The following is a 130,440-nucleotide window of genomic DNA, read 5'->3' as shown; positions in this document are numbered from 1 at the left end:
AGTTATTCAAGCAGTTCGCATTGACACCAATAAGTCAGTCAAAAAAAAGAAAAAACAAAAAAGACATTTCAACTTGTTATGTGCTAAATTTGCCAGGCTCTCATGTCTGCAGATAATCATCATCATACTGCATGAACCATTTTCCCAGAATGCCACTCACCCCTCCAGTGTTACCCAGTGACAGCTGGCCCATCTGCTGAGTAATCATGGCTGTAGGGTGCAGTGACATGGAGGGATCCACAGAGGGAGACATCACAGCAGCCTGTAACACACAGCACTTCAGTTTTCTATTTCATATCACATGAAAACAGTTCTGCTAAATAAACTCATTCTGACAAAACACGAATACCACACAGGGTGGTGCAGTCAGGGGCGTAACTGTAGCTTATGTGTACAGCTCAGCTCAGACCGAGGAGTGAAAATCGGAGGGGTTTGACACACTTTAAACCAATACATCCACAGCCCTATGTAGTATTATTAAGTAAAACATCTTTTTGCGTTGTGTAAAAGTTGTGACACTGGCCAGCTTCACTCAGTTTTCAGATGAGAGTATATTCCTTTAAACATGACGCCTTTAGGGAATAGACCATTTCCTAACAAAAAGCGGGGGGAGGGGCAGATCAGCAGAGACACTTGTTCCACTGGAAACCATCTGTTGGAAGAGTCAAAGAGTCACAAGACTGTCTCTGCTTCAGGCATTTCCTGCTGGATCCAGAGAGTGGGAGGAGGGAGGGAGGCAGTGGCTGAATGTCTCTTTAGTTGTTCCATGTCTCTTTCATACATAGTCAGGCACACGTATTCACACACACAACATATAAATACACAATCGGCTGCTTCCCAAAACTTGTCTGAGCTCGGCCCTTCTCCTGTGTTTGGGGAAGTTTTGTGCTCGGATTGACTGTGTCAGCAGAACAGGACACTTAAAGTAACACCGAGCAGCTGCGAGCTCAGGGTTTTAGCTGTATAGCAGCACCACACACCCATTTCCTGTACACAGAATGGGAGGTGGTGTATAAAGCTGCTGTTCCCTTACCGGGTGTTGCATGATGTATGGTTGATGTGCCACCCAAGTATGACTCTGGACCTAAAGGAGGGTAAGATAGGGAAGGAGGAGCAGAATGAATTACAGAAAAAAGAGCTGATGTCTCTTGTATGGCACTAACGTGTTACAGAAAAACCTCAGCTGTTCACATGGCCTCCAAAAAAAATGCTGTTCTGCCTTTGGTTTGTCTGATCAGGGGATCAACAAACTTTATTTTTCCACAGTATGCAAGGCCCTGCGTCATCCTCCTCCACCTTAACTGCTCAGATGTTTCCTGGAACATCTGGGACCTGGCCCGAGTGCATCTACCACCCTCAAGGAAACAGTGAGGTATCAGGTGCAGCCGCGGATCTATGAAAGTGATCCACGTTCTGTGGATCTGGTTAAACTGTCAGTCTCTCATTATGCTTTAGAGGGATTGTTGAAAGTGTTAACAAGCTGTAGTCTGGGTGTATGTATCAATTATGAGTGGAGACTTAGTGGTCTTATTGGCAGTGAATCGGACTCTGAGGGAGGTGCTGAGAGGATTTGCATCCCTGATGTGGCAGAAAAGGTTGGTCCTCTGTTAGATGGCACCACTGTCTACAGATCAGACTGGTGTTCAAACACAAAAGAGCTCATACAGTCAAAGGACGTAAGGAACCACATGATGGAAAAATAAATGAAGAGAACTCGTCAAAAAATAGGGGAACATTACAGACAGAGTCTGTGTCAGCACTGCGGATTTTGTGCTAAACAATACCCATATTCATGCACCCTATATGCAAATAGATTACAAATCAAGTATTTAACAGAAACTTAAAGAGCAAAACGTTAAACATAAACCCTGTTAGAGAAAAGAGGTTTTCACTCCTATAAACTGCTAAGCTAAATGTGTGAGGTAGCTAAGGGAACACCTATTCTTACATCTAACGCACCTGTACAGCCCACACACAAACAAAAATACACCCCAACCCACATCATACACACCATAACCTTAAATGCAACACAGAGGGGGGGAAGTACCTGGTAAGCAGGGACTGGAGACATATAGGGAGACATCGTCGGCTGCACAGTCATTATCCTGTTGCTCACTGGATACGGGGAAGGGTAGTACCTGGTGAACAGAAATTTTATACAAAATTAAATAGGGCTGATTTTTATACTCTGACTGGAATTCACAGTATAAAGAATAATAGGTCCAGGAAATTTTATTTTGAACCAATATTTTGTGTCAATATTAAGTGGGGCAATAAACAGTTATCTGGTTATTAAAGCAACATGAAACCTGTGGCACTATATAAACATACAGTTCAATAATCAGTAAGCCAGTGACAAGTTAAAGGATGTCACAAGCCACTATGAATAGAGTGTAACTCACCCATTCTGGATAGCTGTTGAGGAGGGGTCGTAGGTGAGAGTCATTGCACCCTGAGGTGAGGAAACAGACAGTAAGACATAGATTTTGGATCTGCTGATGATTTTAATTGTTAAAGTTTACTTTTATTTCATAGTTACTTAAAAATGAACATATTCTTCTGCTTTGCACAAATTCACGGTCCTGTATCCATTACTTTGTAATCAAAAGCAGTACAAGCAGAACAAAAGAAAAAAAAAGATGCGTAACATGACAGGCGGATACGTACTAGTCTGAGATCCCCTGACTGTCCGTTGGGAATAAATCCACCATGAGGATGTTTCTTCCTTTGACTGTCTGCAAACTTACACAGCAAAGGCTGAGAGGGAGCTGAAGGAGCAAACACAAAACCATATGGACGGTCACTCAACAGTTAATTATCCACGCCTCCACACACATCAGAGGAAACAGAAGGTTCTTTCCTACCCAGAGCTCCAGAAGCTATCTTGATGAACTTCCCATTGAAGTGGGAGATGACTGCATTACACTGCTCGGTTGTATCCATCCTGACAGCAGAGAAGATACAACAACATCAGCCATCATCTGATAACAGAGAGGCGCTACTAAACACAGAGTGCAATAAGTCTTGTCCAACAAAACGGACCTCCAAATTAAACCTCTTAAACACACTCAGCTGTGTGTATATATGAAGTAAATTAATGGCACAATTCACACAGGATCAAATATTATTTTTGTTACAGTTAGTATAAATTAAATGTTATGTTCTATCATGGATGATCACTGTTGCTTTGACCTGCTTGGCAACCAGGTTAATATTTAGTTATGTATAATTATAGCTTGCTAAAGGTTTAATCTGCAGGCATTATAAAGGTGAGGTGACATCCTCTCTCTGTGACAGACCTAGCAAAGCCCACGCCTCTGCTGTTGCCGCTGTAGTCTCGGAGGATCCGCGTGGAGACGACCTGGCCAAAGGACTGCAGCATGTTCTCCAACTCTTTCTCATCCACAGAAAGTGGCAGGTTGGAAATATACAGGTTTGTGGGGTCCTGCTCTTGTTGCTGTTCACATATAAGAAGATGATAAAAAAAAATATACTTGAATGCATATTAATAAAAAACACACACACACAAATAAAGGAAATGACTTAGAAACAAAACTCAAAATACACTGTGTGTGAAGATCAAGTTTAAACTAAGCTTAAGTAAATAAACATCTCCGGCATGCACACACATAGACTTCATCTGTTACTGTGCAGCAGTCAGAGTCTCTATGGCCTTGCCTAGAAACAGCAGGAGAGCAGCGTAGCCTAGCTACCGCAACACATAAACTACGTTCTGCCATGTTTTGTTCCAACAGAGCAGCTACATGTAAGCCTCCAGAGACCAACCCCTTCATCAATGAACTCTCACCCATGATTTTAAGCACAGAAATGCAGGCCAGTGCTCGGAAAGGGAAAGTACTGAAAGAAAAACCGATGACTCAGACAATTTCTGCTGCCCACTGTGAGACAAAATCACAGATGTGATGCAGAAATATCTTGTTGGTCATCTAAAAATATGTTAACAAAAACGGGTGTACTTCACTTTCAATTGGTCACTGAGGATCAGGAAGGGCTAAATGCAGCCGTGCTGTTGTTACAGTGCTTTTGTGTAGATGTGCCTACATCAGTATGCATGAATGGTAAATGCTAACAACCAGTGACATAAGTAATAATGCTATTAACAATCTGCACAGTGAAACCAACCCTGGACAGTGTATTAGTGCTGTGAGATGGTGGGCCTCTCTGTAACATGTCATTCTGACTGACAGGTTATTTGGCAGAGAGAGATGTGACATCTGGTTTCTACAGTGAAAGTAAATGGGGTCACGGCAAGAACAGCTTGTCAGCTGAGGTCATGTGACCAGACTAATGTCATTCTCTAACACACACCGGACACAAGCGTGCACACATGGAGCAGGAGCACAACCTCAAATAGATTGTTCACAAGCATGACAAATACATACACACACAGCATGTCTGTGACAAACTCACCTTGGCCATCTGGGCCTGTATGCCACTGGTTTTCAAAGCGTGTACTGCCTTTAAAGCAGCAGCTGGGCTGTCGAAGTCCACAAAGCCGTAACCTGTCATTTGTAGGACATTAATTACATCAGCAGACTTTTAATAATAGGAACAGCCACATATTGATCATGCTATACTGTCACTGTTAATCAGGGATGGGTCATTTGTACTGATATAGTTACATACAAAAAATCAAATACTTCAATAAAATGAATCATATTAGCAGAGTTAGCTTGTTTGGAATAAGCACTGGAAACATAGGAAAGATAAGAAGCATCGGCCAACCAGCTGTTGGATCTGTGTAATCCAGGTGCCATGACCTCCTGAAGAAACTTTCGAGCTATTCCTTTAGCAGCTAAATCAGCATCTATGTGTGACCCAGTTTATAGGAACATACACATGCTGTGCCTGTCTTTACCAAAGCACATCGATGTGTTTCCCTTTATGCGGCCAGCTGCTGTTTTCCATTCATTTCCATAAGGTGTGGAAATCTGTTTGTGGAGATCCTAAACCTGCGTGCATTAAAGTAATCCATCATAATCTGCTTTTGTTTGTGTCAAATTTATGTTATCATGGCATTGAAATGCAGCAAAGACTTTGCAAAATCAATCTACACTTCCAGCAGCACACTTGTCACGCAGCAACACAAGTTTGACAAAAATAAAAGCTGATGTGTTCACAGTGATGGATTACCAACTCAAGCAAGTATCAAATTGATTTTCATACACTATGGAAATGAAAGAGAAGTAGAGCTGCCTAGAAGGTAAGAAAGCTCAGCAGGAGAAATCAGACATACAAGCTCAGAGTCATATAAATGTATCAGGGGATTCTCTTTATACAGCAGTAAACAATGACACCTAGCACTGCGACCTAATGACCTCACTGACCTTTACACTTGTTGGTTGTTTTGTCCAGGATTGCCTTTGCAGACTGAATTTTTCCATACCTGAAATATAAAGATTACAGTCAAGTGGCTCTCACAAACAGCATTAGGTTCATATATAGTGATTAATATCAGTCAGATTTCTGTGTATGCATTCAAAGATAGAACCTTAATTCATCCTTAGAGTGAGATCAAAACCTTGAAGGTGGTGTTGATGATTTAAGCCATTTCCCCCCTGGGATTAATAGTGGGATTAATAAAATATTCCTCATTCTGATAACAGTATTTTTCTCTACATGTTTGCAAACACTTAAATTTCAGGCTTTGCTTTACACTGAAGTTGAACTGTGACACAAACTGTGAGCCGCCCTCTGAGCATACACACACATACACACAGACACACACACATACACACACACCATACAGACTGAATGGCTAGCTTACATCACCATTCAGACCTTGTTGCTATGAAAAGCGCTTTCATTTCTGCTTTGTGCTGGCAAACACCATTGGGAACACGAACAAAACACAAGCAAACAGGACACAAACAGCTGCTGCTGCTGCTGGTTACATGGGTGAATGCCTCTCTCCATATGCTTGTGCTTCAGAGGAAAAGAGACGAGACAAAACTCCACTAATTATGGCATCCGCCACACAAACCGCTCGGACTGGAGCCACGTAGTATCAACATGCATCAAATGTACGCTGGGCCACTTTACATGATAGTGTTTTTTTGTTCTAGGAAACAGGCATTGTTGCACATATCAAAGATATGGGTATTCCATGTGTGTCTGTTTATAGAGTTATGGTGGCTGGAGCATTGTATGTGTCAGTGTACACTGTGTTTAAAGCAGTGAGCATAGTTGTTTTCCATTGAAATGATCTATATTGTTGACACAGCTGGTTGTTATATTTTCACACAAAAAAAAATCCTTGTAAGGAGAAAATAAACAAGACACAACTTTAAATCCACAACATCAGAATAATTATATTAACTAGTGTGAAAGGAGCAGTGTGTGAGATTCAGGGGGCTCTGTTACCAGAAATTAAACTTCAGTGTTCATATATAATCACTTATAACGACAACAAGGTGGCACCATGTTGTAGCCCAGACAGGACAAACCAAAAAGCTGGTTTGTCCCTATAGAGGAAGTTATCAAGCTGAAGTGTCAGCCTTGTCTTTTACAGACAAGGAGATAGGATGATATGAGCTTAAGCATCCTTTAAGCAGCAAATATGAAGCTTTCTGCACTTGGTTAGCTTGACTAAGCACAAATACTGAACACAGAGGGGAAATGTTAGTCCAGTACAGTACAGACATGTTGTAACCACCATAATATTCATTTAATTACAAAAACCAGTGTGAAAATGACATTTAACCCTTGTGAAACTTGTATTAAGCTAAGCTAATATCTCCAGTCTATGCATGACACAGAGACAACTGCTTAGAAATATTTCAATAATATTCAAGGTTTTTCCTGATTTCATTTACTTGAAGGTGTACCTGGAACTTAGTGTTTGTGTTTCTGTATCAGATCTATCTGCTGTGACTTTAGTATATTTTCTTTAAGCCCATTTGTTGACCCTTTCTATCATTTCATTTCTTATTTCATCAGTGGCAACAAACAACTCACATGCACACACATGTGCATACTGTGCGTGTGTGCATACTTACTGGTGACAGAGCTTGACCAGGTCCAGGTCTGTGGTAGCAGGAGGCAGGCCGCGGATGTAAAGGTTGGTTTTGCTGAGCTGCTCCAGGCCTGTGCTGCTGCTGTTGCTGCTGCTGCTGGGACTGGACGGAGTCATGGGGTAGGACTGCACACAGGAAAGCCACTGTTAGCAAAGTGTATGGGAGCTAGATAATCTAATTTAAACCCAGGTCAACAGTGATCACAAGAACATCTCATCTGTGGGGAACAGGAAGCGCAGAAATGCACACACACACACACACCAGCAATAATCCGACTTCAGTTGTTTCTTGCTGTATTAAAATCAGCCATCAATGGAGAGCTGCTTTAATAAGCATTGCTCGTCCATGATCACCATTTTTCCAGTTTTCTAATAAACAACAGCTGAGCAGTAGAAGAACAGCAACTATGAGGTACAACATGATCATTTTGTAAGTTTTACCCACCTACAAAGAAAACTAAATATGAGCTTATTAAATAGGGTAAATAAGAAAAAGCATTTGTGCTTCATGAACATTTGAATCACTGTTAAATGTACGGTAATTGGACTTTGAATCATTCCTCCACCGCTGTTTGACCTCTAAGCTCCTTGTTCCGTTCCAGCACCACATAAAAACACATTAGAGAAAGATTTATTCCTGTAGGTGGGCCGTTATGATTCACTGTGTGTGTGATTAAATCTGTATTCACGTCTTATGTCTTGTCGTAGTGTTTATCAGAAACCCTTCTTCATCAATTGCGAGCCAAACCACGCCGTGCTGCCCTGCAAAGCATTTCCTTCCCCTTACTCATTCATTAAAATCGCTCCCAGGCAGCCACCCCAAACCCCTCTCCAGATCAGATCAAACAAACCGGCAGAATCGCACCATCTGTCCATAACCAAAGGACAATCCACTTCAAGAGCCAAAGATATGCACCACACAAGTACAGCCAACAAAAGAAGAAGAAGAAGAAAACATTCAGCTACTCTCTCTTAGTCGTATGATGCTTTTTAAATGCTCATTTTAACAGATGTAGAATTGATGGCTGTGGCAGGAACATCTGGTAGGCCCTCCATTTTTTGTTGGGATGCAGTTATTAACTTTAGACCATTAAGCTATATGGTATATGAGGGTGGGTGCATCTTACAGCAGATTAAACACCTACGCTGACAGCCTTCCCTGCAGGGATTCATCTGAGGTTGGTGTCCTCAAAGTAATATCCAGCAGCTTCTGATGACTTACAATTTAATCTGAAATGTGGATAATGTGAAAACTGAACCCTCCTCAATCCACCCCCCACCCCCCACCACCAGCCCTCAGCCTGTGACACAGAGCGGTACATTTCCATCATCAGACGATGCCATCTCAAATCAGAAGGTGTGATAAGAGAAGCAGGGAGAGGGAGAGGGGGGGCACGGCCTTCAATTACTGCTCTGTTCACCTGAGAGGTCAAAATGAAGAATGCAGGCACGCTAACACAACGCACATCTCATTACATCCCACAATGGACTCACCCAGAATGCATTAACCTATAAAATGGACTACATGTCTCCGTCATACACATTGACCAGAGTTGACTGGGCAAACAAGGTTACACGGACATAATGATTGAAGTATGGCTGGTGATCTGGTCAGCAGCTGTTTTATCTACCCGAGGATCAGCTGTGGATGATTTCAAACAGCAGCTATTCCACATGAAATCCAGAAAGGGCTTTCCAATGTCACTGTGAGGCTCCTATTATTCAGCTGTGAGAGGGGGAAATAACAACAATGTGTACGCGTTTTTTTTTTTTTTTAGGCCTACCTGTTTACGATTGGCTGTCTTCAGCGGGTTGCCTGTGTTTGCAAAGATCATCCTGGAGGTTACAGATGGATTTTTTAGTTCCCAAAAAAAAAACGCACCGATGAGCCACTGGGAGACGGAATACGGAGGAGCGCTGTACAGGAGCCTTTATTCTAACATCCGCATACTGAACGGGCCGGTTAGCAGTAGAAAATAAAGCCTATCTCCTGCATAGGTATATACTGACACATCTATACCGTCAGATGCACACCAGGCGATGGACCAACCCTCCGGTCCGGTTCATTGATCTACGACGTCCTGCTGCAGACCGCTCGGCAGTCCCACCTACTACAGACCAAACCATCTCCGCCTCTGCAGGGTGTTTGACATCAAATAAACTGCGCGGCCGCCTCATAAAAACTCGCACCGGCGGTTTGTTTTGTGTCACAAAGGCGCGTCTGGACGTCTGGTGTCTGTGGCTCGGTTTGTAAAGGGACCAGAAATGCTTTTGGGTTTGATTAGCAGGCGCGCAATCAGTTGGATTGAACACTCGTCGCCTTTCATGTTGTTGTCGTCCGCGCATACCAAGCATTCTTCACCCCCACCTCCTCCAACCACACACACACACACACACACACACACACCCTCTTCCGCTTCATACCCTTCCCCCCATCCAACATACATGTCAGAGAATCAGGATGCAATGAAATATATAAGCAGAGGCTGGCCCGGACAGGAGGTCACAGTAAAACCCCAACTGTGGGAGAAGTGGATTAATAAACCAAACACACAGATTCCCCCTTTAATTAAACCTTCCTGAAACGCTGCCTTTGTCCCACAGACTCTATACAAAGCTGGAAATGTAGATAATTTGACATCATCCTTCACAACCTTGCAAATCAATGGGAACCATTCATATTTTTTTTTCTTACGATTGATTTGCTTATATGTGCTGTTTCTAAAAGTGTAAACTAAGCATTTTCACATCAGGAACACAAATAACTCGAGATGAGAAAAGGGAACTATGCTTTCTAGCTTCTGTTGGTTTCCAGCTTGAATTTAGAGATAAGTGTTTATTTAAATAACCTTAAATCTACATAGAATACAAACCAAATATTAAAAACTGGATGTAGCAGGTCATCACGCTGTGTTGAATTTTTGGCTATATTATACATACATTATCATAATCCTCATTGGGTCTTTTGTAAAACTGCTGTGCAGCCTCATTATGTGATAGATCTGTATTTACATTTTTATTTTTTTCACTGAATATAGTAGTATCCATTTTCCATTTCCAGACATAACATTGAACGTGAAGTGATACATTCCTCTTCAGTACTGAACCTCAGACTCTGTCTAACGTCTGATACCACTCCCTGGAACAGAGGAAATGACCATACATATGTCCCCCTACTGCAGTTAATTCACTTTTATCTAATTACTCTCGTTTCTATATACATATACAAACATGTTAAGAACTCAAAGCTGTGTTTGCCACTAGCAACCATCCTGCTGCAGGTCCTCCTGGAGATTTAGAAAGCGACACTAAATCCAAATCCCATCAGGGTGCAGGGAAGCTCTTAAAGCATCAAATTTCTCTCCCTTATTTCCTCTGCTGGCAGGATTAATGTTTCACGCTGGTTTTATGTTACAAGCTACTTCTGATGTGCCTTGAAAAGTCCAATCTTTCCCATCTGAATAATCAGTTTCCTGTGCCTCTTATTGATCAATGAATGGTTGCATCAAAGTGATTTCCTGTAGAATTTAAACATAAATGAGCTATATTAGCATATTAGTGTATGTCACATCTGCAGAATTGTTTCAGATATCCAACAGGTCAATAGATGTATGCAGCCATTCATTGTTTGTGTTGGTAATTCATCAGAAAGCTTTAGAAATGACTGTTCGGAGCAGCTTTATGAATACGTATTGAAGTGAACCCGCTGAGGAGCTGTCAGCCAGGGATGAGAGGAGTTTGTTTCAATGATGTGACACAGTCAGCGATAATGATTCAGCAAACAGGACTACAATGTCAGTGTGTTCCTTTGTTGACTCTGATCATGTTATTGCTTATATAAGAAATGTCAGCAGACAGTCAAACAATAGCAATACAGTGAACTATAATGATTTAGGTTGACTTTAGATCTTTAAGGTCAAAGAAACTATCCAGTCCATCATAAGGAAGCACATCCTGGATAAGTGCATAAAGAATGGTGTTGAGGTAGCAGGGGGTCCTGTGGGTTTGAAGAGGGAGGGACTGAGGAATGCAGATGATTATCTGCTCCTTCCACATCAACCAAAGAACCAGGGAATTTGAAATTCCGCTCTGCAACCCTGGAGTGCCAGCAAGCCTGCCTGGCAATCCACAGAGTAGCCAGTATCAGTTCTGGGTCAGATTGAACGAGTTGTTCTGCAGAACTGGCAACAGTTTGGCTGGAAAAACATAAAAACCAAACAGAGAGGCTTTTCTCACAGGCAGAGTGGTGGTGTGGTTTGGCTCTGGGTTTGTGGCTCCTCAGGGAATGATGAAATGCTTGCAAGTTGAAATATGAGAAACCACATAAACATCACAGCATTTTTTTTCTATTATTCTTGTAGTACTGAACCAAAGTCACATTCATTGTATAAGTGTATGAAGATGACACAACTGGGGACATTGATTCATATTAGAATTAGGAAATTTAATATAGACTTAATGTCAATTCTCAAAACACATAATGGATGGGTCAGCAGTGTTGGCCATAAACAGCAGTGTAATAATAAAATAAAACAGATAAATATGTGCATAATAATAATAATAATAATAATAACAATAATAATAATAACAATAATAATAATAATAATAATAATAATAATAATAATAATAATAATAATAATAATAATAATAATAATAATAATAATAATAATAATAATACATTCTTCTTCTTCTTATGATTATTATTATTATTATAGTAGTAGTACTAGTAGTAGTGGTGGTGCTGGTGGTCATTACAGTGTTATAGAAGTGAATTAGCGCCCCCGTGTGTCTCTTTCTGCAGTAAACAGTCTGGGTAATTTAAGAAACGTCATCTGTGCGACGGAAATTGTTTTCTAGAAAAAAGACGATTCTGGCTGATTCATTGTTGGTACTTGGTTTGATTAGACAGCACACAGAAAACCTACTCTTCTAAACAACCGGGGCATTTGACAGTAGGTAAGCAGATGTACAGCTTCAACACAGCCTGTATTTTTAAAAAATTACGGTGGGATGTAATCTGTGAGAATATTTTGTGGATCATTTACTTGTGCGAGCCATGGAAGCTAAGTTAGCATGAGGAAGCTAGCGTTAACATCACGCTGACTGTATCAACGAAAGAAGCGCCTTTATGTCAGTTAACGCTGAAATTGCCAGTTAGTTTTTTACTAAATACCTTCACGGACACACTGAGTATTACTTACAGGGCTGTAATCTTTTACGTGGTGGTTAATATGGTGTTAATGTTTTGTGACTCAGGATAAAGCAGCTAACTGGAGCTAACTAACGTTAGCCTTGTTGTGATGTGTTTAGATTCGATTAAATCCAGTATTCCTTAAAACTAAAATTGAACTTGAAATCTATTATTCAAGAGATGAATGACTCCATCGTCTACACACAGACCACGTTTACTGGCATAAATACTGCTAAGATATTTAACACACGTTACATGTTGTGTTCATTCTGAATAATTAGGTTCACCTGCCATGCCCTCTTAACACAGGTGTTCCCATTATATACCCATGCAATCTGTGTCATCACTAAGCTAGCTACTGCTATAAACCTCTCCTTGAGAGTTACATTTCTCTTTAATTAAAAAATTTAAAGGTCGAGCACACCTTTGTGTCAAGACCAGTCGTGTGTTTTGTTGTTTTGTTAAAGCTTAATGTCATTTGTTTGTTTTTTGGGTAATAGATCTCAACATGGACCGGCTGCTCAGGCTCGGTGGTGGAATGCCAGGTCTTGGACAGGTAATGCAAACTTCAAATTGTTAGCTAAAAAAGATACAAATTCATGTGACCATCCAATGAACTTGAAACACCTGAACTGATAGATGAACTCTGCTTTGATGCTTTAGGGCCCCCCAACAGATGCACCTGCTGTTGACACAGCAGAGCAGGTGTACATCTCCTCTCTGGCCCTTCTCAAGGTAACCTCACATCACATGCACCAAAATTAGGACATATTTAAAATGGCTTCACTTTGACCTCTCATCTCATTGTGTTTGCTCTTCATTAGATGTTGAAACATGGGCGTGCTGGTGTTCCAATGGAAGTCATGGGCTTGATGCTGGGAGAATTTGTTGATGACTACACAGTGCGAGTAATTGATGTGTTTGCCATGCCGCAGTCAGGAACAGTACGTATTCTCCCTGACATTAATATTTGTGATCTGTGCTCTTTAGAAGATATTTTGTAGTGTTTTGTATTTGTACACAAAAATCATGTAGTTGACCATTTAAAACCTTGTTCTTATGTTGATGCAAAGTTTTGCAAGTTTTGGCTTTAGTTTATATCACAAATTATAATTTTGCACTAACAGGGGGTGAGTGTGGAAGCAGTGGACCCTGTGTTCCAGGCCAAGATGTTGGACATGCTGAAGCAGACTGGAAGGTAAAAATCTAAAATGGTGTCCTAGGATTTCCCCCTTACAGACTTGGAAAATAAATTAAAGTCCAATTGCTTTTTTTTCCTTCTGTTTTTTTCATCAGGCCAGAGATGGTTGTTGGATGGTACCACAGTCATCCTGGTTTTGGCTGTTGGCTGTCTGGTGTGGACATCAACACACAACAGAGCTTCGAGGCCCTGTCGGAGCGGGCTGTCGCAGTGGTCGTTGATCCCATTCAGAGTGTGAAAGGAAAGGTAGGAATATGTGTCTGTTGCAGAACAATTATGTAAATCTAAATTCAAATAGGAAATAAGTATCAACCTACTGGTGTCATTATCTGACAGTGTTATTTTTTTCAGGTTGTCATTGATGCCTTTAGATTGATCAATGCAAACATGATGGTGTTGGGTCATGAACCGAGACAAACGACATCCAACCTGGGTCATTTGAACAAGCCCTCAATCCAGGTAACACATTTCTTCACTCTGTGGGCATTTTTTAAAAAGATGTCGAGTGGCAGAGTAAAACAATGTTCACAATTAGTCAGTGGATTACTAAAACTAATGCTTAGGACTAACTTAGTATTTTTCCCAACCTGTTGTCATTCTCAGATCATCATGTATAAATCATAGTTCCATGTGCTGAACGGTTTCTTCTGATTTCAGGCTCTGATTCATGGACTTAACAGACACTACTACTCCATCACTATCAATTACAGGAAAAATGAGCTGGAGCAAAAGGTTTGAGACGTCTTCCACCTTTTATTTCAAATAGCTCTGTGTAATAGTTGTACCTCTGAGAACATTATAAAAGGTGTTTTTATTCTTTAGATGCTGTTGAACCTCCATAAGAAGAGCTGGATGGAGGGTCTCACCCTGCAGGACTACAGTGAGCACTGCAAGCTCAATGAGACCATTGTCAAAGAAATGTTGGAGCTGGCTAAGAACTACAACAAGGTACAAAACGCATTTTTTTCCTACCCTTTAAAGGCTGGAATGGTCTTTTCAAGAGACAAACAAGCTTAAAAAGTAATTCACAATTCAAGTTTACAATATTACTTTCAGTTTTAATAGCCACATCTCTTATTTGACAGTTAAAACAGTAAAGCATGCCTCACTTGCAACAGTTACTTTCAGCTGTTTACGTGCGGATGATGTCACCCTTGTTTGTTGACTTCCATAATTGGCATCTTGAACTGATGCTGTTCATAAACTCTTACATGCATACAATACTTCCCTTAGACAATATTTTTGCAGTCGTCTGTGACTGATAAGTAGTATTCCCTCAGCAGTGCAAACTGCAAAAAAGCTCTACAATTGTACAGTTAAGCAGAATTTGACATTTTTAAACCTCCTCAATGCTGAGCCACTGCCGTGTTTTCATCTCAGGCTGTTGAAGAAGAGGACAAAATGACCCCAGAGCAGCTGGCTATCAAGAATGTTGGAAAACAGGTAATGTTTGACTTTTTTATATGACAGAATGCAAAGTTTAAAGCAGAGGCACTGATATTGATAGCTTTAAAGATGTAAAGTGTTCTGCCAAATAGTGTTGGCTGATCTGTCAATACAAGCAGAAAATGTACAGTTTGGATTACTCTGTTATGATTGTTTCCTGTTTGTTGAAACCAGAGACTAACACAACTGTTTGTGTTTGCTTTATAACATTTTATCATGTATCACATCTCATTGTTTGTCTTCAATTTCCTGTCTCCTCTGCAGGATCCCAAGAGACACTTGGAGGAGCACGTAGATGTTTTAATGACATCCAACATCGTTCAGTGCCTAGCTGCCATGTTGGATACTGTTGTTTTCCAGTGACGGCCCTGTGTGAATAAGTGTTAATATTTCAACCCACTTTCTTTTATATAAAATAAATGTATGTATGGAATGACTAAATTTGCCTGTGTCTGGCTTGTCTTAAACAGCAATAGCATTGTCATCATGTTATACAAATGGCGATAAAGAACTCACTTTTACTTTTTGAATGTGCAGTGTTTTTGGAATATTGAACAGCAGCTGCAGTGATCAGGGTTTTTTAATGTAATTCCAAACCTAATCACCGGATGGTGCAAAAGTTTCACATGACAGGGCTGCAGAGTTAAGACAGAACGGATTAACGGATTAAATCCTCATGTTTAAATGTCTGCATTCTTTTAGCCCAGTTATTTTTCCTCAGTTTTAATTGTTTTGTATTATTTGTGTGGAGCCCTCTCTAAACTCTATTTGTACACAACTTCCTCTAGTTGGTAAAAATCTGAATTCGGATTCCTTCTCCTTACACAGAAAGATGTGAGTAATGTTGACCTTTTCCCATGATTTGTCAGCAAGACACAAGTGCCCATTTTAGTGTAATTCTTGCTGACATTTGCATGTATAATGTACAGTAGACAAAAACATCTGGCTATAAAGACATGAAAGAGGAATTACATGGATTTTAGTTGTTGCAGAAGTAAAGGAGTAACTTCAGGCTTGTCAGTATCCCTGAAGAGCATGTGCAGTGTATCAGCTTTAGCTGCAGTGTTTTGTTCCAAACTCAGCCCAACAGACAATATCCTATAATAGTCTGAAGAGAAGAAAATCTCAGGAAGAGATGCAGTAACTCCCAATAATGGCAAAGAACATGGAGCATATGGTCTTCCTCCCTCTTGTCTAGTATATACTAACTAGACACATAGTTATGACAGACATGGACCCTTGCCATTATATCAGCGCAGCGGGGCTTCAGGTTACATCATTTATTCTCCCGAACAGAATCTCTGCATCCCACATGGGGGAACATTGGCTCCAGCACACACTGAAAATGTGAAAATTTACAGCTGTGAAATTCAACACTTTCCCTGAGGCCATTTGGGGCTGACTAAAGTGAGCCCCAACATAATCCACAATTTAAATGTTGAGAAATCTTTTTGTTATGGAAGGTGGAAGTGCAGGAATACTTCATGTAGGATTCAGATGCATCAAAGATTAGGAATAATTCTATAAATCCACAAATGTAAAGCATATATGAGTGATCAGTTAACCCTGGTGTTTAAGTGATGCTGTTTTATGTGCAGCTCATTTTATTTTGATGATGATTTATAGTGTGTGCTTTTATTAGGTGTCACTTTTCCTCCATCAGCAGATTGGTGTGAAAATGGCTTTCTTGTCTGCACATTGAAGCTCAGTGAAGATACATTTTTGAGTAGAGGTGGCAACAAGTGACCACACTTATGTATTTTCATGATTGTGTGAAGCCAACAGAGTAAACTGTCATTTTTATGGTGCTAATGGGTTTATTTGACACTATAATGTGAAGCTATAGTTACAGTGTTGATGTCCAGTGAAAGTGAAAAGTCATAAACGTCAGAAAAGTAGGGATTGTACATGCTGTAATGCACAGCCTACATTCTGACTGATAAAGTCTGAGTGTTTATGTACTTTTGTATTGTTAAAAATGTTGTATCATCATACCAGCCAGTTGATACAGCCAGGGTATTTTCAGACATGGTGTGACATATCCTTTTGGAAATGTCAGGAGATGTCTCATTGAGATTGCAGACTCAAATGAAAGGAGTCCTGCATAGAAACCATATAGAGCAGCAGCAGCAGCAGCAGCAACATCAATGTTATCTTTCAGGGGCTGCGATAACAGACTTCCCCCTTCCAGAAAACTTCAGTGCAGCACAAGTCTGAACCAACTTTTTTGTTCTCCTTTCGAGGATAAGATAAGCTTTGAGTGTGCGTATATACCCAGCTGATCCTTTGGGCTTAAAGTGGAGACATATCTCCCCCACCTGTCCAAATCTACTAACATTTTCTCCCATCAGTATCTCTCTTCTCTTGTGTTTTCCTCCCTGTTTTTCTCTTGTGGCAAATCATTTCCAAGCAGATGAGGTCAAGGGGGAAGGCTGTAAACAAGACAGGGGTTTTAATAAGCCCTGTGCTGTTTGGTGTGGTTTAAGAGGACAGAACACTCCCACGAGGCCCCAGCCGAGTACACAACGCTCTGCCCCACCTTAGTGGACGGGAGCCAGAGGATGACAGAGTTAAGACTTTTTAAGTGCGTGCTCTCACAGATGAAGAGTGTTCAAGTGAATAATTATGCATGAAAATACAGATTTGAGATTCAAAGGTCAAACATCACCTTGAGAACATCTGCTAGCAAAACATCTTGCTGTCCTGGGTTTTTTTTAAAAATATGTCATTACTTTATGTGATATGGTGACCCTTCATTGTTTACGAGGGAGATGTCTGCATACCGACTACACGTGTGAGAAACTGAGAATTTCTGCGTGTTCGTCGTTGCACATGTATGTGAATTTTGGCACAGCTTTATGGTGCGTTCTCCACATCTGGAGGAGCATCTCTTTAGGATGATAAACACTCACTCATCAACCGAGATCTGCTTTTACACGGTCTCCACAGAGCTCTCGCTTTATCCCCAACTGTATTTCACTTTTTTACACTGCCTATTAAATGTGTCCAAGCAAAGTTAATGTGAACCGTTTGGGCATTTTAGTGTAATGCAATCTGTCAGACAGCTGTGTTATATCAGCTTAGAGTCCTAGACTCTGTTCTTGTGTACCGCACCTCATCAGTCAGAGTGCCCTTAACCTGCAAAGATCATTTACTCTCTCAGCACATCTGTTCAGCCAAGAAGTAAACAGATCTCAGATCACTCTCGGCTTAGTTCAGCACAGGGCAGTGATTTCTGCCAAATAATAATGTACACAATGTGTGATAAATGGCGCCTGCTACTGTAAGAGGAGGCATGACATCTGGGATATATGGAATGTGAACTGAATCAAACAAATAGTCAGACAGAAGACTTAGATTACAGTTTGAACCGTCAGTAATTGTTTTGTGTCAGAGAGCCACAGCTGCATATAACAAATGAAATGGCAGAGATGGAGTAGGTATGCTGCCTCTGGGAATAGTTTGTACATGACTGAATTTGTTCCATTTAAGGGGTGAATGAATCCAAGTCAATTTAATTGGAGCTCTGTTTAGTGGCCAAAATATTTTATTGGGTTAATTAGAGAGGAAATGAGAAACAAAATTAAAAGGAAATGGAGGGTGGAAGGTGGAAAGATGGAAGGTTTAAAAAGAAGACAGCATTTTCTTGTGTGTGCCTTTAGGGTTAATATTTATGCTGATGGTTTGATACTTCTTGACAGATGATTGATACGTTTTTAGCCTAAGGCAGAAGGTGCAGGACCTTTGAGTCTTGATGTATCTGTTCTGGGTTATTGAAATTTGCAACTCAGCACTGTCTGTGATTATGGACAGTGTTTGTGCTACCTTGGTCTCTGGGGCTAATCATAAAGGGAGATACTGCTTCAGCGTGGGCTGATGAGCACAATCTCATCATCACATCTCATAGGCGATTTCTCAGGCACACCAAAAGTTAAGCAAACTTTCAGCATCATCATTTAAAAAGAGCTGGGTAACTGATCTGCTTTCCTAAGCCATGAACTTATCAATCACCGTTTAGATTGCATTATTGACAAAATTACTCCTAAACAACACATTTTCTTGCATGATATTTTCTTGCTTTTTCAGAGGTGCAAACACGTGCATGTTTCATGAGCTCTGTTGTCTATTACTGTTTTTATGTCACCATTATCTTTTTTTTCTTATTAGATCTCTTGTTTTTCTTCCTGTTTCTGTATCCAGTTGTTTGCAGACATACTTTGAAGCACTAATGAAGTCATTTAAAGTTGTGCTCTGCAGATGCTCATTAATGCAGCAGCGTGGCCGGGGAGCGCTTTGTCCTCTGGGCTGTGTTAAACTGATGGTTGCTGGGAAAAGGGAACACTGAGTAAGGCTCCCATTTGTTTTCAGGCATGTGCAAAAGAGTTCAGGTTCTGCAGTGGTCAGAATTCTAATTCACACAGGAAGTCTGCCGACCAACCATTTCTTATAATTATGTGAAGTCATTTCTCCCCATGTTTGCCCTCTTTGTCTATGTTATGCAATGAAGCCATATGCTTCCAATCCACAGGAGAGAGTGGAGAGCAAATAAGCAGAAGAATTTACCAGAAACTCTTTATCTCCCAGAGCAGATAAACATATCAGGCAATGGCTCTCCCCACCAACAGTGTTTGTTTTAAGGTGGCTCTTGAGATATTGGATAGACAAATGATGGAAGGGAAACATGTGATAGGGAACAAGTACACAAAGGCCATCCAGAGTTGTGCAGAAGATGTAATTAAAGCATCGCTGATGATTTATCCTTTAATGTTTATAATGACACAGGATTTTAGGAATGCTGAGATTTCAGCAAATGAAAAGGCTCAATTTGTCCTCAGAATCCCTTCTTGCTGCTTTCCTGTGCCTCGGGTGTGTGTGTAACGATGGGTGGGTTTCCACCACTGGTGCACCCTGCAGTGGTTGCTTCCCTGGTTGTGGTACAGTAATGACAGTAAGATTGTCCCTGCGGTGTTGTGATGTTGTTCTGTTGCCTAGATTTCCACTCTTCTCTGTAATGTTACTCAGTGGTCTCGGAATGATGATGTCACTGTCCGCAGAGTTTCCACCACAGCAGAGGGCCTGCAGAGATGAAGCGAGTGGGTGTGAGTGAATTTCTTTTACATGCAGTCAAACTGGGTGCGTTTGCAGAGAGAAGAGGGTCATTCTGAGCAGAACCACAAAAGAGAGGTGCTGTTTTCATTAGCCTGGTCCTCAGGGACTCAAGTACAATTTGTACTCCTTCACATGCACACACAGGACAGTACAATGTTTTTCTCTAATTTATAATTAGAAGGACACAAAAAATATATCTGTGCAACAGGAAATACTATTGGTTATTAATTCAGCTAGAGTTCCTACTGGGTTTACTTTGTGAAAGGCTACACTTCCCCAGAGAAAGTGAAAATATTAGTGGAAAGTCAGATGAATTCAATAGCTCAAATATTTCTACCAAATAATGATGTGCATTGGCACATATGTGGGATGACAGCAGCACCAGGAGGGCGTGTTCAGCTTCCTCTAAATGGGAAGGAACAGCAAGTCTACTCTGAACTTTTCAACCAAGAAACGTCAGAAAATGATCTGTCAAATACAATCCTATCTGTGCAGATAAAATAACAAAGGATTGTATAAGTGTTTATTATGTTAGCATCATGCTAAAGTTACTTTTGTGAACAAAAGTCTTGATAAACATGTTAGCATTTGACTAATAGTGCTGTCATGACACTTGTTTATGTTGTGATATTGCCCCCCCCCCAAAAAAAAAAAACAGAAAAAATTTAAACTTTACATTTTTCCATTTTTGTCTGACTTCTTTCTATTAATTAGGAAATTTCACTTCTCCTTAGTTTGAAAACAGACTTCCTCTTTGAATAACCCTGACCAAAGCATCTCCACAACAAACTTTCACAATATCTCAACAGAACCATCACATTTGCAACAATGGATGTCATATGCAGATTGCACTGTATATGGTTCAGAGGTCTTTGAATTAATTTTAGCAATGTCGGGTTCAGCTACAGTTCAGACTGATACACTGTATGTACATAAATATCAGGAGAAGGTTTGTTTTACATACGGGTTGGTATTGAAAAGGTGGTTGATCACTGATAAGTTACTTCCTTTACCTGCATGTGCCCTTCACACCTCATATTGTGTCACAGTTTCCAGTGAGTCAGATGCAGAGTGTGAACATGTGAAGATGTTCCAACTTTTCACCTTCAAATAAGTAACTGCTTTTATGGTCTGTCTGATGTCATCTGCTGGATTCCTTCAGGGCAGAAGGAGCTGTGTAATTATAGGAGGTTAGAAATGGAGAGAGAGAGGAGAGAGAGACATCAAACATGCACACAGATACACAACCACATACACACTCATGATGTCATGATGTCATTATTGTTGCTTTGGGACTTCTATCATTATCTGTGTAATGGTCTCTAAAGCTGTCGGGTGAGACAAGTTGACAGTTTGTTTGACGGATAATTGCAAAGTCAGCCACAGTGGATGTTAGGCAAGGGTCAGATGTGTTTAAGAAGACTTGTCTAGGGTCTGGGGACTCAGATATCTTTTTGTCTTCTTGCTTGCATTTCTTGTAAACAAGAATTTTTAGTTACTGGCACAACTCTGTAATACAGTTACACCACCAAACTTCACTGGCTTTAATACAAGATAATTTTGTTTCCAAACATGTAACAGTGTTTTTATTAGGCCCCACTTGCAGTGGCAAACCAGGAAAAGCTTTGGGAAACTCCTCTCAGTTCATTCTTAATGTCTTCTCCATGAAGCAAAAGATTCTGCTGGGAAATAATGTAACAAGGTTCTGTTGGCATGCCCGTCCTCAGACTGTGAGTCATTCGCTCCCAGCTTGGTTCAGATTTTGTCGTACTGCATTGCCATTCAAGTGAGTCATATAGCCAACCTGGAGTATTGTTAGAGCCATGGCCAAATAAGACATGGAGTTTATTATTGTAGTAAGTTTGCTTTATTCCTCTGACAGTCCGAGTAAGCCCTTAACGCATTAAACACGCTGCAGGCTGGATGTGCTGTGGTTATAGTTTGGCTCTCTGAGCCAGAGTCGGTAAAACATTCTGGCATTTCCCTCAGAAAACAGCACTGGCAAATGGTCTGAAGAGAGCTGCAGTCAGTCTCGCATGAAGCCAAATGGAGAGAAGTATTCAGACTAAGACCAAAAAAGGTAGTGAAGAGGAAAGAGGAGTGTGGGGGACGGAGAAATGGGTAAAAATATCAGGGGATAATACATGATAAGGTGGAACAATCATCTCGCCCACGTGGAATTGTTCTTTGATGATGTTACAGTAAATGAACAGCTGCTGAATGAATGCTTTCATTCCAACATTTCATGATTTTTCTACAATAACACCTCATTTCAGAAAAATCTGAAAATTCCTTTTTCGATTCAACTTGTGCATAAGCATTATCATGAGTATGTGGTGCTCTGTAAGTATCGCCTGTACTTTTACTTCACCTCTTTGCCAAGTTTTGAATTAGGAAGAAAAATAAACAAGCACTGCTAAGGCTGTGACCTTCATATTAATATCCAGTCTGGTCTCAAAATCAATTCTTGTCTTTAAATAGAAAGTGTCTGTCTCTGATGACTAGATGACACTTTACAGTCCCAACATCATCATAACCCTACCAACGCTGAGAAAATGCCATTATATCCCTCCTGTTAGCCACTGGGAAAAATCACTGTCTGGGTGTGAACTGTGACCCAGGCTTTACTCAGCTGCTGAATAGCAGACTGCTCATCAACAGCCCCCCCGTCTCTGCCACTCAATCTCTTCTCCGGCCCTGTGTATTATTTCAAGTGGTGATGTTAAAACAGAATACTAACACAACTGTGTCTGCAAAAATCACAGCCAGAGAAGGAGGATTTTGTTGCTGAGGTGATGCAATACTTTGATTCTAGCCTCATTTACGAGGTCTGTGGATGACTGTACATGAGCACAAATATGTGGTAGAATCTGAGAACAAACAAGCAGACTGTGTTTGCTGAGGTGTCTGTGTATTTCTATGCTTGCGTATATATTTGTAGAAGTGTCTGACTGTGTTAGTGTTGTAGGGGGGCTGTGGTGGTCTGTATGAGAACGAGCCAGCTGCACTGTTTTTGTTTCCTTTGAATTACAAATGACAGATTATTTTGTTTTTGTTTATTGTTAATTACCTTTGCATGCAACTATACAGAGCCTAGTCATCCATTTCCCAAAACAGACTGACCTCACCTGGGGTGAGGCAGGAGGCAGGTAGGCCCACTCCTTCTCCTATAGCCCCAGGTATGCTGGCAAGTCCATGTCGTCTAGACGGGAATGGATGAGTAATGGTGATGCTTACAGCAAGGTACACAGTAATGATATTTCCCCTCACTGATTTGGAAAGTTTTTCTGCATCGTCCTGAGGGTCAGGCTGCAGAAAATACTTGATATTGTGAGTTCCCGTACATGATTGTTGCTTTGGCAGGGAAATGGTAAAAAATTCACAGAGTACAGACAATGAGAAAAACACAAACCTGTGCTTGGCTTGGCTTGGCAGAGTTATGAAAGTGGACATTACTAATGTTGTCGGGAAATTTTAAGAGGCAAGCAGGAATGCTAAACTGTATGTTATGGAACATTCAGCCCTCAGTGATCTGCAGAAAACACCTGGTGTCTAATAAAACACATAATAAATGTGCTTCTGCATGTAGCTAGTTCTCTGTAGATTCACTGAGAGGTGTATCTGCATGCTTAGTCAGACCCATTCAATTTAGTCCTGGTCATGATTTTCATTGACAGGATTATACCGCACCCTCACATATGGTCATCATTTTCTGTGTCATAATCCCTGCAGAGCAGCTTGGAGAAGATTTGCTGCTACACTGAGAGGAATCAGTTTCAGGTGGTTTTGACCTGACTAAGACCTTAGGCATAGTTGGCTGGGTGGAGGCACAGTAGCTAACCCAGGGCTTCCTGGAGAGATTATTTCTCCCAGCTGGTGTGGGAGAATCTAGGGATCCAATCGGTAAAGGAGGAGACAGGGAGACACGGTCGTCTCTGTGTTACTGTGACCCCATGGGAGCAAATGGAGTTAATGCTTTTTGAGGCTGTGTATTTTAAAAGAAAAACTGCTTCAGTTTTCGTTTGCTCAGCTTTTGCTGCAGAATGCAGTAAATATATTTTCTGTTCAATAACGACATGACATGTGTGTGATTTCCTGTGTGTGTTCTGTCCATCTGTGCACCTTTTCTGAACCTACACTGCTGCAGACACGTTTCCTGAAGGCCAGCAAAAGCTCTGCTCACTCAAAGCACTGCTTTGTCCACTTCTTCTAGGATCTTTCAAAGACAACCTGCTCAGTGAGCAGAGATGACGAAGCAGGCAGGTTGTGGCGAGGGGGTTTGCACACAAACGCACATCGCAGACACACACCAACAGTGTGAGTAACTGGCCAGGGTTGAATGATCCTCTGCCGTGCTGCCTTTAGAGCTTTGTAAGTCCTTTGGAAATGTGCCCTGTCTGTGTGAATATCATCACCTTTCCACTGTCGGCAGAATCAGCGGATTCATTAGTGTGGTGAACTGGACTCTCTGTTTTATAAAACAATCAGCCTTAGTTGGCGTGACAACAGGAAACGGGACAGACACTTTCACATGGGTCCCAAATTCTGTGCATGTCTGCAAAGCTTGTTTTCTGACATTTAACAAAGTAGCTTTTTTTTCATTCCGGTGGATAAACAAAATGCAGACAGCTTCCTCTACTTTACTCATTGGCTTTATTAAAACCAGAGGCACAGTCTGGGGACTTAACCCCACAGGAAAAGGGCAGCTCATCCTTTCATGCTGAGTGATTCTCCAAGGCCAAACTGGAATGGCTGTGAGGGCACAGGTTAAAGAAGCACTAAGACCACTGTTCCTTTTAAACATTTCTCTGCCCCACTCTCACAAACACACTGACAGAAATGGAAACACACATGCTACCCTGCTAAGGTCATGCTTATTTACACCTCATGTCATGGTGTAAAAACACAGTCGAGGTTTCCACGTCTGTGGCTCAAAGTGTCACAAAAAGACTGCTGTCCTGGAAATGGCTGCACAGCTTATGTCAGGTTTGACTGGTGGAGGTATAAACTGTGACTGAACACAGCTGTCTGGAGGGTGGGGGGTTGGTTAAAAGGTCTTCATTGGTTCACTTTCTGTCATAAATGTCTCTAACAATATAAAAACTATGAACAATATTTCAAACCTTTCAGCTGTTATATTTATTCTATGTTACAGTAACTGATGAAAGGTTGGTCTTTTGCCTTTGAGTCAGGCTTGCCACTTGTTATTATTAGGTATTTGCTTATGAACTAATGTACAATATTGGGTTCCTTTCCTCTTCTGGACTCCTGACACTCATGTAAGCTCCTCTCAGGAGTGTGTGAGTGTCTTGTCTGACTCAACATATAATTCAGTTGATGATGGATTGCCACTAGTACCCGTCACTTGTCAAGTCAAGCCCTCAGTGTCACTTAGGAAATGGCCCCACCCAATCTGGTTACCATGGTAACTCTGTATTGTAGCACAGTGTTGTGGAATCTTTGGCGAGCGCTTCGTCAGAGGGTTCGTCTCAGCAAGGGTCGACCTCTTGCATTTGTCGCCAGCAGATGCTCTTCACATCCTGTGCAGAAAATTCAGGCTGATTCAGACTTGAGATGACGAGGGCCGGTAGGAGTGCTGACAAACTCAAATTTTGTTGCTCAACATGTTCGTACAGTGTCTGGCTTCTACAGCACAAACTTCTGCATATCTTTTTTTGTTTGTTCGTATTTTAACTGCTGATTTACAAATGCAGCCACTGCAGAACAAACAGCAGGAGAGCAGCCACACAAGGGTGTGTAAGACAGTCAGCCATGGTCACACTGCTGCTTGTTTCTGCCTCCACCCTTCTGGTCTACAAGCTGGCCACCTTACCCTCCGACTATTTCCCTCTCAGCTTTCTTTTCCACCTCTATCACTTCACATCCCCACCATCCTCCACCCACTGCCTCCCCCAGTTATTCCATCCAGCTGTGGCCATCTGGCTCTATGCTCCAAACTGCCCATCCACAGTTTGGTGAAACCTGGGTGGAGAACCACACTTTAAAAACAAGCTCTCCAAAGGATCTGCATGTGTTAAAGCTTGTAAACCTTTAGAAACTCCACCAAAAGCAGCTGTACTTACACCTTTTTTGGTTTGGGAAATGTAGGCAACAAGACCTGACAAAGACCTCATAGGCACGGTCAGCTGGGTGGAGGTCCTGGGGCCAGGAAGACTCTGGTAAAAACACAAATAACTTCCCATTCTGCTTACATGTTTATAAAAATATGGCCAACACTTATTGACCTCGAGATGCTTGTAGGTGTATGGTGTCAAACATCATGATTTGGAATTGCTTTTGTGCGTTTGGAAATAAACATGGATATTATACGGGATATATATATCTGTCTGCCTGCTTAAGCTCCGTAGATATTGTGTTATGCAGAAAGACATTGGCCTTGAAGTAAATCTACTACAGGGTATCATTACACGAAGAAAATCTCCCTTTTGGAGCCTAGACCTTGTAGAAAGGCCATTGAATGACATACTAGTTCTCTCTAGATTAAAGCAGAAGTGAAACAGGTCTGTGAGGAGAAATACCTCAAACTCCCTGTTGAAGATCTGCTGCTTCTGGAAATGCATTTGAGCTCATTACTGCCAAAAAAAACTGACCTTATAAAATCCAAGGATTCAGTTATTTTTCCACCAATGTCCTGGAATGTAAGGAGAGAAATAACTAAAGATCAGATCACATATGGTAAATTTTAGCTCTAGTTTTTATATGTTTAGTGCAAGGTTAAGAGATCTATTTGCCGATGTTGTCTAAGAGACATGACATCAATTAAAATTACAAACTCTTTATGTAATCTGTATCTGCAGACTTTTATTATTACCAAACATATACACTTGCTTAGTAATGTGGATTTTTCATATCCATCTTGTGCAGATAAACACAGATGTTGCAATCAATGTTCTAACCCAAACAATGTTTAGTATTAATTATAAATTCTAAGAGTCTAAAATACAGTCAGTAAAATGCTCTGCAGTAAGGGCAGTCCTCGGATCAGCTGTCTGCTCCACTAAGATCCCAAATACAAATCATTGAGACTTAACAACAAGTGTGGATAAATCTTTGCTGAAAAATGGATATCATGTGGAAAACAGAGACAGAAGGAGAAGATAGGATGGAGTGAATCTCTGTGATATAAGCCAGGCTGCCTCCTGAGGCTTCGGCAGAGACAGCCCATAAATCTGATAGTAAGACCTAACAGCTCAGGATATTAACTCATACCCAGAATCCTCCATTCTACGAAGAACTAAATGTCTCTTTTGTTCAAATATTTATACGTTCTTTTAACCCTGTTTCTCCCCCATATACTGCATGAGTGCACGCTCAGGAAACCTGTTGTAAGACATCAGTGAATATGGAAGTTAAGTAATACTTGAGGCTTGAGGCACTCCAGTGTTTTGAGCCTCCACACTTTGGCGCTGTTTCACAAGTGGAAAGTATGTGAAGGCTTTTTTCCACACAGGACAGATTGTGTGACTCAGTTGTGCTTACTTAAAAAAAATAAAACAGTAAAAACACACAAGGACTGTGTTTTCACTGTTTCATACCTCCGTTTCCCCAAAAACGTCTGCTTGGTGTTTCATGCCTCAACACTATGGGACAGTGTGTTCCTTCAGCTGTTTGACAGGAATCATTTGACCACAGTCTAACACACAGTAGCTGCTCTCCAGACCAGATCTGTGAGTAAGTTCAGCAGATCCAGACACTTTGTTTCTGGCACAGAAATACATCCATGGACAGTTATTAGGCACAAAATGTCAAAAAGAAGATGTGTGGAAAAATCAATGTGCACTAAAGGTGAATTATAGATATATGCAAAGACAATTTCTTTTGTCTCACACACTTCACTAACTAGACGGATGACAAATAAAGAAAAGGAAAAACTGCAGTAGAGAATGAGGAGAGAAAAGAGGCAAATGTTGCAGAGAAACTGTGACATTCATTTTCAGGCATTGTACCTTTACCTTTTAACATCAAAATAAGAAGCACGCAAACAGCATGACTCGACAAATATTCTGAAGAAAAAAGATCAAAGCGACTGATTGCTCAACAAAGATAAAAAGTACATAAAGATTTAGGTTCCCCTTTGTTTTTCTATGATTTATCTAGAAGCAGAAGGAGCCGGTATCAAGCATGACAGTAAACAGCTTCAATGTTCAACTATTCAGATTTATTGTGCAAGTTTTATAGATGCACTCCCTAATCTTTAGCTTTGAATAGGAGCACAAATCCACAGCAGGGTGGACATTTTTGAGATTAGTGGCGTTATATCATAAAGCTCAGATTGTTTAAATCAGCCGTATGTTTGTACATTCTGGGATTTTACAGATTTAATGATACACTTGTTATGGGAACAATTATTAAAAACAACAATAACCAAAACCCTGAAGTGGTTAAATTATTGATGTGAGTTGTTTATGTATCATACATTTAGTAGTGAAATCCTGCTTTGCATTGATTTATTACACCCCCCCCCCCCCCCCCCCCCCCCCCCCCCACCCCCTGCATGTCCCATCCTGCTCTACTTATAAAATGTCTTGAAGCGGATTTATCTTATATTTTTTCTTGTCTTGTGGCTTCGTTTCTTGAAAGTGAGGTGAGCAGTGCAAGTATTGCTCACTCTCGGGCGGGTCATCCAAGCTCCAGTAAAATCCCTCCCCTTCAATAGGCTGCAGCGGTGCGTCCTGATATAAAACCAGCGCGCTCCCCTCTCCTCGGTCTGGTGCACCAGCTGCGAGGCGGCACACTGAACCGCTTGGAAAAAAGCAGCGACTGGGAGCGAACAATATAAGGGACAGAAACCAGATCTCCTCCAGCTTAATTCCTACACTCTCTTCTTCTTCTTTTTCGCTTTAGCTATTTTTTAATTTATACAGAAATTCTTATTCTGTCACAAAATGACTGGTAGCCCACTGACGGGGTTGCTGGTTGCGTTGTGCGTAAGCAGCGCAGTCCACGGCTTTCCAAAGAAGACCAAAAGGCAAACTGGCCAGTACCAAGTGTATCCTGAGCTCCATGACACAGCAGCTGTCACTTCAGGTTGGTGCAAAGACCTGCAAAATATTCTTTTGATTAGAAGATGTTTTCTTGTGCGTGTTGTGTTAATTCTTATAACTGAACATTCTTTTTAAATCAAACCACAAAATGTAAACAACGAAAAAGTTTTTTCTGACACAGTGTTTATGTAACGATGCTCCTGTTATGATTTATAGTCGGCTGTGAAGAAAACGGTCGCTCATACAGAGAGAACGAGCAGTGGGAGAAGCCCTACCGTGGTAGTACGCTAGTGTGCACCTGCAGTGGAGGCATCAAGTGTAAAACTAAGCTTGAAGGTCAGTGAGAGCGCAGCACAGTGCCTCTCCTCAAGTGACACAGCCTGTCACTTTTTCAGAACTGTCTGTGTTCCACACAAACATGTTCGCTTGTTCAGTCAGTGGTGCGTCTTTACGCAGCGAGAGAGAGAGAGAAATCAGTCTCCACAATAACAGCCGCTTAACCTTCTGCTCTTTCCTCTGTTTTTTTTCTCTCAGTGGAGGAGACCTGTTATGATAAGTACAATGACCGGACATACCAAGTCGGTGAAACCTATGAGAGACCTAAGGACGGGATGATGTGGGACTGCACCTGTATTGGTTCTGGTCGGGGAAAGATTAGCTGTACCATCGCAAGTGAGTTGCCAGATTTGCCTACTGCTAAAAAAAACATGATTTTAAATTAAAAATGTATTTTTCCAGACATACTGTGTGTCATTAACTCATGTTAGAAGTTATTTATTAACATTTAAAACGTCATATAACATTGAATGGTGCATAAAAATAAAAATCTTAACTAACAATTCTTTCACAATTTGTTATTCACAGACCGTTGCCATGAAGGTGGGAGGTCTTATAAAATTGGGGACACTTGGCAGAGGCCTCATGAAACTGCTGACTACATGCTGGAGTGCGTGTGTCTTGGAAATGGCAAAGGAGAGTGGACATGCAAACCAGTCGGTGAGTGCACTGATACAAGGTTAACCCTGCAGAACAGTCAAGATGTCGACACTTTCCAGATGTAAAATATCAGAACTTAAGCCGGTATATTCACAGTCATTTCTCAAAAGCATGGTTGTTTGATAGCACAGTAAATATTTGATATTAGTACAGACAAACAAGATAAGTGAGAGAGCATGTCTTTATCTTCACTATTGTTTATTATTTTCTCTTTAATTATATGCTGTGATTTAGATTCTTTAATTTCTGCAGTTTTTTTGACAAAACTATGATTTTGTTGTCCTTTCTTTCTACAGCTGAACGTTGCTATGACAACAATGCTGCACAATCATACATGGTGGGGCAGACCTGGGAGAAACCATACCAAGGATGGATGATGCTCGACTGCACCTGTCTGGGAGAAGGAAATGGGCGTATCACCTGCACCTCAAGGAGTAAGCAGATAATTCAAACACATGAACACACACTTTGAAGTGGCAGCTGCTGACTGCTTTTCTTCTCCAACCAGACCGCTGTAATGACCAGGACACCAGGAGGGCTTACCGAATTGGTGACACATGGACGAAAACTGATGCCAGTGGACACGTTGTGCAGTGTCTGTGCTTAGGAAATGGTCGTGGAGAATGGAAGTGTGAAAGACACAACACAGGCCGAAGTAAGACTCAAAAACTATTGCTCAAGGATTCTGCTGCTCTCGTTGTTCACAGCCCTAACATTTACCTGTTTGGTGACACACAGCAACAGGTACTGTTGTGTTGACCCCCACTCGTACCCAGTCCCGGCAGCAGCCTGAACTCCTCACTGAGGGAACATGCCGCACAGACTCTGGAGCCTACTTCTATGAAGGACAGCGGTGGACCAGAAATCAGGGCAACGAACAGATGCTGTGTACCTGTCTGGGCAACGGGGTCAGCTGTCAGGAGTGGGGTGAGTACAGGAGTGAGAGAAGAAGAGCAGGGGTCTCAGACTGTGAAGAACAATGAAAACACATAGTTATTAGAGATGGTTCTGATTCATGCCCAACGCTCAGTTGATCATCATCTCACCCTTCCCTGTCCTGTTTGTGCAGAAGCCAAAAACCAGGTGTATGGTGGTAACTCTAATGGCCAGCCATGTGTGTTCCCATTTGTCTTCATGGGGAAGACATACTACTCTTGCACATCAGATGGACGCACAGATGGGCAGCTCTGGTGCTCCACAACCTCAGACTACGAGAGAGATCAACAGTACTCCTTCTGCACTGAAAACAATGGTGAGACTGTGCAACAGGGATGCAAACATGACCACTGCTCTATTCAACATATCGTAACTATTTTTGTATGCATTTTAATTCCAGCCATTGTCACAACACTTGGTGGGAACTCCAACGGTGCCCTCTGCCACTTCCCCTTCCTCTACAGCGGCCGTAACTACACTGACTGCACCTCCGATGGGCGCCGTGATGGCATGAGGTGGTGTGGTACCACATACAGCTATGACACAGATCAGCACTTTGGATTTTGCCCCATGGCGGGTGAGGATGTTCTTCTTCTTCTCTTTTAGACATAATCAACATAATGCACAAAATATGCTGGGGTTAGTTTGTACTGCAGAGTGCATACCAAGTCGTCTGATGGCAGAACTCTCAGTACTCATGCACATGTATCACATGTTATGTTTTCTTCACTACTAAATAGTGGAATTGGTCCCAAAAATCCAGTACCATTTGGGCTCTTGTTAATGGCTGGTCAAGGACACATTATCATGCTATAGATCTCTTTATTTTGAAGAAATATGTAGTTAAACTAAAATGCTTATCTCATCTTGTTCTCACAGAATTTAATGACTGTTTGGTGCACGGGTCACTTATAGACAATTAGGAGCTAAATAACTGGCTCTTAAAGTGGTCATGGGAGAGTAATGACTCTGTCCAGGCTGTTGCATAACTGTTTCATGACATAAACAGGCGAGACACAGGCCTGACTGAGGACCATTCACACAGCAGCATGTGATTGCACAAATGTATAAACAACAGACACAAAAAGGAAGTACTGACTGTCTTGTTTTGTATTCCCCCCTTTCTTTTTTAAATAGCCCATGAGGAGGTGTGTACCACCAATGATGGAGTGATGTACCGCGTGGGCGACAAGTGGGACAAACGCCATGATGTCATGGGTCACATGATGGAGTGCACATGCCAGGGCAATGGTCGTGGAGAGTGGAGCTGTATTGCTCACTCACAGCTGCGAGGTCAGAGAGCTAACTTAGAACTATCTAAGTCTTTTAGAAGCTTCTAAAAGTCATACAGAAATCATCTACATTTATTTACTGTTTCTTTTTCTTGCTTTGATGTGTCCAGATCAATGTGTTGTTGATGGCCTGACCTATGAAGTAAACCAGGAATTCTCCAAACGCCATAACGAGGGCTACATGATGAACTGCACCTGCTACGGACAGGGGCGTGGACGCTGGAAGTGTGATGCAATCGGTGTGTTCATGGTTTATTAGCTTGACTGTTGGGGGAATTAAAGCTGAGAATTACAGCCCTGCTCTTCCCTGTTCCACCTGCTCAGTGCACTTTCCCCCCCTGTGTTTTCTGAGACAGATCAGTGTCAGGAGCCACAGACCAGGACGTTCTATCAGATTGGAGAGTCATGGGACAAAGTCATCCATAACATCCACTACCGCTGTTATTGCTATGGCAAAGGAATCGGAGAACTGAGATGTGCACCACAGCAGACCTATCAAGGTAAAAAAGTCTTGCCATGTTCTGTAGTGTCTTGGCCAATCAGTTCTCTCATCAGTATCATCAGTATGTCTGTGGACAAATAGCCAGTGTGTTTTGTTCATTGCAGGTTGTAGCCAAACAAAATTTCAAAAATGTCTGTGCACCTTAAAATCGAAAATAGGTTAACAAAACACGCAGTTGTCATTGAATTCTATGGGAATTGTAGTTTTTTTTAAATTTACGTTTCTTTTCTGTGGCTTGTCTATGAATTCTACAGCCGTTAGCACTTTATATTTGCTGTACTCGTTCAACTCGCCTACATACCTGACCTCCTTCTTCTCACCTACACCTAACCTCCCATCACACACTGCTGAAAGAAAAGGTTTGCTTTGGTTAAGGGGAGCAGGGGTTCAGGGTTTTTTTTTTTACTTTGAAGTCTGGCAAATGGAGTCTGGACATGAAGTATTGGCCAGCCACATCACCCCACCTTCTGATTTCCCTTTGGTCTTTGTAGTGAAGGAGTTTTTTTTCTCTCCTGTCTGGTAGATCAATGATGCATTCCTTTGTAAGAGCGTAGGCAGACTAGCAATTCCTGCCTCTGGTATCTCTTTCTGTTTGGGTTAAAAGTTGCTTAATGTTGCACTTTACACTGCAGCACAGTCCTGAATCACACATTGACCTAAAAGTTGCATCGATCATTAGTGCAGAGCCAGGAGAGTGTGAAGCCTTACCTGTGTGTTCTTAGGTAACAGAAGCTAGATAACGTGTGATGAATATAGTACTGGGGTGTTATGTCAGACTGTAAGATGTCAGTAGTTATTTGAGCTAGTTTAGCACCGTCTGGTGGTCTGGTTCTGTCCCAAAACAATGAATCCATCTGACAGGCCTCACCAAAAAGTAGCCAACTTTCACCCACACTCCAACCAGCTAACACTGTTGTATTATGTGCAGGTCTTTTCTTTAGTGTTGCCAACAGCACCTGTGCTCTCCTACTCTTCTCCTAACATTTTACACACTTCTTCCTCCTCCTCAGATGGCTACAAACCTGTCCAGGTGATCATCACAGAGGCAGGAAAGCAGCCAGACTCCCACCCCATTCAGTGGAACCCACCCTCATCTGTTCACATCACCCAGTACATCCTCAAATGGAGAATTGTGAGTCACAATTATACATTATATAAATGTTCTTGTATAAATTGGCAACATTATTAGCGGTGGTCAAACACACTGAATGAGGTCACATGTGATGTAGTCTGAAGTTTGAACAAACAGTGATTCTAGGGTACATGAAATCCCCTTTACTCTCCGAACACACAAACACAATTTCTTTTCAGCTGATTCCAAGATAAATATCCTGCTCTCACTTTGAAGACCTCAAAGAATGACAGACTGGTTGAAATGTTTATGAATTGGAATTGGAGGCAAACAGATTTCCTCTTATGGGGTTTGTATATTTTGGACAGCAAAGCCGTCATCCAGCCCTCCTGCTTGGAGGGTTTGTAGCTTTCTGGATGTGCAAGAGTAGCCTAAATACTCCTGATGCCGGATGTGGCAGTTAATGGGTGTTAGCCAGTGTCCAATCCAAAATATACAGACTATAGAGTCCTAATTTACATTTCATAAAAACTTTGAATATGTCTTTGTTTTTATGTGCCAATGAGAATTGGCACATAGAAACACAGAATTTCCAGCTGAGTAAATATTTTAACTGGAAAGGTTGAGGATTCTTTTCAATACGTCAAAATTTCTATTGACCTTTCATTCATTGACCCACTTCCTTTAGAAAAACAGTCGTGCACCCTGGAGGGAGGCCACCATCCCCGGCCACATCAACTCCTACACGATTAGTGGGCTCCGTCCAGGTGTTACCTATGAGGGTCAGCTGATCAGCATACTGCAATACGGACGCCGTGAGGTCACACGATTCGATTTCACAACTACCAGTGGCTCTTGTGAGTAAACTAAAGCTGAATCATTCTCTCGGTGTGGGAAATTTCAAAGAAATATTCATATCTTATTTCTTTATGTCTCAAGTGGAAACATCGGAGGGAGAGACAAGCCAGCTTCCTGCACTCTTGGACACATCTGAGTCTGTGACAGAAATCACCTCAAACAGCTTTGTTGTGTCCTGGACATCAGCTTCTTCCACCGTCTCAGGCTTCAGGGTGGAGTATGAGCTGAGTGAGGAAGGGGCCAAGACCAACGTCCTGAGTGAGTGTCTGCTCAAACCTGCTAGCTAATAATGTTTTAGGTAGTGGAAATTGTGATGTTTTCCAGGTTAGATGCATCATATTAAAAGTCAGCTTGTATTAGAAATGTGCAGTGTGGATTATAAAGGTGGATAATGGCTGGATAATCATGGTAAGAAGTCCAGTATTGCATGCGGCGTGCATGCCGGACACCTTCTTAGGTCTATAACAGAACCATTTGTGTGTTCACAGCTCTTCCTCACACAGTCTCCTCTGTCACCCTCTCTGACCTCCTGCCTGGACGTAGATACAACATCAGTGTCTATGAACTCCCAGATCAGGGAGAGCCGAACCTCATCCTGACCACCTCACAGACTACAGGTAGGAGAAGCCTGCTCCACATCCTTCATCGTCATGATATTAAAATCTGAATTTCTTTAAGAGTAATCCTGTTTTTTCCTGCTTCAGCTCCTGACACACCTAGCCAACACATTGTCGATGAGGTGGAAGAGACTTCCATCCGTATCAGCTGGTCCAGACCTCAGGCTCCTATTACTGGTAAGGACTACTTGTGATGTCTGCAATATAAATTTAAATCCATTTTGTTCTGGCTGTGTGTGAATGTATGCTTGCGCCTGCAGGTTATCGTGTGGTATACACGCCTTCAGAAGAGGGCAGCAGGACTGAGCTGATCCTGCCCGACACTGAGACGTCGGTAACACTGGTTGACCTTCACCCCGGCCAGCTATACAACATCAGTATCTACGCTGTAGAAGAGACCCAGGAGAGTGAGCCTCTTTTTGTGCAGGTCAACACTGCAGGAACTCCTCAACAAGGTACAACATTTTTAAACAGATGTTACACATTAAGAAGAAAAATACGTCAGATCATTCTTTCCCTTTTGTTTATACTTGCAGCTGCAGATTCCAATATAGAGCCAAGAAGCTCAATTAAGACCAAGCTTGTTGAACACTTGTGTCAAACTGTGCTATAGCTTATACCATCGCAGTATTTGTTCTTCATACATTTCTGAATGACCTCTTGACACATGAGTGTGCAGCCAAAACCACAGTGGAAGCACTCCATAAATCCTTTATGTATCTTAGAATGGATTTTCTTTATACTCCTTGTGCCTGGCACAAAAAAATGAGTGTTTCATTATTTTACAACATTAAAACCACATGCTTTAGAGAATAGCACTCATTTTGTCCAATCCTATAATCTATTATCTGGCTTTTTTCTTTGTCCAAGCTAATATCTCTCAAAAAGGCTTCTATTACACTATTTTAGCCTAACATGCTTGTTAAAATGTACATTCTTTCTCCAAACAAAAACAAAATGGCGTCCCAGTCCACTCATAACAATAAGCCCCACAGTATCTCTAGTGCTCAGATTCTTATCCTTGTCCATCAATATCCCACTATCTGTCTACAGAGCAGGTTTCAGCCCCAACAGACCTGCAGTTCTATGAGGTCTCAGATGTGAAGATCACCATCACCTGGACTGGTCCACCCAGTGAGGTGTCTGGTTACAAAGTGATCTTCTCACCCGTTAGCCCTGACGGCACTGAGCTTAGGCCCCTGCAGCTGCCCGTGTCACCCAACGCATACGCTGATGTCACCCACCTGCAGCCAGGCACACTCTACCGCTTCTACATCTACGCCATCAGCGGTGGAGTGGAGAGTGAGCCACTTGTGGGGGAAAGACATACCAGTAAGTGATAATCATCCGGACACAGACATGAACAAGTATAAAAAACATAGAAGGTTTTCTGTCTTACACATGTTTTATTTGTTGACTCTTTCAGAACCTGATTCACCAACAAATGTGCGTTTTACTGACGTCGGCCCCGACAGTGCACTAGTCATCTGGGAGGCTCCCCGTGCCATTGTTAGTGGCTTCCGCCTCTTTCTGAGCATCGAGGGCTCCAGCCCCGTCGAGAAGAGGATCCCCGGCGGCGTCACCCAGTACCCCCTGAAGAATTTACGTCCAGACACACACTACACTGCTACACTGCACTCTGAGCTAGAGAATGAACTCAGCGAGGGCGTTACTACATATTTCACCACTGGTTGGTATTAAGAGAGTGGAACATTGGCATTGAAACAAGGATTAAAATGTAACAGTCTTTTTCCCAACTCTTTTCTCATTCCAGCTCCCCAGATTGGAAATGCTCCTGCTTTCAGCACGGAGGTTACTGATACCTCCATCATCATCTCCTGGATACCTGTCCGCAGGTTCAGCTATAAGGTAGAAAATCAGCCTGATATTTATTTTCAGTTATTGAATGGGTTTTTCATGTGTTGGCTGTGGTATTTTTCTGATCTCTGTGCATCTATCCCTCCTCCACAGCTGTCTGTGCTCCCCAGCCAGGAAGGCGAGTCTCCCAGAGAGGACACATCTGACTCTGGACGTGTTTATGTTGGTGGTTTGATTCCTGGAACTCAGTACACCTACAATGTTCAGCCAATATTCAACGGACGGAACCGTGGAAACCCCATCACCCGCACCGTTGTCACATGTGCGTATCTATTTCACAGAGAAAAGCACACATAGTGATGAATGCTGAAAAACCGCAACAGTAATATCACTTAAAAAAACTGATCACTGAACTGTTTTAATGCTCCTGTAAGCTAACACAGCACTTTTCAACACATCAGAAATCTGTATATGCAAGATGTTACAAATCTTTTCTGTCTTCACAGCACTGTCTCCTCCCACTGACCTCAGAGTGGAGTCCAACCCCAGCACAGGAGATCTCACAGTCCACTGGGTTCCCTCCAAAACACCAGGTAAATATTGACCATGTCCCCACGCACTGCAAACTTCCCAAGTCTAGACTTTGGCCTTCAAATTATATTTTTTTTTTCTACAAAGGACAGAATGTCTGTCTCCACCATATTTGTAATTCCTCCCCCACCTCTCTGCAGGCGTCACAAGGTACAGGGTGACAAGCACACCAACCAATGGCCAGAGAGGAAATTCCCTGGAAGAGTTTGTTTCAGCTGATCAAAACTCAATCCTGCTAGAGAACCTGAATCTCGGTGTGGAGTACAACATCAGTGTGTTCACTACCAAGGGCCAGTTGGAAAGCGTGCCTGTGTCTACTATTATTACACCAGGTAGGCATTTGCACATGTTAACAAACATAAAAAAATACACTTATATCCAGTTAAGAAGGAGGATCAATAGAAATGCTGTCAGTGCGACTGGAGCCGACTCACCTCCTGTCATTAATATTCATTAACCCCACCCTTTACAAAGCTGTACATAGCTTCAAAAGAAACTAAAGCTGCATTAGTAGATTTCTGTTGAGAGAGCAGAATAACTCTAAAATGAGCAAACACACCCAACCAGCCAAAGTTGAAGTCAATTTCCTACATATCTCTGTCCAAATGTGGGAAATTATTTTTTAATGAGAGCACAACAGAACAAAATATGAGCTTAAAGTTTAGCAGACATAAAAAATCTGATGCAGCTGTAATCATCAAAGCCTTCTACTAACACGATCTGCAGTTAACCTATAATTTGCATGGCGTTAAGGTACATTATTTTCAGCATACCCATTAATAACATTATTGATTGCAATATTTAATTCTGAATCTTGTCAGTGTAATTATCTAGCATGGCTACCGTTCTCTAACTGCTTAACTGGGAATGAAATCAATGGTCTTGATATAACCAGTGTAATTATTCTGCTTTTTCAGATTGTCTAATTTTTGCTTGCGCTTTGCAACTGACCTAACCCTTTCAGAGATCCCTGCACCAAGTCACATTGACTTTGTCGACATTACTGACACCACCATTGGCCTGCGCTGGATCCCTCTGAACTGTACTGTTGTTACTGGTTACCGGATAATGGTGGTAACGTCAGGGGAGAGCATGCCAATTATTCAAGACATGGTGGAAGCGTCTGATGGTTATTACACGATTGTTGGTTTGGAGCCGGGTGTGGACTATGACATCAGTATCTTCAGTACTACAGAAGAGGGAGAAAGCAAGCCGACCACACACACCAAACATACACAAGCTGGTGATTCAATTCTTTCGCTTCCACACATCAGTGGGAAGGGTGTGGGCTTTGACCTGGGCCAAATAGAAAAGGCACAGTCCTGTCAGTACACTTCTGTTATGTCTGTTTTTCCTCTACTAGCTATAACTTATAACACTTCCCTATTCCAGCCATTCCAGCTCCCACCAACCTGCAGTTTGGAGGAGTGGGCGCTGACCACATTAGGGTGACATGGACTGTCCCCCATGTTGCCACACCAAGCGACATCTCACGCTTCGTCATCCGTTACCACCCCACAGCCACAGATGATGACATCAAGGAGGTTAATGTTGGTGGAGCCACCAACACATTTCTGCTGCAGAGTAAGACAACACAAAGATTGTGTCTGTTTAAAAGGGTCTCAAAGTAACTTTACACAGCAGCTCCTCAAACCCCTCTGACTATGTGTCTCTCTATTTCTATGAAGACCTGCTGCCCAACACCGAGTACCGTATCAGTGTTGTCTGTGTGTACGGTGAACGAGAGAGCAAACCAGCCACAGGGACCCAGAGGACAAGTAAGTGTGACAAGATGAAGGAGACAAGAACACTTCTTCATGTCTGTTTTTAATTACAAAAACAAGATTAATTTACAGTGACTAATAATAAAGGCCCAGTATTTCTTTGTAACTTAAAATTAAACTACATTTCCAACACATTTTCTTCCAGCTCTGGATGCCCCAACTGGTTTAGACTTTTCTGACATCCGGACCACCTCTTTCACTGTGCACTGGGTGGCTCCAACTGCTGTGATCACGGGCTACCGTATCCGTTATCAGAAGACGAGTGGAGGACGGGCCAAGGACGAGAGGCTTCCCCCAACCAGGAACCACTACACTTTGACCGGACTGGCACCAGAGACAGAGTACCTGATATATGTGTATGCTGTCAGCAACAATCAGGAGAGTCAGCCTCTCACTGGCACACAGGCCACCAGTGAGTTTACATAATGGTTTATATCATGACCTCTACATGCCGCAGCTTTATCCTGATTACAGTTGTATATTATAAATAAAATTTTTTTTTTCAGTCTCTGATGCACCCACTGACCTAGAGGTCACATCATCCACTTCAACTAGCATTACCATACGCTGGGATGCCCCCTCTGTCGCAGTGAAGAACTACAGGATCACCTATGGAGGAACAAGTATGTAACTACGATTAATTTATAAATTCTTCCAAACCTCAGCCATATTCACACATTTGAACTTTTCTTCTAGGTGGAGAGACTCCTCAAGAGTTTACAATCCCAGGCACTCAGACCACCGCTACCATCAATGGGCTGAATCCCGGCACAGACTACACCATCACTGTTTATGCCGTTTCTGGACGGGGAGACAGCCCCGCCTCCAACACACCTGTCTATATAACACACAAGACTGGTATGCATCAATGTGAATTAAACGGAACAAATATTTAGTAGCTACATTAAATGATTAACACATCCCTTTCCCCTTTTAGATACTGCGCCCCCTCCTAACATGAGACTGACTGATGTAAGCGACAACGCCATCACAGTGCGCTGGTCTCCCGCTCGGGGACCAATCAGAGGCTACAGAGTCACAAGTATCCCCAAGAATGGCTTGGGACCCTCCTTTTCTGAGGTGGTGGCACCTGGTAAGATAGGCTGCATAAAATGTTCAGTACACCACATTGTCATCTTAGATTTTTATTAATTTCTTCCCATCTCAATGACTTCTCTGTTACAGATCAGACACAGATGACATTCACAGGTCTGCTGCCCACTGTAGAATATGTCGTTAGTGTTTATGCCCTTGGTAATGATGGACAACCCTCTTCCCCTGTGGTGGATAATGCTATCACTGGTGAGTTTGTCTTGATTTTTCCTGAATTCTGTGGTTCAGATTGAATTTTCTGGTTAAAATCTTCATTGATTGAAAAATTGAACTGATCAGAATAAAACACTCCTTCTCTACTGCAGCTATGGACCGACCCACGGAACTGACTTTCTCTGACATTGATGCCACCTCCATGCGCATCACATGGGACAGTCCCGATGGCACGGTGACATCATACCGTGTCACATACTCCAGTTCAGAGGACCATGAGAGAGAGCTGCGTCCAGCACCCAGAGGTGACCAGAACAGTGTGGTGCTGAGAGGTCTTCGCCCTGGCACTGAATACACTGTTAAAGTCATCGCCTTCCATGGCCGAACACCCAGCATGCCATTAGTGGGAACCCAGTCCACAGGTAGAAATCATCAGCGTGATCGTGGCTTTGTCATTGTTGTTTTTTTTGTATTGTATTAATTTTAACTAAACTGTGTGTCTCTGTCTCAGTGATTCCTCCTCCAACTAACCTGATGATCTCAGAGGTCGGCCCTACCGTCTTCACTGTGTCATGGCGAGCTCCGTATGCAACACTGACAGGCTACCGTGTCGTTGTCACCCCAAAGAACATCAATGCCCCCCGCAAAGAAATGAACGTAGCTCCGGACACCACACGTGTTGTCATACCTGGACTCATGGTAAACAGAGTTCATATCTGAATATGTACACAATTTCCTTATTAATCTGTGAGTAACTCTCAATTTTACATCGGCACACTAGGTGGCAACCACATACCAGGTACAGGTCTATGCTCTGAAGAACTCCGTCACCAGCAGACCACTGGAGGGAGAGGCAACTACATTGGAAGGTAACCAACTGCACCAAAACCTCATTCATTACCACCACCCATTATTCTCTGATCAGTCATCCATTTCTTTCATTTCTTCTCAACACAGATGTGAGTACTCCTCGTCGTGTGCGTATCTCTGATGTAAAGGATACCTCGTTCACACTCACATGGCGCACCAAGGGGGAGAGCATCACAGGTTTTCTTATCGAAGCCAGGCCGACGAGTGGCTTGCATCCTGCCATCAGCAGGACCCTGCCTGGGGATCTGGCCACCTACACCCTCACGGGTATGCCACACCTTCCTGCTGAATAACAAGTTAACACATTCTAAACGTGATATCGAGTCTCATTTCACACTCTGTGTGTTTTTGAAGGTCTGCAGCCTGGCACTATGTACTCTGTTAACCTGTATAGTCTGCTTGGCGTCACAAGGAGCCCCCCATTTACTCTCACAGTTAAAACAGGTACTGTGCAAATCTGTGTTGGATTTTTCCATATGTCATCATCTGGTTAGAGGTTATAGTCGCTTTAGATTAGAGCTTTTGGGAGAAGTTACCTCGGTGGGTGTAGATGTTGATGTAGAACAAGCATTCTAACATTATATTTTCTTTTACAGCTGAACCTGCTGTCCAAGCTCCCACCAGCCTCCAGTTTACATCTTTGACCCCGACCTCCATCTCCTTCACCTGGCAGCCCCCTGCCACACATATCACAGGATACTACGTCACCTACGAGGAGTCAGGAAGAGGACCACGTGAGCTTGTCCCACAGCCACATGCTGGCCAGAACTACGCCACCATATCTGGTGTGTCAACTAGTCCATTTCCACTCCAAACATTATATATGCCATTTTATTTATAATCTAAGCAACAATTATTTCTATTCTCAGGCCTGAGACCAGCCACAGAGTATATCATCAAGATCATTGCGATCCAGAACACACAGAGGAGCACTCCTCTGATAGGCAGGATCAGGACTCGTGAGTATTTTAAGACATCTGCTTTGTACAAAGACAAATGTGACCCACTGAGGTGATGAAACAAGTGCCAAAATACAAGTTAGTTATGGGAACCATCAAATAAAACATAAGAGTTTGAATGGCAGCTTTTATCTGCTCTGCTACATTAAATAGTTGGCTGTAAAAGCCTTGAGATAAAGTGTGCAATCAATCAGCGTTAGTCTCCTAAAACCATAATACCCCTTTTTATTTTGAATGTCCTCACAAATGTCATTCAAAATATACCTGTGTGTGTTAGTAATACTGCATTATGACACACTTTGCCATGAGGTAGTGCCTCAGCATTGCTACATATCTGTTATCTGTCGCCCCCTGTTGGCTGAGATATGTTAAGAGCTGTAGCTGTGCTTTACCTCCCCCTCCCTCAACTAACCTCCCTGCTTCCCTAACCCCATCTCTCCCGCCCAGACCCAGACTCCTTGCTTCCCCTGCCTCTACCACAGCCCATCGGCCCCAGAGATGACAGGCTGGATGTGCCTGAAACTAACGTGGACAACAATGTCCAGGTAGTAGGCACCAATACCCAGGATGGGTTTGGTGATCAGAACCAGCATGTGGAGTACACAGAGTACAACAACAATGGAAGCAACAACTACAGATATAATGGTGGCAACCCACAGTCTCCCTATGGACAAGTTCGTGAGCCTCTGATTTATGTGCAACTTCCTGATGCAGAGGGCCGCAGACGGCCCATTGTGAAGCTGAATGAGCCTGCTGGAACCACCCCGCAGGAGGCCAGTACTCAAACCACCCTCTCCTGGAAGCCTTACAGGCAGAGCGAAGGCTACCAGGTGTCCTGCTTTCCAATTACAGAGATAAATGAGAAGATGTTCCAGGTAAGGGCCATCATTTCCAGGAAAGTCTGAGGAAAATTCATCAGCCATAATGGAGGAAATCAAAAATCTGGTGTGTTTCCTACCCCTTTAGTTCCAGGTGCCAGGAACAGCCACCACTGCCACTCTGGTAGGCCTCACTCCTGGAGCAAACTATAATGTGATTGTGGAGGCATTGCTGGGAGCACTCAAACACAAGGTTCTGGAGCAGGTTGTCACTGCTGGAGACACAAGTAAGCATCCTCATGCAAATTCTAACACACCTAAAATTGGGACCTACAAATCCCAACCCTAGGATCTTTGAGAGACTGGTGGCTCACAAACCTTCCTCCTATTTTTTGCATTGCAGCTACAGAAGGAGTTCCCTCTTCTAATGACATGTGCTATGACGCCCTGACTGCTACCTACCATGATGTCGGTGCTGAATGGGAACGCATGTCTGAGACTGGCTTCAAGCTGTGGTGCAGATGTCTGGGCCTGGGCAGCGGCCACTTCAGATGTGACTCATCCAGTAAGTTTTTGGCATATTATTCTTCCTGGAGTACATATCTGCAGTTTAAACACACTGTATTTCACTGTTTTGTAATTAGAGTGGTGCCATGACAACGGCAAAAACTATCGCATTGGAGAGAAGTGGGACCGTCGCTCAGAGAGAGGATACATGACGAGCTGCACTTGCCTGGGAAATGGCAAAGGAGAGTTCAAGTGTGAACCACGTAAGGCCTCTTTAATGCCCTAAGAAAAGTTACATAACCATAGAACACTGTTAAGGAGTGAGCATTAAAATGTTAACATGCTTGTCTGCCTTTTCAGATGAATCGGTGTGCTACGATGAAGGTAAATCCTACCAGGTGGGCAACCAGTGGCAGAAGGAGTACCTGGGTGCCATCTGCACCTGCACATGCTTTGGAGGACAACAGGTAAGGCGCATCAGCCTCGGCCCTGGATAAACATCTAGATTTAATAATAATTAATGGAATGTTACGTTTTGTCTCATCAGGGTTGGAGATGCGAGAACTGCCGCAGACCAGGTGCTGATGTCGACACCAGTCTGCTGCAGCCCGTTAGATATGGAGACAACACACTACGCAAAGTGAGTCAAGGTTTTTTTTTAAAGGCTAATATAAATATTTGATAACTAACACTTTTCTTAAACTATTGAATTCTTAAATTCAAACAATAATCCCTTCAATCTTCCTACTACTCTTTACTCCAGAATATCCACTGCCCCATTGAATGCCTCCGACCCGACCTGCTCGCAGATGCACACGTTCCTCAGAATCCTCGGGAATAAAAGGATCGGTCACTTGCTCCGCTCCCTCACCGTCCAGTTGCTGCACTGTCTCACCTTTGTTTTTTTGTAGAATCCACAAGTATTTTGTTTTCATGAGTGAAATGAACTAACTGCCTTATAACTTTTCTGACATGTTTTCGATGTTACACTGCCCTGCTGCCTGATCGTTCTCTTTAGCCAGTCTGTTCACTGTTTACTGATAGAAAGTGCCAAACCTCCACATACCTGTCAGATTCATACAAACCGGAAATTTAAATTAGTCCTGATTAAAAAGCAGAAACTGTCAGAAAGTAAGCACTGAGTAAAAGAATGTTAGCAATGTTGTTCAAACTGTCCATGAAAATGTGCTTTTTTCCCCCTCTGTAGTCCTACCCTACATTACTGAGTACTATGTGCGATTGACTCTTTCCTGACATCTAATGTCCTTCTACTAATTTGTCCCTCTAATGTCAACGTGTGAATGTGTAAACAGGAATGTGAGCTGTTCTATTTTTGTACTTTGTTGTCGGTGCCAAACTTGTTTCTACCTTTGATGAAAAGAAGTCCCTTATTTTAATAAAGCTGGAGAGATCCAAACCGACCACTTCATATGTTTTTCCCCCCTCAAAATAAGTAGTTCAAGACCTGTTTTGCACTTGTGTCTGAAGGGTTCAGAGTCAACTATGATCTTAAACATCCACAGTTCAAATCAGGCTTGGCACATTTAGATGAAGAAAATGGTTTAAGGAGGAAGAATTTTTAAAGTTTTTTGCTGACAATATTCAGATCCTGTGGACCGATTTCTGTATGATGGTCTTGGGACATTATGCTCCTTCTAGAAGGCTTAGCTTGCCTGCTAATGCTACATAATTGGGCTATGCGAGGTCTAGAAATCGGGCACAAAACAAAACAAAAAAAAAACTAATAGTCAGAAACTGTATTACACATTTTATTTCTAACTGAACAGTGACTGACCTACAATGACATTAACATCTACTGTACCTTTCTTGTTACAAAATTTAGGAATGCAATTCTTGTTTTAGGAATTAGTGTGTTTGTGTGTTTCCACACTTGTTGAAGGTGTTAGTTTGCTCAAAAATACCCTGTGCAGAAGATGAAAAGTGCTGCTCAGTGGTGGAAGAGTCGAATGTTGGTGTGCACCAGAGTGATGCCTTGTTCGTTGCAGGCATTGATCACAACCTCATCAGCAGCAGAGCCGGCCGGCGCTGCGATGAAGTCGACGCCACTCTGTAGAGAAAATAAAGATTAGAAGTCTTAATGGAGTGAATACGGTATGGACACATGGTTTGTGTGGGGTGCGTGTGTGTATTAACCCGCTTGGCACGATCAATGTTATCTCTGAAGGGGAAGAAGGCGTCTGAGCTGACAGCCACAGCCTTCAGGGAGCTGATCCAGTTCTTCTTTTCAGTGACTGACAGAGGCTCAGGCACCTCTTCATACATTGACTTCCACACTGCCAAGTCTGGACCCTGCCAAGACAAAACACAGGGTTTCATTTTAGAGCTTAGAAGTTGGCATGCTTTGTAATTAGCAAGCTAATATTTCTGTAAATACAACACTTTTCATTGTTACCCCACTCACCTCTCCAATGGTGTCGCTAACATACTGGTCGATTGCGTTGGCCATCTCTGCTCTCTTCACACCACTCCGGAACTTCATGTTCAGGACACGAGGGTGGCGTCTCAGCCACCAGTTATCTGCTTTGTCACCAGCCAGCCGGGTGCAGTGGATACGAGACTGCTGACCAGCACCGATACCAATAACCTGTGAAAAAAATTATATAACATTATGGAGAATTTATGGCTAAACTAGAATCCTTCATCCTACTTTAACTTGTCTGTTCTTACCTGTCCATCTTTAGCATAGCAGACAGAGTTGGACTGGGTGTACTTGACGGCAATGGTGGCCACAGTGAGGTCCCGCACAGCCTCTGCGGAGAGCTAAGAGGACAGACACAATAAAAAGTTGAGTAAGACAAACACACACAAAAAAAAACACAGTGCTGCACCGACTCACCGAGCCCTGGGAAACAACGTTGCTGAAGAACTGCTTATCAATTAGCGCCCCATTCCTCTTTTGTTTGAGATAGAGACCAAACAGCACTCTGACCTCAGTGTCATCAGGCTCATAGTCTGGATCCATCTGACCGAGACACACAGACACAAAACAAACATGGTTCTTTCAGCATGTGTCACCAGAGTTAGCAGCAACTTTTATTTATCCGTGCAGTTGAATATTCACCTGAAGCACACAGTAGTTGCCATTCTTCTTTTTGGAGAGGATTTTGAGCGCCTCTTCATCATAACCAGGAGCAATGATACCATCAGATACCTAAAAACAATGAGGATGAATTAAGCAACCAGGATTGAGCAAAAACACAGTTACATTATATTTATCAATATGTTGTTCTTTACCTCTCTTGATATAATCTTAGCAGTGGGAACGTCACACACGTCTGACACAGCGATGAAATCTCCAAAAGAAGACATCCTGTCCGAACCTGGAGATGCACAGTGAGTCAATGATTCTGAGGTACACAATACTTCAGTTTCTGCAGAGTAGGGTTCAGTGTTTCTGACCTCTTGCTCGTGCATAGGCTGTGGCCAGCGGGCTGAGATCATTCAGCATGTCATGCACCATGCACACTTTAGCTTCCTCCTCAGTCAGAGGAACTCCAACTGCAGCTCCTGCACAAGAAAGGTGAAACAAATATTTAGATTTAAAAAAACAGTTCACTGTTGGAACAGTGTGTCTGAAGGTCTCCACGTCTTACCAGCAGGGCTGACATGTTTAAAGGAGGTGGCAGCAGCCATGCCGAGGGCGTTCTTCAGCTCTCTGACCAGCTGCCAAGCATTCAGTGCATCACACAGGTTGATAAAACCAGGAGAACCATTGACCACTAAGAGAAACAGAAAGACATAAACAGGGTTAAATTATTTATCGTCTTCTACAAATCAAGCAATTACAACTACCATTCTCACCGACACATTTTCATTATTCAGTTCTCAGAAAACTGGTAGAAGGCTGCATTTGTAACTGACATCTTGAGAAATAGGCTCATTGAAACAACTACAGCAGCAGCCAGTTAGCTTAGCAAAAAGGATGGAAACAACCCTCCCAGCATTAGCATCCCGGAGTTACCCAAAAAGTCAAATGATACTTCAACATCCCGTCTAATTGAAAACACTGAAGCATTTATGTCAGTTATGACAGAGTGTGTGTGTGTACCTTTGAGTGGGAGGGCTGAACGCAGGGTGTAGATCTGGGCGGGGGCTTGGTGGGGGTTCATCCCATAACGGAGAGGCAGCTGGGACACACCACGACTGTACTGTCCACGGAAGTAGTCCGATATCGCCTCGTCATACTGTGCAGTGTGTGTGAAGGCCTGAGACCAGTGATGAGAGAAAACACATAATCATTGTTACCGTATGAACAACCAAACCTCTGCAACACTGTGCTACCAGACCAGAGCAACACCATTCATGGCTTTATTTGAATGCATTTAACAATAACAAGATGAGACTGAATATAATGTGAGAGGTCATCAATCCTAAACTCTGTGACCTAAACACACATTTCAACACCTGTGATAAAAAGTCTACACTGGACTTTGTCCTTTGACCCTCACCTCTATGCAAGCAAACAAAAACCAGAGCAAGAGAGCAAATCCTCCTTAGTGACCATCCTCATGTATTTTTCATGACCAGGCTTAAATTAGTAACACAAACACGGGCTGTTATCAGGCTGTTTCGTTTCGTAAGAATATAACCGACACCTACTCATAGCTTTCAACAGCCAGAGGCAAAATTCTTCATTTCATATCGCAGGACATTTCTTCCCACACGTGACTCAACAGGTCTGAACAATGAAGGGTGCTATTAGACAAACCAGGAAATAATCTATCCCCTACTTTTTATTTCTTGTTAATAAGCTTAAACTGGAGAAACTTATCTTTTAAAGAATTCTAGGAAACTGTAGAAGAATAATTTTGCCCCAGATCTAAAGCCGGATTTACACCATCAATGAGTTGTCACAGCAGCCGCGTAGCAGCGCGTTTCAGAAGCTCAGCTCCACACTGCTCCACGACTGAGGCACTGTTGTTTTTTTTAGATTTTTAAAATAAAATGCTGTGATGTTGAACTCTCACTGTTTCAGAGTGGAAGTTAAGAAGCTGCACTGTGTGTTCCACAGTTGTTTTGCAGCTGGTGTAAATCCAGACCTAACAGGCCTGACAGAATTCAAAATATCTTCACTAAGTAATGTTGCATTTTGGAAGACAAAGTCTTCTCAGTCTTTTATAAATTCAAGTCACACATTTGCTTGTGGTGAGAAAACAAACGTACTTTGAGAGCCAGAGTCCTGCGTGTTTCCAGGGTCGTGTCTTTGTCTCCTGAACTCTCCATCTCCTTAGCAACCAGGGAATAATCAGCAGGATCACATACAATGGTGACACGAGCGTGGTTCTTTGCTGCTGCTCTCAGCAGCGTTACACCACCTGGACAAAGACAAAGACAGTATCACTTTATGATGAATATTCAGAGAACTTTTAGTATTCAAGTTTTCAATAGAGTAATTTAAGAATTAACACATTAATTATTTATCATTAAGCTTCCTAAATATAGATTAGCTTGACTTACCGATGTCAATCTGCTCTACAGCACCTTCCACTGTAACACTTGGGCTGGAGACAGTCTTTACAAATGGGTAGAGGTTGCACACCACCACTCTGAAGAAGAGCAACCAAAGAAATAAACAACCACACATTTTGATGTTTACAGTGAGAGCAGATGGTACAGCTGAGTAAAAAACGTATCACAGTAATACACATTTTAGATACAGCTGTAGTATCATCTTTAATTCCTTCAAACTATTCAAAATAGTCTGCATTTCAACATTTGAAAATGAGACAAAAACAAAAAGTAAAACTATAGGCATGCTTCATGCTTAGAGTCATGCTTAGGACAGGTTTAAGAGAATTATGAAGAGCATGTGTGTCATGAGGACCCATGTGCTTGGATTTACACAAGTTCTTCATTTTGTTTTAAGGACATTAGCTTCCCCTGCTCCTACATTTAAGTAAGCACAACCCTGTACTTGTACAACTCAAATTTTGAGCTAAATATTCTGCTGATATCAGTGTCACAGCCTGAAGGACGATGTGTGTTTCAGTGCTGTGGATACACAGATCAGGTTCTTTGCTGTTGTTCTGGGATTCTATGAACAATCAGCTGTGGTCCGCTACAGACTGAATTCCATCTGATGATCGCTCCTCAGATGTTTTTAACACACAAAAGACTCACAATTTATCACTGAAACTGAGAACTAATTGATTTTTGTGTTGTGTCGATATCAGACCTGAATCCAGTGTGGGGTTTAGTTTATCAATGGCACACTGTGAAGTCTGATGTAATCACGCTCTCCTGATTAAGAGTCACAAGATGAGTTTGCAGCAGCAGCACTTCTCCAATTATCCATCTGCCAAATCTACTACATGTGCTTCCTGGTTACAAAAACCTAACACACACACATACACTGTTTGATGAGCTTTTCTTCTCCTCCTCCTCACCTGACCAGGCTGTAGCCCAGCTTCTCCATGTCTGCAGCGTCACTGGAGGTTTTTCTTGCCAGGATGCCTCCATGAACAGCCGGATGCAGAGTCTTCACTCTGCCCCCCAGCATCTCTGGATGTCCAGTCAGCTCAGACACATCCCTAAAACACAACAGAGGCTCTTAAGGGCTACGTAGAGTAACGTGTGGACATCTACAGCATACAACTGTGGACACACAACATCACTAGACCAGAAGTCTACCTGAGCACTCACCTGACCGCCAGCCCAGCATCGCGCAGGGCTTTGGCTGTGCCACCTGAGGCAACCAGAGACAGCCCAACATCCACCAGCCTCTTGGCAAAGTCCAGCAGTCCAGATTTGTCCGACACGCTCAGAAGTGCTGCGAGGGGGAACGGAGAGGACACTTTAAAACCTGCTCCCTCAGTTTAAAGCTGAGCACGTTGGCTAAGGTTAGCGGAGATGAGCTAGCACCCTGCATGTCGCAGAACTTTATGCTGACGAAAGAGAGTTTATCAGAAGTGCAGGAAACTCTTACCAAGCTCGGATGAGGCCATGTTCACAGTCACGGTGTTTGTCTGGAGGCCGGCTGGAGGGTTCCTCTGCTCAGACAGGGTTCACTATTAGCAGAAGCTACAGAGAACAGAGGATGAGACAAATCCACACACGCTTTTCATTGCTTCATCATGCGCTTGAAAACTACAAAGACCCGCCCTTCTGAGGTCGGCCCGCCTCTGACGCGCAAGCGCACCCAAGAGAGCCACGCGGCGCAGAAAATGCGCATTTCATTATTATTATTATTATTATTTTTACCTACATAAAGGGACATGCCCATCCATAATTACATAGTATAGAATCCATATATATACTATATAATAACTTAACACATCAGCTCTTATTGTTAACTTTAATTTAAAAAAGTTATCAAAACTGAGGTCACCTTTGAAATATGTACATAGAGCATTTAACTCTCTCCTGAACAAATCTCCAAAGTTGCATCTCACACATTCACAGCTTATTTTAGGATATTTGGTTTATTTAATTAATAGATAAGATGCGGGTACAGTCAGATTCATTTGTGCAAACCTTCTAAAAGCTGAAGGCGAAGTGTGTTCTTTTATACTGCCACAAGAGGGCAGACATTGACCTGATGTTCACGGAACTATTTGTGCAAAACAAGCTCACAGCTTCATACATGTTCCTCTAGTTTTAACAGGATAAACCCACATATACAAGACAGGATGTGTGAATCTGTGTCTTTACTGAGAGTTACTCCAAATAAATGAAAAATATTTTAGGTCCATCTAAAAAAAGATGCATCTTTCTCCTTCTAATAATTATTAGTTTAAAAAACTCCCAATGAGTTTCCAATTTTGACTGCACTGTTTATTTTTTATTTTTATTTACATCTCCCTGTTGATCATGACTGAACTGAAGGTTACACTGACACCATTCCCTGTATAATTCGTAAAAACACCTGTAACATAACATTCCCTGCAACAATAAACAACGTTCATGATCACGTCCATCCCCGAACACGCCCTTTCAATAAACTTTATTGGTGGAAAAAAGCGTTGTCTGTTTCGTGCTTCAGAACAGCGTTTTAAGTCGGACAGATGTGAATTTATTGGGCCCCGTCGCTCACTGCACTACTTGTCCATTAGTTAAGTGACAGGACCGGGTCCTGCAACCTGCAGCAATACGTGTGATTACGCTAAAAGATCGCGCAATCTGTTCATATTTACGTAATGAGGCTGACGTTTTGCTGATTGATTAAACTACAGGGTGTAAATATTTTAAGGGGTTTCCTGATTTATAATCCAACAAAGCAAAAAAAAAGGGCCGATTTATTTGTCCAACTATGAAAATGCGGGGTTTCTGGTAACCGCTCTGTGTTTGAGGGCCCCCGCCTGACATCTCTGGGCTGATGTGAGTGATTCAATAGACAGTGAAAGATTTTTTATAGAAAGACACAGGCTCACTATGCATTATTGGTTAAAAGAAGAAAGAGGCAGAGAGGCCGTCAGCACTTTTGTCCGAGCGGCTGCTGAGAAATCTGACAGCATTATCAGCAGTAACTGTAATTTACGCGGGGAATTTTTAATCAACATGACTGCTGTATTCAGATTAAATTAGAGGAGAAACGGAATCAATGACCTCCATATATTGCACCGCTGCCTTATCAATTAGCTGCGATTTTTGTACACAGGGGCCTTTGTCATAAAACGGGCCAAATGGCATTTGTCACACAGCTGACAAATCACACAACTAAATGAGCTCCTATTGATTCGCATGATTTTTCATCAGCCAAATTAAAAGCTGCCGTTTGATGGAGGTCCAGCCTGCAATGCCTCTAATCTGTTCTATTCACTCCTGATGGGCGAAAAAGTTCCATGAAAATTGCTTTGAGTCCGACATAGTGCTTTATTTTCCATGATCCCAGCTGACCTCAGCTGTCCTGATGGCCCTTTAGAGTGTTACTCTGTGGGCCTGGGTGGGAGTTCGGCTGTGCTCCTAGAGGTGAAAATTTGATTTTCATGTGTCCATGATGGTAATGGCTGTCAACAACCACTAAAATAAGAGCAAGACAGATATGGATTATGCACAACCTCCAAGGAGAGAGATGCTCAAATTTTAGGCTCCACAAAACAAAATCTGTGTGGCTGGTGGGCCCTTCAGACATTTTTGAAGTCACAATGAAATTTAATTAACTCACACAAGGTATTTGTTCATAGAAGATGTTCAAAAATGTCTGTTTTCTTGGGAAGTTGCTTTTCCTGACCTGTCCAGGTCTGCTGCAACTGATCAGAAACTAAAAAAAAGAAGAATTCGGCTTAATTTACCATCTCACAAGAGAAAGAGAGAGATAAACTACACCAAACCTATAAGCCATATCTATCCTGGTTGCTCTTGACCTTTGACCCTTGACCACTAAATTCATCCTAGAGTGAATCTTTGCTCCAAATTTGTCAAAATTCTGTGAAGTCCTTTCTGAGATATCTTCTTTACAAAAGGCTTTGATGGTCAGAAAAAAGACTAAATAATATATATATATATATATATATATATATATAATAACCTTGAAGCTCTTCTTGGTATAGAAGCATAGAAGCCTCCGCTAAATGTCCCATCATTAAAGGCATTTCCTGCACAGCTCTGTATTTTTCACAAGAGCAGCCGGAGTCTGTCCAGCCAGTTAAGAATGCATTTAATCACTATATAAACGTGTGCCATGTGGTCTGAGAGGGGGCTAAATGACACCACATTGCATGTCCTCCAATCTGCTCCTTAATCACAGCCCTAACATGGGGGCCTAATAAAACGGCACGCCACAGTAACACACACTCATCATGCCGTTGCTCTTGGAAATTAAAACGGGCCTGTGTGACCACTCGCCATCAGGCTTTTGATTGCTTTACTTCCTATTCATTAACTTAATTATTTGGCTATCAGTAAACCCCACAGACTAATTAATATCCAAGAGCCTCTGTAATAAATTAAACCTGAGAGTGACTTTGGCTTTGCTTTAGAGGCAGCAACACGGTGAACAAACAGGAAGGAGTTAATATATATATATATATATATATATATATATATATATATATATATATATATATATATATATATATATATATATATGCATCACATGCATATATATATGCATCACATTGGCCTGGCCCAAGAAAACAGCACAGGGAGGGGCAGGACAATGAACCATTGACCTTTCAAACTCATGCTCTCGCTGTTGACGCCTGTTTCCAGCATCATTTTCTGGAGTCTGTGTGTGTATGACACCTGCTTTTTCCTGAGGCACCAATCATGTGCACTGCTCCTTATTGTTTCCAAATCCGCAGCACTTGTTTTCAAAACCACTCTGGTTCAACCAAACGCTGTTTTGCCTTGACTGCAGTGACCAAGGTGCACCAAGGGCCACTTCCTTACAGTTCATCTACAGGATTAAATTCACTTATCTTCAGATTCATTAAGCTCCTGAGGCGAGCTTCCCCTGGCTTCCATTTTTGTTTTATGGTCATCAATGCAGGTTGATTTTCAGCTGCCAAGTAACGCCTTATGTCTCTTGTTGAAAGGTGCTCAGGGAAGTTCATCAAATCAGTGCATCCTTATATGAACAAAACCTCATATAAATGTGACATACTGAGGACCATTGATCAAAAAAAATCTTTTTTTTGTGTTATTTTATTTCACATTAACACCACAAACAGAGATAAATACATGATATGATCCATCTTTGCAATCATTCTAATAAATTAAGTTCATTCATTTACATGTGAGTGACAGGAACGAATTCATAAACATCATCAAGAACAAAAGAACACATTATCATTCACATAATATGCACAAAAGTAACCGCAACGCATGAGATGTTGTGCAACATATTGGACCAAGAACATCAAGAAGAGCAGATGTATGGACACCACACGGCTCACAATGTAACTTCATGGTGCAGTCGATCAGTATGGATGCATGACAGCTCACTTCACATCCTTCATTTGTGGAACCGTGTGTCTTCACCTGTGTGGAGCTCCAGCTGTCAGAATAAACACATGGTTACCAGAAGGCGGAGACTCATAAGAACAGCTACATTTATGGAGGAGATGAGCACCTTTTTTCTGCATGCTACAAAATGTCATTACTATTTTTTTTTTTTATCACAGATAACATATGTGTTGTGATCCTGAACGGAAGCTGTGTGAATGATTCCAACCAAAGTCCTGACTGGAAAACATTCACAGAGCAAGCCAGACAAATATCTTTCACCTTCTGGTGTGATGTGTCTGTGGTGTATTCAGTCTTCTCCTGGCATCATTTCACAGTCCTGCTCCAATCTTCCTGTCACCTCCACCCACTTGCACCCCCTCCAGCTCATCATCAGAGAAAGAGCTGTGAGGATTGTAGCCAACATCATTGCTGCGCTGCAAGAAGTCCGTAGATCGTGCCATTCCAACTCTGTTACCCATAGCAACAGGAAAACCATGCTGGGTGTCCACCTCCTCTTCTTCCTCCTCTTCCTCCTCCTCCTCCTCTTCTTCCTCTCCATCCTCCAAAACGAGGTCCATCCCTCTGTCGTCCGGAGTCACAGCTTGTCGGTTCTCATCAGATTTGGTGGTAGCTGCCTTTCCTATGCTGCGTAGTCGCTCTGTGTCAGACTGGCTTGAGGCGGTGGCCTGCTCCTTCGCCTTCCGGCTGCGCTTCCACTTCATCCTCCGGTTCTGGAACCAGATTTTGACCTGCATGGAGAGAGATGACGGAGCAAAGAAGATATATGTGAAAAGGAATTCGGGAATTGTTGTTTTGTTGCATCTCTGAATGAATTTGATCATATCATAATTTAGAATAATACTGCATATTCTGATTATCAGTATAAGAAATATGAATGAAAATACAAAATATCTGAAGCTTACACATACAGGATGGACATAACCACACATCAGATGGGTACATATCCCCACAAGCAGTCATAATCTGACCGTTTGTAACCAGAGGCAGAATAACTTCTTTGAAATTTTACATTGATGTTAAATAAAATGTTGTTTCTTGGAATTGTTTTACATTGTTATAGAAATGTTTAATTTGTAAAAAATACTGTACTGTCTGGTTGTATAGTGTTTTTTTTGGCCTAAAGTCATTCATAAAAATGAGCTTTTTCATCGTCTTCAAGCTTTTTTGAGTAGGTTGGTCTGATCAGTAAGTGCTGTTTGTAGCCTGTATGTAGAAAACAGCTGAGAAACTGAAAGGTGATTTCTGACCGAGCTCCTCAGTGTCAGGAACCGTGTGTCTCACCTGTGTCTCAGTCAGCATGAGTGATGTGGCCACCTCAAAGCGTTTGGGTCTGGACAGGTATTTGTTGAGTTTGAACTGGTTTTCCAGCTCCAGGAGCTGCTGACTGGTGAAGGCTGTGCGGGGCCTCCTGCATTTGCCCAGTAGGCCGGACTGATGGCCCGCTGGAAGAGGAAGAGGGCCAAAGTTAGATTTACAGGTGTTCCAGTTAAACTAATTTCATCATTTTTAATGTATGAATTTATTTTAATTTAATTGATATTAAGCTGAAAATGGTAACATTTGGATTCACTGAGTCTAAAGTCCAGCATCTTTGGCCACATACTGGCACTACATCTTCTTTATATAATACCAAGGACACAAGAAGTTCAGTGTGATGTTGTGGGTGGGAACAGGCACATATGCCGGCACTCTCTGGCCATCATTAACTATAATAGCTTTACTCCAGTTTATTGTTGACGGGGGGACACGGCAGAAGCGGGCGCAGAGGCCATAAAAACATAGGCATGCCATTAACTTAATGAAAATTCAATGAAGGCTTTTGGGATTTTATTGATGAACTACAGAACGTTTTAGGTGTTTGTTTATAGTTTCTTCGTCGCACAAAGACAATTTTCATCCGGTTGGCGTTTATAGAGAAATAAATGGGCCAAAATTAAAATATGACACACAGATAAGCAGTAAACTGTGAGGCCACTGGATACTGTACGGGAGGATGCGTGGCTGTTATTAACGCAGCCCAGAAAGACGAGCACATTTCCCTGAATTAAATATTGTACAAAACAGAATCGAAATTTTGGGCCTACAGATTTCAAATTTAATTTAGGAAATAAAACAAAGAAAAATTAGGAAGGCTCAATCCAGATTCTGCTTGTTTCATATTTTGTTTTTGTTTGTTTTTAATTAATATTAGAATGCTAATCAGGGATGTAATTTTTAAACCACTTAGAAACCACAATAATAATAATAACAATAATAATAATAATAATAATAATAATAATTACATTGCGGCATTTCTACTGAAGTCAGACAACCTAATAAAAACCTTTTTTCCCTGTTTCCGCCGATAAGGACTGAGTCCTGAAGAACTTGAAGACCATCTTTTTGTAACTGCTGGTTGAGCTTTAGGGGCATTATGGATTTATTATGTGATCATATACTCACAGCTGTAATCTGGCAGTCGTGGCATCATGATGCCGGCGCGTATCCAGTGCTCCAGCGGCAGAGATCCAGCCATGGCAGCCGCCTTCAGGTGCTCTGGGTAAGTCTGAGTTAGCTGTGTGAAGCCGGTGTACGCGAACGCGGGGTGCTGTCCACCCAGTGCCGACAATGGGTACATAGGTGCAGGATACATGCCGGGAATCGCCCCCTGGGGCAGCGAAGCGAGTCCAGGATGAGGAAGACTTAGGACACTCGGCTTGGGGATTATTCCGTTGTGAAGTTGAGCAGCCCGAGGAGAAGGGGTGTCTGCACGGCGGCAGGAGATAGGGCTACCTGCGGGGCTGTCGCTGCTCAGACCGGGGGACAGGTCTCGGCCGCCCCGGTTGCTGGTCTCATCGGCAAGCAGGGCGTCGATTCTGAAGTTTTTCGACTTCTCCATGACGGCTTCACACAGCAGTGAGACTTCAGAGTCTCAAAGAAAAAAAAAACGCGTCAAGCTTGGCCGGTGCGCACCTGTGCCGTGCGTCAGCGCGCAGACAGCGGAGCCTCTTCAGTCACAAACTCATAACTTCTTTATAAAACCAGTCTGAAATGTTTATACGCTGTTTAAAAACAATGCATTATAAATATGCACTTGTATAAAGACTAAAAATAAACTGGGATGTGTGCATGCTCATCCCTCCATCAGTATGCTTAAATCGCAGCTACACATGGCTCTCTGCTACATAACACAAACTACAGAGGTATGTGTCCCGCTCCATCAGCCCGTCCTTCTCCACCCCTGCAGGCCGGTGTGAGCTGGGATTGGCTGGAGGTTGAACTGCTCTGACGGGCCTCTAATCAGCTAATTACTCGCTCGTTTCTCCCCCCAGAAAGCATTCAGAGTGAGGTAATGTCCAACCCTTGTCCCGCCTGCAAACACCTTCAACTGCATCAAAGTGCGCTGGTACATTAGAAGATTGGGCAATTGTATTTTCAGTATCTATCTTACTGCCAGCCCACCGCATACTCACCAAGCTACCTGCCATAAACAAAGAGTTATATACGCTGCTCTGAGTCTAAACTAATCATCAGCGCTGCGAACTTCTTCCACACCACATCACCAAACACTTTTTCAACACTAATGTTATTAGATTTCATAAAAAATGTGTCCAGTATTTAAATTATTCATATTAATACCCCGATTCATTCTCATACTAAGGCCATACCAGTGCCATTAAAGTTTACGACAAAGATTTGCGCACAAACCATATAAAGCTGTAATGACTTGGCAGAAGAGGCTGCGCGTTAATTGGCCGTCTGCTTACTGTGAACTAATGACAGAGCGGAGGCGCCTCAGAAGAGCCTGACTGTTTTAAACGCGCCATGGCAACCCTGATAAGATAAAGAACTTGTAAAAATAATAGCAGGTTACTGTATAATTGTGCTGCAGACAAAATCAGTTATCTGAGACGAACATGGTATTTAAGATAAAATTATCTATATAGGCTAGACAAGAAGAAAGCGAAGCCCTGTAACATGTCAGCAGTTTGTTTTTGATAATTCCGTTAAAGAGGAATGATTGTTTTAAATGCACGAGGCCATAAAGTTTCAGAATAAAAGCCTTAAAAGGTCTGCAGACTTTTAAAATGCTGTTTACTATGAAATGTACATTTAAATCTGATAGGATACTGAATTAGTTGAACGTTGCACATGCAGCTTTAGATTACAAACTGCATGAAATCCATTCATCCAACATCTTCTCAAGACCCCTCCTCATGATTTGTAATTTGTCCCGTGCATATGCACATTGTTGACCTCCAGAAGATTGGAGCGGGTGTCCCAGGTCCGCCCCCCTCTCCCCCTCTCCGTCTCACTCCCTCTCTCTCCATCTCCAGCATTGCAGCATGTCTCTCACCCTCAGCTCTCTATCAGGCAGATTACCGCCTGTCTCCTGCGCTGATATAGAGGTAATTTGCTCCAGGAAAATCAGTGTTGCTTTCTGCCTGTTTCTCTCAACCTCTTCCACCTTCCAAAGCCTCGTTTCCTTGCTTTTATGATTTGAAAGTAATTTAAATAGCCAGGCCAAGGTAGATCCGTCACCCGGGGCCTGTTGAGAGAGGCGCACAAATTAAATTGAAGCTGTGCGCCTGCTTCGAGTGTTAACGTGCCTATTTTATCCTTGAAAGGATCAAATGATGCTGCAGCTACACCTGGGCGTATATTTCTATATTTGTCATTTTTAACATTAAAATAGATTTAAAAAAAAAACCCTAAATGCCACATGTCTTTATATCTGACAAACCAACCAATAGGTATTTGTAGGATGGTGCCCTTAAAATAAATTAAATAATAATAAAAAAAAGAATAAAAGTCTGTTGAAGTAAAATAACTGATTTTTTTCTCATATTGGTTAATTTAATTGTGGCACAGTAATTATGATGATAACAGAAGACATGAAACACTGTGCAAGTGAAAAAAACACTTTAAAGAAAATTGTGTCACTGCAAGAAAAGACTGATGCAAAATCTATCATGACTTTAAACTTAAGTGCTGAAAAACTGAATGGCATACAGCGGGTTACAATTTTTAGCAATGAGGGTCTGCAGTCTTACTTATTTGCTGTTGACGGCTTCTTAAATGTGACCAGTTCTTTTAAGATGTTACTATATAATGCTTATTTTATGCATTGACACCCTTCAGGAAGGAGAGCAGGTTTGTAGTCATTTTGGGTTGGCATCATGAATGAGGCCTAATCTTTGCTAGTCGTGTGGCTTTGTGTGTCACTTTAAAGATTTCAACAACTAGTTTTCCATGATGATTTTTGACTTTTATTGATTTGATTCAACTGTATAACCTACTGTAATTCAATATCTGCATTGGATTCCCATCAATCATCTGTCACCTGTAATTGGCTTTACCTCTGCAAACGGTACAGATGCAAACATCAACATTTGTCTTTGTGATCATGCAGCACTATTATGATTTACTGCTGCTGGTGCTCAGCACAGTACCATCAGGCTGTAGCTCATCGGATGAGTTATCTGATTGCAGGTGCATTTTAGTGGAAATGCTCTGATCTGAAATCTTACTGACTGCATGCTTGCCCTGCTGCTGCCACACATGTCCTCACATGCACATGCCCTCTTGAACCTTTTGCAGAACTCTGAAAATGGAGCGCACACCCTTCTCACGGGGTGAGGACAATTGCTTCAAAGAGGCCGCCGGCCCTTGACTACAAAGCCAGACTTTATCGACGTGTTATGCGTCAGTAAACTCAGCGACCAACAGCAGTTTACTGAAACATTAAAGAGCTTATCAGCAATTACAGGCATATTTTTCAATCATTACCACAGTTCAGAGATAGCCTGCCTTGTTCTTAAAGTAATCCAGGTGTGCTGTTGTGCTGTCTTTGTGCAGACTTGGTCTACATTTTTCACTCCCACTAGGTCACCGTTTCTCACTGGTGGGTTTAACCTATTGATAAGACTCTTCCTGCAGCTGATAGAGGAGACTAAAGAAAGTTCAGGAGCTGTTATAATGCAGGATCTCTGCAGCTCAAAAACACATGAAAGCCACGCAAGACCATGGGACATACAGACCATGGAGCATACAGGACCTTTAATTTACTGCAGAGGCGGAATGATTTATCTTCTTATAGAGTGTCTGCTTGTGGGAGGACATTCCTGTACCTGCTCTTCCTTCAGCTCTGCTGTGACACATAAAGGTTTCAGGGACAGTGTTGACCAGCACCACCTTTCCCACCAGGCCCTGAAGCACAGTGCACAGACTGCAGCTCTGATAAATGGTTCGGGTGCACAATGGGCTTTCTGTGAAGTGAAAATCAGCTCTCCGTACTCCTGGTAATTAGACTAATTCCCACAATGTTAAAGGCAGATGATAAATCAACATGCTTTCTTCCGGACCTTGAGACCAAAATTAATGTTGTCTCATTAAGGAGATAAAGTTAATTTATGAGAGTTTTACTTCTCCTCTCAGTCTCTGTACCCTGTCCCCATCATTTATTAACCAATATTGAGCTTTGCCATATGACATCTAGCCCACTGGATGTGAATCTTCTTTTGTCTGTCTTTGCTGCTTTTGGCCTCTTCCCATTCATCTCCCTCCCATCAGTAGTGTGTCAGCATGTTTGTGGGCTGCTGGTAAAGAGATAATGCAATTCTTCAAATAAAACTGTAAAAATGATTGTATATTTCTGATGTGGGCAGAATGGGCATTGTGGAAACTGTCAAAAACTAACTGAGACTGGCTTTCAAGGAAAAACAGAAGTACAACTAACATCAGATGCTCACACTAAAGCGATACATTATGACAGGAACAAAAGAGGATGCACAGAGGTGGCCAATATACATAGGTGGCTGGAGGGGTTAATAAACATGGACTTTGACACATGTAGATGTGCACATTTTCTGTTTCCAACTGACAATAAATGCCATCACTGTCCTTGGCCCCTACACCACAGTAGAATTTTGAGGCTGGTTTACCTTCTGTTAATGGTTCTGCCATTAACAGAAGTTTGACTTTATTATTGATTCACAGTAAACCAATCAGTGCCAAATTTAAGTACCTGGGTGAGAGAGCACGGGTATGTTAAGAAGCACCACTACTGTCTGTTCAGTCCACAGACAGGGCAATGGAAACACAACCCATCATATCACATGATGATTGCCTATTTTAGACATTGCAATCAACTTTAATCCAACATTGTAAACTAACAATCTGACCTAAACTTTACCAGGCTGTTTGAAGGCAGCTTAAAAAAGTAGAACCATCCAATAAATCACAACAGAACAAATCCATCCACCCCTGGTTAAAGTTAAAGTTTGCTCAAAGTCTGAACTAGGGGAATTCCAACCTCACAACTTTCCTTTGTTTCTCAGTTCACCTGTTCCTTTTTTCCATACTGGAAACAAAAGCTTCTTTTCAACATGATCCAGTCCAGTGTGACTTTTATGACCATTTAATGGGTCCTTCCATCTAACAGCCCTGAGTTTTACTGTCGCCCATACAAGGGCCCCATTGTGCACAGATACGGGAGACCAGAGATAAACGCACCTTATCAGCCACAACAAGACATCATTACTTTCACCCTGGTATCTCACTGTTCCTCTCCAACATGCATTATCTCACCACTTATGAGGATATTCAGAGTCATCAAATGCTTTGAAGGTATCCGCCAGTCGACTGTTTACTCTCCGTTTCTCCTCTCTATGTATCGACGAGCATGTTACAAACGTAGTGTCTCTATCGCCACTGTGCGCTCTAAATCGACTTTTAAATCTACATCTAAATGATGCTTTGGGGGATACAGCTAGAGCTCATCATGGCAAGTCTGGCAAGGAGATTGTCTGCTGCCATTAGCACTCAGGTAATACCTCCTTATTGCCCAATTTAACTGTTAACGCTAACCAAAGGTTACAGAGGTGAGACAAGCAGTGACAAATGAAGCACAGACAGAACAACTCCTGTTCAACTGGCAGAAAACGTATTAATAAAACACCAACAAACCTGCACCTGCAGTTTAGAATGAACCAAGTATGGATTAAGTCATTATTATCTTGTTCGCTTGCATGCTTTCCAGGTTGCTTCTCATTCATATGACATGCATGTGCAGATGACCTATAGGAACATTTCAGTTTATATTTTCAATTCAACCAAATTATTCACATTTTGTGTCACTACATCTGTGAATACCTTAATGTTAATGTTGCAGATTAAAAACCAAATTCAATCCCACATGAGGCTAATCTTTTAAGCAAATGAACCTCTTTCTAGTAATGTTAGTGTGGTGGCACCTCCCATCGGGTAATTTCTGTGGAAAGCAATCAATATTCCAAAAATTGGAATGAATTGATCAGTCATGAGACTTTGTCAATAGACTAATGGGGCACTGTTAAGATTTGTCAATCTATGAAATTGCGGCGGAGGTAAATCACGGCATTGTGGTGTATTTTAATGGCACTGAATTGATCAAAATGTCGTCAGAGGTGTGACAGAGTGTGGTCGCACCAGGTCCTTTGCCAGCAAAGCTCTGATGAAGTGACAAAACGGCCAAAATAACCTCATAGACTGCCAATAGCCAGGTGTCGATTCATTTAGCTTCAGATTAGCACATTTGACAGATGACACGATGAGAAATTGAGAAAAATAACAAAGCTCCATTCTTCAAGTTTTCATTCAAAACCAGACGCTTCGGCAAAATGTTCATCATGGCTCACAGCAAAACACAATCAGCTGATCTGCTGAAGGAATAACCAAAGCTTTCACCTTCAATGGTTTGAATACAAATGTCTCTGCCTCATTCACTCACCTTTTCTTCACTCTTTGTACATTAGTTTTGTTGTATCTACAGCTACAAGGGTATGGAGGTCAGGGAATTCATTCCTCTCTGTCAGTGTGCTAATTGTTTTGAATAGGTGGCCCCTCCTCCCAATAAATAACACATGCTCAATCTTTAAGGCAGCCTAAATCATTGTTTGTCAGCTTGTCACAAAAAACCAGGGAAGGTCAAATTCTCCACCTCAGTAATGTCAATATTCAAACTTTGTCTGCTCTTATTTTATATAATAAAAATCTTGACATGTCTTTTCTAATTTTAAGTTATGTTTAGTGATATTATGTTATGCTATGTCAAAATATCCAGCCTCACTGCTTTAATTATTCACTTTCAAACAGGGAAAACTGTCAGATCCATCCATTCATTCTGCTGACTTCCTTTATCCCACACAGCAAGAAATACCATCAGTATGCTAACCTGCTATAATGTAATACCTCTTTCTAGCCAAGGGTGGGATTATGTTTAAATGTAGAATCTGGCCTATCAACAACAAGTATATAAATATACCCATAAAATTAAAGGACATTAAAGAAAGTCTCTGCACATTTATTTCAGTGTTGAGTTTCGGGAAATGGTCCAGATATGCCAAACTATGACTGGCTTGGCGTGAACTAAGTGAGGAATTAGCAATTCCATAATTGGCCATTTTGTCAGAGGTCCTGACAACCTGAGATGATGAAGCAGTCACAGAGAGATCTGTCTTCTGCTCTGTCTGACACTGTGTCCGACACAAAACACAGGACTTCGATTAAAGGATTCATCATGTCCTGTTCTGTCTTACACCATACTCTTTCTAAGCACAATGTAAAGTCGTGTTCTGAAAGGAAAAGACTGTAATAAAAACAGCGCCTAAGTTGCTGTTCAAGTTAAACTTAGGGAAATCCACACAGAGGCTTGTATCAGTTCGCTTTAGGGTCATACTTACAATTGGATTCAGGATTAAGAGAGATTAAGAGAATATAAATAAGAATGCAGGTAATGTATACATTATTGGTGTATGTATGCAAATCCTACAAGTCCTTTGTGGACACACACACAGTAATGTTTTAAAAACTCTCCTGTAATGTCCTCCATCATTGTCCTCTCTGCTTTCTTACAGCTTCCTCTCCAGGGCCCTCTTCTATTTCTCCCCCTCCCTGTGTGCCTGCATGTCAATGCAGCATTATGGAAATAAATTGTTCCATTAGGTGCATTGTGTTCTGCCATCAGGCCAGCAACACTGAGTTATTAACAGACACAGCCTCCGCTTTGATTAAGACAGAAGATTTATGAAAAAAAAACTCTGCACAGAACATTCAGCAGCTACTTTCCTTCTTGACAGGGTGTTCACACAGAGAAACACCTGCATGAAATGACCTTATCAATGTCAAACTGGAAAAACTGTATTTTTCTATTCTTCCTTTGGACTTGTTGATCTTCACGCTGGCACAGATGTACAGTAACAGTTTCTGATCTGTTTTAAAACCAAAACTCACCTTCTACAATGCTGCCAAAAAATAAATAAATAAATAAAAAATAACACTGGAAGACAACATTAGGCTATAAATGAACACTGCCATCCATCCCACTGTTCAGTGTCTGCATCCACTGCAATAAAATAGAAGAAAATGGAGAGTTTAGAGACTATTGCATCTTTGTTTTAACACAGACTTAGCAACTGAGTTCAGGACACCATTCTTTCAGCTAAACTGATTCCAGTAAGTGCAATGATAAAATTCTATTTTTGGTCCCTTCTTTTAATTTTTACATTACGCCTTACTGGAAGAATGACCTGGGTCTTGCCCTGAGCAGCTGGCTCAGGAGACCAAACAAGTTTGTGAGACCTATCGTCAGAAAGCCAACAAGCATTTCTTTGAAACGGTGTAAAAATGATGCCTGTCAGATAAAAGGTGCAGGCATGGCAGCAGGTTAAAGACAAGAAAATCTCACTCACATCACTCACTCTGAGCCAGGCAATACACACCAATGTTAAACTCAGAAACAGCCTGGCGTGCAGAAATGACGTGAATGAAGTTTGATGGAGCAACATCTTGTGATTGTTTTGCAGCAATCAAACTAATCAACTGACAATGCCATCCCATGAACGTGGCTAAAAACTGTCTAAATATATCAACTGGTTTTTAAGGAAATGTTTTATCTACCAAACAGACAGATGACAAATAGATGTTGCTGCTACATTGTGTTAATCTGAGTGCAGCATAAGAAAACACTGTGTCGGCTACATGCTGTTTTAATACCTACATCTTCACCCATTTTATTAGTATCATTCAAGCCTTAGTCATCCCCTCTCCACTGCACAGGTGTCTATGCATGTATGTGTCTAAGTGTGGCTGATCCCATTTATCAGGCCAGTTAACCCTTGGCAGCAAGTAGTAATTCGGAGCAGGACACCAGAGGGGGATGCAGCCACTCGCTCTAATTAAATCCCCCACTCCACCCACCCACACCTACACAGGCTGCCTTCCCTTCTCTGGCAGGAGAAACACTGACCTTCCAACCCCACCTCCCCCCCGCCCCTTGGGTGCCTGCATCTCCCACCTCTGCTCTGTGCACTGCAAAGTGAAAAACAGTTCGCTGTTCTAATAAGACTTTACACATCAATCTTCAAGATCACTCTGCTGAGATTCATTCCACCTCATTTAAAAACATCAGAAATAGTGTATTAAAATGAAAAGACATAGAACTAATCATAATTAAATATCTGTATTTATAGTCACTGTGATGAAAGAACAAAAAACAATCCGTCTTCTTATTTGGTCTGGACTAAAATATTTCAACTAATATTAGATGAATTGCCATTAAATTGTGCATAGACATTTATTGCCCCCAAAGGATGAAGCCACCACTCTCACACTGTAAGAATATGCATTCTGCTTCTGCTTCCCTCTGACAGATGGAATAGCTGGAAACTGTGGCAACAAATCTATTTTTTTGTAATAACTGTATTTGCTTTCCCAGGACTGCTCAGCTAATCGACATATGATGCTGCTGCTTTTGCCCTTTTAAGTGTGTGTGCTTTCCCTGAGCTGTTGGCCTTTTTCTAATCCAGCCTGTTTTCAGTTTGAGTGACACATGATCCTAATGCTGACTCAAAATAAATGCATCCTTCTTCCACTCACACAGTAACGGCAGTGAATAAAGTGGCATTAATGTGAATAAGTGTTTGCACTGTGTGAAGGCGTACGGCTAGTTTTTGTGTGGCATGCTGGGTTCAAAAGAGGGTTAAGAGCTGGGTAATCTGTCTGGCTGACAGCATCAAAGCAGCGGGCATCATTAATAGTGACAGTCCTGGGCTGAGGCGTAGCCACAGTGGCTCCATCCACTGTTTGTGAAGGTTACACATGAACTAACATGGCCGTGTGCGGCTGCAGGTGAGCGCACAGAAATATGGCGAAAATTACAATAAGAAGCACGCAACACAAAGCTGAACGTGGAGACAAGTCTGCTCCACAGAGGAAGATTTGGAAAATTTCTCCATGGAAGACAGTGATATCTGTAGAGGACTGTGAGGAGACATGTCGTCTTCTCTACCTTCTGGCCCAAACCCAGACCATTAATAACAAATGAAAACTGTCACTGAGTAACTGTCTGCTGGAGACTTTACAGTATATTACACTTGTTAAATGGCACTCTTTTTAATACAATTATTCCTGACAACTGTATTAAACGTAATGCAGGAACTGATGCTCTCTCCCAAATGTCAAAAGTTCCAGATGTTCTGAAGAGGTTCTTTAACTGATTGATCAAAGAAACTCAATATGTTTATCTAATCAAATACAAGAAATGCAAAGGATATTAGTAGGATATCTGGCAAATTGGAAACTGAATTAAGGGGAATATATAGATTTCTATGCAAATATGCAAAATATATAAGCAGCAACCCTTTGACACTTTCAGCATATACTGTGTTTGTGCATTATAATCAGATTAGATCACATTTTGATTTATTAAACATTTTTATATATTTAACATTAACACTATATTTTTAATGTGCTGTTTTTTTGTCCCTCTTTTTTCCCTTATGTTTATTGATGCGTTGCTTGTTACATTTATTTCAATAAATGTAACCTGAGGCACTTTCGCTGATGACAAGAGCAGCAGGAGTATTAGCAGAGTTTAAAATACTTAGTTTTATCTTAAATATTCCTCAACTTTTTTTTAAACAAGCAACTAGGGTACTTTTCTGTTTTAAATGGTATCCATCCAGCTAACTGCTGATGAAGGAGCTAGTGTGCAGCAAATTTCTTTGTGATACAAGAACTTAAATCTCATGTTGACCCCTGGTTTACTTCATTTATTAACACACTTAGATTTGGTGTGTTAGAAGCTCTGAGTGAACTATTTAGGTTATTGGCTAAATTTGTATTCTATTTATATAAAACTACATATAATACACATACTAGTGTGTGTGTCTGCATGCATGCATGCATATAGAGGGTCACGTCAACATCTCATTTATGTAATGGCTCCACATTTATTGCACCCTGACATGACTGACGGGTGGAAATGACATCACTAATATTTAAATTGTTGTCCTTCTCCCTGAAAAGTAATACATGCTAAGTGTTGCATATTCCACCAACAGGGTATTTTCTACACTCATCTACCATGCTGTTCCTCCCCCTTTTGCAAACACACACACGCTTTAATCCCCCTCTCACTGTTTCATTTTACTGTCCCCTCACAACCTCACGGTGTCACTGTGATATCCAATTGGCATAATTGTGCCGGGTCAGATGATAAAGAGACCTATAACAATCAATGCAGGTGAAATAAAAAACAGCTCCCAGTTATTACTTTTGTCCTTTTCCTGCATCAACTACTACCCCTCCCACACACACAGCAGTTTAACAGACTGAAGTACTGCCTTTATTTGGAGAAAAAGTTAGATATTTTAGAAGGAGGAGTGAAACAGCACAGGGAGCAGCAAAGAAGAAGAGGAGGAGGAGGAGGAGGAGGAGGAGGTTCAGTGGTAGTGGAGCTGAGATAGATGAGATGTGACAGGCTGCCACTCTTCTCAGCACCTTCTCATCAGCATGACACAGCTGTCACAGCCCTATTTCAGGAAAATTAAACAGCCTTACGGTAAACTGGCCTGCCTGGGAGGAGGGGCTGCAGGAGCGAGGAGTGTGTGTGTGTTTGAAAATGAATACGCTTGTAGTATGCAGATGGCTTTCTGCTCTTCTCCTCCTCCAACTTGTTCCCCACCTTCAAGCACCACCCTCTCCTTTTGACATGATAATGGCTCCAAATTGATGAAGACACTTCACTCATTCAGTGACAACTCTACCGACAGGCGACATAAACGCTTCCACCACGCCTCCTCATCCATCACCCATGCAGGCCCTCCCTCCTGCCTGCTTGGCATTGGCCGGGTGGAAAGTTGTTTAATCAGCTAATTTCCTCTTCTTTGGCCACCTTTAATGACCACGCCACCTTGGGATTATCTCATCATCCCATCCTCTTAATCAGCGCTGATGAACTGCTCATCAAACTATTAGCCTCTATTTTACCTTTGCCATTCTGAGCAAAGGTTACAGGCCTGCAATTAAAACTAATATGTGAGGGCACATTTCCCTCTTTAATTGGCAGAACTGAAGGCATTCAAAGCCAGTAAAACACAAGCAAATAACACAACGGGCAGCGCCACAAATACCAAAGCAAAGGGAAAACCTGCAGTTTTCTTTGCATTTAACCTAAGTGCAAGCTGTGCTGTCAAAGTGATAAAAATGCTGATCAGTACGCCCATGTGCATCCCCCTTTACACTGACTAAACATTATTCTATGCTTCAGTACACAACAAACCATCCTTGCATGTATAAATATACTTTACAGCTATTAAAATTGATTCATTTGCTTGTGTTTTGTTAAACTGCAGTGTGTGGAGGTCTGTAAAACTGCAATTTATTTCTGTGGAAAATACAAACTGTCAGCATGAAATCAATCCATTATATTTATATTTTTTCCTGTTTACTGTATTAAAATCCAAATTAGAATGCAGGCATAGCGACAGAAAAAAAACATGCAATGCTCAAGTTGTAAATTACAGGTGAGATGGTAAAAATCTTGTTATTTGGTAATATTATTATTACTACTGAGTTTGAACTAATGCTTATTAGCTAACAGCAAAGCAAGTGCACACAGACAGAAATAAGGAGATGAGTGTAAATTCTGTAGTGAAAGTCTAAATTATTAGGAAAGTGTCAAACAGATTTGACTTATTAGTTTCAGATGCAACATACAGTATGATGATGATGCAACCTAGTCTCACATTAAAATGTATCATTGACGTTAGTCCGCAGTTTCAAAAAAAGGCTACCTGAGGCAACACATGTCAACATGTTAGAATTCTGGAGGATCTTGTGAGTTTAAGCATTCATTGTTGCATTCATTTAGGTTAAGTTTAGGCATTAAAACTATTTAGCTTTAGGAACAACTCATATTCTGAAATAGACTTAAAAATAGACTTGTGAAATAGACACAAAACTAGTGTCCTGCTCAAACAACACCCCCTAAAACAGAGGCATCTCAAATTTTACTGTATATATTTACTGTAAAACTATTATATTCAGCACACCAGCAGAGCTATTTTTTCTGTGAGACTGGTCTCATAAATTCACCGTATTTGTTAAGGCCATCATGTCTGCATAAAGGCATACAACTATAGTTCTATTGCCAGTTCTATGGGAAGTCAATTCTTTAAAAACTTGAATAGTACAGCCTTAAACAGCAGGCAAATACTGCACAAAGCTAGGCTATCTACCCCTGTGCTCTAGTTCGGGTCACTCGGGTCAAGTAGAGCGTTCCTAGCATTGGTTTAAGTCACTTTTTTGCCATTTCAGCACAGCCATGCAGTTACACTGTATGAGAAAGAGTTGTGATGAAGAATTCATAACATCCAACCTGTTCTGACCTGATATGGCAAATAAAAACTATCGATCCTCCTTCCCCAACTCCCACTTTAAAAGACTTATTGTGGAGCTCCATTTCATTTAATCACTTGGCAAAAGAGTCCTGCGTCTAAATAAAGAAAGAATAAATAAAAAAGTCCCTGGGCCAATGTGTTGCTCTCACCTTTGCAGATGAAATTACCCGAAAAGCTGTTACAAATCAATATAATCAATGCAATCAGCTAACTGACACAGGCAATCTCCTGCCAGTAAGTAAAATACCCCCGGCAGGGATCTTTCAATCTCCCGTGCCATAATTGCCCCCAAGGGCGACGTTAGGGTGTAGCATTTTGTACACTTAATTAAATTAGTGAGCTCTGTGGACAGGGTGGGTTGCCGGGCTCACACAGAAAGGATAGATCTGGCACTGAGCCAGTAATTAAGGCAATACCTTTCTTGATTACGCCAATCCCCCTTAATGAACTCATTATGCATTTTAACCCAAACACTCCCATGAATTAATGAGTGCGCAGAAAGCTCCTGGATGGAGCGAACTCCCCGATCACAAGCATAAGTCATAACTCATCCACTCAACAGGGCAGACGTAACGTCCATATTTCTCCCTCTTTCAGCTGCAGCCAAGACTAATTTGGACTTGAGTGACAGCAGAAGTTCTGAGTCTGTACACATAAAGCTTTAAAGAAATAAGATCCCTCATCTGGGAAGTCACAACAGAAACTTAGTGGGTGACTTTACAAGGTCTCCTTTGGAATCACATCCAAAATCACTAAAAGTTTTGTGTAGTCGTTTTCAATCCACATGGCTTCCAAACATATGTGTAAAATGATTTAAAGAGACCTGGGAACACTGCAGTGTGGGAGCAGCTCTGAACTGACCCATAATGCTTTGCTAATTAAATATTTCACTAATTGATTCATCGCCAAATCAATAAAGCCTGCAGATGCTTTATGCCGTGAGAGCTAAAGTGTTTGAAGGCTGTGGTTGGGAAACAAATGGAACATACACATGACACAAGCCACCAGTGCATCCTGTATGTGGACGATAAGCAAAAGCTGTCAAATTGGTGCTAAACTGTAGACGGACATTGGGTTGACCTTGCTCATGTGTTGTATGACATCATTCAGCCTCTCACAGGCAAATGATGGTGAATATAAAAGGTGGGGGCAGAGTGCGATATTGTGTTTATGTGTGTATGGGTCCCTGCTGAACCCATAAACACAGCTCCACCCTGAACCCTGTCCCAAGGGAGTCTGGGCTCTGTAGGTGGGCTTGAGGACAAATATCTGATGGGATATTATTAATTCAAGCGTAATGACTCCTTGGGGTGTTTTGTGTATAAAAGGGCGTCCTGTAAATATGTGGCGTGTTGTGCGTACTTTATGACTGCTCATGTTTGTGTGGTTGTGAGTAGTAAGGTTGGAATTACCTTTGAATGTAATTGGAGCAGTGGTGAAGAGCAACATCTCACTGAGGTGAGTGGCTCCTGGGGTTGTAAATCCAGCTACATGAGCAGTTTCATATATATTTATAAGCATGTTCCCACAAATACACACAAACACAAAGAGAGATGCAGACAATGGCCACCAGGGCTCAGTGCTGTCAGATGAATGTTGTAGTTATCATGCCATGCATCCGAGGATGAGACAATGTAATTAAGAAAGCAGAAGATTTATCATTGCTGTGGAACCGAAAAAAACCATCAGTATTTCTAACTAATGGCGTTTCATATTTTGAGGTTACGACAGAAGACCGCATAAAGTCGGAGATAAGCAAAAAGACACATCGCAAAAAACAAACAACACGAACCACGCAGAAATTTTACACGGATCTGGCTTTTTGTGATGAAATTGAATGAGGATAGTGTACGACTTTGACAGCTTATTATGCTATGGATCAGGTGTAAAGATTAACAGACTGGTAGGTGAAGATTTCATGGATTAGCTTTCATGGATTAGCTTTGTGGAGCTAAACCCTCTAGTTAGCCATTTTTGCTACATAGTGATCCCTTGTTTATGGTTACGTGGTTACGTTCCAAAAATATACCCGCAATTGGCGAAATCTGTGAAGTAGTCAGCTTTATTTTTTATTTATTTATTTTATTTATTTTTTATTATAGATGTTTTAAGGCTGTAAAACCCCTTACTACACACTTTATACACTTTTTCAAACATGCATGAACATTTTCACACTTTTCTCTCTTGTTTAAACACTCCCAAGTTCAGTATTACAGAATTAAACCAAAACCTGTTTTCAGTACGCATTCTGTACTGTACAGGAGACACGGCATGGAGGAGATTGGCTGTAGACCATTGTCAATCAATCAGGATGGAGAACACAATGCGCTGATAAAAAAAGAAATCATGCAAAATTGCAAAAAAAGGCAGCGAAACAGCGAGGCCGCAAAAGGTGAACCGTGTTATAGTGAGGGACCACTGTACCAGGCCAATTATCGTCCAAATACTGACTCATATGCTTTTCTTGACAGATGACTTTTTAGGTGAGGGATGACATTTTATTTCTGAATTGTATTAAAAACTGTATACAGAGCACTACATGTTGAATATTTATTTATCCTTTACTGTGCAGTGAATAGAAAAGATAAGTTAAACAGACATTTTCATAATCAAATAAGGTACTCTCATCTCACTTATCAGCAGCATCAAATCAATAATAATGATTTGCCACTAACATCCACACAAAACTTCAGAATTACTTCACATGTCCAAACTTTGCATTAAAAGATAATATCAGTATTTATCAGCAGTTTGTCAGTTTCCATTCCAACACATTCCAACAACTAACTGTAAAGTTAACTATTAAGGACAGTCTGTATTGTAGCATGGTTACAACCTATATAACTGCATTACAGTCACAAAAACACTCAACTTAATTTAAATGCCCAAAATAACAAAATAACATTGTCTAATATTAGTTTTAAAGGTACCACTCGGTGTGTGGGTGTACCCTGAGAGAACAAAAGTATGAGCCCACACTCACACAGAATTAAAACACAAGCATAATGGAATGAAGAATACTTAACCATTAAAAAAAATACAGTTAAAATAAGGAAAAAATATAATTTCTAAAGTTGACAAAAAGTCTTTACTAACTATGTGTGTAGAGATGGTTGTGATGGTGGAGCACCTTAGTGTGTTCAAATGCAGTACTGCAAGTGAGGAGCACTCTACATCTTAATTTCAAGCAAAAAGAGTGTGAATAAAGGTGAGGAGAAAAGCTGAAGTTGCACACTAATTATTATAACACTCACAAGAAAGTGAAGAGTCAAGATAAAAAAGAAATTGCACTGTGTTCTTTCTTGGTAAGGAATGTCATCTGATATGTACACAGGTAGCTCTCATCCAGTGGAAAATTTGGCAAAACCTTTATCTTATCCCTTTCTCATAAAACAAAAAAGTATAACTAAACTTTTGCGATGAAAACTCTTCATGATCTAGAAATATGCATATTTGCTACAACCACTAGCCGGTGACCTTGCCTTAGCATTAAATTTTTTTTTAAGATGACAGGATAAACTAGACACAGGATTAGACCACTCCTAAGCGCATTATACTTCCTGCTTAAATTACACTTAAGGCATCTCACATTCTACAGATCATTCAAAAAGAGGCCTATAATAATAATAATAATAATAAACATATGATGGACTGAATTGGACCAGTCAGAGCACATAGGTGTTGCCAAGCTCCCCAATATGAGTGAATGTACCTGGGCTTTTACACTTAAGTCAATAAATAAAATGATAAAAGAATTATTTCAAGCTAGGAAATAGGGGACATTTATTTATGTGTGCAAAGTTTTCCATGACCCCCGTATCTAGTGCACCGTGCAAGATCAGACCATGTTGGTTTGGGTGTTGGGGCTGCAACTCTGCAGGTCCTGTACCTGGTCAAGAACCCAGTTGATGTTAGGCCTCTCCTGGGGATTTGACACCATTATGGAGCTCAGCAGCATCTGCAGGCCCTCTGAGTAACTGAACAAAAAAACGTCTTTATTAGTGACACAAAACCCATTCAAACTGTGCACACGATTGGTTTGCTCAAAACAGATCAGATCAGAACAAGAGGCATTTTTGTTTATTATGGCTGCTTCCAAACCAATATGTCAAAACATCCGTGTTACACTGATGGATAAAGTCACAGGCTGAAGACTGACCTGCAAGATGGGGGGATGGTCACTGGATTCTGCACAGCCAGGGCTACACTGTCCCCCTTCTGAAATACCAGATCATAAGGCCCCTCCAACATCATCATGCAGTAAAGCACACAGCCAAGTGACTAGAACGCGAAGACCATATAACAAAAACAAATTAAGGTTAGTGGTGCGCAGCAATTTTCACCAGTGTCCTTTTAAAAAAAAAATGCACACAAAAGCATGAAGCTTTACCCAGATATCAGTTCGCTCATCTATAATGCAGTGGCTCTCTACATTGAAGAGTTCCGGAGCCCTGTAGGAAATGGTGCACCGTTGGGCTGCCCAGTCCTGTATAGTCATAGCTTCTCTGGATCCTCTGACCTGTGGATTTGATTTAAAACCTCAAGAAGGGCAAGTTGCGCTACAGCATGGTGCTCTGAGTGTCCAGTGTGAGTGTTGCAACTGGAAGTTGTAAGCTTGAACAATATGAACATGACACAATAAACAGCAGCAAGATGAAAATTTATAGGATCTTCACAAATATAAGAAGTGAGCCACAAAAACATCATTAGAAGACGACGCTTCGATTTCTTAAAAAAAGCAATTCTGCCAAAGTCTGCTTAAAACAATAATTTATAAGAGAATTTGTACTTGTTATGTTAATATTCTGCTTTAGGGACGTCTGGTGATTTGAATGAGGTTCACTAGCATAAAGAAGGTTATTCTGCCATCTAGAGGCAAAGACAATCTTTGAGAAGCAATGCTAAGTAAGACAATTTATGCCACAAAACTACAATTATTTCTTATGCTGAATACAAACAACTACTTGGGATTCTGTAACCAAGTTTAGCATTTGACCAGTAGTATCACAGCTTATAAAACGGAACAGTAATATTTTATAGTCTTTATAGAGCTTGTCCCTTTACCTCAATCCTGGCACGATTCATTGAGCCCAGGTCCATCAATACTGGCCTATTATCCTCATCAAGGAGAACATTTGTGGGTTTCAGGTCTCTGTCAAATGATAGCATGTGATGAGAAGCAGGCAAACGTTTTGACAAAAGATATAGGACAAACACACAAAAGCTGCTAAGTATTCAGGTGCAAAATGCATGAAAAAAATCTCCTTCAAAAACATGAAACGAGACGATAACTAAATAAAAACTAACGCACGGTGCCAAAAACGAAGACGAAATGGATTGACACTTTCGTCAACGAATAAAAACGAGACGAAATTATTGATGGAGACGAGATCCAATCAGAGCAAATTTTGTTTGTGGAAAGGGAGGGACGAATCAGGAGACGGCGGCAGAGAGCCAATCAGAAGTGCTCTCTCTGTGTAAGGACGTTGCGCCGCGATGCTGGAAGAAGGCGTCCTCATGCATGGTCACACAACACAGGAGAAGAACAGACACACAGACAAGTTTAATTTCAAGACAATCAAGACGGTTTACAAACCGTGCGGAGCGACTATCAGCGGTAAAAACAATAAACCTGAAGCGATATTTGCAGACGAGTCATCTTAACTTCCGTTCAAAGATACACGTGACAAAATCTATAAATGAAGACCCCGCTGCTGATGGTTTTACAGCATGCGACCTGTTTCTAAGCTGTCACTGAAGTGTTTTGCTGTAGTTATGGAGGATTCATGAAGAAGGTCATGACTGAACAGTGTATTCAGGGAGAGCAGCTCACTGTTCACTGCTGCTTTTGTGAAAAGGTAATAGCAATTAAATAATTTGTTTGTTTCAAATAACACAAGTTAAAGCTGTGCCTGTTTTTATTGCACAATCAAACCTTAAATATTTCATGAAAAATATATATCATAGAATTTTAGTCGACTAAATCCACGGCAGATTTAGTCGACTAAAATTATTTGATATTTAGTCGACTAAAACTAGACTAAAACTTTAAAAATGTTGATGACTAAAACGTGACTAAAATCAAATGACATTTTAGTCACAAGACTAAAATAAAAACTAAATCCGAAATTGCTGCCAAAATTAACACTGTATCCAGCACAAAACTTGCCATGTTTCCTCTATGTCTTTATGGAGAGAAAGCTTAGCGTACCTGTGTGCGTAACCTTTTTCATGAATGGCCTTGAGTCCAGAGCAGATTCCACGGAAGATTTGCAAAATCTGTTTTTCAGGCATAGAGTTCCCCTTGTCTCTTAGCTTCTCCAGGACTGACCAGAGACTACCTTTCTGCTCACACAAACAGACCAACATATCAGAATCAGATCCTTTCATATCAAGTTGCTCAGGTCATGCAGAGTGCTGCAAACACTTACACTCATGTAGGGCAGAAGTAACCAGGCTTCCGTCTTTCCTCCATGATCAACAAAGGTGTGTGCAACCAGGGTCAAGATGTTGGGATGATTAAACATTTGATGCATCTCCACCTCAGTCTGGGCCTCCTGGCGGCCTTCACGGTCATGACACAGAATCCTCTTTAAGGCATAGAATCGCCCATCCTTCGTCCCCTCAACCAGATCAACATAGCTGAAGCCACTGAAGAGAAATCACCAAGAGCGTAACATTTGGAAGAATCACACAAATACAATTTAAATCTTAGAGAAAAACAATGGTGCTATAGTTCATATTTTTATTTTATTGGAAATTTACCTTACACAAAAACAACACTTAACATTGCAAGTGTTAAAACACACACAGAAAATGAGCTTACCCTTCATCTAGTTTCTGGACAAAGTAATATTTTTTGTTATCTATGGTTAGAGATCCACGGGAGCATATGCACAGGGTCTGCCCCATCTTGACTGGTGCATTGTTTAACACCAAGCTTGTAAAGGGCCTGGGAGAAACAAGATAACTTAAAGTTAAAATAGAATATAGAAGGAAAGATATAATATAGAAAGTTGTTGTTTGCTATGTAACGCCTAAATCATTACCTATTGAAAGATAGGTCAAACACAAACTGTTACGTTTGCACAACACATACTATAGCACATGGCACAAAGGCATGCCTTTCATCTTTGGTGCAGTAAACATAACAGCAAAGCTCAAAGGTAGGCGCTTACGCAAATGCCGTGTGTGTGTGTCTGTGTATCTGTGAGACCAGAGCAGTGCAAACCCAGGGACTGTAGAGACGGTAAAGCTCTTGGTTACGTTAAATTGATGTTAGACTCAACTTAAAGAAAACGCTGGGAGGAAGCTATTGTCTACTTAAAGTTACAGTAGATGGTATTATTTGGCTGATGATCTGTTGTTTGCCATAACTGCGATGGACATAAGGAGAAGGGTTACAGGCTGGAATTAGTCGATCTAATTCCAAAATCGGAAAATAAGCGTTTACTTCTGTATGTAAAATAGGTATTTAACAACCTGTTAAAATCCACCAGAATGCAAGAAATGGCCTCAAGGACTGAAGTGGCCCACGATCAATTTGAGTTTGACACCCCTGTACTATAGCATAGCATAACATAGCAACTTTCAAGCTAACACCAGAAAAATACGACACAACATCGTTTTTGACGTTTGCTAAAGTCCAAAATGTAACTTTAGCCGCATACTGACATTTTTTTCCGCAACACATTTTAACTAACAGTGCTTTTACGTATTTATACTTACCAGCTTTCTGTTGGACAAGTTAGCTTGCTGTCATTTTACTGTTCTTCCTCTTCTACTTCCTCCTCCTCCTCTTCTTCTTCTACTTCTGCTTCTTCTTCTTCTGTTGTAAATAGAGCACGAAGCGCCCGGAGAAGACTAGCGGCCGAAACTGGCGACAAGATTGAGAAATAATGGCGGATTACGAGCATAACAGGAGGGGTCGCACCGATGACGGAGGTGATATTTGTGCTGTTTCAACGTGTAAAATCTAACTTTAGCAATATGTAGTACTTTCAGTAAGCTCGGTTTGCTATCTGTTAAACCTGGAAGATGCATTGCAGAACTTCACTACGATTTACTCACTGTTAGCTCGTATCCTTAGCTAGCTAATGTGCTGTACGAGTTAAAACTTGCGGTATTTACGATACAGCAGTGAGCTAAACATGATCTTAACGTAGTATAGGTAAAACGCAAAGAGGCCACAGACGGCTGTCTTCTACAATCTAATGATAGCTTGTAAATATAGAGCTGGGCAAGCCATTGTGTTACTAGCTAACTTTAGCTAGTTAGCACAGGTTGTTTTCCAATAGTTGTAGCATTCCTGCTCCCATCCGTAGTGTGCAGTACGTTTAAGTTAATTTAAAGTCTTATAAAGAATGTTGCCTCTGCATACACAGTCCCAGTGTGGACTTTTAAACAGCAAGTTAATGTTAGAGTGGAACCTAATTTACCTTTGGTTCTTTGATGGCTAGCAACACAGGTAAAAATAATAGCGTTTATTATTCGCAGTCACCAGAAAACTGTTGTTCACCTTGGTGAGTTGTCTTGCCTCAAGCAGGGCCGGAGGAGGATGGAGGCAGAGTGAAAACTAAGCCTGTCTCTTGTAGCACTGTGGGAGGAGAGGTGACAGCAGGCAAACGCACATCCCATCACCTCGACCCTGAAGATGAAGACGAGTCCCCAGCAGACGCACCTCGCAAAGTCTCTAAAGTAGGCTTTAGCATGAGCAGTCAGATGTCGAAGAAATCGAACCCAATATCAATCAAACTTGGAGCATCAGTAAGTGTGTAAAAATGCACAGTATTCTAATATACATAGATTGGAGCTTGTATCTGATGCTGTTATTCCTTAACCTCATCTGTGGTAGAAACCCAAAGAACCTGCACCATCAGTTCCTCCAAAAAAGACAAAGCTAGCATCAGTTTTTAATGAAGATGATGATGTAAGTGTGCGCACACACACACAAATGTCATTGTTAAAGGATGCACAAATAACAGGTTTTCAGAGACTGACTCAGCATTTCTCCTGCCATGCAGAGTGAACCTGAGGAGATGCCTCCAGAAGCAAAGATGAGGATGAAAAACATTGGCAGGTATATATATATTCATATGTACATAATGTACTTAATAATTGTTTCCTTAGCTCTTCTTTTAATTAACTGTACTGTACATGTGTAAATCTTCTTTTAAAGGGAGACGCCAACATCTGCTGGACCCAATTCCTTCAACAAGGGCAAGCAGGGCTTCTCAGATAACCAGAAACTTTGGGAGAGGAAGCTGAAGGCTCAATCAGACAAAATTTAAATCACCTCCAGATATTTTGTCATTAATAAATAATTTTACATAAGTTAATCCTGTCAAGTATTTACGAAGACTTGAGTGATTCCTCACTGTAGACTTGGTTTTGGCAGTTTTTGAGTTTTGAGACATGTATTGATGAGTACTGACTGACTTTTGTTTATGTTTCTAACCACTACCCGTTGATCCCAAACTGAGTGGTACCTGACCTCTTAAATGCAGCTCAGTAGAGCCAAAATCTAGTTTGAACTGTGGAAAAGCTGCTTTAGCTGTTTTCTGATGGCTAATAAGATGATTGTTTCCCAACCCTCATATACCTTTTGTGACATATACTTGCCCCTATCTGAAGCTGGTTAGGTGTGACTGTCAGCAAGAGTGTTGTTCAGCCTACATTTGTGTAAAAATGTACATAAAAGTGTGACAGTGTTTTATTTGTAAAGCCACGATTTGTGTTTTGTGAGTGTTTTTGTTCATGTGTGTTGAAGAGCAGGTAGACGTGCACGTGGCTGGATGCTTTGTTTAATTTGCTTTCCTGACACCCCTGTACAACCCGTTTTTGTTTCACCAGCTGTGCCACTTCAGAGACCATCTTTTGTATGAGTTGTTGTTTTGTATTGGGCTTGTTTTAAGCTTTTTATCTCTGGCAACACTGTAAAAAATAACCCATCAAAGGTAGCTCACCTGTAGGCAAAACTTTATACAGACATGATGACAGTGTTTGTGCAGTTACGGACTCTGGTTGATTGAAGAGGGACATGTTGAAGCTATGAATAGTTTCCTGTCAGCTAAAATATGTGTTGGAAACTATGTATTACAATTTCTTCACTTCGCCATCAAAAATAGAACCAAAACGGTATGGCTTCAATTCTCTGATCTACCATAGTGACTTATCCTAAGTCTGAAACTCTTCTAGGAAATCCCCTTTGATCAGAAAAGTAAGCTTTGATTTCCTCTGTGGGTAACCTACATCTACATGATTTATCAACTGGAACTCTAAACTACACATTTGAATATTTGAAATAAATAAATCTTTATAACTGACATGTCTGCTGTAACAAGCCACACTTCACTGATTTACAATAAATGCTAATGAAGTTATTTCTTCACAGCGCACATCTTTTTTTTTTCCTTTTCCTCTGTGTCCTACTGTGTAATGGAAACAGATAATTTTGCACTGCAACTGACTTTAACCGATGGAAACTACTGCTGGATTATGATCATATGTAGCACAGAGGGTGGCTCATTTATCCTCTGACATTTTAATATATGACATTGTGGTTTAGCATCTCCACCATTATGAAAATTTCCTCTACACATTTGTTCATGTAGGTCTCACCCTTGCCTGCAAACATTCATTCATTAGTAGGAACAAAAGTTCCTATTTGTTAACTGGTAACACAATCTAGTCATTATTGCCACGTGACTAGAACTAAACTAGTTCTAGTCACGTGGCAATAATGACTAGGAGATCTCAGTGATTGGGCATAGCCTTTTTTAAAGATCTCCAGAATTTGCTGGTAGCTTTAGCAGGTTTGCGTGAGGTCCAGTCCAAACTGGGCAGCACCTTTAAGGCCCTCTGGACGAGTGCTGGCAGTGGAGGATCAGGCTGCATGAGGGATGCTGAAGCTCTACTGGTCCATATTAACAGGAGTTTGGGGACAGAATTTTGCAGCAAAGCCTAAATGTGCAGGAAAAAGAGAAAATCAGTAATGATTGTTACGTTTTTAAATGGATTAGAAGAAGTGCTACAAGAAAATGAAACCAAAGTGGTTATTTCTGCATTGCATTCAGAATAGAAATGTTTCCTGCAATGCAAACAAAGTGGTTTGCCGTAAGATATATACAGACAGATGCAGAAACCTTTAGCAAGGATGTCTAAAAATCTATTAACCATTATTGACTACAAAACCTAACTTACAGTACAGTTGTACCTGATAAAGTGTCAATTGCACTTTATATAAATGTAGGCCAACCTTGACTCCTGTTTCCAGGACAAACACAGCATTGCTGTCACTGAGGTAGTCAGTAGACAGGATGCAGATAAGCATCCGGCTTCTCTTTATTGCAAGGACCACATCGTTAGTATATGCTGAAAGCAAAAGAAAGTCCATCATCATTTTGCAGACCACACACACACACACACACACACACACACACTCCTTATACCTCCTCCAGGAAGCACATCCCTCTCCAGCAGACAGAGTCGATACCCCCACTGGCCCTCTATCACTTGGGGTAGCAGCACCTCTAGAGGTGTTTGTGTGGCTTCATCTTCTGAGTTAACCAGGTCCATGGAAAAACATGCTACAAATAAAAGAGACAGTAGATATACTTTAACAACCTTTTCTTAACATGAATCAAGATAATTAGAATGTATATATACCTTCTTCACTACTGAAGGTTCCTGGTCTGGAGGACATGGTGAAACCACTTACTACCTCTTCTGATAGAGGGTTCCACACATACGACAACAACACATCAAACTCTTTCTTTTCTGGGAGGTAAAGGAGAAAGTGAACTAAAATTAGAATATAACATTTTAAATGTAGCTAGGCTCTCCTGACTCAATATATATATTGCTGTGTAGAGTCTGAAGAATGTAAAACAAATATCATCTGTACGTAGTCTGCACTCTGACCTTCATTATTTTTTCCATGTTGGAAGTGGGATCTGTAGATAAGCTGTAATTCCAGCCATTTCACATGCAAGATAATTCCCAACCCAACTATCAACAGGAACGACACAATGGGATACCCAACCAGCACTGGCCATTTTACTGGTGGAAAATAACATAAGCTGTAATTATTAAGTCAATTTGACATATCAAATGTAAAAATAAGAATTAGTGCAACAGCTGTACCTTTAATTTTTTGTTTGAGCTGGATTGTGACACTGCTTTTATGAACAGGAGTGCTGGCGATGCAGCTGTATGTGTGGTTCAGGTGCTGTGGTGTGACCTCTTTTATGATGGCTCTCTGTATGACCTCAAACTCTTCAACTGTCACTCTCTTCTCCCTGGATCACATAAAGAACTTCAGCTGCTTTGCACACACAGCATTCAGGTTAAGTTTATATTCTCAGACATTTTAGAATCCTAACCAGGAAACAACCTGTGACTGTGAAGGGAATGCTTTAACTCACTGAGACCTCTCCATGGATAGCAGGGTCATATTCTCCATGTTGCCACCGTGATTCAGATACCACTGGACTTTTGGTGAAAACTCTTCTTCAACTTGAAAAAACACGTGGCATGTCAGAGTGTGGGGCTGACCTAGAATGAGTAAAAATAGCTATTAGAAGCAGCAGCCGCTTAAAGAGGGATATATGTGCATTAGGACGATATGTCTGCAAACTGCAGCATCATGTGTATTTAAAGTCTGCAAAGAATGACAAGTCAACTTTGAATGCACTGTAGCTTTGGAATGTATTATTTATGGTAGCTGTAGGATCGTGTCATAACACATTTAAATGCACTTACCAAGCTCCACCTCCTCTGTCATGTTAACATCAGGATACTCAATCCTGGGAGGATCACTTGATGTGTGATACCCTGAAATGGAAGAAGAATTAGGTCAATAACAGCATAAAAACAAACAAAAAACAGGTCTGCTTTGACCTCAACATAAAAAAACAGTTTACATGATATAGAGGAAGCCTGCTGGTTTGGGGTTTAGCAGATAGATTTAAATCATTTCAGAATGTGGCTAGATAACAGCTGACAGTTTCTACAGCATCGCATGCAGCCCTGTTGTCAAAATACGATCTTGTCAAAAATGATGGCCACTATATAAGTGAGTAGAACACATTTTGTATCAGTGTTGTACATGTGAGAGTTAAATAAAGGAGTACAGATTTGCTCTTCTCTGTACTGCTGCACATTTTAGTGCCAACTCTGCTTTGGTGTGCAGTGAGCATGTCTAAGGAGAAGTCTGTTGCATCAGTCTTTTATGGAGTGGTCTGCTGGTCAGCTGCATCTCAACTGCTGACACGAAGAAATTAAACAGACTCATTAGGACAGTCAGGAAGTCCTGGGTTGCCCTTTTGTGCCCGTGTAGGTGGTGGGAGATTGGAAGATGCTGCTTCACCTTGAACAGAGCACTTTCCTACTGAAGACGGCTCACAGCAAACCATACATACATACTTACATCACAGTCACTAGAACTGTATAAATGCATGTGGAATGTAGTACAGTTCACTTCTCTGCTCCTTCTACACTTTAAATTGACACTAATAAAGAATTTTCCCAAAGACATCTCTTTCAGAAAATGTCTCCCAGTTGTAAATGATGACAATGAACTTAATAAATGATAAACCTGTTTTCATCGTAATGGTTTACTAAACTTCAGCCATAACTTCACATCAGGGAAGACTCCACAGTACTTACGTACGATCTTGACCTGAACAGCCCTCCTGAATGTCCAGGTCACTCCTTGCACAACAATTTGCCGATCACAGAAGTATACATCTTCATCATATTCAGTTACTTGGCAGAGATGTAGCCGACCCCTCTTTTCACATAAGGCTCTTCTCTGCTCAGAAACAAGCTTGTTACTCTGTAAGAAAACACACGGTTCATTCTGGGATGTATATGTTTAAACTGTGAACTGGTTAAATCCTGTTTTTGTGTGTACCTACCTTGTACCAAATAACATTTGTATTGTTACTGCAGTTGAAGCCCGGGCACGTGATCTGACCACCAGCGGCCACACGCAGCGTTACACTGTGCTCCTCGGCCTGAAAGCATCCTAAAGCGTTTTTCTCCACCACCTGTAGATAGATGACCACATGGTGGCCACTGGACAGCTGAGAACTGTGAAGAGAAACATACACATACAACTCAACTGGAATTACCAACCATTTGTATTATTGTTCTGCCATATTAGTTTTCTTTAGTTATGGCAAAAGGTTAAAACTAAATTTATGACCAAAAACCAATGTCATCATTGAGTCAAAGGTGAACAGAGTTGAATTTGGTCGGAGGTCGTGGTCACTGGGAAGAGGACAGACAGACACAAGAATGGACAAACCACCCCAAAAACAAAGCCCCCACACTGCTGTGTCTTGTGCAGCATCAGAAAAGCACTAAGATCTTATTTACATCTGCTTTATTGAGACCACTAAGAATATACATACGTGTATATATACGTGTGTATACACGTATGTATATATACGTGTATACGTATATGTATATATATATATACGTATACGTATATATACGTATATGTATACGTATATATACGTATATATGTATATATATACGTATATATACGTATATGTGTATATATATATACGTATATATACGTATATATGTATATATATATACGTATATATACATATATGTATACGTATATATATATATATATATACCTATATACATATAGGTATATACATACAGTGGGGAAAAAAAGTATTTAGTCAGCCACCAATTGTGCAAGTTCTCCTATTTAAAAAGATGAGAGAGCCCTGTAATTTTCATCACAGGTATACCTCAACTATGAGAGACAAAATGAGAAACAAAAATCCAGAAAATCACATTGTAGGATTTTTAAAGAATTTATTTGCAAATTATGGTGGAAAATAAGTATTTGGTCAATAACAAAATGTCATCTCAATACTTTGTTATATACCCTTTGTTGGCAATGACAGAGGTCAAACGTTTTCTGTAAGTCTTCACAAGGTTTTCACACACTTTTGCTGGTATTTTGGCCCATTCCTCCATGCAGATCTCCTCTAGAGCAGTAATGTTTTGGGGCTGACGCTGGGTAACACGGACTTTCAACTCCCTCCAAAGATTTTCTATGGGGTTGAGATCTGGAGACTGGCTAGGCCACTCCAGGACCTTGAAATGCTTCTTACGAAGCCACTCCTTTGTTGCCCGGGCGGTGTGTTTGGGATCATTGTCATGTTGAAAGACCCAGCCACGTTTCATCTTCAATGCCCTTGCTGATGGAAGGAGGTTTTCACTCAAAATCTCACGATACATGGCCCCATTCATTCTTTCATTTACACGGATCAGTCGTCCAGGTCCCTTTGCAGAAAAACAGCCCCAAAGCATGATGTTTCCACCCCCATGCTTCACAGTAGGTATGGTGTTCTTCGGATGCAACTCAGCATTCTTTCTCCTCCAAACACGACAAGTTGAGTTTTTACCAAAAAGTTCTATTTTGGTTTCATCTGACCATATGACATTCTCCCAATCCTCTTCTGGATCATCCAAATTCTCTCTAGCAAACTTCAAACGGGCCTGGATATGTACTGGTTCAAGCAGGGGGACACGTCTGGCACTGCAGGATTTGAGTCCCTGGCGGCGCAGTGTGTTAATGATGGTAGCTTTTGTTACTTTGGTCCCAGCTCTCCGGAGGTCATTCACTAGGTCCCCCCGTGTGGTTCTGGGATTTTTGCTCACAGTTCTGGTGATCATTTTGACCCCACGGGGTGAGATCTTGCGTGGAGCCCCAGATCGAGGGAGATTATCAGTGGTCTTGTATGTCTTCCATTTTCTAATAATTGCTCCCACAGTTGATTTCTTCACACCAAGCTGCTTACCTATTGCAGATTCAGTCTTCCCAGCCTGGTGCAGGTCTACAATTTTGTTTCTGGTGTCCTTTGACAGCTCTTTGGTCTTGGCCATAGTGGAGTTTGGAGTGTGACTGTTTGAGGTTGTGGACAGGTGTCTTTTATACTGATAACGACTCCAAACAGATGCCATTAATACAGGTAACGAGTGGAGGACAGAGGAGCCTCTTAAAGAAAAAGTTACAGGTCTGTGAGAGCCAGAAATCTTGCTTGTTTGTAGGTGACCAAATACTTCTTTTACTGAGGAATTTACCAATTAATTCATTAAAAATCCTACAATGTGATTTTCTACATTTTCTTTTCTTATTTTGTCTCTCATAGTTCAGGTATACATATGATGAAAATTACAGGCCTCTCTCATCTTTTTAAGTGGGAGAACTTGCACAATTGGTGGCTGACTAAATACTTTTTTTCCCCACTGTATATACCTATATGTATATATATATAAGAAGCACCAAACACACATTTTACCTTGTGTACTTTCCAGAATGATTTAGTTGAGCTTGGAACACTTTCCCACAGTCTAGAGATGAATCTTTAAGTTCCACACCTTCTGTGGTTCTAAACCACAAAGATGCGACGCATGGCATCATAAAACTTTCTCCCTCCACGACTCTGTAATGCTGATCGGTAGTTTCCCTTTGAAAAACTGAAAATTACGCACACACACACATTTTAGTTTTCTGTTCTAAAATCTACAAAAACTTGAAAGCAGTTCATCAATAAATAAATGAAATACCTGTTCTTCTCCTTTGATGATGAGTCTTACAACATCCCTCCAACAAAATTGGAAAGATTAAAAAAAACAGAACACATCTAGTTTGCATTCTGCATCCTTTACCCTGTGCCGAATAAACATTGTCAGTCATCACTGCGATAATACTTTCACATTTTACGATTTTATTTCCCATTTACAGTACTCACATATACTCAGATCAGAAGTTGGTGGTTTTATCTCCTTGTTGTCGTTCATGTTCTCTGCTCCACTCTTGGTGATGAGTGTTGCGCAACATTTTCACAGGACATATAGATGTAGGAGTAGGTGGTATCATAGAGTTTCCTGTTTGGTTGTGTTGTGAACATGATTTCAGCAGAAGTTGCTCTAATATTTGGGTTCCTGTTACTTGTTAGCCTGCCACTTCCTATAAAAACTGCTTCTTCTTAGTAATGTTTTCTCACACCTTTAAAGTTAAACTCCCCTTCTTTCAGCCAAACACAAATAATATTATATAATCAGGCTGTAAAACAGGCTACACACAGAGAATGTGGGAAATGGAGAGATGCAAGGGGAAACTAGTGATAGTCACAGTCATAGATACAAGTCGTGGGAAAAAAAAACAAGAAATGTGCCAGGAGTGAGTGGAGAACACCTGCCTGACTATTTTTTTAACGCTTCCATGCAGGTGACAGGAAGGTGACATGTCTTTCTGGAACGCTCTAGGTTTGAGTTCACTCACACTCAAGCTTAAATTTGTTTGTCGAAGTTGTGGATTTTGCTCCTTTGATAGTTGACCCCAAGGGGTCAATGCTGGCTTTCTTCACACCACGTGACAAGCTTTCTGTCAGTCTTCTCTACTCAAACTTTAAGCCAAGTGCAACAGGTAAAATAGTTTGAGTGGAACCTTCTAAGTGCACACTGAGCTGTGTTACAGTGGTGATAGTACAATAAGATCATTATAGAAGTAATGATCTAAAAAAGCTTTTGTCGGGCCATTCTGACTGTTTTAATATAAAGAGATAATAGGACATAAAATACAGTCCACATACGCAGTCCAAAACATATTTATCACAGTATCACAGTGCATCACATTTTACAGTGACAGAGGCTATGGGTGAGGAGGAAGAGCAGCATGCAGTGATAAATTAGAAAGTTCCAGGCACACCACATAAAAATAAAGCAGAATTAATTCTTTACAGTATTTGGATAGATCTAGAAATGTCACAGTATCATTAAATGGTGTACAGTACAGGTTTGCAGCTGACACAAGCACTTTCTTGAATTGTTGATTGTCAATACCACCAAAAAAAGAAGCGCAAAAGAAAAATGTTAATGTTGTCATGTTGTATCATCTTCACTCCACGTGGTTTGATTTCTGTCAAATAAAATAGCAATCTGTTCCAAACATGTTAATGTGAATATAATGAATTCAGTCACTGTTAATATTGACTGTGTTATCATGAAGTAACATCTTGAACTGATTGTGGTAAAAGTTGCACTTTCAGTGTATGCTTTGGCGCAGGTAGGTAATAGCGTAGCTGCTTCCAGAAGGAGGAGGAGGGCTGCAAGCAGCTGCTGCCCCTCCATGTGACGTGGTGTCCAGCCTCACAGAGAAGATGTAAGGCTTCTGGTAGTGAAGGTGATTGTGTTGTCTCAGTGCTGATGAAAACCAGGCGGGTCTGCCGCTCCACAAGGGCTTCATGAATGGCACTCAGTAGACCAGATCCTGGACCGACAGGATCTGGAGAGGTGGGAACCAAAACTACTGCCCGGCTCAGCTCGACGCAGTCCAGCACTGCCTCTGCTACATCTGCAGGCAAACAGATTAAACTATAGTTCATTGAAATTTTGAGTACATCGTCATTTCTTGGAGGAATTCTTTAATACCAACCTTTCCCTGGCAGGACATCACGATCAAAAAGACACAGACTGTAACCAAATCTATCTTCCAAAATGCTCTCCAGACACCTTCTGTCGCTAGCGTTTATTCCTGCACCTGTGCTGCTCTCATAACACATCAAAAAGGCGTCATAGCTTTTTCCATCTGAACAAATGAGAAACACGGTTGTCACACTGTCTGCAGCTCACTGAATCAACATTAATACTAAACAGTAAGAACATCCCCCTCACCCGAGGCACTGCTGTGACAGCCAAGAGTGTCTCTGAAGAAAAGAGTGATGTCAACTTTAAACTTCACATACACAACTGATGTCACGACCATCACCGCCATGAAGCCGACAATGCACAGAGTCAGGGGAATGTATGAGGGCCGGACTGCTTGGACAAACAAGGTGGAATAAAATTATGAACACTGATTAAAGATGATAAAGGTCACTTTAATCTGGCCTGTCAGGATAATGTCACCTTTAAGGATCAGGTTGACAGTGACAAAGTCTGAGTTCTGGTGGTCACTTTCCAGTTTACAGATATACTGTTCGGACAGATCCTCCTCTGTTACTTCTTTGATCACCAGAGATGCTGTAATCTTTATCTTTTCAGTGCTATTATTGCTGGAAAAAAAGGAAAACTTTATTGGTGATTACTTACAAACTTAGTTTTAATAGGTCTTACACTGCAGTTCTTACCATGAATAGTTGTAGAAAACTCGTAAGCTATTGTTTATCTCCACAAATGACTCTCCAATCAACCAAAAGAGTGAATCAGAATCAGAGCATGTATATGTAACAGCCTCACAAGGAATAACCACCGATGAACCTAAAAAGAAAATTAAAGGTAATGCAGACTTGTTTAGACCATAAAACTACTTGGTAAGGTTAACAAACACAGTGTCAAACACATTGTGGAGGCCGAAACCTGTAATGTTGAGCGACGAGTCCTAACACCAGAACAACACAAATGATGCACTGCATTGATACAACCTTTGATGGGCACCTTTTAGCCTATGTAGTTTACTAGTCCTAAAATGTGTCAGTTTAGAGCTAATGTATCAAAACAGTGGCAACCCCCCACACTAAAAAGTGGAGCACATGCAAAAGTGTTTAAAACTGCTGTTCCTCCCAGTCTCTGGAGAAAGTCAATCCCCATAGACCTCCATGTTAACATGTCCGACTTCACAGCAGAATGAACATGTTTACAGTCATGTAGAAGCACAGTTTTGGTCTCTGTTGATAAGTTTCCTTTTTATGACAACTGTAGGGGGTGTTTAATTATACTGACCTACTTATGGGCAGGGTCACTTGTAACAGGTGAGTGCATTAGTTTCCTGCTTTCATGACTCTTTGCTGGTATTTGGACTAACAGGGTGTTTAGGTGGAAATCCACATGGATTTAAAACAGCGCTTCTGAAACCTTTTGGTGAGGTGACAGATATATATATATATATACACAGTCTATGGCCTGACACTACATTTAGTACTACTACAAAACTGTGAATCCTTCTGGCTAGTGATAATTATGTGGTTAAAAAAAAAAAAAAATTGTGCAGAGTCAATGTGAATCTCACCCAGATCTACAGGAACTTCATCGTTGTTGCGCGGTGACGTGATCAATATGTATTTTTGGGGAATTTCTGTGCATAAAAAGAGGACAGACTTTAAATCTTCTTCTGGACGTATATGGTTAAGAATAATTTAAAGATGATGTGCTTTTCTTACTGCTTGGTTGAACATCAAGTTCCACTTTGAAGGTCATGTTATATATTTGACCATAATACAGGTAAGACCTGATGCAGGTGTAAACACCAGCGTCTTTTTCTTCAACACTGCCAAAGTAATCTATGGCTAAAGCTCCACCTTCGCCCTGGAAAGTAGAATTTGTATTAGAGGAATTCACAGCATATTTAAATTAAACAAAAAACCCTGTAAATTTTTTGAATGTAGCTTCCTGTTGTGTAATCTGATCTCACTCACACTCACACAGTCTGCTGTGTTTACCTTGTGCCATATAATGCCATTGCTGGTTATGTTTACTGGAGGGATATTAACATCTGGGCAGCTCAGTGTGCAGGCCTCATGTGTGTAACATGATGAAGAATACTGGAGTTTTCCTTCACATGCTCTGGATTGTGCTGTGCAAACTGTCACCGTAAACCAAGCCTTGTTGCTAGAATCCCTGTTATTCAATACATAAAAAAAATAACAAATTTTCTTCAAATTTTCTTTTGGTCGTGGTGTCACTTCTTCCCAGATTAATCCCAGTTTCTGTTTTACATTTTAACAACTCAGGAGTTGCATTTAAAAATCAGAAATTATGTACATTCACAAAGTGTTTAGACCTTACTTAAGTGAGCATGAGTAATTCCCCTGGTGGTACACAGATGCACTGAGAATCACAAGGCTGTTTCCAAGAACTAGCACACCCTTCTGCCTCTGATCAGAAGCTGACATGTCGCTGTATACTTCCTGCTTGGTGTCACATCTTTTCCACGTAGTTCTGACATTGCTCTGACTGGACTCTCCACAGTACAGTGCCGCCATCTCATCTTCCTTTACATATATCTCGATGGGCTTCATTGGACACACACCTGAAGAAGAGTGGAACAAATTCAATTTTAGTGTCAAATATGAAACGTCCACATCATTAATGTTGCCCGTCTACTGCTGTACCCCACTTTTCATTGGTCTTTAAAGGTTAATGTCAGTGTTATGACTGTGGCTTGTACCATTATTCTATTAGTGGATTAAGATTAATCTGTGATTAATCTAATTATTATTATTATTCACATTATTCAGTTCACACAATACTTAGTGACATACTCAGCTACACTGACAACGAAACTTCTTGTGTGAAATGAAAGTGCCTGTTTTTTTTAACCACATCCCAATTTTTTGTCTTGTCTTAAAGGAAATGGGTCAACGTTTTTGAAAGTCAGCTCTCCTCTGCACACCAATGAAATGAAATAAACAATTATGTAAAAGTATTTCTATCTTACATTTGCACAGGATATGTGCAGTCATGCACAAAGTCACAGGTAGAACATTGATAAACATGTTAGTATTGAAGATTGTCATGCCAATATGACAGGAAGCAGGCTATAGGTGCCAAATCCTTGGTTCTTGTATTTTTAGTCTTTGCAACTAAGTACTCATATTCCTAAATGCAAGGCTTAAAAACAGATGAGTGTTACCCAACAGGAAAATCACAAACTCTGCAATAAAGCAGTAAGTTTGACAACCCTAATTACAGGTAACACACGCTGCATCTAACCTTGTATTCTGTTTTACTCTTTGCATGGCACAATTAATTAAAAACAAGCGCATCGATGAAATGCAACACTTAACACGTGTCTCTCCGGGATCTTAGGAGTCTCGGTTCTTTTACCTGGTAGAAGTGTGAGCAGGAGCAGCAGAGGGCTCATGATGATCTTCAAGGACGCGCTTTTGTAAGATGTTCTGCAGACGCAGCTTTGCTGAGTTACAGTCACGCTTTTCCCGAACCATGTCAAATGATGTGATGATGAAATGAAACTTAAGGAAGGGCGTCACGTTGTCAGTGGAGAAACCCCAACCCGCCAAACGTATATTTGATCTACATTCAACCCCGAAGCAGCGTCGCGCAGTGGAAAGACTGACTGCAGAGAAGTTCACCCCCAAAACGAAAATGGATTGTAGATATTAGTGAAAATCATGATTAAAAAATATTAGACTTACACACTATAAATTCACACATGGTTTTTTTTTATTATTCAGAGTTTTTTGTATTATTGTTTTTTTTTAAATCATACATTCTCTAAAGTTTCTATATCATGGCCCTGTCAGACTTGGAAAAATAGGATACCGGTGCTGATTACAGACACAGAGAAAGAGCAAGGAAACTAAACAAAATCACACGAGAAAGAAAGGGGGAAACGGACCTTACACAGATAATTGATTTGGACAGATTAACAACATAATACAAATTTGTTGCGTTTCAGGGCACAAATGTCTCCCTACAAATCACAATAAAAGAACGGACACTATATTAAAATTAAAGTAGTGATAATATCCCCATTGTATGTAAGACATAATAGGCTACAGATAAGACTATAAATAAAAAGAAGGGGTAGGGTGATAAATTTGATTGGCCAGTTTGAAAAAAGGTCTTGAGAAGAGATTACGCAGCATTTATGTATGCATTTATTTTCCCATGTATCTAACATTTACGAGTCATTCCTTTGAAGCTGCACCTACGAATTTTCTCCACAAGGTGGCATAAAAACCCCAAATATGCTGAGCTGACCTTAAAAAAAACTGGAAAAGTATTTTCTGAAGAAAATGCAAGTTTTATTGCTGCAACTGAAGCATTCAGCAATTGCAATCTGCAATCTAAATTTAATCAATACTTAATCCTGGCAGACAGGGGACAACATACGATCAGCAGCCATGTCTGTGTTTTCACTGAAATGAGCAAATCTTTTCTCAGATTGTAAACAGACAAACAGGGTAGTTACACAGTGTCACTTTCTAAGACCAAGAAAAAGCCTTCATTGAGTCCTTACACAGCTATAACTCACTAGAATAAGCAGGATACTAGTGCCAGTAAACTTTGAATTCAGCCAACATACCTGCACAGAGCCTGGTAAATGATTAGAATGACTGTAAGGGTGTGTGCGCAGTGACACCTCCTGATCCAACTACAGCAGCTTACTACTGTGTGCTGTGCTTTAACATAGAATATGACAACTTTCCAATGCAAAGCCACTCAAAACACTGCCTTCATGAGAACATCCATCCTGACCACACGGAGTACTACCATGGCTGTTTGGCTCTCTGCTCAGCTCACCCACCCTTGACATATTTCTGACAGATGATTTTACATACAGACTCCTCTCTTGTATGTTGGGGTTGTTGAAATGGGCAGTGTGTTTAATATTCTCTAGTAGTGGTAGTAGAGTAGTTTACCATTAGCAGGACTGTAGTGCAGCCTGTAAGTTGTTCGTTGGCCTGGTGACAAAGGACTTCTTCTCTTCGATAATGGCAGGCTAATGTCACATTTCCTCCCCCACTCTCAAACAACAATAACCACAGGAGAGAAAACGTTCATGTCTGCAAAATTTAGTAGAACACATGAAGTCTTAGAGACACTTTAAATGCACAATCTGTTCATATAGTGGCAGCAGAGTCTGTTCCATGTGGTTCTAAATCTGGCTGTGCTATTACAAAAGCTTTCCCCAGACATCACAGACCAGTATTGATCATTAACATAACACATGTCCTTGTGTAGAGTCGATTATAAAACTTCTGATCAGTCATCTCATCTTCAACTCTTCACGTTTATATATATAAAAAAAACACAATCAAGACTAAACAACTGACACTATTACCATGAAGTTATACATTCACAAAATATGATAAAAATGATAAGTCACCCTTGTGAAAGTTAAGCATAACTAATAAATGAAATTATATGTACAGTATAAATACATCAAATAAAGGTAACAGCAGATGAATAAAAATGATGGAATGTAAAATAAATTTAATCTGTGCTGTCAGCTGCAGCAGCACAAACACATGCAAGTGAGGGCAAAAAACCCAATGTCAGCTTGTTCTGGGAAAATTCCCTCACGACCCCCTTAGATGGGCGATCACGGTGTTCCGCTTGCAGTGAACAAAAAAGCAATACAATAAAAGGTAAACTTAACACAGTATCAGTATGAAGTATGAGAAGTTAAATGTGGGGGGGGTTGCTTCAACGATGATGTGACGGTGGTGACGCGAGCCTTCAGCTTGCACATCACTGGATCCCTGATGCTCCTTCAAAAAGTCCGGCCCTCCTCTTTCTCTTAACTTCTTTTATGAACACAGGCAGCGTTCGGCGTACACCCCAGGCGATTCCTCTTATTCTGGTCAGCCAGCTCGGTGTTGACCTCCAGGTCAGATCTCTGGTCCTCAGCCACAGCACGCAATCGTCATGAGAACGGAGGTCGTCAGGCCCGACCCTCTGAGCAGCCATCCTGGAGGTCATCATGTACCTGAGGACAGAAAACAAACAGCCAGCAAAGATCCCAGAATAATCACATAAACAACCACAATGACTCCTCTAAGGACCTGCATCAAAGAAAGCTGTTAGCAACACACCTGGAGAAGTAAAAAGGTTAGTCAACAGTCTACAGTCTAACAAAGTACACTTTGTTAGAGTTAGTACAGGAGGCAATATCTGCTTCCTCACAGGCAACAACTTTGGGGGGGACACAACACCACACATCAGATCACTTTGTCCAAAATTTCTGGACTAGCCACCTTTTAGTCCTGAAGACTCTTATGGATGATACACAGCTGTTAACACTTCAGTCAACAGGTCAGGTCCCTTTGAATCAGCCCGAGAACCAGGTGCACTCATAAGCACTTCAGGCTGTTTTTTTATTGTGCATTTGAATAATGCACATCTAAAATAAAACTCTTTCAATGTTAGAAGACATTGAGGTCAAAGGTCAATATCCACCCAATTCATTCCAGTACTCAAGTAGTTTCACCAGCTTGGTTTTCAGTGTTACACACTCTCTCTCTCTCACGTTCCTTGACTCTGAAGGTGATACACACATCCAAATCTTGGTTTCAAACCTTTCACACAGGTGATTAGCTCAACATGCTAATCACCACCTAGTCCAAGACACAAGTTAAGGAGATAAAGATTGAATATTAGGAAAACAATCACCGAGCACATTTAATGAAGCCCTCAACAGGACTCTGACTGCCCACAGGGACAGAGCAGGCAGCAGAAAAGAAAAATACAGTTTAGCAGAACTAATACAACTTTACAAAGGCATTAATGATACACAGACATCGACACAGAAATAAGAATGAGCTATCAGCCATAGCATGAGGGAAGATTCACTGGCATCAACTTTAAGAAGCCCTGGGTCTCCTGCGGATTGGTCCGGCGTTTGGCAGAGCCGAGCTAAACTGCACACCACGCACTGAGCCTGTGACGTCAGATCTGTGAGGGAGGAGAAGAGAAGAGGGAAAAGGGAGAGAGACATAAGGGGACAAAAATGGTCCCCAATGGCCATGGGTCATAACATCCATCTTGAACAAATCAGAATCCACACAGAGCAGACCTTCCAGGATCCAGCACTGTGGCTTGTTGATCTTCTGGAAAGAGCCTGCGTATTCTTGTAACATCTGAATGGCCATAAATTTCCTGACAGCTTGAACTTTTTCCAGCAGAAAGAATCAAGCTGCTGTCAGCTGTGGTTCTCCTTGGCACATAAGCAGCATGACTGGGGGGGGGGGGGGGGGTGTGAAACGGCTCCAAATAGGTACATAGTCGTTTTGTACTCCTCTCAGGCCAATCTCCCATTGGCCAACTCAGAAAGCAAAGGAAACCTCTTCCTCCACCTGGTGAAACAGCCTGCATTTCATCCATAATGGCTGCTGGCTGGTTCAAATGAGGATTCCTCAAAAACAAAACTTTGCATGCACTGCATCCTCAAGAAATCCAAGTTTGATTCTTTAAACACTCAAACTTTTAGACATCTGAATACAACATCAGCGGGATAAGTTTTGCAGCCAATGTGTTGCCATTGAGAAGAGCGAGAGGTCTCTGATGGCAGAGATCCTGGCAATAGATGAGGAGACGCTCATCCCGTTTAATGTATTTTAGAACAGATGTACAATCTGTCTATGCCCGATTCAGCTCCATCTTGAATGAATCAGATTTCACAAAACCCTCTGTCTTCATCCACATCCAGCACCTTGGTTCCTTGATCTTGTGGAAATGTTTGCACCACAGCAGGATCCATTCCTTCACTGTGAAGCCACCTCTTTCACAAACAGCACATGGATCTTGTAACATCTGAACGGTTGTGATCTCACACACACACTCATCCACAAAGAGTGGTGAACTCCAGTTCTCCTTAGTGCAAAATTAACACAGCTGGGGATGATGCAGCACCTGAAAATATGAACCTTTGACAGATAAAGCCAAATCTGCAGCAGAACCTGTTTGCAGCGACCGCAATTTTCTTCTGTGAGAACCTCTGGGAGAAGATAAAATCATTTCCATCCAAACTGCCCACTTCCAACCCCAATATGGAGTATGCAAGTTTAAAATAAAATGCTTCCGGTAACATCCGACATTTGCATTAGGCTTTCCGAGTAGAAAGTAGCTAAACCATCGGGATCCAAGAATGGATGTCTATCACTTTGTTTACTTTGACTTCTTTCCTGCACAGAAAAATGGAGTGAGTCCAGTGATCCGGCTGACCGTCCCACATCCAGACCACAAAGCAACAAACAAAGAGCCAACTGTGTTTCCAATAAAATGTTAGGTTAGATTGCAGAAAGTCTTCAACATCTGATGTCCGAGCTCCATCAAAATTGTTTTCAGGCTTAGAAAACCAGCAGCAGACACCTCAAGTCTCCTAAAACCTAAAAGAAATCAATGACTTCAGAGAAAAATCCCTTTTCCCCTCCAGGCCACGTTCTGCATCCTCAACAAGAAGTTTTTCTGGCCAATCCTTCCGGGCCATCAAAAGCAATCCGGGAATTTGAGTCCAACTTTTTTTCCTTTAAAAACACACTCAGTTCTCAGCTGGAACCAACGTGTCGCCACCAAGAAGGGCTTGATGCATTTCTGACGAGGGAGATCCTGCTGGCAACAAATGTTTGAAGACAAACCTGAAGCGACATTTGCAGACGAGTCGTCTTAACTTCCGTTCAAAGATACACGTGACAAAATCTATAAATGAAGACACCGCTGCTGATGGTTTTACAGCATGCGACCTGTTTCTAAGTTGTCACTGAAGTGTTTTGCTGTAGTTATGGAGTATTCATGAAGAAGGTCATGACTGAACAGTGTATTCAGGGAGAGCAGCTCACTGTTCACTGCTGCTTTTGTGAAAAGGTCATAGCAATTAAATAAAGAGATGTTTGTTTCAAATAACACAAGTTAAAGCTGTGCCTGTTTTTATTGCACAATCAAACCTTAAATATTTCATGAAAAATATATATCATAGAATTTTAGTCAACTAAATCCACGGCAGATTTAGTCGACTAAAATTATTTGATATTTAGTCGACTAAACCTAGACTAAAACTTTAAAAATGTTGATGACTAAAACGTGACTAAAATCAAATGACATTTTAGTCACAAGACTAAAATAAAAACTAAATCCGAAATTGCTGCCAAAATTAACACTGATCCACTGGGAGCTAAGACATCCAGTTAGAGACTGACGTTTCAGCAACAATGAGCAACAATGCACCTTGAATTGTAGCGAGACAAACGGTACTTGCAGTGAGTCCTTCCTGGGATGGTAGATGCCATGGTGTGGCATGTACCAGAGCTTTCCATTTGCACACTGCAGCTGTTCCTCAGAAATAAGTTAAAGTGGTTGTTCAACATGCGAAACGAGCTCAATTGTGACAGAGCATATAGAAATCATTTCCAACTGGCCACTTCACACTCCAACATGGAATGTGTTAAAGGCCATCCTGTCTCTTGTTTTCAAAAGAAAACACCTTTTTCAGTAAAATCCAACCTCAGCATGAGGCTTTCTGAGCAGAACGAAGCCGAGCCACCGAGACCAGCGTCCATATCACTAAATGTTGTTTGTTGGACACAGAAATAAAGGCCTGCACCTCTCTGGTCCCTCTGTGTCCACATGTGAGGGACAGTGGATGTTTTAACACACTGGAAATGCTGCCATCATGAACACCCTCATTTTCAGACCCACCCTTTCATTGTCAATAACCACCTCTTAGTAGTTTCATTCAGTTCACCATTAACCATTATTTTTGCTTTGAAACATATTTCACCAACACATTTTCATTTGGTATAACCGCTTATTTGCATTTCCAGCAAATTCTTCATTAATCATTTGAACCATATTTCATATCATCTTGGCCAAAAACCCAACACAGTCATGCAAACGCCTGTTTTCATTACACTCAGTGAACCCACCATGACCTGTTTGTACCCCTGAACATTTACATTAAACCTTGTTAGTTTTCCTTGAATGAGCAGTTCACCTTTCAACCATTCTGCACCCTGTTAAAATATTTAGCAAACACCTGTGCAGTGTTTCACCAAACATTTATTCACCTGTTTTTCACAGATCACACTCACAGCAGTTGTATAATGAACAGCTCTCCATGACTGCTGGAGATTAACAGTTTGTAAAACATTCTCACATTAGCTAGCAGGTACAACTCCTGCACCAATAACCATCCCTTTTTGTTTTGAACACCCTGATTTCATACACACTTTCATTTGTTATAACCACTTAATGGTATTTCCAGCAGACTCTTCATGTTGTTTGATTTGAACCATATTTCATGATTCCCTTTGGTTTTATACAGAAACCATTACACACTGTAGTGAACCTTTTTGTACCTTTACCATCTTGCATAAATGTTTCTTGAATTACCAGCCTTTTTAGTTTTATCTTTCAACCAGTCTGCAACCTGTTCAAAGTTTCAACCAACACCTTTTCACAGTTTCATTTGTATGTCACCTTGAGGATGTTCCAGCATCACACAGAAACACCTTTGATTTTCAATAACCACTTATTTGGATTTAAATTCACCGTTAAACATTTTTGCTTTGAACCATGTTTCATGCTTCTCTTTGGTTCCTCCTGTGACAACAAACCCACCACAGAATGACCTGATTTCATTACACAATTCAGTGAACCCATCCACACCTGTTTGTACCTCTGACCATGTAGAGGTTTTCTTGAATTACCGAGATGTAATTCACCCTTTAACCATTCTACAACCTGTTCAAAGTTTCAACAAGCAAAACAAGCAGCGTCACTGATACTCACCATCTGACGTCAGCAGCTATCGATCACACCAGTCACAGCTTCCTTGTTGGTCTCTTCCACGACAGTCAGCAATAAATTCTTTCAAACACTACATCAATGGATGGAGTCATGTGTGCATTGACGGCCATCTGAAGCTGGTGGCTCTACTCACCTCCACAGCAAGAAGCTCCCCCTCCACCCCTTAGTTTAGGAACTTTTTCTGAGTGTTTATAGAACACACCAAGAGACACAAAGAAGCAGAAAACCCACAGACAGCCAGGATATCAAGCCTAACTTTAGGACACCAGTGCTTTTAGAGGTCTGATGATACTGGAGACAAAATACTCTACAACAGGGTAAAAATGTGCACGTTGAAACAGAAGGAACAACACACTCAAAAGCCCTTTGAGTGTCACTGTTATTCACCATCTGAAGTCAGCAGCCGTCACTAACCAGTCACAGCGTCCTTGCTGGTCTCTTCCATGACAGTCTGCAATAAATTGTTTCAAACACTACAGTGATCAATGGATTGTTATGTCATGTGTGCATACAAACTTTGATGGCCATCCGAAGCTGGTGGGTCTACTCACCTCCACAGGAGCAGGATGATCACTGTTCAACAGCAAGAAGCTCCTCTTATTTTGTTAAATCTATTATTAAAATTCAAGCTTAAGTTTTTCAATTTAATTTTGGTACTTTTTCTGTTTATAGAACACACCAAGCCCCACAAAGAAGCAGAAACCCCACAAACACTGTGACAGCCAGGATATCAAGCCTAACTTTAGGACACAAAGAGGTCTGATGAGACAAAATACAACAGGGTAAAAATGTGCACGTTAAAACAAGGGAACAACACAGGGTGACCATAAGACAAGCATGCAGCATCAAGCCCTTTGAGTGTCACCATTACTCACCATCTAACATCAGCAGCCGTCACTCACCAGTCACAGCGTCCTCGTTGGTTTCTTCCACGACAGTCTGAAATCAATCCTTTCAAAAACTACAGCGATCAATGGATTGTTATGTCATAACGTGCACATACAAACCTCAATGACCATCTGAAGCAGGTGGCTCTACTCACCTCAACAGGAGCAGGATAATCACTGTCCGACATCAACGGCAAGAAGCTCCTCCTATTTATTTTGTTAAATCTATTATTAAAATTCAAGCTTAAGTTTTTAAATTTAATTTTGGTACGTTTTGAGTGTTTATAGAACACACCAAGAGCCACAAAGAAGTAGAAACCCCACAAACACTGTGACAGCCAGGATATCAAGCCTAACTTTAGGACACCAGTGCTTTTAGAGGTCTGATGATACTGGAGACAAAACACAACAGGGTAAAAACGTGCATGTTAAAACAGAAGGAACACAGGGTGACCACAAGACACTTGCAGATGAACACACAGATACGTTACTCACCGCCTGACATCAGCAGCCGCCACTCACCAGTCACAGCATCCTTGTTTGTCTCTTCCACAACAGTCTGAAATCAATCCTTTCAGACACTACAGTGATAAATGGATTGTTATTACATCATAATGTGTGCATACAAACCTCGATGACCATCTGAAGTTAGTCGCTCTACTCACCTACTCAGATGACCATGATCACTGTCTGACATCCACAGCTCCTCTTCCTTCCGGTTTTCAACACTCTGTTTTCATTTGGGTCTCAATAACTCTTCGTTGTGCGATTAAAACCTACCTAACCTCCTTGTATAAGACTGCACGTTGTCTTGTGTTACATGTTACAGATTTTACAGACATTAAAATGAACATTTCAGCTCTCGTCCTACTGTTTTGAGTCACTCTTACATTTAACAAACTCTTGATGACAACATTACATACATTTAAAAGAAGTTTAAACATTTAACCTCTCATTACAAATCTAGCAGCAACATTGAAGTACATGAGTCCTCCATAGTCAGCATACAAGTTGTTGTCGTTTGGAGAACCAGTTCATCTGTAACAAAGAATGACAATGAAGCTCTTTAGTGGAAGCACAGACAGACAAACCCAAACTGCCCGCTCTGTTGAAGGTCAACTCAGAACATTACTACATTCAACAATAAAGCACACTTAAGCTCCTTGTTCAGTTTTGTACACTATGTTTCTCCAGACTTCCCACAAAGTGCACACAGTCAGTGCCTTTGTAGGTCTGTAACAAATATAGTCAGAGACACTGCCACCAAACTGTAAATATTACAGTGCAACTGCAACTTTATTATAATGTACTTTACAAACACACAGGCTGACCAAAGTGACCACATTTAACACTAATACAGTCAAAAAAAAAGGCCAACGTTCATTTTAAAAAGGGATTTAGAAACAGGTACAGAAGGCCTGTTTAATGTGCAAATGCAGGTCATTCCACAGTTTGTGCTGCCCTCCGGTGGCCTGAGGGCAACACACTGGGAAGAAATTCACTGCTTATTTGAAGCAACTGTTCAAAACGGCGTAAAACTTACTCCAAGCCACTGCAGCAGTCTGAGCAGGTGTCCAATGTTGGAGCTGAATGTGACTGATAAACAAAGAAAAGGGACAAGAACATACAAACATCAGGTTTATCTGGTGAGCTTGTACATGGAGCAATTCAGCAAATTGTAGCTTACTCACCAGTTCTTTATCCCCCTCTGAAGGAACGACTCCAAGAGATCCAGACATCATGGCCTCAGCTCAGACACAAGATGCACATGTTACCAGGTATGTTGAACTGAATACACAGAAGTTCCAAGTTTCACAGAATTTACAAACCTTCTTGGAACTTGAAAGTCATCTTCTCTTCTTCACACCTTCGCCGCCAGTCAAATTTGTCATTAAATGTTTAAAATGAAATGCCGCTTCAAATTTGTCCAGTCAGTCGTTTCTTGAAAGCCATCTTCTCTTCTTCACGCCTTCGCCGCCAGTCAAATTTGTAATTAAATGTTTAAAATGAAAAGCCGCTTCAAATTCGTCAAAGAATATATATAAGTTATTCTTTAAAACAGGTCTGTTGCATCAACTTAAGGTAGGGGCCAACACGGCAGCCATGGAAAAACCAGCACGAAAAAATAAAAAATAAAAACTTGGTCTTACCTTTTGGAGATTTTCCTACGAGGAATACATATCACCATGTTAGACAATGTGTATGTGAGGGTGTGTGTGTTTGTAGGAGAGGAGCTTCTTGTGCAGCTATCGATGACAACCAATTTGGGTAGTTTAGTTTTCATAGAGATTTAAACTACACAACATGGTGCTCTCAAAGATAACTTTACAAGGTTTGTGTGAGTTTGTAAGCAGGAAAAGCGAAGAAAAAAAAAAAGGCAGAAACGGGCACAGAGGCCATAACAGACAGAGAGAGGACAGCAAGAGATCAGGGCCCATTTCATGAAGGAGGTTCAGAAAACTGCAGTTATATGAAGTGTGTGAGGAGACCGAGTATGATATATTGAACCTAAAAACTACCAAACCTGCTTTGTGAAATGGGCCCCCAGTAACAAATCAACATCAGTGACACATTAATGAACATTTGTTTAGAGCTCCTTTAAGAACACCAATGTGCCTGCTAGGAGAGCCAGTACGACGGACTAATGACCTATCATAATGGGAGAGATGGAGATAGAAAAAGGGATAGAGGCGAATGGCACGGCGGCCGGAAGCTTAGGAGAGGCACACGGGCCGGAAGCTTAGGAGAGGCACACGGGCCGGAAGCTTAGGAGAGGCACACGGGCCGGAAGCTTAGGAGAGGCACACGGGCCGGAAGCTTAGGAGAGGCACAGGCACTGGTTACTTACTGGTTGAAGATCTTCAGGCAGATAAACGTACACCTACACTTGACCTAGTCGACGCAATAACTTATGTAAGTGGTGGTGACCACACTGGACTGATGGATGAAGGCAGGGCTCCTCTCAAAATGGCAGTCATCTTCTGTAGGTCACCAGATTAATCTTCCACTTGAATTGAATGACGCAAAGGATTAAAAATCTAATATTTAAATTACTACTGTAAGTTTACATATTCAAAGAATTGACACATTTTTAGAATGATTTTATTCACATTTAAGACAATTAAGATAAATATGAGAAAATTAAAGAAAAGTTGTTAAAAAGAGAAGATTTGGCATAGCAGCCAGGAAAAACCAAGAGTTAGATAATAAAAAACACCTCTGTCTTACTGGTTGTTGATTTGCTTGCTTGTAGATAAGCCTAAAAACAAAGAAAAACAAAAAAGCTTTTAATATCTGCAGAAATATGAAACAGCACAGAAAATCTGGTCAAGCAGATGATTAAATTAAACTTAAACCTCCTGATGCAGAGAAATATTATTTAAAGTGCAAGAAAAGCCAATTTCAAGTTTGGTTTAATTTAATAAATCAGAATATGTAGCCCCAGTTTCTAAGATCAGGATCGATTCAAATTCTGACGTTTCAATATGTGCATTTATAAAATTAGTGTTAAAATCAAAACGGTACAGTTTGTACAACTTCTGTGTTATTTACACACATTAAAGTAAACTCGTATCTTTTCACTTGTATTTATCCTTTGTCAAGATTGTGCTTCACAATTTTTGTCATTTTAACTAAAAGCAGGTGCACGACAAGTGAGGCTCCTCTGCACTAAAACAATGACTGAAAAGAAATCACAGCCTAAAAAAAAAAAAAGAAATCTGAAGATGGTCATTTAAAGGATATTATGAGATTGTTTTAATGCAAGTTTTTTTTTCTTTTTTTTTTTTTAATATTAGCCTGAAAACACACTGACAATGTTTGTTAGCATTAGTGCCCAATGTAGCTTGCAAATAGTGCTTGACTAACCTTTAGATGAGAACTTCCCTTCAAGGTTTGGACAGTGTCCAAACGTCTCGAGCACTGTGGAGCTCCCGCGTCTGATGTCCTCACCTGTGGTAGAAAGAAAAGCCTGTTAAGATGTCTGAAACACATGGAAACCAAAACTTCTTCCTCAGTTAAATGTAAAGTATCCAAGAGTCTTAAACTGGGACACACTACATGATTTTACCCACAATTCCTTGTAAGGCAAAGTCTGCACTAGTTGTGGACAGACGCCATGTGTAGTCGGGCACCACAATCTGTTAGTGTGTTTGGAAACCTCAGCTGCACTCAAACATGTTTAAATTTCTCAGGCTGAGCCTGGATGAAGTCGAGTAGTGTGAACTGATCACCACCTAACTGCAAAAGTGTAGTCAACAGCCAATGAAAAGAGAGAAGATGACAGGAAGTTACTTAAGTTAAGTTAGTTAAGTTATTTACAACATATACATGTGCAATATTTTTTCCCATACTTGAATACTGTATATAGACGATATTTATATTCAAAGGACTGTGCACTAACTTCTGTGTTTATATTGTAAATATTTTTCATACATCTTTTTATACATTGCTTTTTTGCAGTTTAATTGGTTGATGGCTTTAATCTCATTGTACTTGTGTATATTGACAATAAAAAAGGCATTCATTCATTCATACAAACACTGACACATTACCGCCACCAGCTGGTGTGTTTGTAAACTGTCAGCAGTTTGCTGTTTGACAAATCCTGTAGTCTGTAATCCCTCATCAGGAGCAGTTATTGAATCTGTGACCCCTCATCATAAAAATAATCTGCTGATGCCAGTCTGTTAGTGTCCTAGTCTTTTGAAAACTTGTTAAGACTGGGAAAGTCGTGTAATGCATCCCCACGCTGCCAGTTCCACTTTGAAAAGCCACCAACACACAGTGTGCACAATTAAACAGCTTGAAATGAGACTTAGGCACCAACAGAGCATCCAGCTCCTGTGACAGGAGCACAGTTGAAAACGCCGTAAATATGCAAGGTTTAATCTATTTTAAATTCTCAAATTGGAAAAAAACTTACATTACCCCTTAACTAGTGGATTAGAGTTTCAGTGTTGTGGCTTAAATCCTAATTTCTTTAATTACCAGACATTCATTTATAGACAAAAACTAGACTATGGGATTAATAATTGGGCCCTGTGGGCTTTATGAACCTGTGCAGCTTCACCCTGTTTAAAGCATGTTAAAATTGCCAACTTGATTAGTTTGATTGCTGCAAGGTAATCAAACTCTTGTTAAAGCATGGCATTATATCACGGTATAAAAGCCAGGAACAGGCCAACATCCATGGCACGCGGTTAAAATTAGTCTAACAAACTAACACACCTGACAACAAATTAAGCAGCACCCATTAGCATTAGCGGCTAACGTAGCCAACAATTCAAGGCATCAACCGAGGTGTCTGTGAGGTTCAGCTCCACTTGGGCTGAATCATTGTGCTATGCTGGTGAAAATCACATAAACTGGAACATTAAGTGAATATAACCCGACTATGAACCAGGATAATACACCTCCTGCAGCCGTTTCACTGCTGCTGTGTACCTTCACCCTATTTATTTAACTTTAGCTGAGTGTTAGCCTAACAAGCTAATACACCTGACGACAAATAAGCCGTGCTGAGCGGCTAACGTAGCTCACAGTGACACCACTAACCTTTAAGTGAGTTCCAGATGCAGAGTTTGAACCGAGTCGTGAATACCGTGTCCACCTGTAGTAGAGAAACCCCGCAGAGAAGCGTGAAGCTCCAGAAAACCAAACGTCTTCCGTCCCAGTTAAATGTCAAACGTCAGCTTTAGAAAGCCGCGAACGAACTGTGGGCACGTTGAACTGAAACAGCGTCTGTCCGCGCCGACAGAACGCCGCAGCTCATGTGAGGGAGGAGCAGCTAGTAGCTACTGCTAATTACTTATTAGCGTCTAATCCACACTAACGTACCCAACGGAATGACGTCACATACGTTTTTAGCGCCGTTTCATACTCAACGCATGGGTACCGAGAGGTGAGGCAGTCTCGCAAGCGATGTAGTTTACATTTAACAGGTTGTTTTATTTACAGAAGATGTGATTACCCACAGATTTTGAAGCAGCTTAACTGGATGAGTCAGATTTTTGGGTAAAGAAGAAAGAAAAATAAGAAAGATAAATTATAATTTAAAATAACATTTAATCAGATAAAACATTTACTATTAATGTTAATTTAATATAATTACATTACATTAAATCAAAAATGAATGTCAGAACAATATAAACAAAAAATATAAAATAATACACTATAATATATATATAATCATTCCCAGTGGCAAACACAGCAATGCAATACTATCAGTAACCGCTGTGAACAGCAGGAGGTGCTGCAGCTTCTTTCTGGCTTTTGATAAGGAATTGTACAACTTTTGTCATTTTACAGCATTCATAATTTAATTACAAAAATCTTTTAGTCCAGCTTTTATGCAAGATTTTATCATTCAAATATTTTTACTTCATTTTTTTTATTTTGACAATTTTCTAAAAAATCTTGACGTTAAATTTGTTCATTAATGCATTAATGCTCTAAATTTATGGTGGTTTGTGGGAAGTGTAGTGCTGTGGATGAACGCACAGTTAGTGGTGTAGTGTTCAAGGATTTCTTATCAATGGAGTCAACAACACAAAAAGTTACACTCTGAACCACACAATACACACCAATGTTAAACTCAGAAACAGGCCAAAAATCACTCCAACTTTGAGAGCCTGGTGTGCAGAAACAATGAGGAATTAGAAAATTCTGAATACAAGTTTGATAGCGCAACATCTCGTGAGCGTTTTAAGTCAAAAATGGAGTCTGTGGCTTAAAATTTGTAGGAGGAGATACATTTTGCAGATGACCCTGTTGAAGGACTTCAATGTTAAATGGATTTTTAATTTTTGTTAATATTTTGAAAAAGAAACGTATTTGAACAAATACGTTTAATAACCCTTGACGAGCTGAACAGAATGATGCTTGAACGAAGAAAATAAATAAAGAGGGTGAAGGCTGCAAGGCAATCAAACTAATAAAAAAAAGTCATTTCCTATGATTGTTTGAATCAACACTACAAATATACTAAAATCCAATCCAGTGTGATATTTGGATAATAACTTATTAGGGAGAATAGTAAGGATCTATAAATCCAGTTTGGATAAACTGTGAACGTCTCAAAACGTACTTGGAAAAATTTAAATAACTGTCAAATGGACACAGTTATCAGCTTGTGTAGTCCTCTGAGGTAAAAGTCATAGCGCATGCTGCGGGGCATGTAGGTGATAGCGTAGCTGCTTCCAGAAGGAGGAGGAGGGTTGCAGTGAGCTGCTGCCCCTCCAGGTGATATGAGTTCCAGCCTTGCTGAGACGCTGTGGTAGTGAACCTGTGTTCTTCTCAGGTGTGATGAAAACAAAGCGAGTCTGCTGCTCTGTAAGGGCAGGATAAATGTTGTCCAGGATGTCAGACGAACCTGCCACATCTGAGGAGGTGGGAACTAAAAGCACCACCAGGCTCTGCTCTATGCAGTCCAGCACTGCCTCTGACACACCTGTGTACAACCAGAGATCAGCTTGTTAATAATCTGACCATAAATTATAGTAATGATAAAGAAAGCACAGTAACATACCTTCCTCTGCTACAACATCCCGTGTATAAAGACAGAGGCTGTAACCAAAGCTCTCTTCCAAAACAGTCTCCAGTCTTTTCCTGTCATCTTCGGTCAGACCTGTGTCGCTCTTATAATACATCACATAGGCATCGTAGCTTTTTCCATCTGAAAAAACAACAAATATCGCATACATTCTCCAAAATCTACTGCAGCACTATCATGAACACACACAAAATATTTTAAACGGATATCATAAACCTACCTGAGATTCTGTGATAGCAGCCAAGATGGTCTCGCAAGAACAGAGTAATGTCTATTCTTAACTTAACACAAACCACTACTGATACTAAGATTATTATCACAGTGGCTACACTGAAGATGGTCAGGGGGTGGGAGAATGGACGAGCTGCAAAGAAAGGAAGATTAAACCGACTAATTAAAAAATACAAAAAAAGGAAATAAACAATAACAGAAAACCTGGACACAGCATGCCTTTTTGGGTCAGGGTGATGATGACAAAGCTTGAGGATTGGTGGTCAGATTCCAGTTTACAGATATATTGCTTGGACAGATCCCCCTCTGACACTTTTTTGAAAACTAGAGATGCTGTCATCTTTATCTTGTCAGAATCATTTTCCCTAGAAAAAAAAAAAAGAAAAAGAAAAAGGACAGGTGAAAATCCAGAGGTACAGCTGTTAGGTGCAGGTTGATGATGTGCGTGTTTCCAAATGTAGAGCCATGGGACATGTGTGAAATGTTTACCGTGTAAAATTGTAGAAAACTGGAAGACTGTTGTCACTCTCCACAAAAGAATCCCCGCTTAACCAGAAGACCTCATCAAACTCTGAATACACAACAGCTTCACAATCGATCACCACGGTCGAGCCTGGGAGAAAACACAAACTTTAATGTCATATTAAAGCTACACACATTTAAGTGTAGGGCCGTATTACTACTAAAGGTCGGGTAGGAGATTTCATTCTGATGCACTTTTTGTTAAATTAATGTAACTTCTCTTTACAATCCGATAGCAACCAATTAGTTCGGCAGTTTAAAACAAAGAATATTAATCATCTGTGGAAGCTATATAACGCTAAAAACATCAGCCAATCATCCGGGTGGACCCTGCGCGGAGTATTGGCTGGTTGTCACTCTCTTCCTGCTCTGCGCGCACCAGAGAGGTACGTGCATGATGGCCGAAGTCACAGACCGCAGCTCGTCTTCAGGTAATGCGCGTCCATGTGATTGGAAGGCGTGGCTTCGGGGTGAGCTCCGAGAGAAAGGGGCGTGTGTTTATGTTCGAAATCTGGCTGACTCTCACTGAGTTTTCAAAATCTCCTACCCTGCCTTTAAAACTTGATTACACTCCGACGGCCCGTTCCATCAGTGAAAGGCACGGGTAAACCCTCTATAAGGAACACAAAGACATTTAAACTGTCGACCGAGATATTATATTATTATTCTTTCTAGTCGTTATACAGCTCATACATACGCGTCATCGCAACAGAAATGGTCTTGTTCTGTCAGGAAGTGTCCGCAGATTAAAATCAAGTAAACAAAATGGTCAAAAACATGTTACTGGCTCCACTAACACTCACAGTGCAGTCGTATCGCTGGGATTTAAAAGTATATTCCTTCCTCTCCTTCGTATTCTCTGTCCTGCTGCTGCTACTCCTGTGTTCACACACACAGGCACAAGATGGCTCGTTGTAAAGCTCCAGCCCTAAGCTTTCGATTGACAGCTCGTTTGACCAATAAAGTGAGCTAGGACCGACTCAGTACCCACCCCAACCGATGAGTCACTTTTATAACCGAAAGGGGATTGGCTGTTTGTCTGTGAGTCTGTTCGCTCACATGCTAAATCTGACCCAATGAGCGTGTAGCTGGGACGCTAAACTTCACGTGCATATGCCATAGTTTGAGAGAGGGGAGGGGTCCTCAGGAGCCCACCAATAACACATGTGATCCTGAGAGGCGTTAAACGACACACAGAAAAGTAGGAAAAAGGCGTTTTTTTTAAATCGTCTGGAAGGCATAGAAAGAAGAAAAGTTTGCAATCAGTAAATTAGCTGTTTATATAGATTACATGAGTTGTGTTGACATAATTATAGTTATTAAATATAATGTTTTTACACTGTGCACCTGGAAAAATCCCAGAAAATGTCTGTAAAACTGTCATTTTTAGTAGGATTTTTCTAGTATTTGAACCGTTTTGACAGGTGTGTGCTCAAGTGGGGAGGTGATTGGACAGGACAGCCACTTTGCAGCTTTTTCTTTCAACTTCAAGTGCAAGATGTTGTATTAGTCCAAAATGGCAGTGTCTGTAGGTTGGCCTCAATTTTGTAGAATAAGCAGAAGTGAAACCACATCATGCACCTTTATCTACAATCTATGGTGTAAATCCAGGCCATAACTCACCCAAATCTACATGGAACACATCGTTTGGATGTGGTGACAGTATCACCGATTGTCCAGATGTTTCTGTGCAAAAAGAAAAAAAAACAAACTTAAAAAGTGAAAATAAATCATAGATCAACCATAGAAATACAATTCCAGAAAGTGTCATGCTCACTGCTTGGTTTCACATGAAGCACCACAGTAAAGCTCATGTTATACAGCTGACCCTGATACAGGTAAGACCTGGTGCAGGTGTAGACACCGCTGTCGTTCTCTTCCACAGTGGAGATGAAGCTGTCTGTGGGTAATGGGTCGCCTTCCTATAAATATAGAGCATTAGCTTCCTGCACGGGTTTCACACTCATAACACTGATGTGTTTACATACCTTGTGCCATGTAATGCCATTGCTGGTGATACTGGTGTTATTCACAGGAGGGAGACTTACACCAGGGCAGTTCAGAGTGCAGGCCTCCTGTGTGTAACATGTGGAGGAGTACTGTGTTCTCTCCTCGTACTCTCTAGACTTAGTTGGGTGTACTTTTACTTGAAACTGGCTGCTGGCATTCCTGTAATGTCATTCAAATGTTAGGTTTCAGTTACACTTGTCTTCACAGTGAATGTGAAAGTGAATGAAAGAGCTTGTATATTTTCTTTTAGTCATTCAGGCTTTAGTGCTACAATGGACAAAGTCCACCCAGACTGATCAGGTTGGAATCTTATTGTGTAAAAGAAACAAAGAAAAGGAGGAAACCTCTTTCAGACAGGACAAGCAGAATCTGGAATAAAGACTTTGGAACTGACACTTGAAAGGATAAGGCCATATGACACAGTTACACGAAATTAATCTCTTTTAATTCCCCCATAATAGCCCAGTGCCGGGCTTAAAGTTGTTTTTGATTAACAATATGTTTGCTGCAAAATAGTGCCAAGGTCTTTACAGAAGTAGCCTGCTCCCTTGGAATGGCATTTATTTTTTTACCTGAGGAAGCAGGAGTAATTCCCCTGAATTTCTTCAGAAGCTCGGAGGATAATGAGACTTCCCCCCTGATCCAGCACGCCCATCTGCTTGTGTTTAGCTGATGTCACCACATCCTCTGTCAAATTCATCATCTGGGTGGTGTGGATGGTCCATAAGAGTTCAGCATCAGCATCAGCATCCAGTCTGTAATGAGGGCACCACAGCACCACCATCTCATCTGCCTTTACATGTAACACCTGGCGTGTCTGCGAACACACACCTGCAGAAGGAAGTCACAAGTCTTACTTCATGTTACTGTTTAAAGCTATCAGACTTAGAGAGAATCATAAATTCATGACACCTACATTAGTGTAGGTGTTTCCCCATGATAACCTTTTTAAGGAACTAAGGACCACTTTAGAGAGGTTCTAGAAAGATATTTTTAATCTTTAAATGCTCTGACCTAATAAACCTTCATCACACATTAGTCACCATTATACTGATACATGCTCAACCCTGCTGTCTGGCACGTAAATATGTGGTTACATCACAATATGATTTACTACATAAGCAACTATTTATACTCACTACATGTTGTTATTAATATTATTGCCTGTGGAATACAGAAGATAATGCCTTTTGAAAGGGTCTGAATTTATCTGGTGTTTTCCTGCCTAATCTAAGCGATACAAAGAACTTTACACTGCTTTCATATTAACCCTTTCACTTACTCCAACACCAGCCTACCAAAGAGTCTCTCTCTCTCTGAGCAGTGTTTTCAGCTGACATGAAGGAACATGAAGTTATTAAAGGGGCACAAAATGGGACCATTAATGCCTGTTCTTTCACCTCACAGCTTCAATCACAATCTAATCAGTTCATTCTTGTGCCTACAAAAATATTTGTGCCAAATCTGAAGAAAATCCCAGGCATTCCTGAAATATGAGAAGGTCATAGTAACCATTAATCGCCGTTATCTGATCAGTATAATCCACATTTTTGAACATATATAATCAGAGAAATTTGAACTAACTGTCACCCAGTGGTACAGAGAAATCTTTAGTTTTCTCCCCATGAACGACTATAAGCTGTATAGAAAGATGACCTGTTCTTGGACATTTGGACACCTTTTTTTTAAATTATATACCTCCAGACCTAAAGAAATGGGCAGGCCTTTTTCTGAGTGGAACAAAACTCCTCTATGTAGGCCATAAACTGGAAAATATGCAACATAGGCTGTAGATGACTGGTTATACGTGACTTTTAACAACACACTTTCTTTCTTTTTTAAACAATTAAATTATTCACTTATTTATTTTTGTTATATATAATTATGGAGAATGTGCGCTGTCTGGCTGTTTTTGGTGGTTGGTTACGTGGTAAATGTTGTACCATGTATTGTGTGAAAAATATCAATAAAATGCTCAATATATAAAAAAAGAAAACTCTTTAGGAGAACTGGGAGCAAGTCACAAAACTGGAATATGACTTGTGTGTTCAATTTTGATAAACATATTAGTGCAAAAGCTTTAACTGATAACATAATGTAATGTTTTTTTAAACTACATGGGAAAGGTAAAATTAGACAATATTAAGAATTAATGAAAATAACATAGGAACTGGCTGAAAAACTAAACAAAGTAATTAAATCAATTAAATTAAATTAAATTGAATATATGCTGTAATGCTCCAATGAAGAGGTCTCTTACCTGTCAGTGATGTGAGAACCAGCAGAAGCGTAATCTTCTCCTTCGTTGTCATGTCGCCAGATTCAGGATGCGTCTCATGTTACTTAAGAAGCACTACAAGTCCTCACGACGCGTCGTTTGTGAGTCACTGAAGTTACTCCGAACTCTCTTTCTTTAGTGAAGTAGGGCAGCTGTTCTGCAGAAGCACTATCAGGAGGTCGAAAGTGAAACAAGGTAGTGCTGCTAATATTTTTCCCTGCTCTGATAACACGCTGACTCACGGCGTGAGAAGCGAATCAAATATATTATTGTTATCTTGAATAATAAGCTTTAAAAAGCTTACGTCAACTTTTCAACAATTACGTCACTCAAAGGAACCCCTTAAATGGTCAAAAATGTAGATTTGTATCCTACATATAGTGATATAAAATGCTTCAGGTTCACTTTAGAGACAGCTTAAACCAGCTCTGAGACGCACGGAGTGCGCCCTGCAGGGGTGCATTGCTACGGGCAACCGCGTCTCCCAAGCGCTCCTGTCCGAGTTGCAGTCAAACAAACACGGACAAGACAGAATACAGCTCCATCCTGCGATGATCTTTCCGGAGATGACTGACATACTGCAGCTGGTGTCCGAGGAGGAGAACCGGACATCAGCATGTCTCTCCAAAAACGGTCAGAACAAACTTTTCTTCTTATCAGTGACAAAACGTTTATTACGCTGGTCTGTGGACAGAGTGCAGATAAAATGTGCATTTAGGGAAATACATTAATGACGCCTGAAATGCTTTATATTGTTAGATATTGACAGTATATGGACAGAAGTATCCGCATACATTGAACGCCAGATGACCTTACAGAGGGTTAGTCTATCTATCTATCTATCTATCTATCTATCTATCTATCTATCTATCTATCTATCTATCTATCTGCGGCATGTTTACTATCTATCTATCTATCTATCTATCTATCTATCTGATTGGTATATCTGTAACAGGGGGTCCACCTGGCAGGTCTGGGAACCTTCACTTTCTCTCAGCAGAAGCTGGATATTGGAAACAAATTCATAATGATCCAACGACCCATCTTCATCCTGTCTGGTAAACTAGTCCACACTCTGGGTTTAAAGCAGACCAGACCGCTGGCAGCAGGTGAGCCCATTTAAAGAATTATTTTTGATAAGATACTATATAAATGTTTTTTTTGAGTTACTAATGCCAGATTGTTTGAAACAACCCTTTAAGACCCATGTTTTTAAAAGATGACCTCACACGTTGACCAAAATATATCTGAGAGCTACTTGATTCAATTGTGAATGAGACGATTGTGTTTGGCATGTTTACAAAATAATAAGAATGTGTGTGTGTGTGTGTGTTTCAGCAACTCACCTGCCCGTGGTGCAACTGAACTTTGCAGCTGTGTCACAGGAGACTCCATTCAGCCGAGACACAGTGGAGGGCTGCGTTAAAGAAACTCTTCTGCTGCTCTACAGAGCTTTGGCCTCTGAAAAAAACACATTCCTCACCTTTAAGGGAATTGGAGTTCTCTTCTTTAAGAAGAACAAGGTGAATTGTTGGCTCACACTTTACCTGTTAATCTATGATACACTGGTTTCCACTGGTTTAATCTCGTTTGGTGTACTTTAAAGGTCCAAATGAAATTCAACAGAGATTTTATTAATGCCATGGATGGGACTGGTCAGCTGTTGTTTGCTTTCAACAAGGTGAGTCAGTGGATTGTTGTGTTACCTTTGTATGAATACACAATCACTGGTCTTTCTGCCCTTCCAGAGATCTGGAAGCAGCGTGTCTTTACTGTCTGGTGGGCTATCGAAGCTTCAAAGGCCACAGACTGCCAACCCAGTCACCCTGCCAACGGTCTGCTCTCCTCAGCCAGACAGCAAGGCTGCTGACAAAGATGTACACTGCTTGTCAGCAGCTCCAGACCCAAGGAATGCTGGAGGTGAAAGAAAACTTTGCACATAATGAAGTTTGAAAGCACTTAAATGAAACTTAATACAGTCACATTCACATATTTTAAAATTTTATATCACTTTGCTGATAAAGGAATGAATCCAGTGATCAGCCCAGTCTCATGGTAAAATGTGCAATAGTTAGAGCTGAGAGATACATACACCTGTGATGCTAATTCAGCAAACAAATGAACTTTCTTCAATTAATGTTGTAAAAAGTTGTATTTTAACTCATAACACTTTTAGAGGACTGTAATTATTGCCATCATGAGAAGTGATCTTGTTGAACAGCTGCCTCTTTAATGAAGGAAGCCAGTGCCTGTCCAAAAGTAACAAAACACACCCATAAAACCACTCATTGGGTTATAAACATTACAATTTGTGGTTTTATGGGGAGTTGTGTGCCAAAATAGTTTTGTGACTTCCTACAATCTTCCTAGTTGACTGGCAAACCCAGTAAAGATACAGGCTTGCTGTCTTGCTTGCTTGCTTGTGTGGTCTAGGGGACGTATTATCGCCTAAATGTAATGTTTTTAATGAGGATGTGATATCCAGTCTTTATGCTAAGCTAAGCTATCCTTCCTGTTGCCTCACATTTATGGTAAATACGTGCTATCTAGAAGAAAGGTCAACACATTTGTCGACAAATGTGTTGACAAAGGTCAACTCATGTCAAGCTATTCATTGAGGTTGTGTTGTTGTGTTTGAGGATCAACTGGTTGCTCCAGTCGTTTGAGGTGAAGCACTTGTTCTCATGTAAGCTGCAGCTCTTCTTTCACTTTGCAAGAATGGAAAGATACTGGAAGGTTGTGTAAACTTACAACAGGCTGCTGAAATCCCTCTCTGTCAGAAAGTCATAGAAGTTGATGTTCAAATTACTACTGACCAAAGAATGACACTTATTGATAACAGCTTTGGGGGCTGTTATCACACGATGAGTGAGGTCAGTGCTGTTATGTTTAATAGCAGTGAACCCACTCAGAGTGTTGTGTGTCTCTACAGAAGTTCCCCAACAGAGAGAATCTAAATCCCATCAGACACTGCTGCCTGCCAAGCTGAAAGCTGTCAGCCTGTTTGAAGAACTGAATCCAAATCCACCCCCTTTGGAGGCCACAGACAAGTATTGCGCACACAAAGACACAAAAAACACACAGACAGACAGACTAGCTAACAAATGCGCGCTCTGTGGAGCGGTTCAGATTGCAGTGCATTGAGCTGTAGTTTGCAGATAGATGAGTCACTGAGAGCTGAGAGCTCAGTGGTGGTCTTTTATTGTTACTACCCCGAGGCAACTTCCAGCTTCATCAATGATGCACAGCTACCTGTGGGACAGATTCCCTATCTGTCATCACCTCCATGCACTGCCAGCTTCCACACACACACACATACACACCTGTAATCTGTGAACACACAAAAATCAACAAAACACAATAAAATGCCAACAGTAAACATCTGATTCCCCTAACAGGCACACTCCCTGTAATTCTTCACAAGATGGACCTTCCAAAGTAGTGGAACATTTTACGAATATGAGCTGTTCTGGTCACACCCGTGCTGGACAGGTGGGTGGATAGCTGTGTATCTAATCTGTTTTCATGATGGTTTCTATTCCCTTTATCAGTACAGTGAAGGGGAAGAGAGACTAAAAAGGGAGAGTTATGTTTTAGAATTACATTGCACTGGTGGTTTTCTGTTGCATCAGGCAAGGTTAAGCACCACAAGCTAAATACTCAATTATCATGGATGCTAACATTGCTCTGTGTTTTCAGGATGTTTTCATACATATGTCATATTAACCCTTTCTGCGGCTTTGTCATCGTAGGAGCTGTGCTACCTGTGTATGCAGCGTGCCCGGAGAAATGTTCCAGTGTACCTAAGAGAGCAGCAGCAGGCAGACGAGAGAGCTCAGGAGAAGCTGTTATTGCTTAATGAACAGCTGCGGGACAAGCAGTACATGGAGGAAGAACAGGTGTGTGTACCAGCACCTGCATAATATGACAAAATGATCTGAACAAAAAGTAGTTGTTATAGCTGAGGACGTCTCTACTGGTATTTGTAGATGAATAAAATCATAAAATGTGTTTATCACAGCCTGTCTGAAACAACCAGCATGAATAGCTCTCACAACATTTCGCTAAAAGTAACAATAACTTGACAGTGGCACTACATAGCACTTGTCTTGAACCAAAAACAGGAGATTCTTTCTGTAAATCATAAATGTCTGAACTTGTAGACCAAAACTGGCACAAGTCTGAACTGGCACAAACTGGCATGCAGAGACTAAGAGATAGGCATGCAAGATTATTCAAAGTCACACTTAAGCCCTGGGAGAAGTGATCTTAGGTCTGAATGACATTACAGAAATAGGTGGATAAAGGTTGTGTTGAGTTGTACAAAAAAAATGACTTTTTTATTATGATCTGCTGGGGTTACCCGAAGGTGATCTGAGAGTGCTGTAGGGATTTTTCAGTAGCTTTTAATGAAGGAAATAGATCAGAAAACAAAGCAGCACAAAGACTGAGGACAGAGAAACTGCCTCATCACCAGAAGCAGAAGTCAACCAAAACAAAAAACTTCATGTCGTGACCGAAACACAAAATGCTGTAGATTAGCAAGAAAATGACACATCTCCACAACATCTCAGGGTGTACAGCTTCATCATCTTCATAACAGAGAGAGAGAAATGAGCATGTGGGATAGTGTAATTCAAAAATGTAAATGTTTTTGCCAAAATAATTTCATGGTTAAATAAAACACTACCTAATCTAAAACTAAACTCAATGTCCTTGACAATACACTTCCAGGGAACAGAAACTTAAAAGCAATTCATTCTTTATCCTGTAGAGGATGTTGTTCTTTTTCAGTCGACTTAATGATAAAAGTTGTTTGTGTTTTTTTTCCTGACAGGTGAGGCTGAATGAACAACGTGAGCATGCGAAGCAGGTTGCAGCATTTAACCTGCAAATGTCAGGCAGGAACGAGAACACCCATGCTTACGCATATCCTGTGAGTATAACTGGACATGAGAGTAGAAACCTTTACACAGATTCAGTTCCTCGGCTGATCGTCATTTGATCGAACATTTGTGGTCGCCTTGGCATAGGAAAAAGCTTTTAAGCAAAAACATAGCGAACCTGTCTGTGGTTTAAACTAGAAGGACTTCTCAGTGGGGAAAACTTGCTGTAGGTGGATGCTTCCTAGAATTTCACAAGAATATTACTTAAGCCACAAAATCCTTGGCACTTCCATTGTTTTTTAGTCATCACAAATGCTTCCAACACCAGGTCTTCTTTCTGTTGTATGTAGAATTCATTCATCTTCCCGGCACGTCCGGTCACACCTCACAGGAGGATTCAACAGAATCGCTACATGAATGATCTTCAGGGTCAGATTGAGAGCCGTCGGAAACATGAGGCTCAAGACCAACAGAACCGTCTCCTCATGGAGTGCCTAGACCAGGTCCAGCTCACCCAGGAGTGAGTAACAGTGGTCACCATGGAACCTAAATAATCATGTGATGTGATGTGTCATCTGCTTGGTGTATTTTAGGATCGCTTTGCAGAAGGCTCAGCTGCTCCAGCAGAAGCAGCAGAAAACTAGTCATTACAAGAGGGCTCTGGACACTCAGGCAAGAACACAGGCAACAACCCCACTTCCACTTTAACAAGTAGACTGGGTTTTTTTAAAAAATTTTTTAAAGTTGTGGTTTCTCTGATTCTCTGAAGAATTTCAGCACAAGATTATTATTGTTATTGTCAAAGTGCTTCAGTTTTTTTCTGGGCTGAGGAAGGGTAAAGGTGTAGCAGCAGAAGCTGTGCAAGAACCCTTTAAACCCTCATGTTTTCACGTCAAATTATACAGAACACTCAGCGGTATCCTTAAATGTGAATGTGTTTGATTTCCTTTAGGTGGGAGACAAGAAGTGCACAGAACCTCCAGAGAGCCAGCCTGATAGCTCCAGGTTCACCCGCTGTGAAGTAGCAACCAGCCGTGCAGCGAGCCGAGAGAAAGCGCAGGAGGTCACATTTTTACTGCTAAAACTTAAGATTTGAGTTCTGGCTGCACATTTAGGCTGTTGTGTTTTATATGCTGACAGCTCTTCCAGGTAAATTTCAGTGCTGCCACCCAGAGGAAGAAAGAAGAACTGCACACTCGCCAGCAGCAGCTGCAAAAAGAGATGGAAATGCTCAGATACAACAAAATGGAGTGAGTAAACAAAAGTGGAATGTGGATTTGTTTTCTAATACATTCTTATGGCCTGTTGTCTCTATAGGCTCATAATGGACCGTATTAATCGCTTTGAGAAGATGCGGGACATCAATAAGTCACTAGGGGATGAATGGAGTCGCAGCGCGACACTCAAGCACAAGAGGGAAGAAGATGAGAGGCGCTTCCTGAGGTGACGCAGAGTTTCCATAAAACCCAAAACTGTACAAAATCTACTCAAAACAAAAAAAGAATTGAGCCTTAAAGAGGCAAGAGGCTATACCCTGGATAAGCTGTCACCCCATCACATGGCCAACACATAGACAAACAACCATTCACACTCTACCTACAGCAGATAAGAGTCCTCAATGACCTGATGAGCAAGAACTGGAAAACAGCAGCACCACTGTGCCACACTTCACATCAATAACAGAAACACTAAAAGACAAAAGAATAAATGATAATAAAATAAACAAAAAAGAATAAGCAGAGGAAGAAGACGAGGTGACATCAGATAGGGTGGGTTTAAGCCTTCACCTCAACCATCTTTCTTCACCACAAACCCCAAATTATACAAAAATGAATCAAATCAAAAACAAAAAAAGAATGAAACAAACAAGAGAACACAGGGAGGCTAAGAAACTAGAAAAAGAAGGAAAGAAAAACAAAGAAAAGAGCGAAGAAGAAGAAATCGAGGGCAAACAACAGAGAAGTGAAAAAGGAAAAACAGCTCAAAAAATTAAATCAAATACATCAAAATTTCCAAAATAAACACGAAATAAAAAAAGTAAATGCAAAATGTCCTTATGTCATCCCTTTATGATCAGAGATCATAAAAGGATGACATCAGATAGACTTCTTAAATTGATCCTTCAATGTCAGAACTTCCACAACACAGGAGACCTTGCACGACTACCAACATAAATCATCATTAAACATGTTTGTCTGTCTCTGTGTGGTCAGGTCTGCTGGTCAGCTCCTGGTAGATAAGCTTGCAGAGTACAAGCGCTGCTGCCAGTGCAAGAGGAGGACCACCAACTGTGGACGGACCAACATCTGGAAGGACTCTCATTACGTCTCCGGTTCGCAGTTCATGATCTGAAGATCTAACAGCATCACCTGAACATGAACACCTCACAACCACGCACAACCTCAAACCTTACCACATGACAGCCACTAAAGATCAAAATAACAGGTTATACATAAATGAAGCGTGTGGAGTTTATAGCATGTTCTATATTAATTGCTACTTTCCTGCATTAGTCTTTGGAATTTATGTTGCATTTTCCCTAAAATATAATGACTTCACCATCCCATATATGCTTGTCACAATAAAATGATAAAATCTCTTACATGAGACAGTGACATCACATCACATGCTGACTTTTTCTGTGTATGTGTCATTAACTGACATGTGAATTACATCCGAGCTGACAACTGAAACAGCGCTGCAGTAAAACAGGGTGTGTGAAGTTTAAGGTGCCAGTGAAACAATAAAATACAATCCAGGAAACCCAGTAACACGTTACAGTTTAAAAGCCTTTCAGATGCCAAGACACTGCATATTGGCTTAAAATATTTACAACTGTGGAGAGTCCTCTGATTTTTCTTTTATACAGATAATCATTATTCTATATCGGCTTTAACCTTTAAGATAACATGTGGCGGCAATAAAAGCTGCTTCTCAAACTTCTTCTGCTTCTCATTTAAATTGCCAGTGAGATGAATAACATAAAATTAGTGGTGTTCATGACCTTTCTTGTTTTACAAACAGTGTAGGCACGCAACCTGATTCACCTGAAGTGATGGGAACTTAAGAGAAATGGAATTAGTGACAAGGCTAATTAATAAAGTGCATCTGACTCAGTGTCAGACATTTGTTTGTACATGCACTGAGCACCTCCAGAAACTACCTGGTCGACCAAACACCTTGTAACACCCTATAACTTAAACATCACAGACAAACCTACTGCAACAGTCTCTTTATCGCCATAAACATCCACTTTGTAGTACTATAGCAACCACAGCCAACACCTTAGCAACCAAACTCAAATCTCAAAGCAGTCTCAGCAGCATCCAATCTCTGTTATTTGTAGCTATTTATTTAAGTATGTACCTGCATGTGCACATTAGGTTCTTTTTTTGTTTCTGTCACATAAAGAAGTTACAAAGGTTGGAAAAACAATGTGGAGCAGTTGGTGTTTGGCTTGAACTAAGAAAACACAGGTTGTTATAAATAATTGCGAGCCTATCATGAATCATTATGGGTCGAAAACATGTTGGAGCAAAGATAAGTGAGGAAAATAAAACAAGATAGTCATGAAAGTATGTGTGTGTTTAACTTTGAGGAAAGGGTTCATGCGTTGGGGAGTTTCTGTAGATGATAAATGCTGTGTTACAGGATCCTGACAATATTCTTCTGGCTTCAGTCCCAGTTCTTTGTCAAGCCAGAACTCCCTTAATGAGCTCATGGAGGCATTTAGAAGGTCTCTGTGCTGAAACAGATGCACAAAAATCTGCCATCGTGACAAACTGGTGGATTAATTTACTAGCTGCATACAGATAATGTGTGTTTTGTTGTGTGTAGGCTGTGTAGTCGTACAGAAACATCCCCCCTCATACACCGGAAAAAAGGGGGATGCACCCAGAAAACATGTAAAAACTATGGAAACAAATTTATAGATACTGCTGCAGAGCAGGTAACATTTCCTGTGCAAATATTTTTATGTGCACGTGGAGAGTACATAATGTAGTCATATAAATAGTCATGAACCTGTCAGACAAGAGTTTGAACCAAACCAAAAAAATGTCCTGAACTTAAAACCAACGTCAAAAAAAGAAGATTCATGTCTCTGCCTCGAGTGTCTGCATGAGTGGGTGTAGAAGCGATTCTCTTGGGGCCCTAGATAAAATTCTCAGGGGGCCCTCAAACTACTGTCCATCGCCCTCATATAATAAATAATCTGACACTCTCTTCCTCTCTCATCTTCCTCACTTCCCGCAGAAGAAGACAGTTTTACCTCACACATATTATACTGACAGACCATGCTCTGACACAATTGGATGATAATTCAAGGCAATTAAAAATAACGCACCACATTTATACTGTATTTACCTACTTTACCTGAATGTTAATCGGCCTGTCATTAATGGATAGACAGACTAGTTAAGGTACCTAATTTACTTAAGAGAAAGTAAGGAGCCAATGCACCAACATTATGATTGAGAGATATTATAAAAACACTGCACACAGCGCAACACCTTCATCCTCATCCAGTCCTCTCTCTCTCTCTCTCTCTCTCTCTCTCTCTTAGTGCACAGCATCCAGCTGTCTGTCCGCTTTGTTGACATGGCCCAAAAAACTTGCATATCTCCTGTTTAGTCTCTTTGTGCTTGTGGTAGTAGGTTTAGTTGTTATTTTTGTCCATGACTGTCAGCTATGAGGTCCAGATGTAGACAACTGGATTAACTGCTTTTCCATCTGAACTACCTGCATGATGTTACTTGCAATTTTTCATGTTTGACAGAACAAAACAGTCCTTTAGACACCACAGGGACTAAAGGAGCTTGCATCATGTGCAAAATCTGAACGCATGCAAACGATGCGCTGCTTACTGTAAAATCAGCTATAAGCTATTAGCTAGATTAATTGAAGCTGGTAGGTTAATATCACAACTGCTGCCACAATAAATGACAACAAAAAATCACTCTGGACAAAAGCCTTGTGAGACTCTAAAACTCATTTGTACATCATCTCATTTCTAGCAAGGATTTGCTCACTGGGTGGTTTCTTGGACTTGGAGTTCAGATGAAACACTGCAAAGTTTGGGGACTGAACTAGAAAATTAGTTATGTGTGGAGTCATCATTGTTTTTGGAGTGCATTATGCAGCTATTAGATGGGTGGAGGGACGCAGGAGATCAATGACAACATACTTAAAATGTATGCAAATGATGACTGCTAACAAGTGGAGGGGGTTATATGAGGATGTGCAATTTTGTTCCGCAACAAATGTCCCAATAAATTTAGCTTCAAATTTGAGCACTGTTCTTCCTGGGAACATCTGCCAAATGTATGTCTGTGTCCGTTTCCTCTGCATTTTGTGATGTGTGCGTTTCCTTGTTCTAAGATTCCCAGGCTACAGTAGATCTAATAGATATTCATCCTAGCTATGCAGGCAGATGGTGGTTGGCTTTTTGACAGTTAGTGTCCAAGCTCCAATTCCGATCCAGATGTTCCCACCCTGTCTGCACGCCATCCTACAATGACCACAGTGCAGTCTCCATAAAACAAACACAACATGATAGTGGGTAGGCTGCAAAGCCAGCCAAAGATCATCGGTTACTCTTTGATAGAAAGTAATTGGGATCACTGTTGGTATGCTGACTGGACCCTTGTCATGGGTGATGTAAGAACTTGCTTTTATTAAAGGTAATTCTTACATTTGTGAACATAAGTTTGCAATTAGAGGCTAATTATGTCCGATTTCTAAGGAGTTAGTGGAGACCAAGAAAAGCTACAGTGAGAGGACAATCATCAGAGATTGCTGTGTTGCTTTTTCATTTTTTTTGCCTGCATCTTAATTCAGTTTAGATCCTTCAGAATTGATATTTGATGTGTGGTTTAGTGGTACTAAAGAAATCTATAGGTTAGTCAACATCTTGCACAATAATTTTGTAATTGAAAATTAAAAAACAAACACGCGACAGTATCAAAATGCCCAAAAAACATTTTAAGCCAAAAATTGGAAATGCATGACGTTATGCTTAAACTTTCGTCTACAAATAGCCTGAACTTAATGATTCATGTATTCTGAGACACTGAAATATTGCGACAGAACTCTAACCTCAGCCCTGCACTGTAATATTCTCACATCTGTAAATGTATAAAGATGTTTATAGGAGCCAAAAGTTGATAAAGCAGAAACCAACAAGTCTGCTGTCGAGAAGATTATGCATAGAAGCCTGTCAAAACATCTCAACATGTCTCCAAGATATAAAAAATGATGATGATTGTTGTGATGATGATGATGATGATAATGAAGAAAATGTGCTTTTAATCTTCGAAAGCCAGATCTGGTTTTGATTGAGTCATTTTCAGAACATCTGAGAACCGAAAGCTCTCGAGCCCAGAAACGGCCACGCCTGCTCCCTCAGCAATTCAGCAGTGTGTCTTACATCTGGATAAGTGAGAGCACAAAGCAGTCTGCAACACATGGATCTAGAGGCTCTCACGTCTGACCATGAGCTTCATTTTAATTATTACAATGACATTTGAGCACACGCAGTCAACAGGAAAGTTACTGCATGCACATTTTAGTCTCAGTAAGGCTTGTCGTGATTTAGACAAAAAAATATAGCCTTGACTTTCAGCTCCCTCTCTTCATTCCCCCTCCATCTCAATCTCTCCCTCCTTTATCTGCATCTTTCTTTTTCTCTGGCCAGCCATCAGATCAGTCTTACTGTTTTCTTCTCCCTCTGGTTCTCCTTTTCTCTTCTCATGTTTTACTTTCTGACTTTGATTAATGTGCTTCTCAATGACTGCCTTATCCTCCACCACTTCTCTGCATTTTTTTTCCCATTTTCCTTTCATCTATCCTTTGTGTTCAACCATCCTTTATGTAGAACCTTTTCAGTTAAAGACATACAGACAGCTGCTGACACAATGAGCCCATTTTGGCTGCAAAATCGGTTGATTGGCATGAATGTGCTAACATTTGTGTCAGTTTTGTGGTTAGAATGCAAGCTGACAGTGCTGTGATCTGCAAGGATTAACTAAACCGAATATGCCTGTTGTATAAGGGTAATAGCAAGAATAAGAGTAACAGTAATAGTAACTGATGTGAACTAAATGTACTTTTTTCCTCAGGCTTGTCTTTGGGTGCACGTTATATTTGTGCGGAGCTCATAATTCCACACTAGTTCATGCCTCTTTATGGTCAAACTATGCTTGCAGGGTCTCTTAAACTCCTGCCTTGGGAAGGGGGCATGGGAAGTAGGAGAGTAAATGACTAAGTGATGGAAGAGGAGGAAAAGATAACACGCCTATAGTACATGTAAATGGTGCTGCCTAATGACTGTTCTTTTAAGTTTGTCATCTTTCATCAAAGAAAGAAGTGTTAAAAAATCAGGCAATAAAATGTGCTGATTTATTTTATCCTGGTTTGGTGTCCTGGCAGAAATTCAGCTTTATAAGTGCACAAGAGAAAGTGAACCTGCAGACAGACAGCTGCACAGACTGTTTAGAAAGCCCAAAATAAAACAAAAAGTTTGTTCTAAGCAATATCGATGTACCCATGGGCTTCTTTGTTGCTGTAAGGTCTGAAAACTACCTTCTCTTTCTTTCACAAACACCATCGTACACAATACTGCACGCAGGCCTCTGTCTGTGTCAGCACCTGTTAATCAACTACAGTTCGTGCTTTCCAATCCTTCCGCACTTGTTCTGTGTCCTTTAATAACTGAGTGTGTCCTGCTGTAAGAAGGCTCCCAGTGAGCAGCAGTATCAGGTCCAGTCTGACAGCACAAGGTGGAAAGTTTTTTCATACATCAACAGTTTGGCAGGTTACTCAGGGAGGGGCCCACTGGAGGGTTCAGCACAAATCCAGCTGCAAGCAGATCATTGTAAAGGTATTGCAGCACCGTGACTGATTACACCGCTGCTCTGCCTGAACAGAAATGCCACATCAGTGTCAGCATGTGTGTTTGAATAGGATTCAGTGCATTATCTCCAGATCAGCCTCCTAAGTGCCTGCTGTTAATGAGTTGTGAGTTGACAGATGTGAACAGCTGGGAATGGAGGCAAAAGAAAAAAAAAAGAGAGAGATGAATGTAAAGCTGATAACCTGCCAAAAGGCTGACATTTAACAGCTACAGATTGACTGTGGATTTGGTTAAGATTTCAGCTGCAATACATTAAATCAGTCCAAATCAAGGTTAATATCGCTGTTGGATGTGCAAACAATATATTTGATGGGTCATTTTGCTGCCTCCGAGCCAAACATATCTACATTATTGTTGCTTTATTGCCTGACCATGCTAGAAAGGAAGATGTTGCATACGAGCTACAAGCTGATAGCCAAGATCCCTTAGAGCTATGGCTCTCAGGGGTTCTTTCCATTTTCTCTGGACTCTGTCTTCACTCATTAAATACTTTGACGATGGAGTAAGTGAACTCTTACATTCAGGTTTACACTAAAACAGAGGAGAATTAAATAGGGGCTAACATTTGTTATTCTGGCCTTGCCATTGTTTCAGATGTTTAATTTTCGGATTGGCTTTGACCAGTGGTGCAACTTTGCACATCAAATTTCAGCAAGTTGGCCTAGATGCCAATAATATGGTCAGATTTTCCTCACCTACATGAGCTTTGATTCCAAGAAATTACTTCACTCTGCTTTAAAAACTGCTATGAACAGCCCATTATGAAACACTGTGTCCTCATAATCATGGTAAAACCAAGCCAGTGTGTGTGTGTGTGTGTGTGTGCATAGCTCAGGTCCAGATCGCTGACTTGAAGTGAAGCCAAACTGGATGCAGGCCATTTCCTGCCATTGCCCCTGGTCCATACTGTTTGTATTCAATATTGCAACACTTACTTCAACCCCAGCTTGATAGATTGCAGCGAAACTGTAATCAGTCCTCTTTTCAGGCAGCGACCCCCTGAAGGGAAATGTTCGATTACATGTGTATCCTACTGAGACACAAACTGCAATACGTACATCCATCTTAGTCAAAAACTGATTAAAAAGTTTTTTTTTTAATTTTACTAATGTTACAAACTAAAAGTGTAAAAACTCACGTGTGGGTGGTTAAGAACTCCACTTGTACATGTTCTCACACTGAGTGGCATGTCACAGTGGCACTTAATGATATATCCTGTTTTTTCTTCTGGTAAAGTGAGATTAAATATGTGGTTAAGACCCACTTTGATGTGAGGAAATCACACAATAGCCGGAATTAACTGTATAGGGCTCTGACAGGAAAAACATAAAATACCATGAACATAAACTACCAAGGATGGAGTGATAACGTACGAACAAGCGGACTAACACTGGAACAATATTCCTACTGTCATAAAAAACATGGAAAACCCCTTTGTCGGAATGACGCAGAGGTCTCCCTCCTGCTGTGAACACACCCCTTCCCACACGGAAGCTCTCATTAACCCGAAATGCTCCGCACTTCCTGCTGGTCAGCGATTGTGCCCTGGTTAAGGGGTCACTATGGCAACGTGGGAAAAAGGTCAAACGATAGCTACAGAGAGAAGCTTGTCTGGCGTGGGCACAGAGGCAGACTGTGCTTGTCGGTACTCAGCCATGAAAACATACATGCAATGGATTGCATATAAAAAAGCAGCTTATACATCTGAGAGCATCTGACACAGCAGAGAGGCAGATGATGTTCTCTCATGTGAGCCTAACAGGAAACACTTATGATGAACAATAGTTACTGTTTTTTGTTTCTGAGCCATAGAGATCGTTTCAAAGGGATTTCCTGCAGCCCTGCCTAAAACACTTGTCACATGTCTTCACAAGACCTAACCCTATTTTTATTTCTATCTACTTTCCTTAAACTTTGCACTTTTGCACAGTAAGCTCCTTTCCTATCACCTGCTGAGTTATTATGCATCTTGCTGTGAAAATGGCTTTCATCATGCTCTGATTCCTGAGATTAACATCTCAAACCCTTCTGGGGACCTATAAGCTTTTTAAAGCTTTTAGTAAAAGTTCAACATCTTCTGATGTATAGAAGAGCTTAGAAACACTGCTAAACACCAGGATTTAGCTCAAAGCACTCGGTCGTTGCTACTGTAGCTGACTTTCCTGGCTTTGCTTTGAGTACAGGACTGTGGTGGACAGCTTTGTCACAGAACCATCTGCTGCTTAATGTGGCAAAGATGAAGGAGTTGTTGTGGACTTGAGGAGGGCAAAGACACACGGGGCTCTGTGGCCAGAGTGTGGACATTGTGGAGGATTATAAATACCTGGGAGTGTTTTTGGACTACAAACTTGACTGGATTAAGAACATTAAAGCCCTCTACAAGAAGGGCCAGAGCCGGACCATGCTGTGGATGTTTTATGAGTCTGTGGTTGCCATTTTGCTTGCTGTCGTGTGCTGGGGCAGCAGACTGAAAGCAGTAGACACAAACAGACTCAATTAACTCATGAGAAGGGCCAGTGACGTTGTAGGGGGTGGAGCTGGACTCCCTGACAGCAGCGCCAGACAGAAGGATGCTGTCTAAGCTGCAGGGGATCCTGGAGAACAGCTTCTACCCTCTCCACAGCATGCTGCTGAAGTGCAGGAGGACTTTCAGTGCAGACTGATCCCTCCTAAACTCTCCACAGGAGGTCATTCCTTCCTGTGGCCATCAAACTGTACAAACCCCTCCCTCTGAGACCAGACAAGCTGATCTAACACATTGTCTTACTAATTACATCCATATCGGATGTTATTTAATGCTGGTATATTTTACATGCTTGTGGTATTCCAGTTATATATGACCATTCTTTGACTTGACTGTTTTTATTACACTTGCCAGTTTACCTTATTTTATATTTCTAACATGTCATTATTTCTGATTCTGATTTAAGGGACCAAATGTACCAAGCCCTTTCTTTATTCAGGTTGAGCATCCAACTGAAACAGCTAAAGAACATTGTTTGCAATTAAAGTTCAGAAATCCCACATGTACAAGCTAAAGCCATTACATAATGTGTACACAAGAAGGGCTGTATGAACCATTTGAAAGGAGGCAGGAGCTGAGCGGATCAAGCAGCTCAACAACCTGGAAATGACTCATAGTCCCTAAACCCAAACCCCATCATTAACATCCCCCACACCTCCCACAGAGAGACACACACAGTTAGGACAATTAGGTTTGGACTAGAGAAATGGAGATCATTTCATCATCATGAGTGCAGAGGAGGGGGGTCATTGTGGTTTGCTGGTCCAGAGTGATCTTACTGGTATGCTGATTGACTGCGTATTGAAGCCTGGACGGACTGTATCTGGATGGCTGGAAGAGTTTAACCTCTGACATTTTAGCTGTGATATCATCAGAAATACAGAGAGGTGAACGGAGAGAGACAAAGAACGGTCTCCTACCAGAGATGGAATAACAGGAAAGCTCCAGCTGAATACCAGTCATTGTGCTGATGGTGTTTTGGGTTATCTGAGTCACACAGAAAAGACACTAACATGCACTGTCCTGGCAGCTCTGCTGCAGAGATTAACAGTGTCTCCTGTACAGCAGATGCTCCTCTTTCTTCTCACACTGACTAAAATACTTGTTGTCTCCCTGAAAGGTCCACATGCACTCACACACTTGAACTGTGGGAAAAGATATTATCTAAAGATGTGATCTGACTGTGAGACAATAAAGGATGAATGTCTTTTTGGCTCTGAGAATGAGACAATCTCTGGATGACAGCCCTGTAAAAATCAGTGTACAGACCCATAGCTTTTAAAGATGGATGGGAATCAGAAACATTCCTGAGATCTGGGGTCTGTCACTTTTCTCAGTGTGTGGTTGCTCTCTCAGGGATGGGTGGATGCTCGTGGTGACTCAACTTGGTTCAGGCTGGAAACACATACAAGAAACGACTCACAGCATCCTTTTAAATGCTGTACATGTGAATTACAGAAAGCATGCCATGCAGATATCTACTGAACAAGTATTGGCAGGATAGACAAAATGATGCAGATTTGCTTTTTAGCTTAGCATGAACCACTAGCCTCCTGACAGCAATGCTTTTTCACACACCACTTACAACACCCTAGGGTTGACTTCTAAGAGAAGATGACACAGCAGTCAGCATGTGTCAGAGTGCTAATTTAAGAACTGTCCCTCCAATAACTTCTCTAGAATTTAGCTGCCCTTTGACATGCCCTAAGAGTAAATCAGTCATGAATAAGTGTGGGAGTGTTCAGTTGTCCCACAAATAAATGACATATATTTCACACTATACACAATAATAATGTATGCTATGCTTAACCAAAATTAAAGCCAGGTTTTGAC

General features: G+C 41.1%; 11 protein-coding genes across 18 annotated transcripts in view; 4 read left to right on the top strand and 7 right to left on the bottom strand.

The window, feature by feature from the left end:
• rbms1a (RNA binding motif, single stranded interacting protein 1a) overlaps positions 1–9,269 on the bottom strand; it is a 12,991-nt gene extending 3,722 nt beyond the window's left edge. The window contains exons 1-11 of one of the 2 annotated variants that reach the window (XM_028402408.1): positions 8,821–9,269; positions 7,020–7,162; positions 5,349–5,407; positions 4,432–4,523; positions 3,300–3,457; positions 2,865–2,944; positions 2,668–2,768; positions 2,403–2,452; positions 2,048–2,138; positions 1,034–1,084; positions 161–262 (exon numbers count right to left, since the gene is read on the bottom strand). In XM_028402408.1, coding sequence (XP_028258209.1) covers positions 161–262; positions 1,034–1,084; positions 2,048–2,138; positions 2,403–2,452; positions 2,668–2,768; positions 2,865–2,944; positions 3,300–3,457; positions 4,432–4,523; positions 5,349–5,407; positions 7,020–7,162; positions 8,821–8,871 — 978 coding nt within the window. In that variant the 5' untranslated portion in view covers positions 8,872–9,269. The remainder of the gene's footprint in view (positions 1–160; positions 263–1,033; positions 1,085–2,047; positions 2,139–2,402; positions 2,453–2,667; positions 2,769–2,864; positions 2,945–3,299; positions 3,458–4,431; positions 4,524–5,348; positions 5,408–7,019; positions 7,163–8,820) is intronic. The other variant, XM_028402409.1, reaches the window with a different exon arrangement.
• Positions 9,270–11,845: 2,576 nt separating this feature from the next.
• On the top strand, positions 11,846–15,315 carry psmd14 (proteasome 26S subunit, non-ATPase 14). Of its 2 annotated transcripts, none has more exons than XM_028401856.1 (11): positions 11,846–11,992; positions 12,728–12,783; positions 12,891–12,962; positions 13,052–13,171; positions 13,355–13,425; positions 13,524–13,674; positions 13,780–13,887; positions 14,086–14,160; positions 14,251–14,376; positions 14,809–14,871; positions 15,139–15,315. In XM_028401856.1, the coding sequence occupies exons 2-11, from the start codon at positions 12,736–12,738 to the stop codon at positions 15,235–15,237; spliced, it is 933 nt and encodes a 310-aa protein (XP_028257657.1). In that variant the 5' UTR covers positions 11,846–11,992; positions 12,728–12,735; the 3' UTR covers positions 15,238–15,315. The 2 variants fall into 2 exon arrangements, with proteins under 2 accessions (XP_028257657.1, XP_028257658.1); XM_028401857.1 differs by having other exon boundaries at positions 11,878–11,988.
• A 13,386-nt stretch (positions 15,316–28,701) lies between these two features.
• fn1b (fibronectin 1b) lies at positions 28,702–45,295 on the top strand. Of its 3 annotated transcripts, XM_028402819.1 has the most exons (46): positions 28,702–29,031; positions 29,205–29,324; positions 29,523–29,660; positions 29,853–29,984; positions 30,281–30,418; positions 30,493–30,639; positions 30,723–30,911; positions 31,054–31,236; positions 31,321–31,497; positions 32,058–32,213; positions 32,323–32,451; positions 32,569–32,712; positions 33,725–33,846; positions 34,475–34,643; positions 34,726–34,902; positions 35,133–35,261; positions 35,349–35,438; positions 35,522–35,716; positions 36,315–36,593; positions 36,688–36,951; positions 37,036–37,130; positions 37,233–37,401; positions 37,586–37,672; positions 37,811–38,002; positions 38,635–38,913; positions 39,063–39,254; positions 39,359–39,448; positions 39,600–39,866; positions 39,961–40,077; positions 40,151–40,312; positions 40,392–40,547; positions 40,640–40,756; positions 40,873–41,142; positions 41,232–41,419; positions 41,502–41,589; positions 41,678–41,857; positions 41,945–42,034; positions 42,187–42,375; positions 42,460–42,549; positions 42,997–43,424; positions 43,516–43,654; positions 43,771–43,932; positions 44,012–44,137; positions 44,235–44,341; positions 44,422–44,514; positions 44,638–45,295. In XM_028402819.1, exons 1-46 carry the CDS (start codon positions 28,890–28,892, stop codon positions 44,713–44,715), a joined length of 7,371 nt encoding a protein of 2,456 aa, XP_028258620.1. In that variant the 5' UTR covers positions 28,702–28,889; the 3' UTR covers positions 44,716–45,295. The 3 variants fall into 3 exon arrangements, with proteins under 3 accessions (XP_028258620.1, XP_028258618.1, XP_028258619.1); XM_028402817.1 differs by lacking the exon at positions 38,635–38,913 and having other exon boundaries at positions 28,703–29,031; XM_028402818.1 differs by lacking the exons at positions 29,205–29,324; positions 38,635–38,913 and having other exon boundaries at positions 28,703–29,031.
• Positions 45,296–45,629: 334 nt separating this feature from the next.
• atic (5-aminoimidazole-4-carboxamide ribonucleotide formyltransferase/IMP cyclohydrolase) lies at positions 45,630–50,971 on the bottom strand. The gene is made up of 15 exons (XM_028401892.1): positions 50,821–50,971; positions 50,538–50,664; positions 50,282–50,425; positions 49,353–49,441; positions 49,059–49,210; positions 47,944–48,100; positions 47,489–47,614; positions 47,295–47,402; positions 47,130–47,215; positions 46,957–47,046; positions 46,732–46,857; positions 46,563–46,655; positions 46,297–46,479; positions 46,029–46,184; positions 45,630–45,942 (listed from the first exon to the last, which is right to left on the bottom strand). The coding sequence occupies exons 1-15, from the start codon at positions 50,837–50,839 to the stop codon at positions 45,823–45,825; spliced, it is 1,776 nt and encodes a 591-aa protein (XP_028257693.1). The 5' UTR covers positions 50,840–50,971; the 3' UTR covers positions 45,630–45,822.
• Positions 50,972–54,690: 3,719 nt separating this feature from the next.
• Positions 54,691–57,752, bottom strand: mnx2b (motor neuron and pancreas homeobox 2b). Of its 2 annotated transcripts, XR_003670377.1 has the most exons (4): positions 57,246–57,752; positions 56,085–56,245; positions 55,062–55,531; positions 54,691–54,831 (listed from the first exon to the last, which is right to left on the bottom strand). XR_003670377.1 is itself a non-coding variant. In XM_028402275.1 (3 exons), the coding sequence occupies exons 1-3, from the start codon at positions 57,679–57,681 to the stop codon at positions 55,112–55,114; spliced, it is 1,017 nt and encodes a 338-aa protein (XP_028258076.1). In that variant the 5' UTR covers positions 57,682–57,752; the 3' UTR covers positions 54,691–55,111. The 2 variants fall into 2 exon arrangements, 1 of the variants encoding a protein (XP_028258076.1); XM_028402275.1 differs by having other exon boundaries at positions 54,691–55,531.
• Positions 57,753–72,631: 14,879 nt separating this feature from the next.
• On the bottom strand, positions 72,632–78,345 carry stk16 (serine/threonine kinase 16). Its single transcript, XM_028401619.1, has 8 exons — positions 78,233–78,345; positions 77,331–77,456; positions 76,936–77,155; positions 76,716–76,849; positions 75,569–75,656; positions 74,895–75,023; positions 74,664–74,785; positions 72,632–74,481 (listed from the first exon to the last, which is right to left on the bottom strand). Exons 2-8 carry the CDS (start codon positions 77,414–77,416, stop codon positions 74,343–74,345), a joined length of 918 nt encoding a protein of 305 aa, XP_028257420.1. The 5' UTR covers positions 77,417–77,456; positions 78,233–78,345; the 3' UTR covers positions 72,632–74,342.
• Positions 77,713–80,829, top strand: pcnp (PEST proteolytic signal containing nuclear protein). The gene is made up of 6 exons (XM_028401621.1): positions 77,713–77,753; positions 78,346–78,448; positions 79,050–79,270; positions 79,359–79,433; positions 79,528–79,583; positions 79,683–80,829. Exons 2-6 carry the CDS (start codon positions 78,403–78,405, stop codon positions 79,792–79,794), a joined length of 510 nt encoding a protein of 169 aa, XP_028257422.1. The 5' UTR covers positions 77,713–77,753; positions 78,346–78,402; the 3' UTR covers positions 79,795–80,829.
• A 430-nt stretch (positions 80,830–81,259) lies between these two features.
• On the bottom strand, positions 81,260–87,609 carry LOC114433606 (interleukin-18 receptor accessory protein-like). The gene is made up of 13 exons (XM_028402250.1): positions 87,289–87,609; positions 87,104–87,206; positions 86,836–87,013; positions 84,424–84,598; positions 84,173–84,341; positions 83,267–83,338; positions 82,930–83,059; positions 82,649–82,803; positions 82,427–82,564; positions 82,172–82,282; positions 81,955–82,092; positions 81,762–81,877; positions 81,260–81,466 (listed from the first exon to the last, which is right to left on the bottom strand). Exons 2-13 carry the CDS (start codon positions 87,189–87,191, stop codon positions 81,260–81,262), a joined length of 1,677 nt encoding a protein of 558 aa, XP_028258051.1. The 5' UTR covers positions 87,192–87,206; positions 87,289–87,609.
• A 521-nt stretch (positions 87,610–88,130) lies between these two features.
• Positions 88,131–92,609, bottom strand: LOC114433405 (interleukin-1 receptor type 1-like). The gene is made up of 10 exons (XM_028401957.1): positions 92,363–92,609; positions 91,322–91,565; positions 90,976–91,153; positions 90,697–90,841; positions 90,546–90,611; positions 89,668–89,797; positions 89,447–89,592; positions 89,213–89,356; positions 88,974–89,126; positions 88,131–88,892 (listed from the first exon to the last, which is right to left on the bottom strand). The coding sequence occupies exons 1-10, from the start codon at positions 92,397–92,399 to the stop codon at positions 88,540–88,542; spliced, it is 1,596 nt and encodes a 531-aa protein (XP_028257758.1). The 5' UTR covers positions 92,400–92,609; the 3' UTR covers positions 88,131–88,539.
• Positions 92,610–106,738: 14,129 nt separating this feature from the next.
• LOC114433813 (interleukin-18 receptor 1-like) lies at positions 106,739–113,479 on the bottom strand. Its single transcript, XM_028402533.1, has 10 exons — positions 113,268–113,479; positions 111,580–111,838; positions 110,986–111,166; positions 110,775–110,919; positions 110,621–110,683; positions 108,965–109,088; positions 108,695–108,840; positions 108,465–108,608; positions 108,221–108,367; positions 106,739–108,142 (listed from the first exon to the last, which is right to left on the bottom strand). The coding sequence occupies exons 1-10, from the start codon at positions 113,317–113,319 to the stop codon at positions 107,847–107,849; spliced, it is 1,557 nt and encodes a 518-aa protein (XP_028258334.1). The 5' UTR covers positions 113,320–113,479; the 3' UTR covers positions 106,739–107,846.
• LOC114433812 (coiled-coil domain-containing protein 81-like) lies at positions 113,476–121,458 on the top strand. Of its 3 annotated transcripts, none has more exons than XM_028402531.1 (16): positions 113,476–113,918; positions 114,045–114,106; positions 114,241–114,394; positions 114,624–114,808; positions 114,892–114,966; positions 115,034–115,205; positions 116,221–116,335; positions 116,684–116,777; positions 117,038–117,184; positions 118,123–118,221; positions 118,522–118,691; positions 118,765–118,843; positions 119,124–119,234; positions 119,312–119,421; positions 119,489–119,614; positions 120,385–121,458. In XM_028402531.1, the coding sequence occupies exons 1-16, from the start codon at positions 113,837–113,839 to the stop codon at positions 120,521–120,523; spliced, it is 1,920 nt and encodes a 639-aa protein (XP_028258332.1). In that variant the 5' UTR covers positions 113,476–113,836; the 3' UTR covers positions 120,524–121,458. The 3 variants fall into 3 exon arrangements, with proteins under 3 accessions (XP_028258332.1, XP_028258331.1, XP_028258333.1); XM_028402530.1 differs by having other exon boundaries at positions 116,218–116,335; XM_028402532.1 differs by having other exon boundaries at positions 113,847–113,918; positions 114,257–114,394; positions 116,218–116,335.
• The last annotated feature ends 8,982 nt before the right edge of the window (positions 121,459–130,440 follow it).

Source organism: Parambassis ranga, chromosome 3 (genome assembly GCF_900634625.1).
Source record: "Parambassis ranga chromosome 3, fParRan2.1, whole genome shotgun sequence".
In the NCBI taxonomy this organism is placed as follows: domain Eukaryota; kingdom Metazoa; phylum Chordata; class Actinopteri; family Ambassidae; genus Parambassis; species Parambassis ranga.
The sequence above is the reverse complement of the archived record's forward strand: the minus strand, read 5'-3'. Positions and strand labels throughout refer to the sequence as shown.

What these genes read in the sequence shown, in the direction of transcription:
- LOC114433405 (XM_028401957.1), bottom strand. Translation starts at nt 92,399, where the DNA reads ATGAGCCCTCTGCTGCTCCTGCTCACACTTCTACCAG. An exon ending in ATGGCATTATATGGCACAAG is followed by an intron (nt 90,842 to 90,975) that starts GTAAACACAGCA and finishes TCTACTTTCCAG; the next exon opens with GGCGAAGGTGGAGCTTTAGC. An exon ending in TGATGTCCTGCCAGGGAAAG is followed by an intron (nt 88,893 to 88,973) that starts GTTGGTATTAAA and finishes GTTTGCCTGCAG; the next exon opens with ATGTAGCAGAGGCAGTGCTG.
- atic (XM_028401892.1), bottom strand. An exon ending in TGTAGAGCAGATTGACATCG is followed by an intron (nt 49,211 to 49,352) that starts GTAAGTCAAGCT and finishes GTCTTTGTCCAG; the next exon opens with GTGGTGTAACGCTGCTGAGA. An exon ending in TAAACATGTCAGCCCTGCTG is followed by an intron (nt 47,403 to 47,488) that starts GTAAGACGTGGA and finishes TTTCTTGTGCAG; the next exon opens with GAGCTGCAGTTGGAGTTCCT.
- psmd14 (XM_028401856.1), top strand. Translation starts at nt 12,736, where the DNA reads ATGGACCGGCTGCTCAGGCTCGGTGGTGGAATGCCAGGTCTTGGACAG. An exon ending in TTCAGAGTGTGAAAGGAAAG is followed by an intron (nt 13,675 to 13,779) that starts GTAGGAATATGT and finishes TATTTTTTTCAG; the next exon opens with GTTGTCATTGATGCCTTTAG. An exon ending in TGAACAAGCCCTCAATCCAG is followed by an intron (nt 13,888 to 14,085) that starts GTAACACATTTC and finishes TTCTGATTTCAG; the next exon opens with GCTCTGATTCATGGACTTAA.
- LOC114433813 (XM_028402533.1), bottom strand. Translation starts at nt 113,319, where the DNA reads ATGACAACGAAGGAGAAGATTACGCTTCTGCTGGTTCTCACATCACTG. An exon ending in GCTTCATGTGAAACCAAGCA is followed by an intron (nt 110,684 to 110,774) that starts GTGAGCATGACA and finishes CTTTTTGCACAG; the next exon opens with AAACATCTGGACAATCGGTG. An exon ending in CATCACCCTGACCCAAAAAG is followed by an intron (nt 108,609 to 108,694) that starts GCATGCTGTGTC and finishes CTTTCTTTGCAG; the next exon opens with CTCGTCCATTCTCCCACCCC.
- mnx2b (XM_028402275.1), bottom strand. Translation starts at nt 57,681, where the DNA reads ATGGAGAAGTCGAAAAACTTCAGAATCGACGCCCTGCTTGCCGATGAG. An exon ending in ACGACTGCCAGATTACAGCT is followed by an intron (nt 56,246 to 57,245) that starts GTGAGTATATGA and finishes TTCCTCTTCCAG; the next exon opens with CGGGCCATCAGTCCGGCCTA. An exon ending in TCATGCTGACTGAGACACAG is followed by an intron (nt 55,532 to 56,084) that starts GTGAGACACACG and finishes CTCTCCATGCAG; the next exon opens with GTCAAAATCTGGTTCCAGAA.
- fn1b (XM_028402819.1), top strand. Translation starts at nt 28,890, where the DNA reads ATGACTGGTAGCCCACTGACGGGGTTGCTGGTTGCGTTGTGCGTAAGC. An exon ending in GTGTAAAACTAAGCTTGAAG is followed by an intron (nt 29,325 to 29,522) that starts GTCAGTGAGAGC and finishes TTTTTCTCTCAG; the next exon opens with TGGAGGAGACCTGTTATGAT. An exon ending in ACCACAGCAGACCTATCAAG is followed by an intron (nt 32,713 to 33,724) that starts GTAAAAAAGTCT and finishes CCTCCTCCTCAG; the next exon opens with ATGGCTACAAACCTGTCCAG.
- LOC114433812 (XM_028402530.1), top strand. Translation starts at nt 113,837, where the DNA reads ATGATCTTTCCGGAGATGACTGACATACTGCAGCTGGTGTCCGAGGAG. An exon ending in GACCAGACCGCTGGCAGCAG is followed by an intron (nt 114,395 to 114,623) that starts GTGAGCCCATTT and finishes TGTGTGTTTCAG; the next exon opens with CAACTCACCTGCCCGTGGTG. An exon ending in TCTTCTTTAAGAAGAACAAG is followed by an intron (nt 114,809 to 114,891) that starts GTGAATTGTTGG and finishes TGTACTTTAAAG; the next exon opens with GTCCAAATGAAATTCAACAG.
- stk16 (XM_028401619.1), bottom strand. Translation starts at nt 77,416, where the DNA reads ATGGGGCAGACCCTGTGCATATGCTCCCGTGGATCTCTAACCATAGAT. An exon ending in TACTTCTGCCCTACATGAGT is followed by an intron (nt 76,850 to 76,935) that starts GTAAGTGTTTGC and finishes TTGTGTGAGCAG; the next exon opens with AAAGGTAGTCTCTGGTCAGT. An exon ending in GAAAAAGGTTACGCACACAG is followed by an intron (nt 75,657 to 76,715) that starts GTACGCTAAGCT and finishes ATCATTTGACAG; the next exon opens with AGACCTGAAACCCACAAATG.
- LOC114433606 (XM_028402250.1), bottom strand. Translation starts at nt 87,191, where the DNA reads ATGCAAACTAGATGTGTTCTGTTTTTTTTAATCTTTCCAATTTTGTTG. An exon ending in CAAATGTTATTTGGTACAAG is followed by an intron (nt 84,342 to 84,423) that starts GTAGGTACACAC and finishes GTTTTCTTACAG; the next exon opens with AGTAACAAGCTTGTTTCTGA. An exon ending in GCTCAAACAAAAAATTAAAG is followed by an intron (nt 82,565 to 82,648) that starts GTACAGCTGTTG and finishes ATTTTCCACCAG; the next exon opens with TAAAATGGCCAGTGCTGGTT.
- pcnp (XM_028401621.1), top strand. Translation starts at nt 78,403, where the DNA reads ATGGCGGATTACGAGCATAACAGGAGGGGTCGCACCGATGACGGAG. An exon ending in TTTTTAATGAAGATGATGAT is followed by an intron (nt 79,434 to 79,527) that starts GTAAGTGTGCGC and finishes CCTGCCATGCAG; the next exon opens with AGTGAACCTGAGGAGATGCC. An exon ending in AGGATGAAAAACATTGGCAG is followed by an intron (nt 79,584 to 79,682) that starts GTATATATATAT and finishes CTTCTTTTAAAG; the next exon opens with GGAGACGCCAACATCTGCTG.